Consider the following 144,179-nt stretch of genomic DNA (forward strand, 5'->3'; position numbering starts at 1 on the left):
CATTATTTTAGTCACCTTATTTTACGGTAAGGAGACTGAGACCCTGAAAAAAATTAAGTGACTTGCCTTAGATCCAAGATTAATTAGTGGCAGGACTGGAATTTGAATCCAGTTGAACAAATTCACAGCTTTACCAACAGTAGAGTAAAGGTATGCCTACCTTACCACCCCACCTCTAATTTTGACATTGACTATTTAAACCTTTTATTATCTTTCACAATTTGGTGGCTTTGAGGTAAAACCTTAGGTATGTTGTTACCATCCATTTCTCTTATTATTGATGACTTGAAGCTTTCTTGATATTTTCTGCAGGAAAAGTACATTGTGGCCTATGTGATACGTTCTGAGGGGTCACTGGAATACCCAGTGCAATTAAACATCCCCTTAGCTGTCTTTCTCCAATACTTAAGAATTATTCCTTTGGAGTAAGGCCTTGGTTTGCCTTGCCCCATGGTGAAATACAGTTCTCCCAGAAGAGATTATTCATTGGGTTATTATTAGTCATATATACCTCAAGAAAGATGAGATTGTTTTGTATAGTGTGACCCAAGTGAGAAGGAACTGGATGCTAATTCAGGAACCTTTTGGTAAATGGAAGGATGGAGGGAAGAGTTCCCAACATTAAGGGGAATTGTAACATAGTGAACTGGGAGTTATCAAGATTCTGATTTCAAATCCTGGATCTGCCACTAAACTGTGTGACTTTGAGAAATCAGTTCATCTCTCTGGATCTCCATTTTCTTCTCTGTAAAATGTGTGAATTGGGTTAGATGATTTGTCACGTTACTTCCAGCTCTAATATGGAATTATCCAGTCAGATCAGGATTGGATACTACATACATATAGTGGGATCCTTCCAGTATAAATTTAGTTAAATATTTAGGGAAAAGAAGAAAGGCATTGGTGCTGGGGGAAGAGTATATCACTGCCAGGTGACTTACTTATTCAAAAACCCATTAGTGGCTCACCTTTGTCTATAGGATAAAAGACAAATTCCTTGTCTTTCCATATAAGAGCCTCTACAAACTGCCTCCCACATATCTTAAGTGGGGCAGTGGGTAGATAGAGCACAAGACATGGAGTCAAGAAGACCTGAGTTTGAATCTTGTCTTACCCTGACCCCCCACCTCCCTCAGTTGTGTGATGCTGGACAAGTTCCTCCATCTCTCTGTGCCTTGATTCCCTCATCTATAAAATGTAGATAATAACCCCTGCCTCATAAGCTTAAAAGGATCAAATGAATTACCATGTATAAATCTACATAAATGCTTGCTAATCCTTACTCCCTTTCACAAACTCTACTGAAATAGGGTACCCTGGTGAGGCTCAATAAATTCTGGAGGGCTAGAGGAGCTAAAAGACAGAGACCCTGAAATATAATGCATACAACTCAGAAAAGACTCGAGACTTTCATTACTTAACTGAATATGAGGAATCCAAGGATTAAATGAACTTGCCTCAAGGGCACAGAGTACACTTGTATTTTTGGCCCTTCATCTTCATAAACTTCCACAAGGAGTCTGGCAAGTGGTCACTAAATAAGACACGTAAATCACCTAGAGAACTAGTTTTGAGTCTGGAAGGATTCTCAAATAAGAGAGGCTTGACCTCTCCTACCTCCTGCCTAGAGAGAAAAATTTTTAGAGCTGAGACTCAGAGCAAGTGAGAAGAGACTTCTGTCAATCCTGGGCTAAAGATTGTTGCCCTAGATGAAAGAGAAGAGTAGTGCTCCAGCTAAAAAGAGTGTTGTTACACTTCAGCTAAAGACAGCATAATGCCGCCCATCTGAGCTGCCCATCAGACAGGAAGCTCAGAGAGTGAAGAGACTGAGCCCTGCAAAGAGCTTCTTGGCTGACTGACCTACCTGGCTCAGGGATAATAGTCAAGTAGCCTACCCAGCCCCACAGGAGCTGTCCAGAGGCAGAGAAGTTTGCCTACTCCGGCTTAACAGCTACTTTCTAGTGGCCAAGGGACCTGTGTAACCAAGCCCTGCAGGTGGCACATCCAGAGGCTGAATAACTTGTTGGATCTATTTCAGATCTGAGCCTACAGAAAGCAAGCCCAGTAGAGTGCAGTTAGCCCATGCTATGCCAGGGAAGAGTGAGCTCAACTGTGCATCAAACTTCATGAGGATCCCCTGGGGAAAGAAAGAACATCAAGACCCTATAATTCCAGAATTGTGCATTGCCTTAGCCATATGATTCCTATAGTTGTGCCTTATGACCATTGAAATTTAAGTCCACATCTAGTCTTCCCTCCAAAGAAACTTGTGTATACTTTTAGGAGAATGAGACTATGAATTTTGGGAAGTGCTTTGTAACTTACTCTTCTTGTTATGCCATTTGACTAAATGCCTTTCCTAAGGACCTAAAATATCTATCACCTGATTGTTAAAGGAAAGCACACCAGTGTGAGTTCATGAGCTGATATTATGGAGAATAGCCTGCTTATGGAATTATCTCTTGAATGCTGTTAACTCTCTGTGGAACCAGCTTTCCAGTGCCAGTGTAAGTTGAGAGAGGGGGTGTTATACTATGAACTCATTAATTTGGACTATTAAAATCTTTTCTCTGAACTAAAATGTCCATTTTTCCATTTCTACTTCCTTGTATAAGTCATCCTCTTGTGCCTGGAATATATGTCTTCCCCCTCTTAGATCTTTGCCTTCTTTTGAAACACAGCTCAGAAGTGTAAAATGATATCTCAAGGTTGCTTTAATTTGCATTTATCTAATCAATAATTATTTAGAGCATTTTTTAATGTGACTATAAATTGCTTCCCCTTGTGAGAAATCTTTCCTGATCTCTTCAGGTGTTAGTTCCTTTTTCTTATTCTTATATATCCATCTGTATACAGGTATAGCCTTCAGCAGACATAAATTCCTTGAAGGTAGGTAATAATTTATTTTTTATTTGTAGAGCAGTGGTGTCAAACTGAAATAAAAATAGGGGCCATAAGGCCCCTTTGCGGTTCATACTGACCTGGTTTTAAAATGTAATATTATCTATATATTATTATACTTTTATTTATTTTGTTAAATACTTCCCAAATACATTTTAATGTAGTTTGACTGTGTTTGACATCTCTGGTGCAGTAGAGAACTTTCAGTGAGGAAATGCTTTGTACTAACGCAAATCATCAACTGTTCTGTAACTTAGATTTTGGAAGAGTTGCCTGGGGCATTGAGAAGGTGACTTACTTACCCACCCAAGTTTACACAGCCAGTGAGTGCCAGACCCAGTTCAGAGACCCACTCTTTATCCCTTAGGTACTTTATTCACCTTGCACGTAGTAAGCACTTACTAAATGTATATTGAATTAAATTGAGAACTACAGGAGTCTGGAGTTTCAGGCAGAGCAAAGTGGATAGCAGAAGGGGACCATGGCAGAGATTAGGGACAGGCGACATATGCTGAGAGTAGCTGAAAGTTTGAGCTACAGGTTTAGCAATATAGAACCATGAACAAGACTGTTATAGGAAGCTCTTTTTTAATTTATTAATCTTTTACTTGAAATACTAAAACTTAAATACACAATAAAAAAAGAAAAAGTCTTGGAAGTTGTTGAGGATGATTGTGATGGATATTGTGCTATAAGAAATGACAAGCAGGATGCTCTCAGACAAACCTGGACTTATACGAGCTGAGGTAAAGGGAAATAAGCAGAACCAGGAGAACATTGTACACAGTGACAACATTGTTGTTGATACACTTGGATCTTCTCTGCAATACAATGATCCAAGACAATTCCAAAAGACTCCCGATGGAAAATGCTAGCCAAATCCAGAGAAAGAACTATGGAGTCTGAATGCAGAGTGAAGCAGATTATTTTCACTTTTTTTGTCTTTTGTTTTTTCTTTCTCATGGTTTTTCCCTTTTGTTCTGATTCTTCTTTCACAATATGACTAATGTGGAAATATATTTAACATGATTGTACACATATAGACTATATCAGATTGCTGTCTTGGGGAGAAGGAAGGGAAGGGAGAGAGGGAGAAAAATTTGGAACTCAAAATTTTATAAAAATGAATGTTGAAAACTACCTTTACATGTGATTGGAAAAAATACTATTAAGAAATTTTTTAAAAAGACTGTTGATTGTTTTTAAACAATTGTTAATTGTTAAATTTTCAAAAATTTAATATATAATAAATGACTGTTCTAGGGAAAGAGCTATTTGTAGGTTGTTGCTTCAGGCACAAGAGATAAAATCTTTGTCATGCTATTTCTTAAGACTTGAATGTTGTTTCTCTCCTTTAATGATCCCTGGCCTTTAAAGGCCAACTTAAATGTTACCTCTTTCATGCAGACTTTCCTGATTATCTCTAGGCACTAGTGATACTGCTTCTTGGCCCTGATACAGTCCGTTATTCTGTAATACTCTGAAAATATAATTTAGATCTGAAAGGGGCCTTAGAGATCATTGAGTCCAACTTCCTTATTTTTATTTAGAAAAAAAAAATTGAGTGCCCAGGAAGATGAGTGACTTGAAAGCCTTGGCGAATTCTACATTATTTCCCTTACCAGTTGGTTGGATAGCTGAGCAAATAAATAAATCCTCCAAGTAATTTTTTCCCTATGTGGCAAAAAGTTTTTCTTAGAAGATAATAAGGTGACATTGGGCAGGTCTGTTATGCTTATCATATAACATTTGTATATCATAGTTATTTATGTCTGTGACCATTCATTTTCTATTTAACAATGAGTTGGAGGATGAGGCTATGTCTGATAGAAACCTTGCATCTCCTCATTAAGTAATAGAGCATTCTGCACAATGCAGGGAACGAATGAACATACAGAATAAATACATCAGGAAGTTACTTGGGTTTCTCAATTTGTGAATGAGACAATGGGAAGGTTCTAACTAAAAATTGTGGTAACATCCACACATACTGGAGTTTTTCTTCTTGGGTAATGTGGATCATGGCTTAGCTTTTCTTTTTTAAATATTTAGTATTTTATTTTTTCTTTAAAAATCTCTAACATTTGTTAGTCAATAAAGTTAATGTTAAACAATCTTTATCATTTGTTTTAAAATTTTGAGTTCCAAATTCTGTCCCTCCCTGCTTACTCCCCTCATTGAGAAAGCAATCATTTTGATATAGGTTACACATGTGTAGTTATACAAAACGTATTTCCATATTAGTCATGTTGTAAAAGAAAACAAAGACCAAAAAAAATCCCCAAGAAAAATAAAACAAAAAATATGTTTTATTCTGTATTCAGACTCTATCACTGTTTTCCTGGGGGATGGATAGAACTTTTCATCATAAGTCCTTTCGAGTTGTCTTGGATTCTTGGATTGCTGAGAGTACTGCTTGGCTTTTCTGACTGAGATGAAAACACTCTTGGTACTAAGGATTTAGATCCTGTAAAAGTTGGTAAAGTAAAAACTGTCCACCAGATGGGGCTAGAACACCACTCTTAAGTGGGGAAAACAAAGAGAAACATTTCCAACTGAATTGAATCATCACCTCTTCTGTCTGCTAGAGAGTCATGGAAGAAGGTGGAAGATGGGTCAGGTGACCACAATTAACCATCCTTCCACCTCTTCCCGCTCACTCCTAAACCTATTTGTCATGTTTACCACAAACTCCAGTTTTATATCTCTATTTCCCCAGTCCATCACTTTTGGCTTCAGGTATTTCTCTCCAGAGTCTTGACCTTGTAGGTGACCAGAACAATTATACACTGTTTTCTATCGCAAATTCCCTGGTCCTACCAGTATTCATATGCTGCCAACCCTCCATCTCAGAACAGCCTCATTATCTTACCTGCCTTCTCTGCTTAAGTTCTGGAGACACTAAACAAAGGTTGCTAGAGGAAGTCTCATCCCCCCAGTGTAGACTGGGTCCACCACACATTCATGTTCTCTAATCTCATCTGGGACCTCAGTGTAAAACTTTAATTTCCCTTATCCTGCTTCCTTTGGTAGCTATTCCAAACTTTCTCTTCTCTCCTTCTACCCCTGATGTCTCTTCTAACCTCCTTCTCAACAGAAGCTTGTCTTTTACTTTACTGAGCACATAGAGACTATTATGAGCTACCTCTTCTCACCTGCTCCATACCTCCATGCTCCCCCATCCCCTACATGTTTATTTATCTTTCTTCTTTTACTCTTTTCTTTGAGGAAGTGGTGACCTTTCTTTTTGCCAAGTCCAACCTCCTTTATCTATAACCTCCAATATATTCCTTCTTATCTCATCTACAGATTTTCCCAACCGGTCATTTCTCCCCACTTTTACTATCAAATTCTATCCATTTCCTCTTTCCTTGCTTCCTATAATCATATTCAGGCCTACTCCCCATCTTCAAAAACCTTAATTAGATCCTGCCATACACTCAAACTAACATTCTATCTCTGTTACCCTTTATGGATAGACACCTAAAAGGAACTGGTTATATTCACTGCCTCTCCTTTCTCATCACTTACTTCCTTCTCAGTCTCTTTACTGAAACCAATCTTGAAAGAAAGGTGTTGTTTGTCCTTCATTCTTGAAGAGGACCATGACATAAGGAGTTGATGACTTGCATGACTTGCAAATGAATTGGATTTAAGTGATGGAGGGCTGTGCAAAGTCACCAACCTCATTTTCTCCTCCTGGGCCATCTGGGTCCAGTGGTGAGATATAGATCAGGATGATGAGGTGGCCCCACTTGAAAGGTTAAAAAAAGATCAGAGGTCACTCATGATTTCTTATTACTAAATGCAAAGGTCTCTTTCTTGGCCCTCAACCTTTTAAACCTTTCTGATGATCAACTATTTCAGATTGGCGAGAGATTAATCTACAGCACCTAGATGATGAGCAAACATATGCCCAATTTCACCGATATATGTATGATATTCATTTCTGCTTACCTTCGAGGTCTAGATCATAGTGAAATCCTGTCCCTCAGCACAGAAGTGGCACCATGCATACAATTATATGTCCTTTATTCCACTTTAATTCAGTGATATCTACAAGGATCCATAACAACCTAATCCTAGTAGAAGGGATCCATGCATTGAGCAGAAGCTTTATTAGATAACATCCCTTCTGACTTAGCTCTACAATTCCTAGTAGAGGAGAATGTAGGAAAACAGGGAGAATAGCCACGGGAGTTCCATGGTTGATTTACAGGGTGAGAAGATGGAGTCCTGTTTTCACTGATCAACTGGGAGAATTGTTTAAATGATTTAGCAAGATGGAGATGAGCACATGGTGCTTCTCTGGAGGGGTTTGAAAGGCAAGAGTAGAATGCAGAGTTGATGTGACTTTGAAAAGTGATTCTGAGATGCCAGAAGGAAATGGGCTTGGATGTATCAGGAATCTTGCAACGAGGTAGCCCTGGGCCCCTGGTAAAAAGTGTTAGAGCAGAAGTGTCCTTCACTCTTCAGGATTAAGATGTAATTGGGAAATATTTAACAAAATAAATAAAAATACAAAAGAACACAGATAATGCTAAACGTGGTTTTCTAAGTCCACATGCAGCCAGTAGGAATCCTTATATAAAATATAGGGCTTCCATTTCTATCAGAGTTTGACACCACTGCTGTGGAACTCAGGTTAGATGAAAAATAGGAAATTGTTTCATATGGAAATGGAAAACCCTGATAGCCAATACAACATCAAACCTAACTTGATTATCTAACCTATAGGATTTCTATTCCTCACATTTAAAAAGAATTATAAAAATCTTTTCAAGGTTATTGGGAAGGTAAACAATGTCAGGTCTGCAAGGTCCTGATGCTCCTGAGATAAGAGTGCCAAAATTGATAAATCAGCCACAGCACAATGTATCTGTAAGAAGGAACCAGCTATTGAAATAAAATACCAGTCAAGCTACTTCAATACAGTACTATTTGTGTCCAAAACTTTTTGCTCTTAGACTAGGAATCCAATTAACTTATCTCAACTATTTTGTCCAAAACTGATCTCTGTGCCTTTGGACCTCTTGAGCTGAGGTGGCAACCGTTTCTAGTACGTTGTTCTGAACCCAGCAAACACCAAATCGAATTGGCGTTTACATATGCAAAATAGAGCAGAAAAGGACTGCACGTGAGACTAAAAATCTTCATTGTGTACAGTTTGCTTTTCTTATTTATTTATTTAACTTTTAACATTCATTTTCACAAAATTTTGGGTTCCAAATTTTCTCCCCTTTTGTCCCCTCCCCCACCCCTAAACACCGAGCATTCTAATTGCCCCTATCAGTTTGCTTTTCTTTTAAAATATATAAATATATTTATATGTGAATATATATATATACCATATAATAAATATAAAATAAATTCCACAAGTAACTTTCAAAGCTGCCCTGCTTCTCTGTGATTCTCTCTGCCTTCCTTTTGTTTCTCTGCTGTGTATTTCACAACCCCCCCCAAAACCTCCTAAAACACAAACACAGCAAAAAGAAAACAAAAACCCATGAATGGCTATTTGTTTTTCTCTCTCTTTTCTTTTTCCTTCCCACCTTCCTTCCTTCCCTTCCTTTTTTTCTTCCTTCCACCCTTCCTTCTTTCCTTCTCTCCTTCCTTCCTTCTGTCCTTCCTTCCCTTTCTTTTTTCTACATTGTCGATATTATTGTATAAGTTGTTCTCCTAGTTCTGCTCATTCATTCTGCATTAGTTCTTAAAAGTCTTTTCAAGTTTCTCTGTAACTATCCCCTTCATCATTTGTGACACCACAAGAATATTCCATTGGTTCTATATACCATAATTTGTTCAGCCATTTCTCAGTTGATGGATTCACCTCTCACTTTCTAGCTTTTAGATATAACAAAACTATTTCTGTAAATATGGGTCCTTTCCCTTTTCCTTTGGTCTCTCTGGGAGTATAGGCTTAGTGGTGGTATTGCTAGATCAAAGGGTATACAAAATTGGGTGACTTTTGGGGCATAGCTTCAAAGTGCTTTTCAGAATGGCTGTACCATCCAGGACTATTCTATCTAATTCTATCAAGCAAGATGAGAAGAATGATTTTCCTATAACAACAACTAATACAGCAATAGCAACTTTGGAATTTCATGGAATGGAAAAATCTTGGAATTTTGAGGCCATGTAGAAGAAATCAAACTATAACCATTTGGATAGGAAAAAGTACTAATCATCCTTGTCATCCTCTCTACTGTGGAATCATTCTGGGCATCAACCAGCTGCTCCAGCCTGACTCTGTCACTGAGCCACATGGGTCCTCCTGCAGATATTCACACTGAATTCTTATAGATCCACAGTGATGCCACTTTGACATCTAGAAGCATTGAGAAGATGTGTAGCAAAGAAATTAAGTGTTATATCTTTGTTGTTTCATTGTTTTCTTTTAAAAACCCACACTACTTTCTTTTTAAAGAAAATTTAATTTTTGTTTTTATCTCTTTGATTTTTACATTGCTGGGATGTATTCCTGTATTCTTTTCCCATATCCTTCCCAGAGAGCCATCTCTTATAACAAAGAATTTTAAAAATAGGAAGAACAAAGGAGAAGAGAAAGAATAGGAAAAAATGCGGTAAAATAGGAGAAAAAGCCCCTAACATTGCATGCAGTGTTTCACACGTATGGACCCTCACCTCTGCAAAGGAGTGGGAGGAGAAAGATGTCTCTTTGAAGCCAAGCTTATTTTTCCATATCACTTCTATCATCTGATTTACGTAAGAGACATTTGCTCTCATTTTAGATAGACCCTCTGCATAATCAAGTAATTGCTATCAGTAATGTGCTGAGTTGAAAAGACATTTGAGAAATGTGAAAGATGCCTTCCAGCTTTGATATCCTATACTCTAGGATCATAAACCAATAATACAAATCATCCAAGCTGAAAAAAGTGGTCTTTTCTAAATGTTAATGTTAAAAATAATTTTTTTTCAGCTAGAAGTAATCCAGACGTGTATTTTAAGTCTCTGTCTAACTTTGCTTGTATTGACACCATGTTCCTAGCCCTTTCCTCCATCCTAATAGATGTAAAACACTTGCCTTGAAGCAAGATCGCATTTAACTACGCTAATACATAAAGGAATAGTTTCCTAGTTGTGGGATAGCAACTGAAATGATCTAGGAGGGATTGGAATTGTGTATCTAAAGACAAGTAAAGAACATTGCAGCCATCCTACTGACCTTCAGGCAAACCAATGTTGTTGAGCAGTTTCTCTTGGTAGACATTAATTCATGTCTGTTGACAATGGCTTTACCCATTGATTTGTGCCCAATTTGGAACATCTTGCATGAAATTAGTTTTGTAGCCATACTGTTTGGTACACAGTTACTAATTACTGCCTATTATGTATAAACAGCAGGGAGATGGAGGAGCCAAGGACCTAACAAACCATTAAATGACAACAGGATTTGGCCTCTGAGTAGGGAAGAATTAGGGAGGGAGGCAACACTTTTTCTTTGGGGCCATCTCCTTTTCCTTTCCATTCAAGTTCTCCTTTCTTATTTCATAGTTTCCTGACAACCTTTTCCTTTTCTCCTCTCCTCCAATGGATTCTCATATTTTGCTTCTTTAACTTTGACAGTTTAAATCAGACATGCTGGGTGAAAGCACAATGTCAGGCATGATTTATGAAGGATGTTCTCACATTTCAAACTCCAGGTATAGAAATAGCTCCTCCCCAAGCAATCTCCTGCAATACTGATACCTCAGCAGGTTTCAGGCTAGTGGGTTTATAAATGTTCTGATTTTAACAGCTGGGACTAAACGCATAACTGAAGAAGCTGGTGTGATAAAGAAGTTTTAGAGGTGACTTGGAAAAACAATACAAACAAAATTTAGGGCTACTTTCAATTTAGATTCTGAAATATAACCACCACTTGTTTATTTGGTGATTAATCATCCAATTTTTGGGTTCTCCTAGTCTCTTCTCTTTTGAGGTTTGCTGCTAATAAGACTAAAAAGAAATAGAATTTTATTGTTGTCAATAGTTCTAATACAATACTTCTAATAGTACATGAAATGGGTGAAATATTGGCTACGGTTATTTGGGGTTATTTTTAGATTTCATGTATAATCATTTAAAGGCAGGCATGTTTAGTTCTTATCTTTGGAAGGACCTACTTTATGTTGTGCTATGCTCTCTCACCCTCAGTTTTCTCATCTGTCCAATAGGAATAATAATAGCATGGGGTCATTGTGAAGATCAAATGAAATAATATATGTAAAATTATTTATAACTTATAAAATGCAATATAAATGCTATTTAACAACAACAACAAGCATTTATTAAGCTGGGGGTGCAAAGAAAGACACAAAAAAACCCAGTTCTTGATCTCAAGGACCTCTCAGTTATCATTGAGAGATTTGTAGTCAAAAAACCATTTGAAAAACTAATGGTAGGAGGGAGCAAAGATGGTAGATTAGAGGCAGAACCTTAGCTGAACTCTCCCAATATTCCTTTCAAACAACTTTAAAATAATACCTCAGATCAAATTTTGACATGCAGCACCAACAGCAGCAGAATCAGGAGCTCTCGGCCCAGTCAGTAAAAGGGCCCAGACAACTAAGCAGAAAGAGAGTATGTAGGACCTTTTGCTGACAGTGGGCACTGCTGGTAATGATTGGTAACTCTACTGCCATATGTAGTTCTTGGTTGCAGTTTCAGGGTGAAGAAGAGCACTAGTTGTTGATCACAAGGGAGCAGGGGACCTGGTCACAGTTCTAGAGCCAAAAGGAGTGCTAGAGCTTGTGACTGCAGGGAAGTAGGAGCCATCCTGGGTAAAGATCAGGAGAGGCATAACCATACCTCTCCCTGGATCATACTACCTTGGAAGCACTGAAAACTTGCACATGCCCAAAATTAGCTCTCAAAACAGTAGTATGAAAAAGTCTTGGGATAGTATCTCCGCATTCCCAGGTGAGTAACGCCAAATTTTAAAATAAAATTCAAAATGAACAAATAAGGAGAGGGATAGTGGAGTCAAATGGCAGAGTAAAAGCACACACTTGCCAAAATGAAGAAATAACTAAAAGAGAAATTGACCGTAAAAACTATTAGGATGGGAGGGAAGACCAAGACATAAATGCAGAAGATGACAATAACATAAAAAACAGCTAAAATCAAAGCCACAAAGAAAAATGCTAATTGGACAAAAGCCCAACAAGAATTCCTGGAAGAGTTAAAGGAAGAGATAAGCATGGAAGAAAAAATGGGAAAAGAAATGAGAGTAATGTGAGAAAATTATGAAAATGAAACTAATAGCATGGTAAAAGTGACACAAAAATGAAGAAAATAGTACCTTTAAAAACCAAACAAACCAGAATTGACCTAATGGTAAAAGAGGCACAAAAATTCACTGTAGAAAAAGAACTCCTTAAAACACAGAATGGGCCAAATGGAAAAGGAGGCACAAAAACTCATTAAAGTTCCTCACTGAAATTAATTCCTTAAAAATTAGAACTGGGCAACTGAAAGCTAATGACTCCATGAGATATCAAGAAATAATACGACAAAGTTAAAAGAAGAAAAAAAGAAGAAAATGTGAAAGATTGCATTGGAAAAACAATTGACCTGGAAAACAGATCAAAGAGGGATAATTTAAGAATTATTGGACTACCAGAAAGTCATGATAGGTGTCATATTTCAAGAAATTATAAAAGAAAACTGTCCCAATATCTTAGATGAAGAAAGTAAAATGGAAACTTAAAGAATCCACTGATCACCTCCTGAATGAGATCCCAAAGGGAAAAGTCCCAGGAATATTATAGCCAAATTCCAGGGCTCCCAGGTCAAAAAGAAAATACTTTGAGCAGCCTGAAAGAAACCCTTTCAAATATCATGGAGCCATAGTAACACAAAAGATTTAGCATCTTCCATGTTAGAGGAGTAGAGGACTTGGAATATGATATTCTGGAAGGCAAAAAAGTTAAGATTACAACCAAGAATAACCTACCCAACAAAACTGAGTATATCCCTCAGGGAAAAAATGGATACTTAATGAAATAGAGGACTTTCAAGTATTACTGATAAAAAGATCAGAGCTGAATGGAAAATTTGGCATGTAAACAATAAAACTCAAGAGAAGCATAAAATAGTAAATGAGAAAGAGAAATTATAATGGATTCAAGTTAAACTGTTTACATTCTTACATGGGAAGATGATTCATATAAATTCTAAGAACTTTACTAGGGTAGTAAAAAGGAGTTTACATAGACAAAGGGCATAGGTGTAAGTTGATTATGCTGGAATGACCTTAAAAAAGTGAAGGGCAGAGAAAGAGGAATGCATTGGGAGAAGGAGGAAGGGAGAGGTAGAATGGTGAAAATTTTCTCACTTATAAAAGTCCATCAAGGAAGAGCTTTTACATTGGAGGGGAAAATGAGGATGGGTGAGCAATGCTTGAACTTCAGTCTCATTAGAATTGGTTCAAAGAGGGAAGAATACGTATATATACACATTCAGTTGTGTGTAGAAATCCACCTTTTTCCAGTAGGGAAGGAAATAGAAAAGTGCAAAGGGGAATGATAAGAAGGAGGGTAGATTAAGGGAGACAGTGATTAGAAGCAAAGTAGACTTTTGAGGAGAAACAGGATAAAAAGAGAGAGAGAAGAAACAGAAGAAAATGAGATGGAGGGAAGTAAATAGTAATCATAACTGTGAATGTGAATTGAATGAGCTCACCCATAAAACAGAAGTGGATGAAGAATGATTAGAAGCCAGAATTCAATGATATGTTGCTTAGAAGAGACATACTTGAATTACAGTCAAACACACAGAGTTAAAACAAAGAGCCTGAGCAAAATCTAATATGCTTCTGTTGAAGTAAAAAAGGTAGGGATAGTAATCATGATCTCAAGCAAAACAAAAGCATAAATAGACCTAATTAAAAGAGATAAGGAAACTACATTTTGCTAAAAGGTACCATAGACAATAAAGCAATATCAAAAAAATTTGTAGCAAGATCCTCTGATAAAGGTTTCATTTCTCAAATATGTAGAGAATTTAATCACATTTATAAAAATAAGAGCCATTCCCCAGTTGAAAAATGGTTAAGGGATATGAACAGGTAGTTTGAGGAAGAAGAAATCAAAGCTATCTATAGTTATATGAAAAAAATGTTCTTAATCACTATTGATTAGAGAAATGTAAATCAAAACGACCTCATACCTATCAGAAATGACAAATACTGGAAAGGACAAGGGAAAATAGGTATGTTAATGAATTGTTAGTGGAATAGTGAACTAACTGTTCTGGAGAACAACTTGGAACTACGTCCAAAGGGCTATGAAATTGTGCATACCTCTTGATCCAGCAATACCACTACTAAGCCTGTATCCTAAATAGATAAAATAAATAAATAAATGGAAAGGGAAAGGACATATATATATATGTAATAAAATATTTGTATCAGCTGTTTTTGTGGTGAAAAAGAATTGGAAATCAAGAAGATGCTCATCAATTGGAGAATGAGTGAACAAGTTGTGACATATGATCATGATGGAGTACCACGGTACTCTAAGAAATGAGGAAGGGGATGGTTTCAGAAAAAACACGACGAGACCATATGAATTGATGAAAAGTCTAGTGAGAAGAACTGGGAGACCATTGTGCACAATAATGGTGTAATGATGATCAACTGTGAAAAACTTGGTTACACAGATCAATACAGTGATCCAAAGCAATTCCAAAGGACTCATTATGAAAAAATACTGTCCACCTGTAGAGAGAGAAATGGTGAATTTGGAGTGCAAATTGACACATAATTTCTCATTTTATTTACTTTTGTTTGCTTTTTTCCAATATGGCTAACATGGAAATGTGTTTTACGTGATTCATATGTATGATTGATATACTGTTCGTCTTGTGATGGGATTGGGGAAGGATTGGGAGGGTAGCAGGAAATATGGAACTCAAATAGAAAGACTATTTGAAAATATCTTTTTTAAAAAGAAAAAAGTATGAGGGGAAAAATGTCTCTAAGTTTAGACTTGATTGCAGTTGTGTAATGAGCAGGCAGAAAGCACTGTGCCCACACACCCAGGGAGGTGAGGCTGCAAGTTATGCAGGTTACAATTCTTGTGAAAACCACTAGATGGAGATCTGAGCTTGGGTTGCTTCATCTCTGCAAGCGTTTGAATGGAATTAAGCCACTGAGCAAAGAGGACTCTAATCCCTTTCAGTCTTCTCTACTTGCTTAGATGGGGCTTAGGGGTCACCGGTTTCAGCGCCTTAGCCTGGGTTTCTGTAAAGGGTATTCTAAGGGTGGGAAGATTCCTCAGATTCATTCATCGGTTATTAGAATGGCTTTGTCACCTTCCCATTTGCGAATCTAATCTTACTGCCAACTTGAAGGTCCATTCTATTTCTGTTCCTCTTCCTGGTCTCCATCAGGTCTCTCAGGGATTTCTGCATAATCTTGTGTTGCTGCAGCACACCAGAGGGTGCCTTGATTAAACACTTATCAACACAAGTTCAGGGCTGGCCACAGATGTTTATAAGAAATAATATTAAATCTGGCAAATGTATTCCTTAACAGAATACATTTAAGAAAAAAAACACGGAAGGTTAGGACAGGGTAGGATGTGACTGATGTCCATTTAGGCTGTCTTGTTTCTTTCTGTGCTCAGGATACTGGGGTGAACTTCTGCTGGATAAAACACACACAGTCACACGCCTCCTCAGCTTTTTCAAGGTCATTTCCTGTGGCCTCACAGCAGAGAACTGTAGACATGGCTGGCACTAATTGCTGCTAGCATGCTCCTTGGGATGATGACTATTTTTCCCTTCTTCCCTCTTCTTTCTCAAGAGTAACCCCGCCAAACTCCTACCATATCCATCTATGAAAACTTCTACCACCACCCTTCCCTTTGAGGGATGATCATGAGTCAGTTTCCTCTCTTTCCAAAGTGAGAACTGCTCACCCCCTGACTGTTTTGTGGCAACTTGGCATAAAATGCTTTTATGTACTTTTTAAAACGCAACAACCCTGTCACTCACATTGATGTAATATTTTTAAAATTTGCAAAGTACTTCCTTCACAGCAACGCTGTGAGGGGGGTAGTATGAGCATCAACTCTGTTTTATAGATGATGAAATGAGCTCACAGTATCCAATCATGAGGAAGTCATATAACTTCTTAAATCTTTAAGGCAGGAAATAAGCCTCGTTCTCTATAATGGCTTGGAAGGGCAGTTTTATTCTTCTTTGAGAAGTCAAACTAGAGAAAAGAAGCATATTTGCATTCTGCACATATTAAGACAGATTCTAAGTTTTTAATTAAAAAAAGTCAAAATGGCACAAAACTCAATAGAAATAAAATCACTTTCTCTATATTACATATACACATTTTGTTGTTGCTGTTAAATCGTTTTTTCAGTCACGCTCAACTCTACGTTACCCCATTTGGTATTTTCTTGGCAAAAGTACTGGAATGGTTTGCCATTTTCTTCCAGCTCATTTTAATATTTGAGAAACTGAGACAAATAAGGTGAAGTGACTTGCCTAGGGTCACACAGATGATATGTGACTGAGGCCAGATTAGAATTGTGGTCTTCTTGACATCAGGCCCTGCACTCTATCCAATGTACCACAACCCTTCTGACACTGACAGTTTTGTCATCTTAGCCAGTTTGTAGAGTACGAGATGAAATTTCAGGGTTGTTTTAATTTGCATCTCTTATTATTCGTGATCTGGAGCATTCTTTCACATGCTTTTTTTATACTTTGTAATTTTTCTTTTGAGAACTATTGTTCATATCTTAATTGGAGTATGGCTTTTGGTTATATATGTAACACATGCATGCATGTTTGTATATACATATACATACACATAACATGTATGTGATAATTGCTTTTATCTCTAGGACACCAAACCCTTATTAGAGAAATAATACAAATATTTTTCCTACTTGACTGTTTCTCTTCTTATGCATTAATTTTGTTTATGTAGATACTTTTCAGTTTTACATAATCCAAGTTCTTTGTTTTATCTTTTGTGATTGCATCTCCTACCTATAGCTATAAAAAGTATATGATCTGCTCCTTTTCTAGTTTCTTGGAGGTGATCTTTAATATTAAGGTCACATATCCATTTGTAATACATCATGGAATAAGGCACTAAGTGTTGGTTTAAGTCCAATTCCTGACAGACTGCTTTCCAGTTTTTCCAGCAATTTTTTAAAAAAAATCAAGTAAGGAGTTATTTCCTAAATGATTTATGTCTTCTGGCTTATCAAAAACTGGGCTATTAAGCCCCATAATTTCTGATTCTCCCCTATCTGGTGTGTTGCATTGATCTACCTCTCTATTTTTTAAAACCAATACCAATGGTTTTGATGATTGTTGCTTCATAATATAGTTTGACATCTGTAAATCCTATTTCCCTTTTCCTCCTTATCTCTTTTTTATTATCTTATTTGATATTTTAGATATTTTATTTTTCAAAATTTCAAAATTAGTTAATTCTAAAATAAGATGAGTGATAAAATAACAACTACTGGCCTAATCTTCTACTCTTCCATCTATATAAAATTTTATAAGAATAAACTATACATGCATGGAGGACATCCCCAATAAAGAGAGGCTAGCATGGAATAGACTGACTTTCATAATTGATATTCCATATATGACATGTCTTTACCATTACATTACTTAAATATGTAAAGAATACAAGATTCCACTGACCTTACTGTTTATTGATTAAACAATATTGATCATAGTAGAGCCAATTGCTGCTATAGATTCTTTTTCAATAAGATATATACCATCTAATATTATCATATGAAAATTATTTAAGATTCCTTGAAAGATATAGGAAAAGAGGTAATCTTATTGGACTCTGGCATTAGTATCAGATGAGGGGTCAAACAGAGAGTCAGGTATTTGCCAAGCTTGTTCACTATTGCTGTGAGAGATGTCAGATATAGATGCCAAGATGATAGGGATGGGAAGGTCCTCAGATGTTGTTAATTTTAGTCAACCTTGCACTGGTTTTATCAACCTTCAGGACATTATAGAACCTCCTGGGACGGGTTCACAATCACTCAAAAAAATTTATCTTAACCATTTGTTGTTGTTTAATTGTTTCAGTTGTGTCTGATTCCCTGTGACCTCATTTGGGATTTTCTTGGCAAAAATACTGAGGTGGTTTACCATTTCTTTCTCCATATGAGGAAACTGAGGCAAATTGAGTTAAATGACTTGCCCAGGGTCGCACAGTTGGTAAATGTCTGAGGCTGGATTTGAACTCAAGTCTTCGTGATTTAAGATCAAAGTTCTATTCACTGTACTACCTAGTTGGTCCATAGTCTAACCATACACACAGGAAAAACCATTTGATTGAAGAACACTTATTGTCCAGATTATGATATATAATTAAATGGACAATCTGTAAAGCTTGTTCATCTGTACATATACCTTAGACAGGCAGATGGACAATTAATTGGGCCTAGAATTAAATAGCAGTAACACAAAACAGAACAGAACTTCTTACAAGTGGTCCCAACTATGGGTTCAGAGGAGGGAGCGATTGCTACCACTGGAAGGATCAGGAAATGCTTCATGGAGGGTGTGAAATTTGAGCTGAATCTAGAAAGATGGGCAGGGATCAATAAGGTGAGGCAAAAGGTAGAAAGGCATTTCAGACATAGGTTCAGAGGTGAAAAGGACATGTTGGGTCAAGGGGAAGAGCTCTGTTGGGCTGGAAGACCTGGAGGGGAGTGGGATGAAGAAAGGATTTCATTATTCTTATCACTTCAGTTCATAATGACTCACCTTTTTATAGAGCTCCCTAAGTTCTTATGATGATGACAGAAGAAAGAGGCTTATATTTTAGGCTGTTTCAAAGACAAAAAGAAATAGATTAATATGTATCTTTTATCAATGACCACCTAACCACTGGGGAATAAATAAGCACGGACATAGCAAGTCTTCCTGAGAGCATTTAAAGCTAAGGAATGTTTTCAGTTGAATTTAGAAAATACTTATTAAACCCCCATTTTACACTTCAGAGCTCTAGGCCTGTGGGAGATCCAAAGTTTAAATAAAGCACAGTTCCTACCCTCAGGTAGCACAGCGAACTAACAAAGCATTATAAAATACGGTAATAAATGGATGCATTAGACAGTGTAAAGCATAGAGTGATGTTATCCTCAAAAGGATTTAATGTGCCCAGAATTTGCCAAGAGGATAGTTCTTAAAAGTATTAGCATTTTGCAGTCTTAGAACAAAATTACTAAGCAATAGTAGGGGAAGAAGTTTGCAGTTTTATTTGCAAGTCGTTTAGAAAGTAAAACATAAAGTCAGTTTGCATTTTCTCTCAAGGACACCCTTTATTAGACACCAGAATTAAAATAATTTTAATCTGTCAATTCCCACCTAAAGGTAGGATGAAAAAATCTAAATGTAAATTTCAGAGTAAACAATATTAATAAGGCCTCTGTTATATTTTTATCAGACACCCTGGCAACCTCAAATATTTGGAACCATTTGCCCAACAAGAAGTGGAAATATCTGGGAAATGAAGTGGCAAAGATTAATAAGCTTGTGATTTGATGGTGTCAAGCAGAATGCAAGAATATCCTTACTGATTGGTGAAGTCAAGCCACAGAGGAACCCAAATGAGATGATATATGGGGCAAATTCTCAACTGACCAAAGAGAGAATCAGGTGCCAGAGACAGTAAGTGGTTGTCTAGTCATGAAGCAGTAATTGGGGCTCCCAGAAGCTGTCTGACTTCAGGGAGACTAACTAAGGAGTATGAAGATGGAAGAGATGGAAAAAATACCAAATACAAATAAGTCTGAGGGGTCATTCAGTGGAGCAGCACTACCTACGTCAGTAGCCCCTGAAAGGCATATCCACATTATATTCAGCAAAAGTTGATATTTGGAATAATAACATAAAGCAACCAAGAAAAGGTTAAGTTAACCTGTGTTTACTGAGGTAAAGAAATACGCAATAAAACATTATAGAAAGATTTCCATCAAAATCTCTTTCATGGGAAATTGTTACGTGATTCCAATGATCCCAAGTGGTTTGCTGATGTATTTTTTTTAAAAATAATATTCTTTCTTTGAATGTTAGAGTATTATACTGTGCTGTGGTGGGAACAATCTTATAAGGCTCTGCCTTGTGCTGGTTTCTATAAAAGATATTGAAACTATCCTGAAATTCAGTTGACTGTGAGGATGAAGGCTCAGGCTGTTGCCATGACTTTCTGGTTACCTGAGCATTAGAAGTAATGAGGATCTCCTGCTTGGTTCCCACACCTTGATGGGCAACACAGAGGCAGGAAGGCAGGAAATCTGAGCTCAACGAATGACCTCCTCCTTCTATTGGCTGAGTAAGTCTCCTTTTCTTGACTGCTCTCTGTTCCATGAGTATCATTTCATTCCATACAGAATCTAAACTACTAAGGGAATAGTCTTCATCAGGCTGGGCGTATAGTAGTGATAATAACATTAGCACTTATATAACACTATGTAGCTTAGAACAGTGCCTGCTACATAGTAGATGCTTAATTTGTGTTTATTTACTGACAGACTATTATAGACTGTGCTGAGTGCTTTACAAATGTCTCATTTTATTCTCACAACTCTGAGAGGCTGATATTATTATTGTCACCATTTTACAATTGAGGAAACTGAAGCAAACAGGTTGAGTGACTTACCCAAGATCACATAGCTAATAAGTGCCTGAGGTTGAATTTGAACCCAAGTCTTTCTGACTCTAGGTCCAGCACTTTGTGCACTAGGCCTAACTGCCCCACCTAGCTGTAACAGTTGCAGTTCGTAGATTGACAACATCTCAGGAAAAGGTGGCTCAGAAGGCAATGAAAAGGATACAGCAGTTAGTGATAATGGCGTATAAGCAGTGACTTATATGGAAAAATGTTGTAAAAGATAAAGACTTGTAAGCTTATTAGAAAAGAAAGTAGGCTGGTCCTGGACCAAAAAGTAATTGATAACAGATATTATCAAAGTAATTGATAATAGCAAAAAGTAATTAATAACAGAACAAAGTAATTGCGAACCATGACTAACAATGATACAAAGTAATTGATAACAACAAAGTAATTCATAACCATAACTGATAAAATACTAAGTAATTGAAAAGAGAGCAAAGCAGTTGATAACAGTAGCCTTGAGGGTTACTTGCCTAGACTATTCCAACAGCCTTTTCCTTGGTAACACTCTCCTCTCTACCATTCAATCTTCGAAATACTATTACTAAAACAGGTCTGACCATGTCATTCCCTATTCAGAATCTCCATTGGCTTCCCATTGCCTCAAGGATAAAATGCAATATCCTCAGTCTAGTATTTAAACTCTGGCTCTCGTTTACCTAGCCAGTCACTTCCTCCTCTTCTCCCCCTCCCCACACCCTTAGGCAAACTGGTCTGCTTACTGTTTCTCGTAGAATAAAAAATCATTCATTTTGTATTCTGTTTTTAAGTGACTCTGCCAGAAATAATTTTATTTAATTTATTATTCTAAACCAATATATTTCTAATTTGGAGAGAGAAATGTCCAAAATCACATAATTCCCCTATGTCTTTGGATATCTTTTTTCTCCAAGACAATCTGAAGTAAAATTTATAGAAATTTTGAACAAAGAATGTTAGAATGCAGTTGTGGCTTCACACTGCCCAGCAACAGTCACTAACAGTCATCCACTTAATCTTTAGCTACCACTAATCAATTCCTCCTCTGACCATTCATTCAAGAATTGAAGACTTCTCTCCTCAGCAATCAAAACCTTAAACCTTTCTGAATAAGAAGACTCCTTTCAGGAGTCACAGATCAATTGATTCGTGGGGTGGGGAACATAATGTCATAACCTGAGAGAGACCTTTGGGTCAAAGTTGGCTTTTTTGCCTTTGATCCATTTCTGAGCACCTTAACCTTTGTTCTTCACTTTCTACACATTTTCCTGAAGAGAAAGTCTGGAAGGACATAAAAACAATTCCTTACTATTTTCAGTTGAATTAAAAAATTTTTTTTTAACATGCTTCTGTGCCCATGCTGTCTGCATATTGTCTCCTGCTTCCATGTCTCTGCCTTTTAAAATCCCTAATTGCCTTCAAAGATTAGCCCAAGCATTACCTCCTATACAAGATTTTCCTTCATCTCTCAGGTTATTAGAACTCATTTCCTTTTGAAACCCTGTTGTAAATATTTCGCTGCTTTTTCTGTGTTGTACAATCCAGAATGATGTAAATTCTCTGAAAGCAAGGACTAAATGTTTCCCCTTTGATTTGTTGATCCCTGGCACTTAGCAGATGTTTTATATACACACACACACACACACACATATATATGTGTATATATGCGTATATACACATATATGTGTATATGTGTACATATATACACACATATATGTATACATTGGTTGAATATCAAATATATCTTTAAAAATCTCTAGCAAAATTAATTTCTCCTCTTTGGAAAATTTATAAAAAGACATGAATAAGAGTCACTCAGAATGGGTTGGCATGGATGGGCTGTGACCTAATCTGTTTGAGGGAGCACATTCACTGCTTGACATCCCAAAAAAAACAGTCAAATTTTTGATTGACTCTTAGATCATTAGCTTTCTGTCATTCATTCATCCAGATGACTGAGGTGCTGCTCATAGTAACCACTTTGCCTGTGGTGTCTGAATTGTTCTATACATCAGATCCTTGCCACTTAGTTATTTCATGGAAACCATCTCAAGATTCTTCTTCTCTAAAGGGCTATATCATATGTTCTTAGAAGGGTCTGACCCAGGCCAGTACCCTGTTAGTTCAGGGTCAGTATTGGAATGAAATTCAACACTCAAGCCTTTCAGCCATTAACAAAAATTTTACTTAGCCACAGCATAGAGAAGATAATTGACAAAGATCCTGTGCCATTTAGCTTAGGTAAATGTGGCAGTTCTCTAAACAGATCTGGTCAGTAGGCAGGTCCCTGATCTAGGGACATCCATTACTCATTTGCTAATACAATAATACATTTTAAATGTGATGTCATCTGAAGAAAAACCAGAAATATACATCCTCATTTTTATGATCATATTTATTGAATAAAAAGATAGACTTGGGATTATCACTTTCCTTCCCCCTCCCCCAAGCCAAACCTATTTAAACCCTACCTCTCTTTAAAGTCCTTGCTCAAATGTCACCTCTTTCCCAAAGCTTTCCTGGATTAGTCTAATCCTTATTGATCTCTCCCTTCTCTGAACTGCTATTACATTTATCTAATCCCATATCACTTGGTACCTAGAATCTTAAAATTGAATGGAACTTTAAAAGTCATGTAGAACAACCTCATTTCCAGGCAGGCATTCCCTCAGTAACATAGCTGACAAGTACTAATGATTTCTCTGTTTGAGTGATTCAAGTGATGAGAAGCTCACTATTTTCCCATGGTAGCTCATTACTGTTCTGTATTGTTAACTAATTTTATGAGTTTCAATCTCATCTTCCCAGTATGTGTTATGTGACTATAAAAAAGTTATATAACTAGCTGCTTTTAAAGTGTAGATCATAGAATGTTTGAACTGGAAGGGACATTAGTGAGAATTTTATCCAACCCTCTAATTTTGCAGGAGAACTGAGGCTCAGCGAGGGGAAGAGAGTTGTTCAGTGACACTCAGCGAGTGAGTGGCAAAGATGAATCCACATATTCTAATACCTAAATGTCCAAATGAATGATGTGCCCTTCAAAAGCACATACTGTTGGCTCTGAAAATTATTCATAAGAAAGATTTCTGAAAATGGTTTGAACAATGTTAGTACATTAGAAATATATAGCTCCCCAAGGAGATTCCTTGGGAGAACAATATTCATTTTGATTCGTATGTTTTTATGTGTTTGTTAAAAATTAACCTCATTATTTCACGGTCACATTTTATAAATTCCTTGGAGGTAGGGACCATAGTCTTCTAGGATTATAGTATCAGAGGAACTTATACTTCAGTTTCTAGGAGAGTGCTGGACACATAACAGGTACCAAATAAAGACTTGTCTAATGATGGATTATTTTGAACAATTATAATAATTTTGATAGATGGATACTAGTGCTGATGTAGATTTGCATTCAAAAGGTTCACAACATGAAACCAATGACAAGATGAGCAAAAAGTAGTATAAAAGTAATCTCTGAGGACATATTTAACCAGAAGATGAGGTGACTTTGTCATGTAGGGAAAATGAGAGTTAACAGATGGAAAACCCAAGTGGTACCCGTGAGATATTGTAAAAACAGGATGAAGGTTGCCAACACATTGGGTGAATTTAATATGTAGTATTTATGGAAAGGCATGGATAAAAATTAAAGAGGATTAGAAGCTATGGAATTGTTGTCATTTGTACTGGTGGAGGGAGTACTTACTGATATCGAAGTATAATAATTAAAAATGCAAATGATTTCATGGATGAATATTAAGGTTTGGAATTGCAGATGGTTCATAAAGACATTCTGTGTCAGTAATTACCAGTCATGGTTTTGCCACTCACAGTGCACCTCTAATGATTTCAAGTAGTATTATAAAATTCTCAAGATGAAATTAATTTGAATTGTTTTTATTTGAAAAATAAACACAAGCTATAGATAACTTTTTATCAGAATGGGTTTTGTTTTGTTTTTTTTTTTGCATAATCAAAAACCAGTAGGGAAGCTTGCCTCCTACAACACCATGAATCCTTTCCTTTGACAAGAAAAACATAAGGATGTCCAAAGAATCACTCATAAAAAAAGAGTCACATGATTTAATATTGGAAGGCCACTTAGCTATCATTTAGTCCAACTCATACAAGAATCTCTACTTCAGGCAGAGGCTGTACCAGAGAAAAGACTATCCAATTTCCGACTGAGGTCCTTCAATAAGAAAGAACCCATCACTTTCTGAGGTAACCCACTCCACTTTGGGACAGTTTTAATTGCTAGGAAGTTTTATCTGACATCAAGCCTATATTGACCCTTTTGTGACTTCTACCCATGGGTGGCTAGGTGGCACAATGGAAAGAGCACTGGACTGGAAGTCAGAAAGACTCATCTTCCTGAGTTTAAATCTGATCTCAGATAATACTTACTAGCTGTGTGGCTCTGGATAAGTCATTTAATCCTGTTTGCCTAACTTTTCTCATTTGTAAAATGAGTTGGAGAAAAAGACGACAAATACTCCGGTGTCTGCCTAGAAAATTCCAAATGAGGTTACAGAGAGTAACACAACTGAAAAATGACCGAGCCTGTTGGTCCTTGCTCCACTTACAGGGGTTAAACAGAACAAAACTAATTCCTGGTTCAAATCGCAACCCACCAAATGGTTGAAAACAGTTACTTTGTCTTCTTCTAAGTCTTTTCTTTTCCAAGTTTAACTTCCCAAACTCCTTCAACTATTCCTCCCATGGTATGGAGTTGTGGCCTATTGGTTGATTGAATGCTGGTTGCATTCCTTTTCACATTCTTCAGTTTAATGTCCTTAAATTGTAGTGTCCAGAACAGGACCCAATACTCCAGATGGAATCTGGCTAGGGCACAGTAAAGAGAGATTGCTATTACTTCCTTATTCCTGAAAGTTATGCCTCCTAGTGCATCATATTAGGTCATTTTGGTTGTTGTATGACATTGTTACCGCATATTCAGATTACCCCATTACTACAGATTTCCAGATCTTTTCAAGCAATATATAGCTGTTGTTTCTAAATCTTACACTTGAGAAGTCTATTGTTGAATCCAAATGTATCTTTCTTTATTCCTATTTAATTTCATTTTGTTAAATTACTTCTAGTATTCTAGCTTGTCAAAATCTTTTGAGATCTTTCCCAGATGTACATCATCAGCAAATCTGATAAGTAGAGAATTTATGCCTTTATCCAAATCATTGGTAAAACTATTAAATAGCACAGGACCAAACATAGACTAGAGACCTCCTGTGCAGTTGACATGAAGCCATCAATGACTGCTCTTTAAGTCTGGTTACTTAATCTGTTTCAAAGCTATCTAATTGTACTGCTATCTAACCTATATCTTTGTCTTTTTCAAAAGAATAGTATAAAGCACATTATAAAATGCTTAGCTAAAAATCTAAGGTAAATGGTATAAACTATATCTTTATTTCTCTGATTTATTAGTTTAATTATCCTGTCAACAAAGGAAATAAGCTTTGCCTGTGATGACTTATTCTGTCTGTACTCTATGATGATTATTTTTTCTTGTAGATGTTGAGTGAATTAATAAGGCATTTATTAACCACTTACTAGTTCCTAGTTCCTTACTAGTTCCTGGAAGGTTTTAGCTGCAAGTCAGATGGACAAGTCCCATGATCCTTAAGGTATAATAGTGAAGTGGATGGTAATAATGCTTCTTCCCCCCCACACCCCACCAAGTCATTTCAACTAGTAAAATGTTCACTAACCATTTGAAAAATAATCCTTTCTACAACCTTGCTGGAAATCAAAGTCCAATTCTATCCTATCAAATCCATATTATCATTGTTACTGGAAGGGTGTGACAATCTACTGTCTCCACCAATAGTCCCTAACTTGGACTGACACCCAAGCCAAAGCCTGTCTCTCTAGTCATCTCCCCATTTCCTCAACTCTCTACCAAGATATGCTGTGTCCTCTTAGTAGAATTAGGCTCCTTGAAGGTATTCCAGTTTGTGAGTGTAATGGGGGTACTAGCCAGTGAGGACGCAGTCCTTAGGGCATTCCCAATAAGCTCTGCCTGGCACCAACTCACGTGGAGGCTTGGTGAGTCTCCTGGAAATACATGACAAAGGGTCCCATTCCCGCCCCACTTCAGAGCATGCACAAATATCCCCTGAATGTTGCTTACTGTATAGCAGTGAAAAGCTTTTAAATTTACTTATGAGAAGTATTGGCCTTATGTGTAAGTGTGGCAGGCCAATTCCTGCCTCCTGGAACTAGGAGGGAATTCAAAGTTCCTTTCACCTGCTCCCCACAGATTGACCTGTTGCTAATATCATTACTTAAGGTGGGTTGTTTTTTGTTTTTTGCATTTTGAGAAGCAGCAAAACATTGGAAAGAACACTCAAAGAGGACCAATGAAATCAGGAAGGTGATGTCTTAAGCTGCAAGTGAATTGAATGTGAGGCAGAGCTGTGTAAAGTCATCAGCCTCAATCTCTTCTCCAGAAGAGGCAATCCAGTGGCAAGACATACATTGAGATGATTTGTCAAGATGAGAAGATGACCAGATACAGTGGGAGATCTTGACCTTTTCAAGCTAAGGTCTTTCCTAGGTCTCACTTTGTCTGTGGAAATGCCCATTCAGTAATTAAAGGGTGGGCAAGGGGAGTGGAGCCAAGATGGTGGAGTAGAAGGACAGACCTGTAGAAGTTCTACCACCACAACCAATTTTACAGATATTTTCTTCCATCCTTTAAAATGAGGAAGAACAATGTATACTATCAGAGGAAGACCTAGAAGTCAAGGCTTCTGCATCCCATAAAATGAGCTATGGGGGTAAAAATGACTCTAAATAAATTCTAGAGCAGCAGAAGCCACAAAACGACAGAGTGAAAGAGATTTCCACCCAAGATAGCCTGGAAAGCTGACAGGAAAGGTCTATTACACTGGGCTCAGAGTGGAGTGCAGCACAGCTTTGATTGTACTATGTGGCAGGGTCAAGATTGGAGCAAGCTTCAGGGCATGGAATCCTGGGCAGCAGCTATGGTTGCCAGATTACTCAACCCACAAAAGCCAAAGATACCTTCAAAGGTCAGCGAGAAAGCTCTTTCACCTGGGTGAGAAGGGAGCAGAAGCCTCCCCTAGCCCTGGTCCCAGGTGGTGGCATCCACTTTTGGAGCCCTTGGCCTAAAGACCCTGGAGGAACTGAGCCCCTGATCTAGATCTCAGCCCTGGGTGGCAGTCCTGGGGTGAGGAGGAGTACCAGTGTGGTGGAGCTGGAGGCAGTTGTGGAGAGGGAATTCTGCTTGCAGATCCTGGGCAGAAAAGCTTGTGGTTGCTCCCAGACCACAGTGCAGGCCAGGAGAGGAATAAACTCCTCTCCCTTAATTGTGCTACCTTGGAGGAACTAACAACTTAAAGGTCCCTAGAGTATGCCTTCCTCTTGACAAAGGACTCAAAAGTCAAGTAACTGGCTGGGAAAATGCCCAAAAAAGGGAAAAAAAAATAAGACTATGCAAGGTTACTTTCTTGGTGAACAGATATTTTCTTCTATCCTTTAAGATGAGGAAGAACAACACATACCATCAGAGGAAGACCTAAAAATCAAGGCTTCTGCATCTGAAACCTCCAAAATAAATAAGTAATGGTCTCAGGCCATGGAGGAGGTAAAAAAGGGTTTTGAAAATCAAGTAAAAGAGGTGGAGGAAAAATAGAGAAGAGAAATGAGTGTGATGCAAGAAAATCATAAAAAGTGAGTCAACAGCTGGCTAAAGGAGGCCCCCCAAAATGCTTTAAAAATAAACTAACTCAAATGGCAAAAGAGGTCCAAAAAGCCAATGAGGAGAATGCTTTAAAAAACAGAATTAGCCAAATGGAAAAGGAGGTTCAGAAGCTCACTGAAGAAAATAGTTCTTTAAAAATTAGAATGGAGCAGATGGAAGTTAATGACTTTATGTGTGTTCATCCTTTGTTGTTGAAGAAGACCATGCCATCAGAGAAATGATGACATGACTTGCACTTGACTTTGTTTTGAGTGAGGAAGGGCTGTGCAGGTCACCAGACTCACTTCTCCTCCAGAGCCATCTGAATCCTGTGACCAAATATTCATGAGGATGACTGGAGATAACCCAGTATGAGGCAATTGGGGTTAAGTGACTTGCTCAAGGTCACACAGCTAGTGAGTGTCAAGTGTCTGAGGTGAGATTTGAATTTAGGTCCTCCTGACTCCTGCACGGATGCTCTATCCACTGTGCAACCTAGCTACCCCTAATAATTTTGTGGGAAACCAAGAAATTACAAAACAAAACCAAAAGAATGATAAAATAGAAGATAATGTGAAATATCTCACTGGAAAAACAACTGACCTGGAAAACAGATCCAGGAGAGAAAATTTAAAAATTACGGTACTACCTGAAAGCCATGATATAAAAAAGAGCCTAGACATCATCTTTCATGAAATTATCAAGGAAAACTGACCTGATATTCTAGAAGCAGTGGGCAAAATAAATATTGAAAGAATCCACTGATCACCTTCTGAAAGAGATCCAAAAAGAAGAACTCCTAGGAATATTGTAGCCAAATTCCAGAGTTCCTGGGTCAAGGAGAAAACATTGCAAGCAGCCAGAAAGAAATAATTTGAGTATTGTGGAAATACAATCAGGATAACATAAGATCTAGCAGCTTCTACATTAAGGGATCAAAGGGCATGGAATATGATATTCCAGAAGTCAAAGGAACTAGGATTAAAACCAAGAATCACCTACCCAGCAAAATTGAGTAAAATACTTCAGGGTAAAAATGGTCATTCAGCAAAATAGAGGACTTTCAAGCATTTTAGATGAAAAGACCAGAGCTGAATAGAAAATTTGACTTTCAAACACAAGAATCAAGAGAATCATCAAAAGGTAAACAGGAAAGAGAAATCATAAGGGACTTACTAAAGTTAAACTGTTTACATGGAAAGATAATATTTATAATTCTTGAAACTTTTCTCAATATTTGGATAGCTGGGATTATACACACACACACACACATATAGACAGAGGGCACAGAGTGAGTTGATTAGGAAGGAATTACATCTAAAAATAAAATTAAGGATGAGAGAAGAATATATTGGGAAGAGAAAGGGAGAAATGGAATGAAGCAAATTATCTCTCATAAAAGAGGCAAGAAAAGCTTTTTCAATGGAGGGAAAAAGAGGGGATGTGAGAGGCAAAAAGTGAAGCTTACTCTCATCACATTTGGCTTAAGGAGGGAAGAACATGAACACTCAATTTGGTATGAAAATCTATTTTACACTACAGAAAGTAGGAGAGAAGAGAATGAGTGGAGTGGGGGGGATGATAGAAAGGAGGGCAAATGGGAGGAAGGGGTAATCAGAACACATTAGTGAACACTTTAGGGAAGGGACAAGGTCAAAAGAGATAATAGAATAAATAGAGGGTAGAATAGGATGGAGGGAAATATAGTTAGTCTTTCACAACATGATAATTATGGAAGTCTTTTGCAAAACTACACATATATAGCCTATACTGAATTGCTTGCCTCCTCAGTAGGAGTGGTTGGAGAGGGAGAAAGGGAGAGAAATTGGAACTCAAAGTTTTAGGAACAAATGTTGAAAATTGTTTTTACATACAACTAGGAAATAAGAAATACAGGTAATGGGGTATAGAAATCTGTTTTGCCCTATAAAAAAAGAGAGAAGATGAGGATAAGGGAAGGGAGGGATGTGATAGAAGGGAGGGCAGATTGGTGGAAGGGATAATCAGAATGCACCATGTTTTGGGGTGTAAGGAGGGGAGAGATGGGGAGAAAATTTGGAAATGAATGTTGAAAACTAAAACAAACAAATAAATAAACAAAAATGCTGGACAGAAGATGACTTATTTGCCTTTATGAAAAGAATCAATCTGGAAGGTGAAGACACTGTTACTGGTGCAGTATTAAGTGGAAAGAGGGCTAAGCTTTTGGCCAAACCTAGGGGTCATGAAATCTGAGCCTGAATGCCAGCTCTGCTGCTTACTACTTGTATTACCTTGGACAAGTCATTTAGATGCTCTATGTCTCAGTTTCCTCATTTGAAAAACAATGACGTTGTAATAGATGGCTTCTGAACTCCCTGCCTGATTTAGATCTATCATCATATGCTTCAAAGAAATACTTCACCTCTGAGACTTACTTAGTTTTGTCAATTGTAAAGTAGAATGAATATTATTAATAAGGATTAAAAAATGATGCCTGTAAAAGGATCTATAGCTTCTATAGCATAAATATGCTATAGAAATTTAAGTTATTACTAATTGGGACAAGTCATGTCCTTGGGGAGGCTATCATGCATTGATACAGTTAACTGATCAATGCATTATGGTATTCTAAGAAAAAGCTCTTTTTGCTTTTCCTATCCTCCCTCTACTTTTTCTACATTTTTGAAACCTCCTGTGCCTGGAACCTTGCATTCTAAAACTTTCTATTCTCCATGCAGCTTTGCTTATTGGTGGCTCCCAACTTGGGATAGCAGTGGTAGAAAAGCAATTAGATATACCTGAATGAGAACCTACCCATTCCCTATAAAACCCTCAGTCTCATGGTTGAGTTGCCATGTTTATGGGGTATAGGTATTCCCACACTAAATCAACAGGGATCATAAAAAACTTCAGTGTCTTGGGATGCATTTTGAAGTGTTTGCCCTGGGTACCAGAATCACTAGTTACAGCTCTGAATAGAAGGTATAATTACTATTACTATTATTCTTATTATTACATGGATATAGACCAAGCCATAATATGAGTAAGATTAAGATCTAACAATATGACATTTTCCTCCCCTAATCTGGAAGCACCCAGTTTCCATCATCCATACCCATAAAGAACCAGGATCTGAGTTTTTATAGAAATCTTGTTGATTAAAGCCTTAGAGTCATCTAAGAAAGAAAATGATCAATAGTGAAGTGTGGTTGGAGTAATAGTTCTTGTCTAGAGGAATTAAATCTCTCTGTAACTACTCTATTAGAAGGGAGTGAGGTATGAAACTTGTCAATTTTGGCTCCTAGCCCTCTGTAGTGGGTGGGAAATGTCATCTTTAAAATGATATGTTTTTACAGAGGTAGAAAAAATAACAAAATTCATCTGGAGGAATAAAAGGTCAAAAATATCAAGAAATCAATGGGGAAAAAAGGAAAGGAAGGGCACCTACCACTACTTCATCTCAATCTATATTACAGAGCATGTAATTATCAAAACAATCTGGCACTGAACAGGAAATAGAGGGGTTGATCAATAGAATAGATTAGGTACACAATATACGGAAGTAAATGACCACAATAACCTATTGTTTGATAAACCTAAAGATCCAAGTTATTGGGGAAAGAACAATTAATTGGCAAAAAAAAAATGCTGGGAAAACTGGAACACATTGTGGCAGTGACTCGGCATAGTCCAACATCTTACATCAAAATGAATATATGCATTAGACATAAAGAGTGATACCATAAACAAATTAGGGAAGCACGGAAAATTTTGCCTATCAGATCTATGAATAAGGAAAAGTTTATGACTAAAGAAATAGGGAGGATCATGGGAAGTAAAATGGATAATCTTGATTATATTAAATTAATTTGTGCAAACAAAACCAATGCAACCAAAATTAGAAGGAAAGCAGGGAACTGGGATAAAACTTACTCTTTGATAGAAGTCTGATTCCTCAAATACATAGGGGATGAAGCCAAATTTCTAAAAATAAGAGTCATCCAAAATAATAAATAGTCAAAAGATATGAACAGGAAGTTTTCAGAAGAAGAAATAAAAGTTATTAATAATTAGTCATATAAAATGTGCTTAATTACTAATAATTAGAAAAATGTGAATCAAAAACTTTCAGTTACCACCTCACACTTGTCATAATGGTTAGCATGACAGAAAAGGAAAATGACAAATGCTGTAGGGGATGTAGAAAAATTATAACACTAATATAATCTTGATGGAGTTGTGAACTGGCCCAACCATTCTGGAGAATAATTTGAAATTATGCTGAAAAGGTATAAACTGTGTATGCCCTTTGACCCAGCAATACCACTACCGGGTATATACCCTAAAGAGATCAAAGCAAAAGGAAAAGGACCCATATGTACAAAAAGATTTATAACAGTTTCTTTTTTTGTGGTGGCAAAGAATTGGAAATCACAGAATAGCCATCATTTGGGGAACTGGGGAATGGCTGAACAAATGGTGGTATATGATTGTGATGGAATACTGTTGTGGTGTGAAAAATGAAGAGCAGGTTGTTTTCAGAAAAGTCAAGGGAGACTTATATGAGCAGATGCAAAGTGAAGTGAGTAGAACTAGGAGAACTCCATACACAGTAACAATAATATTATAATGATAATCATCTGTGAACTACTTTATTTTTATAAGCATATTGACCCATGCCAATCCCAAATGACTCAAGATGAAAAATGATATGTACCTCCAGAGAGAACTGATGAAGTCTGAGTGCAGATTGAAGCATATTTTTTCTACTTTATTTTTCTTGCGTCAGCTTCTCCACTCCCACCTCCTACAACATGACTCATGTGGACGTTGTTTTTGCCTGACTTCATATGTATAATATGTATTATACTTGTCTTCTCAATGGGTGAAGGGGAGAGAAAATTTGGAATTGAAAGTAAAAATTAATAAAACAAAAAGAGGTTTTCTGTTTAGAGGGGAAAATAAACTAAACAAATGGTAAGATAGGAATGCAAAAGGGTAAATTTGACTCTAATACAATATAAATGAAGACTTGCTATGTGCAGATACCTGTCTGTAGGAAGTAGATGATTTTGACGAGTTTTGACCTTTGAGACATAGACCTCAAAATGGAGTCAGTCATCTCCATTAAATGGAGCCTGGGAAAGAAATGGTTCTATTGGATTGACTGACAGTTTACCTCCAAGTGAACATTTGCTTTGTTCACATTTCCCTCTAAACCTAAACGGTACCTTTTTAAAGATGGTATTTCTAGCCCTATGAAGGCAGTTAGCAATTGAAATTGACAAGTGAGTTTTAAACCCTGGTTAATGACCTTGTTTCCATGAATCTAAGTGGGAGTCAGACTGATGAAAACAAAGGAAGAACCTCAGAAATGGATGAGGATTAGAAACTAGTTCTCCCATGAAGTGTTAAAAGTTTCTGACCTTTATCCTGCCAATCAAACATTTTTTTTTTGTGGCAGTGCTTAAAAGGATCAGCTACACACAGGGAACCAAGCACTCTTGAATGGTCTCTTCACAAGAACCAGAGGGTAGTCAAAGCTGATGGGCTCAAAATTCCCACTCAATTAGCTCCATACCTGCAAGCTTGGAGGTGGAGTGGATTGGATAATAGGAATGAGATTGTAGTGATAATAATAATAATACCTTTTATTTGCTCAAGGCTTTACACTTTACCAAGCTGTCTTACAACATTATTGTATAATACCTTGGGAAGCGTATAGCACAGTACGCTGGGAAAAGTATAGATTTGGAATCAAAGGCTGTGTGTTCAAATAATTGGTTTTCCATTTACTTACCTGCATGATTTTGGATTGGTTCCTTTAATCTCTTTGGGCTTCAGTTTTGTCATTTATAAAATAAAGGGGTGAAACTAGATGTCCTCTAAGGTCCCTTTTAGATCTAAATTTATAATCTTATTGTGAATTCATTTGATCTTTAAACAAGAGGCAGCCAGTCAGGAAGACCAGGATACAAGTCTTAGATACCTGATGGAGTCCTAATAGAACTGCCCCCAGCCCCAGTAATCTAATTTCATTACAGGTCTACTGTCCCTACCTAGCCCCCCTCCCACCCCCACTCCCTGCCAATGTTTTCAGTTGTTCATGTAGGCCTCCCTGCTCACTGGAACAACAGGTGTGTCCCTGAAACTCATAGTTCTCACAGAAACAGCAAGCATGGGAACGCAGCCATGGCCTCTACCTAGGCGCTGCCCCCAGACTCATTCCTCGTAGTTCCCATAGAAACAGGTGTATTCTTGTAGTCAATCACAATCATATCATCCGTTTAGCACATGACAAGACCACAATACCTAACTATCTATCTTGACCAAACCGGACCACAATAACTAGCCAATTGGAGGGTAACCACCAAACCATAGATGGGACCCCTCCTCCCTTACCTAATCCCTTAGCAAACTCCTCCTGTCTTTTTAATATTAATCATATTCCTATATTCTATGTAATTTTCTACTATGCAATTTCATCTTTACCCCATAAAATCCATCTTACTTTCTCTAAAGTTACTGATTCCTCTTGGAACTTAGCCTGCTTCATGAGAGGCGTCAATCTCCATAAATGCCTATACTTGGGTTAGAGGTGGTCTGACTCTGAATTCTTTGAGATAGTTCCACCACAACACATCATGAAACCTCAACAGTTTTTGGCATCCCTGGGTCTGAACTGCAACATACTGACATACAAGCGTGCCTTGGAGATGTCACAGGTTCAGTTCCAGAACTCTGCAATGAAGTAAATATCAGAAAATAGCAAGTCACATGAATATTTTGGTTTTCCAGTGGATATAAAATTTATGTTTACACTATGTTGTAGTCTATTAAGTATTATGGTATATGACTAAAATGATATTTATGCCATTATGGCAATGGTATTATGGCTAAAAATGTACACACCTTAATTAAAAACTATTTTACTGCTAAAAAATTCTAACTATCATCTGAGCCTTCAGTGAGTCATAATCTTTATGGTGATGGAGGGTCTCTCCTGAATGTTAATGGTTGCTGATTGATCAGGGTGATAGTTTCTGCAGGTTTGGGGTGACTGTGGCAATTTTTTTCTCAAATATTTTATTTTTTACAATTACATACAAAAAGTTTTTAACATTCATTTTTTTTTTTAAGTTTGAGTTCCAAATTCTCTCTCTTTCTCCATCCCTTCCCTGTGCCACTCCCTGAGAAGGCAAGCAATTTGATATAGGTTATATTTGTGCAGTCATGCAAAATGTATTTCCACATTAGTAAGATTGTGAAAGAAAATACAGATCAAAAAAACCAAAGAATGATATAGAAAGCAAAAAAAAGTATACTTTGATCCGCATTCAGACTCCATAAGTTTTTCTCTGGAGATGAATGGCATTTTTCATCTTAAGTCCTTTGGTATTGTCTTGGATCACCGTATTGTTGAGAATAGTAAATTCATTCACAGTTGATGGTGATGCTGCTGTGCACAGTGTTTCCCAGGTTCTGCTCACTTCACTTTGTAGCAGTTTGTGTAAATCTTTCTAGGTTTTTCTGAAAATATTCTGCACTTCATTTCTTATAGTGCAATAGTATCCCATTGCAATCATTCACCAAAACTTTTTCAGCCATTCCTCAACTAATGGGCATCTCCTCAGTTTCTAATTCTTTACCACCACAGAAAGAGCAGTTATAAATATTTTTGTAATTTTTCTTTTTAAAACATTTTTTTTCAAATTTAATAAAAATTTCTTTTTAAAACATCTCTTTGGGTTACAGATCTAGTAAGTGGTATTGCTGGGTCAAAGGGTATACATAGTTTTGTAAACTTTTGGGGATATTTCCAAATTGCCCTCCAGAATGGTTGGGTCAGTTCATAACTCCACCAACAGTGCCTTAGTGTCCCAATTTTCCCACATCCTCTCCAACATTTGTCATTTTCCTTTTTTCTCATATTAACCAATTTAACAGGTGAAAGTAGTACCTCACATTGTTTAATTTACTTTCTTAAATCAATAGTAACAGAGCATTTTTTATGTGACCATAAATAGCTTTGATTTCTTCTTCTGTAAATTTACTATTTATATCCTTTGACCATTTATCAATTGGAGAATGACTTGTACTCCTATAAGTTTTGAGAATATATATTATAAATAATATATATAATATATGGGTTTTTTTTTTCAGAAATGAGACCTTTATCAGAAAAAAACTTGCTATAAACATTTTCAACCAGTTTTCTGCTTTCCTTCTAATCTTGGCTGCATTGGTTTTTTTGTGCAAAAACTTTATTAATTTAACATAATTAAAATCATCCATTTTATATATTGTGATGCTCTCTATTTCTTGTTTACTCATAAAGCCTTTCCTTATATATAGATCTGACAGGTAAATTAGTTCAGGATTCATTAATTTGCTTATGGTATCACCCTTTATGTCCAAATCATGTACCTATTTTGATCTTATTATATAGTTTGAGATGCTGGTCTATACCTAGTTTCTGAAAAAACTGCTTTTCAAGTGGGGCCGAAATAGCTCAGTTGGGAGAGCGTTAGACTGAAGATCTAAAGGTCCCTGGTTCAATCCCGGGTTTCGGCAAGAATGTGGGTTTTTGGAACCAGGAGAACTTTGTGCACAGCAACGACCACAGTGTGTGAGAGTTTTTTCTGGTAGACTTGGAATTTCGTAATAACGCAAGAACTTATTAAAAAAAAAAAATCTGAATGGTGGTTTTCTAAGGCAAAATGCCTTCCACACTCAGAGAAAGAAATATGGAAGTCATGCGCAGAATGTAGCAGATCATGTGTGTGTGTGTGTGTGTGTGTGTGTGTGTGTGTGTGTTTGTGTATCATGTTTTGATTTGTTATATGATTTCTTCCATTTATTTTAGTTCGACCATATAGCATGACTATAGTGAAAATGTACTCAATAGGAAAGTATATGTAGAACCTATACAGAATTGTATGCAGTCGTGGGGAGGGAGGGGGATAGTAGGGGGCAGGTGTGAGGGGGATAAAATCTTAATTTTATGGCAGTGATTGTTAAACATTAAAAAATAATAATAATAATAAAATTAAATTAAAAATAAATTTTAAAAAACTGCTTTTCAGTTTTCCTAGTAGTTTTTGTCAAATAGTGAGTTTTTGACCCAAAAGTTTGGATCTTTGAGTTTATCAAATACTAGATTCTTACGGTCGTTTACTACTGTTGCTGCATATATAATTTATTTCACTGATCAACCACTCCATTTCTTAGCCAGTACCAGATTATTTTGATGATTATCACTTTGTAATACAGTTTGAAATTTTGGATGTGTAGGCTATCTTCTTTTACGTTTTTTTCACTGATTCCTTTGATATTCTTGACGTTTTGTTCTTGTTCTTCCCAATGAATTTTGTTATCATTTTTTTCTGGCTCTATAAGATGATTTTTTTGGTAGTTTGATTGGTACAGCACTGAATAAGTAAATTTATTTAGGCAGAATTTTCATTTTATTATGTTAACTTTGACTGCTCATGAGCAATTGACATCTTCCCACTTGTTCAGATCTGACTTTATTGGTGTAAAAAGAGTTTTCTAATTGTGTTCATATAGTTCCTGACTTTGTCTTGGTGGGTAAACTCCCAAGTATTTTATATTGTCTAAGTTATTTTAAATGGAGTTTCTCTATATCTTGCTGCTGGACTTTGTTACTCCCTTCTCCTATTTGCCCTCCCTTCTATCATCCCCCTCACCCCACTTGTCCCCTTCTCCCCTACTTTCCTGTAGTGTAAGATAGATTTTCATACCAAATTTAGTGAGCATGTTATTCCCTCCTTAAGTCATAGGTGAAGAGAATAAGCTTCAGTTTTACCCTCTCACCTCCTCCCTTTTCTCCTCCACTGAAAAAGATTTTTCTTATCTCCCTTATGAGTGACAATTTGCCCCATTCCATTTCTCCCTTTCTCTTCCCGATATATTCCTCTCTCACCCCTTAATTTTATTTTTTGTAGATATCATCCCTTCTGATTCAACTCAACCTGTGCTCTCTCTCAAACATGATCCGCTACATTCTGCGCATGACTTCCATATTTCTTTCTCTGAGTGTGGAAGGCATTTTGCCTTAGAAAACCACCATTCAGATTTTTTTTAAAATAAGTTCTTGCGTTATTACAAAATTCCAAGTCTACCAGAAAAAACTCTTGCACACTGTGGTCGTTGCTGTGCACAAAGTTCTCCTGGTTCCAAAAACCCACATTCTTGCCGAAACCCGGGATTGAACCAGGGACCTTTAGATCTTCAGTCTAACGCTCTCCCAACTGAGCTACTTCGGCCCCACTGGAAAATGCTGATGATTTATGTAGGTTTATTTTATATTCTACAATTTTGATAAAGTTATTATTTTTTAATGTTTATTTATTTGTTTTTAGATTTGACATTCATTTCCACAAAATTTTGAGTTCCAATTTTTCTCCCCATCTCTCCTCTCCCCTCACCCCATAACACCTTGCATTCTGATTACCCCTTCCCTCAATGTGCCCTTCCTTCTATCACACCCCACCCTTCCCTTATCCTCATCTTCTCTCTTTTCTTGTAGGGCCAGATAGATTTCTATACCCCCTTACCTGTATTTATTATTTCCCAGTTATATGCAATAGCAGTTCTCAACATTTGTTTCTAATCCTTTAAACTCCAACTTCTCTCCCTTCCTCCCTCCCCCCCCATCCCCCCTGAGAAGGCAAACAATTCAATACAGGCTACAAAATGTGTCATTTTGCAAAAGACTTCCATAATAGTCATGTTGTGTAACACTAACTATATTTCCCTCCATCCTACCCTGCCCCCCATTTATTCTATTCTCTCATTTGACCTTGTCCCTTCCCAAAAGTATTTACTTCTAATTATTCCCTTCTCGCATTTGCCCTCCCTTCTATCATCCCCCTCACCCCACTTGTCCCCTTCTCCCCTACTTTCCTGTAGTGTAAGATAGATTTTCATACCAAATTTAGTGAGCATATTATTCCCTCCTTAAGTCATAGGTGAAGAGAATAAGCTTCACTTTTACCCTCTCACCTCCTCCCTTTTCTCCTCCACTGAAAAAGATTTTTCTTATCTCCCTTATGAGTGATAATTTGCCCCATTCCATTTCTCCCTTTCTCTTCCCGATATATTCCTCTCTCACCCTTTAATTTTATTTTTTGTAGATATCATCCCTTCTGATGCAACTCAACCTGTGCTCTGTGTGTGTGTGTGTGTGTGTGTGTGTGTGTATAATCCCCCCACCTACCCAAATACTGAGAAAAGTCTCAAGAGTTACAAATATTAACTTTCCATGTAGGAATATAAAGAGTTAAACTCTAGAAAGTCTTTTATGATTTCTATTTCCTGTTTGCTTTTCATGCTTCTCTTGAGTCTTATGTTTGAAAGTCAAATTTTCTCTTCAGTTCTGGTCTTTTCATCAAGAATGATTGAAAATCCTTTATATCGTTGAATGACCATTTATTCCCTTAAAGTATTATACTCAGTTTTTCTGGGTAGGTGATTCTTTGTTTTAATCCCAATTCCTTTGACTTCTGCAATATCCTATTTTAAGCCCTTCAATCCCTTAATGTAGAGGCTGCTAGATCCTGTGTTATCCTGATTGTATTTCCACAATACTCAAATTGTTTCTTCCTACCTGCTTGCAATACTTACTTCTTGACTTGGGAACTCTGAAATTTAGCCACAATATTTCTAGGAGCTTCTCTTTTTGAGTCTCTTTCAGGAGGTGATCAGGGGATTCTTTCAATATTTATTTTGCCCTTTGGTTCTAGAATATCAGGGCAGTTTTCCTTGATAATTTCATGAAAGATGATGTCTAGGCTCTTTTTTTGATCATGACTTTCAGGTAGTCCCATAATTTTTAAATTTTCTCTCCTAGATCTATTTTCCAGGTCAGTTGTTTTTCCAATGAGATATTTCACATTATCTTCTATTTTTTCATTCTTTTGGTTTTGTTTTGGTTTCTCATAAAGTCATTAGCTTCTCATTAGCTTCCATCTGCTCCACTCTCATTTTAAAAGAACTGTTTTCTTCAGTGAGCTTTTGGACCTCCTTTTCCATTTGGCTAATTCTGCTTTTCAAAGCCTTCTTCTCCTCATTGGCTTTTTGGGCCTCTTTTTCCAATTAAGCTAGCCTATTTTAAAAGGTGTTATTTTCTTCACCATTTTTTGGGGTTTCCTTTACCAAGCTGTTGACTTGCTTTTCAAGCTCTTCCATGGCCTGAGCCCATTGCATATTCATTTTGGAGGTACTGATACAGAAGCCTTGACTTCCTCTGACAGCATGCATTTTCTTCCTCATCCAAAAGGATGGAAGAAAATACCTGTTCACCAAGAAAGTAACCTTCTATGGTCTTATTTTTTTCCCTCTGTTTTGGGCATTTTCCCAGTCAGTTACTTGACTTTTGAATCCTTTGTCAAGAGGAAGGTCCTAGGGCTCCTCCTCATCCCAGGATGGTGTTCAGGGTTGAGATTCAGATTAGCTGCTCAATTCCCCCAGGGGTTTTAGGGGGAGTGCTTCACAAATGGATGCTGCACCTGCTGCCATCACTGCTGCTGCTGCCACTACTGCTGCTGCTACCTGGGGATGGTGCTAAGGAGGTACCCTGCTCCCCTCTCACCCAGTTGGGAAAGCCCTGTCACCTACCTTGGAAGTTTTCTTTGGCACTTCTGAGTTGAGGGATCTGAGACCCTCCACTGCTGCTGGGGATTCTGCCCTGTAGGCCTGCTCCAGTCCTGTTCCTCCTAGTTCTGCATGACCAGGGCTGGGCTTTGCTCCATGTCCCATGCAATATACCTTTCCTGTTGACTTTCCAGGTTACCTTTGGCTGGAAATGTCTTTCACTCCATTGTTCTGTGGCTTCTGCTGCTCTAGAATTTGTTGAGAGTCATTTTTTACAGGCATTTTCTGGGCTGCGGGTGAAGAACTAGAGTATGTGAGTCTTTCTACTCTGCCATCTTGGTTCTGCCCCCCGAGGTACCTTCTAAGCTGTCTTGGACTAGAAAATTGTTTTACCCTGTCCTTTTGCTGATTTTGCCACTCTAGCACTCATTTTGAGTGCTATTTTAACATTGTTTGGAGGGTAATTTGGGAGAGTTCAGGTGAGTTCTTGCCTTTACTCTATTTTCTATGGCTCCACTCCCTGTGGCAATTTCTTAGAATAAGATAACAATAAAATTTGATTCATTGATTAGTTTTTCTTTTCATGAAAGATTTCTCTGTAGCATGTGGTGCTGTTTGATATCATTTTACTGACAGTAGAACTTCTTTCAAAATTGGGGTCAATCCTCTCAAACTCTACTGCTGCTTTATCAACTAAGCTTATGTGATATTCTTCAATAGTGTTGTATCTCAGGGAATAGGAAGACCTGAAGAGAGGGAGAGAGATAGGAAAATGGTCAGTCAGTGAGTCAGAACACACACAACACTTATCAATTAAGTTCATTCTCTTATGTAGGTGTGGTTACATGTGGTTACATTCTCATACATGGGTGCCCTGAAATGATCACTATAGTAATATCAAAGACTACTATAATAGATACAATAATAATGGAAAAGTTTGAAATATTGCAAGAATTATCAAAATGAGACACAGAGACATGATGTGAGCACCCACTGTTGGAAGCTGGTAGACTTGCTTGACATAGGGTTGGTACAAATATTCAATTTGTAAAAAAAAAATGCAGTATCTGTGAAGCATAATAAAATGAAAACCTGTGGGCAAATCACCTAACCTTCTCATGCTCTAGGCAACTCTTTAAGATTATAAGTAACTGAGAAGGTGCCAACCTGCATCGCTCAAAGGTGTTTCCTCATTTGAAAGGCCCTTGTATCAATGAAGTCAAACGTCCATCCCCTAACCCCAATGTTTGAGTCTTCAAGTTTCCTTGTGAGGGATCCCATAGGTGAGGTGTTATTGTTCCACTTCACAGAGGAGGAAACTGAGACTCAAAAACAGTTAAATAATTCAATCAAGGTCACAAAACCAGTAGCATTAGAACTGAGACTTGAACCCAGGTTTTTGAATATCAAATCTAGTGCTCTTTCCACTAAACCACTCTGCAATGGAGCCTAGATTAGTGAAGAGGTTAAGACTTCCTTCTATTCTGAGACAGCCTTGTAATACCTCAGAGGATTTCACTCGACATTTGGAGCAAAAACTATCTTTAGTGAATGAAGCAGGAGTTCAACCCAAGGACCCTATCTTGATTATCGTATTCAAGCATCATACATTTTAGGAATGGAAGGGGTCTTGGAGGTTATCTACTCCAACATTTTCATTTTACAAATGAGGAATCCCAGGAATAGAGAGTTTAAATGATTTGCCTGAAGTTACACAGAAAAGAATGAAGGAGACAAAGAAGGAAGGAAGGAAAAAAGAAAGAAAGGAAGGCAACAAGAAATTAAGTTCCAGGCATGGTGCTAAGTGCTTTACAGTTATTATCTTATTTGATCCTTATGGTAGCCCTGGAAGGTAAGTGCTATTATTATTTCCATTTTACAGGTGGAGCAATTGAGGCAAACAGAGGTGAAGTGACTTGCATGGAGTCATAGAGCTAGTAACTGTTTAAGGTCAAATCTGAACTCAGGTCTTCCTGACTCATGGTCTAGGATTCTATTCCCCACAGGTAGCAAGTAGCCCATGTGGCAGTTGAATCCAAATTCTTTGAATCTAAAGCTAGCCCCCTTTCTCCTAACCTAGAAGTGTACCAGGATATCTTTCTCTGGAACTAACCTTTGGGCAAAATGGCCCTATTTTAGGAGAATGAGCCTCACTGTTCCAGGTCAGCAATAGAGAGCTACATCACTATTTTCTGCTCTTGGGAGACAATCACTCCTCAAATGAATGTCTCATCTTGAAATGGGACACCTTTGCCTTACAGAATAGTGTAGGTTAGCTGCTAACACCATTTGCCCACTCTGTTTCCTGTTCCCATGGAAACCTAGCCAGCAGTTCATGTGGGTACTTTTACCTGTTAATGCCAAGTGGCTGAAGAGAGTTGAAAATTCCCTTTTGGAACCTCCTGTGAATTTTCTCCCTAGGATCCAGAGCTCCCATTGTAGGCTAAAGGAACATTGCTGAAAATAGCCCTTATGAATTTTAGGGAGCCCAGTGAAACCTCTCAATTCAGATAAATTAGAAGGAAATTACTGGTTAAGCTTCATTTAACAGAAGCACCAGACTTTAGGCATCCTCCTTCTAAGAAGATGCATCCTTGAATAGGAAGGCAAGAGATGAGATCCCATCCTGGTACAGTCTGATCTGTGTTGTTGCCCATCTCCTGTGATTGTTAACATTACTTCCTTGATTCCTTTTAGAGCAGAGATTGCAGGGTGGGAACTCTTTCTTTTGGCTTTCTTATACTACATGAAGAGGAAAAGATAAACACCAAAGGAAGATTAAAGGAGATGGAACATATCAATAATTACATGGGGTTCAGAGTTTCGTATCTTGTTCTCATGAGAAAGTAGAAGCAGTGTATGCTACTTATACGGTAATATGCCATATTACAGAAACAGATTTTTGGGTTGTAAGGCATGTCACAGCTCATCTGAATATTGTACTTTCTAGAATGTTAGAACAGAAGTCAGGAAGCCTTGGATTAACATCCTAGGCAAAGCACTTAATCTCTGGCAGCCTCAGTTTCCTCATGTGTAAAATGAGAAACATCTTATTACAAACACATTATTATATTATAAATATGTTATTATAATAGCCACTATATTATAGGCTTGTTCGGAGGATCAAATGAGATAATGTATGTAAGAGTTTTGAAATCCTTGAAAGTCAACACCAGAGGTGACACTCTCTTCTCATGTTTAATGCCTGGCAACATGACATGGCCTTGGTGGCAGGGTGCCTGATGAGCCCCCAAGACACTCCTTGTGTGAACTGAGGTCTGTTTAGAAGTCTTCTGTTGATCTCTGAGATCTCTCCAGACTCTTGGTTATCCTGTGAACCATTTGCCCATCTCCCCACTACCACCCTTTCTGACACTCATGTGCTGACAATACATACTTCAGTAACTGGAAGGGTCTGTGACATCCCTGGCATGGGAGCCCCCTTTCCTGAGGAAGGCTTTTCCTGTGTAGGCTCTTCTGCCCATGTGTCCTTGCCACATGTGCCGCCTGCATCTGTGCCTCTTGGCTGGTTGCCTGTGTCTCATCTTCCTATGGTTGCTATGGGTATGTTTGTGAAAGTGGGTATTCTTGGGGCAGTGGCTAAAGCAACAGGCCTGGAGTCAGAAAGAACTGAGTTCAAATCCACCCTCTGACACTTACTAGTTGGGTGACCCTAGGCAAGTCACTTAACCCTGGTTGCCTCAGTTTCCTCATCAGTAAAATGAGCTGGAGAAGGAATTGGCAAAATACTTCAGTATCTTATGCCAAGAAAACCCCAAATGGGGTCACAAAGAGCTGGACAGGACTGAAAGGACTGAATAACAACAAATATAGTTAGAGTACTAGGGGATGTAGACCTATAGAGAACCATGAACCAATTAGGGCATGTGCCTTGAAAATGAGGGTGTGACCCCAGGAATTACACACACACACACACACACACACACACACACACACACACACGCACATGCATGCACACACACACGCATGCATGCACGCACACACATGTTTATTTTACATGAGTTTATTGTTGGCCAATGTATGTGTATAACACATATAAGGGAAGTTTATGTAAATAGTGGGATTCTGTGGGAGCTAAAAGGTCTAAACTACCAGTGAAGATATTCCTACCCAGATCACCTACTCAGCTATTTCTGCACATTTCACTGACTACTGACTGAAGAAACAACCTGCTGGGCTTCCTAAATCTGAAAACTGCTTGAATCCCACTAGTTAGAGATTCATTTGCATTAAGGGACAAAAGAGGTAAGACAGGGGAAGGGTGGGATGGTAAAGAATTCATTTTATTTTAGTGTAGATTTTCTTAGCTTTCCAACATGTGTCCAATGAGTGAAAGGGTGTTTTTTATTTGTTTGTTTGTTTATTTCTTGGTGGGTGGATGGCAAGGGAAATACAATAATGACTAGTCATTCTTACCATACCTCAGTTTCCTCCTCTTTAAAGTAGGTAATACTTGCACTACATGTTATTATTTAACAACAAGGTTATTATTAGGAAAGTCCTTCATAAAATTTAAAAGGTTATAGAAGGTATGAGCTATGATTCTTTTAGAGCCTGGGGCACTTCAGGTGAGGACAGGTCTTTGTCAGGCATTGCAATGGACGCTGGGACCCCTGAGGTCCCAAATCACCAGATATTCCACATTGAAAGTGTGTGGGCACTGGGATCCAGGGAAACAGAAGAGAACTGGGGCTAGGAATGAGATCAGGGAAGGGGAAGTGGGAAGACACCAAACACAAGCTTTGTCTTCTTCACCCAGCTCTCCTCCCTCCATCTCAGTGACCATATACAACTCTTTTCAGCTACCTCCTATCACCCTCTCTCTTTCAGATCCCCTTCCCAATGACTATACTTCTCCTGGTCTTTAGAAATACTTCCTAGGGTGGGTGTTAAGCCAGGAACTGGAAGATTCTTTGTAGGAGGGGCCCCAGGCTTGTTGTAGGCATCCAAGATTTGCATATGGGAATGATCAGCTATACAGATCACAGAATAAAATTTTATGGGGATCATGGTCACCATAATATTTATGGGGGTTGTTTTGCCATGGATAAAGAACTACCTTAGATATTGAGAAGAATGTAGACAAAAAAGTATTTGTTGGATGGAAAAAGGACAAACCAGTGGAATTCCTCCAGGATTAGTGCTGGGACCTGCCTTTTTTTTAACATCTTTATAAATGATCTGGAGGAGGGAGTGTAGAGTGAAACCTCCAGGTCTGCAGATGACACTAAGCTATTCTGGGTAAAGCAAAGCTGAGCTGAGGGGGCCAAACTACAGGCAGATCTTAGGAGACTATGAGTGGGTAGGGAAACAGCCGCTGAGGTTTACTGGAGGCATGTGCGAAGTATCTCATTTAAGAAAAAAACATCCAAATTATTTTCAGAGAATGATTTATGCCTAGGGTTTGGCTCAAGAACTTCATGGTGGAGAGAGCACAATGCCCATATAGAATAAGGCATCATCTTCTGACCTAAGGATCTTTTCGCTTATTTGTATTGGAGTTCCAAGAACAATGTCTATCTCCTCATATCTTATCATCCACTTCACATCCTTCTCCCTGACCTTCTACTGTTCTGTGGGATCTCTATCACTGTTCTAGTGCTATGAAAGAAGCTTATCCCAACCTCAGGCAATAACAATGAGCTTTCCTTGGTTAGGGGGCATCACAGAATCTTTAATCTATATCCAGTCATCTGGAGTCTTCTGCTCATTACCAGTACAGATCTAGTCCTCTTTCTTCATCTCCTGCTCCTAAATGTACCTCACTGGTTCTTGTCACCTCCCATTCCTCCTTTCAGCCCCAAACTTCTCTTTTCTCAGTCTCTTTTACTATTTTTTATAAATAAAATATTTGAAGTTTCTTTTCTATTTAAAAAAAAGAGATAGGGGAGTGGAGAGAATGAACCACCATGGATGACCTTTGAAAGAGACAGGGGATTTGTCTTTGACTGTTTCCTAAAATTTTCTCATAAAGAGTATTGCAGTAGCCTCCCAACTGGCTTGCCTGCTTGTTAGCCTTAAAGGACTTTATAAATATTAGGTATTACTATTATTATTAGACCACCCCCATGCCTAGAATGCCCTCCCTCTTTACTTAGGCTTCTTCCAATCCTTTTCTCCTTTCAAGGTTCAGCTCAAGTGTTATCTCCTCCAGAAGGTCCTTCTTGATACTCCCAAGTTATAAGGATTCTCTCTGGTTCCCACAAATTACTTTTTAATCTATGTTGCATTTACTTATTTACATGCATGTTATTTCTCCAGAACAGACTGTAAACTCCTGGAAGGCAGAGACCATTTCATTTCTGTCTTGGTATTTTTGGAATGTCACATAGTGCTTGGCACATATTAGGAGTATAATAAATGCTTGTTGGATTGAATCTCAGACCAATCTACTACTGTAACCAGTGACAGAATATCAGAATTGAAAAGATGTTAGAGGTCATTTCCTCATTTGACAGACAAATAAATTAAGGTTCAGAGAGAGAGGTAGTGATTTCCTCGAGTGCCCCATTGTGGGTATGAGGCAGAGCAGTCCAATATTTGTTGTTTAGTTGTTTTCAATTGTGTCCAACTCTTTGTAACCCCATTTAGGGTTTTCTTGGCAAAGATACTAGAGTGGTTTGCCATTTCCTTCTTTAGCTCATTGCACAGATGAGGAAACTGAGGCAAAGAGGGTTAAGTGGTTTACCCAGGGTCACAGAGCTAGTAAGGATCTGAGGTTGGATTTGAACTCAAGCCTCTTGGTCTAGCACTCTATCCACTGTACCATCTAGCTGCCCCAAATGTCCTAATAAGGGGAAGATGATAGAAACAAGGAAGTGGTGGCAAAGGATTTGGTCTGGGAAGTCACTGGGGAGGTAAATGGAAACAATGAACAATTGATTGACATATCCTTTCCAGTGATGGTAGTGTTGATTTGAGTTTTATTCTAAGAGGTAGAGACTGAAAGGAAAGGGAGGGGAGGAGTGTGGACATAGTGACGTGACACAGAAATACCCCAAGAGTGCCAGGAAGTTTGGGAGGTTTAGGTCAGGCTAATTATAAAGGCTTCTCACCAATTAGAAGCAAGTGTTACTCCAGGGCAAGAGTTGGAGATCTGAGTTACAGGTAAGGAAGCATGATATGAAAATGGATGGAAATACTATTTACCATATTTTAAAAATAGTCCAATTATTCCTATGTTTAAATTTTTTTTTTGTCATAAAGTATTGTATCTGGTTAACAACTTTGTCTGGTTTTGAATATTTTCTAAGTATTTCTATTTTTAATTTCTATGTTATCTATTAATATAATTATGTCAATTTTACTGTTTTTATTACAAATTTGGCATATTGTATTTATAGTTTTCCTAATATTAAACCAGTCCTTTATTTCTGGTATAAATTTACCATGGTGATAGTATACAATCATTTTAATATGATGTCCCAGCCTCTTTGATATTATTTTATTTAATATTTTCCATCAATATTCTTAGAGATATTGATCTATATTTTCCTTTCACTGTTTTATCTCTTTCTAGTTTAGACAGCAGGATCAGTTTTGTTTCATCTAAGCAATTTGGTAGGAAACTTTCTTTCCCAATTTTTGTAAGTCATTGTCATTGTCTTTCTAAAATTGGATAGAATTTGGTCAGTTAATAAGCATTTATTACTATTATCTACTATGTGCCTGCACTATGCTAAGTGCTGGGGATACACTGAAAAGAAAAACAAACGGACAAAAACAACCAGTTCCTGCTCTCAGGGAGCATGCAAAGTCCTGGGGGGAGAGAACATGCAAATATGCATACAAATGTGATATGTTTTCAGAGCAATCAGGAGATAATGCTAGAGGGAAGGAACAGTGTTTAAATAGTACTGGAAAAGACTTCTTAGAAGTAGAAGGTAAGTTGAGAATTGAACTAAAGCAGGGAAGATAGGAGGCAGAGAAGAGGAAGGAGATGGGGAATAGCCAATGAAATGGCTTGAATTTGGGAGATGGAATGTTGTATCAAGGAAGAGTAAGAAGGCCAGCGTCACTGGATGAGAGAATACACAGGGAGGTGTAAAGTGTTAGAAGGCTGGAAAGGTAGGAAGGGGTCAGTTTGTAAATGGCATTAAAAGTTAAAGAGAGAGGAGGCATGAGAGGTAATTGAATAGGGTTATGTATATGTGGTGAGGGGGTATGTGACATAGTCAGATTTGCATTTTAGGAAAATCAGTTTGACAACTGAGTGGTGGATAGATTGGAGTGTGGTGAGACTTAAGGCATGGAGATCAATCATAAAACTACTTCAAATGTTCTAGGCTTTAAGTGATAAGACCTGTACCAAGGGGGTAGCAGTTTCAGAGGAAAGGAGAGGACATATATGAAAGATGTTACAAAGATAGAAATGACAAGACTTAGCCACTGACTGGCTCTGGAGAATGAGAGAGTGAAAAGTCAAGGATGACATTGAGGTTGAGAACCTGGGTGAATGGGATGATGGTAGTACCCTTAAAAGTAGTAGAGAAGTTAGGAAGAGGGGAGAGATTTGAAGGAAGGATGGCTTGTTGAATTTAAGATCTTTCCAAGACATCCAGTTCTAGATATTCAATAATTATCAGGAGACATGAAACTAGAAACCAGAGAGGTGAGAGCTGGACAAATAGATCTTAGAATAGAATCTGCATAGAGATGACTGTTGAATCCATGTGAGTTGAAGAGGTCAAAAAGTGAAATAGTTTAGAGGAAGAAGAGGGCTCTGGAAAGAGTGCTGGAGGACATTCCCTGTTAGTGAAGACAACCTGGTTAAGGATCCAGCAAAAGAGACTGATAGGGAGTACTCAGTGAGTACATTTGTGAACATCTTACCAGTTCCGGAAAGGGTGACTGAGGAAGCCATTTCATCAAGGAGTGGGTGGTCCAGATTGAGGCAAAACTGCTGTGGGATTTAGGTGGCCAAAGAGGGTGACTGGAATTATCAGAGATGCTGAGAAAGCTTCATGGGCTGGTGCAAGCAAGGTTCCGTGTAAATCTATATGGTCCTATTTTTTCCCACCTTAGAAGGATCGTTTATGCCTTGTTCAATTTTTTTCTTAGATTGGGTTATTTGAATTATCTATTCTTGTTTAATTTTTTAAATATACATCCATTTCATATAAATTGCAATTTTATGCATCGTGAGTAATATAGAAATGTTTTACATTACTGCACATATATAGCCTATGTAAAATTATTTTAGAGAGGTGGGGTGGGAGAGAGGAAAACAGGAATTGAGAAATATTTGGAACTCAAAATTTTTTAAAAATGAATGTTAAAAATCATCTTTACATGTGATTGGAAAAACTATTTAAAATGATAAATAATAATTTGCATGTAGTTAAGCAAAATTTTAATAATTTATTTTATTTTTTATTCATTTTTTCATTTTTGATATTGGTAATTTTGTTTTCCTTTTTCTCCTTTTTAAAATCAAATTAGCAAATAGTTTATCTGTCTTGCTAGTTTTTATGAAAATAATTCTTATTTAAAAATTAAATGTACTTTTTGTCTTTAGTTTTGCTTTTTTGTGTTTTTGATTTTTGAAATTTCTATTTTTGTTTATTTTTCACATTTTTTTAGCTGCATACTAAATTCACTGATTTTTTTCTTTCTTTCTTTTTAAAATCAGAACTTGGATGCAGCTAGGTGATACAGTGGATAGAGAACTGGCCCTGGAATCAGGAGAACTTGAGTTCAAATATGGCCTCAGACACTTACTGTGTGTCCCTGGGCAAGTCACTTAACCCCGATTACTTCCACCCCCCCCCACCAAAAATCAGAACTTGGAGATATAAATCTCCCAGAAGAGCTACTTTGTTGAATCCTCAAAGTTTTGGTATGTGGTTCATTGCTGATTTTTAAAAATGAAATCTCCTGATGTTTCTGATATATTTTGGGGCCCCCAAATTGTTTAGAATTAAATTATTTAGTTTTCATTTAAGTTGTTTGTATACTATATAGGCGAGCTCATTCTATTCACTTTCACTGTTAGGGCTGTGAATTGTATATTTAATTCTGTTATAACTTCTTATACTTTTCCTCTCTCACATATTCTTCTTTACCAATAAGAAGGGAATGGAGAAAGAAGACATATGGTAGCACTAGCAATTTATAAGTGAAGTGATCTGTTCCTGCTCCTCTACCTTTCCTCTCTTCACTAAGCCTAGAGCTTGATCTCTGCTTATTATTTCTTTCCCTCTTTTTTAGTTCATTCTTTATGATCAACTACCTGAAGCTAATGTTTATTTAGCTTATGATTATTCCATTCCTGACTCTATGCTCCTTCTTATAGGGCTCTCTGCCCTTTCTCCACCAGCTTCCTTGTGGAAACTTATTTCTACCAAAACTCTGTGTATGTATGTATGTATGTGTGTGTGTGTTGTATGTGTAGGTTCAGTTATCCTTTGTTCAATTCAGAAAAAGGTGAGGTTGTTAGGGGCCCATTCCCTCCTTTCTTTATGGTTGTATATTTCTCATGCACCCCATTTATACAAAACAATAACATTTTTCTCCTTTTCCTCATTCCTTCTCTAATGTGTTCTTTTCCCCCTTTCTTTACTTTCCTCTATTAAAATCTACAAAACCACATCTGGATCCTGTCTTTATCTTAACTTTCTCAGTGACCCTTTAAGACAGAATTCTAAAAGTATGCTTGACTTTTCTCTTTATATTAGAGTGTATATACTCCATCCTTTTTTAAAAAAAATCTCCTTCCATCTGCTATTTACCTTTACAGGTTTCTATTAGCTCCCTTTTTTACCTTTCAGTTTCTACTTATCTCTGGTCTTTGCATCAGGAATATTTTAAAATCTTATATGTTATTGAAGATTCATTTCCTCCCCATAGGATTATACTCAGTTTTTAAGGGTAAGTTATTCTTGGTTGTAAGTCTTTATTTTTTATTCTTTGGAACATTAAAATACAAGATTTTCTTTTTTTTTATAGTAGTTGCTGCTCATATTCCTTGGCACTTGAACTCTTTCTGGCTGCTTGCAATATATTTTCTTTCACCAGGAAGCTCTAGATTGTGGTTATGAGATTGATTGTTTTTAGTTGGAGGTTTCTTTCAGGAAGAGAGTGTTCTCTGAGTTCTTCACTTTCCCCTCAAGTTCTATTAGTTCTAGGAACTTTTTTTGTTTTTTGTCAATTTTAGGACTCTTGAAATATGTCCTATTTGTTTGCTTGTTTTCTTTTTTTTTTGGTTAGTTATGTTTCAGAGTTATTATGATGATTCTTGAGTTATCTCTCTTCAGTCTACGAGTTATTTTTCTCCTATAAAAGTTTTACTTTCTTGTATTTTTTTCAATTTTTTGATCTTCTAATATTTCTTATTGTCTCATGGAGTCATTGAGTTATGTTTGCTCTATTCTGTTGCTTTTTTTTTTTTCAGGGAATTTACTACTTGCTTAAGGTTTTCCTCCTTCTCTTCTAAACAATTTATTTCCCTTTCATTTTTCCTCCAGAACTTTAACTTCATTAGTAATTTCATTTTTAACTTATTGCTTCATTTCTTCTGCATATTCTTGTAGTACTGGTAGCCAAGTCATTTTTTCTGTAATGCTCCACTTATAACTGTTGTAGAGATACCTTCCTTTTTTATAGTTTTATTTATTTATTTTTAGATTTTAACATACATTTCCACAAAATTTTGAGTTCAAATTTTTTTCCCCAACTGTCCCCTCCCCCCACAACACCTTGCATTGTGATTACCCCTTCCCTCAATGTGCCCTCCCTTCTATCACATCCCAGCCTTCCCTTATCCCCTTCTTCTCTCTTTTTTCTACACCCATATTTCTTATTTCCCACTTATATGCAATAATAATTTTCAACATTTGTTTCTAATACTTTGAAATCCAACTTCTCTCCCTTCCTCTGTCCCCACCCATTCCCATTGAGAAGGCAAGCAATTCAATACAGGCTATATATGTGTCGTTTTGCAAAAGACTTCCATAATAGTCATGTTGTATAAGACAAACTATATTTCCCTCCATCCTATCCTGTCCCCCCTTTATTCTATTCTCTTATTTGACCTTGTCCCTTCCCAACAGTGTTTACTTCTAATTACTCCCTTCTCCTATTTGCCCTCCCTTCTATCATCCCCCTCATATCACTTGTCCCCTCCTCCCCTACTTTCCTGTAGTTTAAGATAGATTTTCATACCAAACTGAGTGAACATGTTATTCCCTCCTTAAGCTATATGTGAAAAGAGTAAACTTCACTTTTCCCCTCTCACCTCCTCCCTTTTCTCCTTCATTGAAAAAGATTTTTCTTATCTCTTTTATGAGTAATAATTTGCCCCAATCCATTTCTTCCTTTCTCCTCTCAATATATTCCTCTCTCACCCCTTAATTTTATTTTTTGTAGATATCATCCTTTCTGATTCAACTCATCCTTTGCTCTCTCTCTCTCTGTATATATATATACATTATGTGTGTGTGTGTGTGTGTGTGTGTGTGTGTGTGTGTATAAACCCTCCACCTACCCAAATACTGAGAAAAGTCTCAAGAGTTATAAACATTATCTTTCCATGTAGGAATGTAAACAGTTCAGCTTTAGAAAGTTCTTTATGATTTCTCTTTCTTATTTACCTTTTCATCCTTCTCTTGATTCTTGTGTTTGAAAGTCAAATTTTCTCTTCTGTTCTGGTCTTTTCACCAAGAGTGTTTGAAAGTCCTCTATATCATTGAATGACCACTTTTCCCATGAAGTATTATACTCAGTTTTTCTGGGTAGGTGATTCTTGGTTTTAATCCCAATTCCTTTGAGTACTGGAATATCCTATTTCATGCCCTTCAATCCCTTAATGTAGAAGCTGCCAGATCCTGTGTTATTTGATTGTATTTCTGGAATCCTCAAATTGTTTCTTTCTAGCTGCTTACAATATTTTCTCCTTGACTTGGGAACTCTGAAATTTGGCCACAATATTCCTAGGAGTTTCTCTTTTTGGGTCTCTTTCAGGAGGTGATCAGTGGATTCTTTCAATATTTATTTTGCCCTCTGGTTCTACAATATCAGGGCCGTTTTCCTTGATAATTTCATGAAAGGCTCTTTTTTTGATCATGACTTTCAGGTAGTCTCATAATTTTTAAATTTTCTCTCTTGGATCTGTTTTCCAGGTCTGTTGTTTTTCTAATGAGATATTTCACATTATCTTCCATTTTTTTCATTCTTTTGGTTTTGTTTTGTAATTTCTTGGTTTCATACAAAGTCATTAGCTTCCATCTGCTCCACTCTCATTTTTAAAGAACTATTTTCTTCAGTGAGCTTTTGGACCTCCTTTTCCATTTGACTAATTCTGCTTTTTGAAGCCTTCTTCTCCTCATTGGCTTTTTGGACCTCTTTTTCCAACTGAGCTAGCTTATTTTTAAAGGTGTTATTTTCTTCAACATTTTTTTGGGTCTCCTTTAGCAAGTTGTTGATTTGCTTTTCAAGCTCTTCCATGGCTTGAGCCCATTGCATATTCATTTTGGAGGTATTGGATGCAGAAGCCTTGACTTCCTCTGACAGTATGCATTGTTCTTCCTCATCCAAAAGGAAGGAAGGACATACCTGTTCACCAAGAAAGTAACCTTCTATGGTCTTATTTTTTCCCCCTTTTTTGGGCATTTTCCCAGCCAGTTACTGGACTTCTGAATCCTTTGTCAAGAGGAGGGTCCTAGTGCTCGTCCTCACCCCAGGATCATGCTCAGGGCAGAGGCCCAGATCAGGTGCTCAGTTCCCCCAAGGTCTTCAGGTGGGGCAGGGCTGCCACCACTGCTGCAGTCACCATTGCTGCCACTACTGCCACCGCCCCCTGGGGCCAGTGCTGGGGGGAACCCTGCTCCCCTCTCGCCCAATTGAGATAGCCCTCTTACTGACCTTTGAAATCTTCTTTGTTACTTGTGGGTTGAGGGATCTGAGACCCTCCCTGATGGAGATTCTGCCCCAGAAGCCTGTCCTGGTCCTGTTCCTCCCAGTGCCACAGCCAGGGCTCCGCTCTGCTCAGTGTCCCGTGGGATAGACCTTTCCTGTTGGCCTTCCAGGTTACCTTTAGCTGGAAATCTCTTTCACTCTGTCACTCTGTGGCTTCTGTTGCTCTAGAATTTGTTGAAAGTCATTTTTTACAGGTATTTTGTGGGCTGTGGGTGAAGAGCTAGAATATGTGAGTCTTTCTACTCCACCATCTTGGCTCTGCCCCCTGAGGTACCTTCCTTTTCTGGATTTACTTCTGAAGATCTTTTAAGCTATCATATTTTTTCATTGTGTCTTTTTCTTGTTTATTCATATTTTCACCTTTGGTTATTGGATTAGGATTTTGTCCTCATGTCAATTCCTGATGGCACTCTTGGATGTATTGGATAGGCCATGTTTGGTTCTGTATTCTTTGTAGTCTGGATACCACTGCTGCTGTTGATCTGGATGGTGTGTCTGGTACCAGGCCCCAACCTTTATGTCCATCCCTGGTTTTTGTCTTAGATTCCTGGTGGTCCACTCTGGGATCTGGCTTCAGAGAAGTCTGTTTCATTCTCCTTTCATGATTCCCATTTGGGAGTTGGTTCTGTCTTCTGCTGTCCCCAATGAGACTTTGGATCTCACATTGACCTCAGGCCTCCTGTACTGTATTTTTTTACCCCATGCTGATGCCTAAGGACTGTGTTGGGTCTGTCTCCTGCTCTGGTTCCTGGTGCTGAAAGGAGTGTATAGCTAGGCCCTATCTTCTTGCATAGTGATCTATGAGGGCTGAGTCTGTTTCTTGCTTTGTTTCAGTAAGCCAAAGCCAATGGCTGGAGCCTTCAGTAGGTTGTACCCCACTGCATTCAGGACACTGGCTAGCAGTTTCATTTGTGTAAATGCACTTTGGCTTCCCTGGCTTGGTTCTTCTCCCTGCCTCCCTTGGCTTCTAGTTCATTTCCCAGAGTCTGTGTTGGCTTCCCAACTGTTCTCTCCATAATTCCATAGGCTTTTAACTAATTTATCTGAGCTCACTCTGGCTTTCCTGGTTCAATGTCTTTATCTGCCATCATTAGCTCCTGGTCATATTTTTGTGCAGTTCTGGCCTAGATGCAAGAACTTATTTCTGTTTTTCTCTTGTTTTCTTAGTCACTGGTATTTCATGCCGAGTTTATGTGAGAGAGCTGGGGTCCTCCATGAACTTTCATATTACATACTTACCTGTATTTAATGAATGGATTTTTGCTTGAGTAAATGAATGATTGAAATTATTTTGAAAAGAATATTAATTATCTTGCCAGAGATTGCCTAGTCTACAAAGACACACTAATATGAAAAGCAATTTGTGTATTATAGCAGCAAAGGGAAGCATCAATGTGATCATGTATTATGTTCTAAGGTCGTTGTAGATTCATTAAAAATAAGTCACATTGTACCTTTGGGTTGTCTGAGAAATGTTTTGAAGAAAGAATAGATAATAATTGGAAAATTATCCTACCTTTGAAATGTTGTAGGATGGATAGGGGAGGATTTCAAAAGGTTTAAACCAAGGACACAGACCATATCTTATTGATCTTTGGAATTTTCCTGTACTTACCATTCTGTCCTGCATGCAGTAGGTAATTAATAAATGATTATTAGTAAAAAAATTGGTGATAGTTGGTAAAAAAAAATCCTCCATATTCTTTCTCTCTATATTGTTCATTTTGTTGCAAGTTTCAAAGGAAATACTGAAAAATGAGTGGAAATTTGAGTTTCATAAAGCTACTGATGGAAAAGAAATACTTATGGGGAGGGAGCAAGATGACATAGTGAATGGAGCACAGGCCTTGTAGTCAGTAAGAAATGAGTTTATGTCTTGCCTCAAGCACTTATCTAGCTGTGTGATTCTGGGAAAAAAATCCTTTGATCTCTGTCTGCCTCAGGTTATGTGTCTGGAAAATGGGGATAATAATAAAACCTATCTCACAAGGTTGATGTGAGGGTCAAACAAATCATCTTATGTAAAATGCTTTATGAATCTTAAAATGCTATACAAATACTAGCTATCATTATCATAGAATCCTGTATAATGAACATTATACATTGTACTATAGGATTATGAATAGTTTTATAAAGATTATCTCATTTGATTCTTACAACAACTTTGTGTGGCTTCTAGGGCAAAGATGAAATTTCTATTTCACATTTAAGAAATGAGCCTCATTGAACCAAAATGACTTGCCAAGGTGTAATGGCTAGTAAGTGACTAATTCAGGACAAAAACTCAGGTCTTCAGACTCTAAGTCCAGTAGGTTGAAACTCCATTGAGAAGATAACATTGTCTTTGGAAACTTTAGGGATGAGTCAGAAAAACTGAAAATAAAAACGACTGAGACGCTGGAAGGGGATTACTTTTGGTTTTGAAAAGCATGATGAATGGGAAGGAAAAGAATAGAAAAAAAATATTATACCAAAACAAAATCTGCTTGCTGCAGGGCTGCTCTTTAAAAGAAAAAGAGACAATAAAACTCCAAGTTTAGTTCTTTTTTATTAGGTAATAAACTGGATGTAACAAACCAAGAGATCTGATCTCTGTCAACTTGTTCTCAGCTCCCATTAGTATCATTGGACTGTATGGTATAGTGGAAAGAGCACAAAATCAGAGAACCTGAATTTGAATCCCCCCAGTTACTAGCTGGGTGACTTTGGACAAATTACATTATTTCTTTGGGCCTCAGTTTCCTTTTCTATAAAACAAAGAAGCCAGATTTGAAGATCTCTAGGACTTTCCCAGCCCTAATTCTATGTTTCCAAAAGTCTTTTAAAGCCTGTCCTCTCCAATATTTGTCACTTTCCTCTTCAATTATTTTAGCTAATGATATTTTTATTATGTTATTGTATAGGAATGCTTGTTTTATCCCACAAACTAAAAATGAAATAGATACAATTTTTAAATCTCATTTTTCTGATGAATTATATCATTTTTTAAAATGAATGTTTGTTAAAATTTAGACAATAACAATATTGTAAAGATGCACAACTTCCAAAGACTTAAGAACTCTGATCAATGCAATGACCAACCATGATTCCAGAGGACTTGATAGCATGAAGCATGCTACCCATCTCCTGACAGGGAGGTGATGGACCAATGATCAACCATGATTCTAGAGGTTCTGATGGCATGAAGCATGCTACCCATCTCCTGACAGGGAGGTGATGAACCAATGATCAACCATGATTCTAGAGGTCCTGATGGCATGAAGCATGCTGCCCATCTCCTGACAGGGAGGTGATGGACTCAAGGTGCAGAATGAGACACACATTTTTGCACATGGTCAATGTGGGAATTTGTTCAGCTTCATTATGCATATTGGTTACAGGAGTTGGATTTTTTTTTTATAAGGAAGGGATAAAATAGATTTCCATTGATTGAAAAGATAAAATATTAAAAATAATGTTTGTTGGATTGCATTAGTGCTGCCCTGCATGGCTAAAAATGATATTCTTCTCATTTATTTGTAAGGACACAATAACTGTTATGTAACTTGTCTGAACCTAGAAGTTAAGGTCAGGGAGATGACTCTGCTTGGTTCCTTCTGTTCAAGCATGTTCTTTTTCTTTCAGTGCTCCTAAGAATTTAGTATATTCAACAGGAAACTCTACATTTTCTCCAACCCAGGAACATTTTTCTAGAGTAAATAAATGTGTGGTGGTGAAAAGAGCACTGAATTTGGGAAAAGTGGACCTGGGTTCATATCCTGGCCTTAGTTTCCTTAGCTTCAAAATAAGGGGATGGAGCTAAATCAGCTGACAATCAACAAGCATTTCTCACAGTGTGCCACACACTGCTAAGTGTGCTAATCTCTGGGGGCACAAAGATGGACAAAAACACAAATGTAATCCCTGCCCTCACAGTTCCCAGGTTTACATCCCATGATTCAAGTTATAGGTTTAGATTGCCCAGGGTTCATAAGAGTTATCTTGAGTGTTCTCTCCCCCTAATCCTCTACATTCAATTTGTTGCCAAGGATTTTGAGTTAACCTTCATAATATCTGTCCCCCTCTACATACATATCCAGCACCCTCTTTACCTTTCTTCCAAACAGTTGCAATAATTGGCTTTCAATTGGTTTGTCGGCTTCCAGTTCCTTTCCTTTTCAATTCAAACTCCACTTACCTACTGAAATAACCTTTCTCAGACATAAGTCTGACCATGCCTCTTTTCTGCTAAAAAATCTTCAATGGCTCCCAATGGCATTTGGAATGAGAAGGAGCCCTTCCATGATCTTTCCAGATTCCTTTCCACTCCTTTCCAGATGTATTTCACAGTACTTGTCAAGGCAATAAGCATTTTTTAAAAAGCACTTAACTATGTGCCAAGCATCATGGTAAGAGCTGGAGATAGGAAAACAAAAACAGAAAGGCAAAATGGTCCCTGTCCTCAGAAAGCTTACATTTTAATGGGGGAGACAACATGCAAATAACTGCATACATACAAGACACATAATTCTCCTCCTTTACAAACTTCATGTTCTAATCCAACTGACCTGCTGATTGATCATCAAAAGCAATATTCCATCTGCCACCTCTGTGCTTTTGTACCAGCTAAGTGGTACTGTGGATAGAGTACTGAATTTAAAGTCTGGAAGACCTGAGTTCAAATCCAGCCTCAGATGTGTGAATCTGGGCAAGTCACTGAACCTCTATCTGCTTCTGTTTCCTCAACTATAAAATGGGGATAATATCACCTACCTCTCTGGGTTGTTGTGAGGATCAACTGAGATAATATTTGTAAAGTGCTTAGCATGACATAGTGGGCACTTGAAATTTGATCCCTGGAATATACTCTTTCATCATCTCTACCTCTCAATATTTTAAACCATTCTAGGCTAAGCTCAGGGCCCAACTAGAGGGAGCTATGTAGGGTAGCAGCTAGAAAATTGGACTTGGAGTCAGTAAGTCAGTCAGCACTTATTAAGTATGTGCCAAAAAGGTATGAGCTCAAATTTCTGCTTCAGAAACTTATATGTATTTGTATGTCTATGTCTATATATGTGTGTATATATACATACACAGACAAAAACACATAAACATACATATATGCACATATATACATATACACAAACATACATATATGTCTGTGTGTATATATATATATATATATTAATATCTATCTCTGTCATGTATATAACATTCTTCCAGGAGAGTGTAAGCTTCTTGAGGACAGAACTTTTACTATTTTGTCTGTCTCCAGAACTAATGCAATCCTGGGTACCCTGTTGGTTCTCAATAAATGTTTGTAAATTGAGTGAACTTAGCTTGAGGTTTTAGAGAAGCTTTATTCCAGGATACTGACATGGAGGAGGAGTCTTTCTTTTTCACCTGGATAACTTTTTTATCCTTGTGACCACCTTCCCCTTGCCTTGCCTCTGAATCTTCTCCGTTGAGGTAGAACCATTCCTGGGCCACTCTTTAATTTACTAGTAGGTTTGTTGCTTTAGTCCCTTTAAAAATCCCTACTATTTCTGCATTCATGTCTCCCTTGGTTTCTGCATCCTGGTATGGAAGTGACCATAGAATCTTAGAGTTAGAAGGGACCTCTGAGGATACCAAGTCCAACCAACAACTGAGAAAATGTTCAATCGAGTTGTTAAGTGGTTATCTGATCTTTGCTTAACAATTGGCAGTGAGGGGGAATCTACTGCTCCCAAGACTGCTATGAGGTAGTTCTAATTGTTAAGAAGCTTTCCTTGAGCCTAGGTCTCTCTCTGCAACCTCTACCAGTTCTGTCCTCTGGGCACCAAGGTCAATCCTTCTTCTGTGTGAGGGCCCTTTGTTTACTTGTCATCTGGATTCTGTCACTTACTAGTTGCATGATCCTGGACACCTTTCTGAGTCTCAGTTTCTGTATCTGGTGGTAAAGGAGGGATCCAACAGTCCTGACAAGGCTTGGACCAGCTGACTTGCAAGGGACCTGAGTCATTCAAAACTCTGGGACTTGTTTTTCTGCCCAGGTTGGAAAGAGAGAAAACTTAAGAGGACACCAGGACTGAGGGTGAAAGGGAGGGTGAATTTTTGGGCTTGAGAGAGACTAAAAGGAGAGTCCATGAAAGAGAAAGAACACCTGGAGAAAGGTGAAGAGGAAAAAACCCCAGAAACTAGGAAGGTGGGGGTACTTCCTCCTAGTCCCAAATGGAAGAAGGGTTTCCCCTGCTGGTTTCTCTCCTCAAAATCTGCTAAAACTAAAGCAGTAAGATATTAGACTGCTTTCTATTATCGATGCTAGATGTGGTTATTGGAGCACTAGGGTAGGGGAGAGGGAAAATATTCCAAATACAGAGGAACTGAAATCCCTTATCCCCTTCTTCTGCCTGAAGATGGATGTGACTTGTACCTATTTCTGGGTGTTAAAGATGGCATCTGACTGATCAAATCTCATTTTTCATAAAAGACCTGTGGTTGACCTGGAGTTCTTACTTTCTTGTATCCCTTTGTTTGTGGCATGAGGGTGTGAGGCAGCTCTGGGAACCACACAGGAGACACTGACTTTTCCTAGGGGTTAGGTCAGAGCTGCCCTCCCAGTTCATTGTTAGAGAGTTTTTTCTCTCTAACTGGGGCCTTTATCATAAGCCAATCATAACTACATTTCCAACTATGAATTTGGGGCCTATTAAATTTGCTTTATCAGACCATGAACCTAACTTAGAGACCCCTAAGGTTACAGAGAGATCACTGGATTCTTTCTCAGAGGGCTTGGGTTCAAATCCTAGAGCTGTCACTTAATAATTATGTCACCCTTGGGCAAGTCAATTCTTTCTCCCGCACTCTTAGTTGTTTTTATCTTCAGGTGAAAATCTTTCACTAGAAACTAGAAATCTTTCCAGTGAAACCTCTGGATGTACTGAGAGAAAATATCAGCCCTTAGTATATTCACAAAGGCGATGAACCATCAGGGAGCAATAATGACCTACTACCGATAACTATCTACTCTCCTCACCCAGTCACCACAGGGTTGTGAACACACACCTGTTTCTGTCTCTACTGAGTGTCTTCTTCCCTGATCCTAGGTGAATGAGTATGGGAGATGGAATGAACCTGGTTATGGACTTGTGAGCTTCAGAAGTCTGGCAAGAACAACCAGAATCTCAACAACTGGAATCCATGGCAGAGACTGAAAGTAGCCACAGCCACTGACTCTGATGAGGAGTCAGCCCTGAGTTATGATCTGCCTGACACAGCCCAATGATGATTTGACTCAGAGAAAGGCATTGCTGGGACTTGAAATGGACTTTCTGAGCCCAAGGGGTCCAGTGATCTTTCTACTCTGCCATGCTGATTTTTTTTAAGTTTCATGGTACCAGAGAGAAAAAGAAGGAAAAGAGTGGGCATGAGAATGAAGGAAAGAGGAAGAAAAAGAAGAACAGGAAAAAGATAAGGAAGATGAATACAAATTCAACAAAGAAGTGGTACTGGAACTGGAACATTATTGTAGGCAAAAATGTTGCCCCAACATTGGCCCATGAAAATTTAAGAAAAAGTTTTAATAGATGTCATTAAACCAAATAGTCATAATCTTCTTCCTATGGGAAAGGAAAAACTAGCAAAATACAGAAACCTAGCAAGAGAAATAAAAATCATGTGGGCACAGGGTCAGGCACACATCATCCCCATTGTCTTTCCTGTTACTATAATTGGCTTGAAGACAAGTTCACTTTCAGTAAGCCTACAGAAGACGACACCTAGATACTTTTATTCAATTACAAAAAGCAGCTATTTTGTTCCCATGTGCAAATAAGTATCAGAATATTAAGTATTCAACCATATGACAATTTGCATCAGAATAGCTTCTATCTGAATTCATAGTAAAAGATGGGAAAAATGAAATAATAACACACCCTTACATGTTCTTAAAGGCTTACAAATTGTTCTGTGATTTCTGTGAGAAAAGCAATAAAAGTTAAAAAAAAAGAAATAGGAGAAAAATGTCCGAAGGAAGCTAGAGAATCATTGGTAGGGTGTAAGATGGGAAGAGAATAGTATACGTTATAATTATTTACATGTGTCAATCAACAACTATTCCCTGAGCATCTATTTTATGCCCAGAACTGTCTTGGGTACTTAGGGAATAGGAATTACATAGTCCCTGCCCTCAAGGAGCTTATGATCAGGTTGTATACAGGTGCACAAATGCTTCTGATTTGACTAGCAGAGATGACTTTAATTTCATCCCAGAAACAGACAACCCTCTCACATTCAGCTCAAACTGGATAGATAACTTGTCAGTATAATTTACTAATGGCTGTTTCAGTGTAGGAGATGGGGGTAAGGGAAGGATAGATTCAAGGTTCTCATGTGTTAGGTTCTGCTTTGCACATATTTCTTTTTAAAACCCTTATGCTATGGAGTCATTTTAAACTTAGCAAACCTGATAACTTGTAGGTCTTGCCCAATTGTATATGAAGATACACTTCGAGCCCACCAAGGTGACTTTGAGCTCTGATCCCATCTTTCTGACAGTGAAAACACCCAGCTTGGAGATAGAAGAAATAGGTTAAAGGCTGAGTTCTGGCACTGATGAGCTGCACAGGATATGAGAAGCTTCCCATCTGTAGGTACCTAAGAAAAACACACTACTTACCATTAAGGGTCATTGTGACGACAGGCATTTTAAAATCACAAAGCACTATGGGAATATGAACTATTGCTGATGTTATTCTTTATTGTGTATACTTCCTAAAGAATCTGTGAAACACAAGTACAGTGGGATAACTTTTGGGGTTGGAATAAAAGCTAGAAGACTGTCATCTATTTAGGAATAAGCAAAGAAGGCAGGTGATGGGGGGGTGGGGTGAGGTGGGACAGGGATAGACAAGCATTCCTAGCAAGGCAAATGGCATTAGCAAAGATATGGAGGTGTTCATGTTTATGAAAGGTTATGGGACAAGTAGAACAATTTGACTGGAGAAGAGGTTTTGTGCAGGGAAAGGTAGAGATACATGTGGGTTCCAAGGGTGTGCTGGAGCCAGCTCATACTTCTCTGAGAGTCATTTAAATTTTCAGGGAGAGCATTTATACCTGGGGAATCAGAGCTTGTTTACTGCTTTGTTTATTGTTAAATAAGTGATGAATAAACTGCAAATAATTCAGATTAAACTTAAAAGCATGTCCTATATCTTTGGAGAATTGGTTATTAAATATTTACACATACATCCAAGGACATTTTGTAAAAGTCCTTGAACACTAAGTTTAGGAATTTAGTCTTTCTTCTGTAGGTCATGGGAAAGTTTAATATTAAGCTTAAGCAAAAAGTAAAACCAATTAAACAAATTAGCTGGCTGGTTGTTGGAGATTTGTTTGCATTTCCTATGTCTTTTCCAGTCATTTCCAACCCCAACTGTATTTTCTAGAAGACTCTCAATCTGGGAGATCAAGAGTGCATGAAAGCAATTTCCTCAGGCCCTGTCTATTCAGAATGATGTATGAACATCTCTGAAATCAGACTTTGAAAATGAGATGGAGAGAGAATAGAATTCTTAGGGCCCTAACTATAGTGGAGAGAGTTTTGCCCCCTTCCTTCACCTGTAGCCCTAGGCAAGGAAGGTTTTCATTATACTGGCAGCAGAAGACAGCAATCAAGAGCAGTGAGGTGTACAGTATCCTGATGTGCCCAGAGGAGTGAGTATATTCTCATCCAACCAAGATGATGGGTGAATAACGAACAAAGCAAGCAAAAACAGGATTGAAGGGTTGGGAGCCATTTGAACCAAGAGGAAGAATTCTACCTTCTGGTCAGTGGAGACTTATGTAAATGACTCATAAGGTCCCTTTTGTACCTGCTGGGAGTTGGAAAACTTGCACAAATATCTGAACTTTTGCTTTATCCTGTAGCCAGGGCCAGGAGAATGTGGTTCCCATGCAGTCGAGATGGAAGGGAACTGAGATGATTATCTCTTATGAGACTTTGAGTCTGTAGCTTGAAATTTATTACTCTTTTATTTAATTCAATTCAACTTGCTTAGATAACCCTTTGGAATTTGACTGACACAGGACAGGGAGTAGAGTGAGGAGGGACATGAGGGAAATGGCTAGTAAGATGTAGGTATGAATAAGAAACTGAATGAAGAATTCTCCTAATTCTCCTTCTAAACAATGCATTCTTAATAACTTATTCATTACTTTTCCCATATTTTTGAGCAAGGTAGTGGTTGGTGTTGGGATCAGTTTTTTTAGGAAATTGAATCTGGTGGCTATATGTAAGATAGATGGGGGGAGGAAACAGACTGGCTGCAAAGAGATCTTAGAAGGCTCAAAGAAACCAGTTAGAGAGCTCTTTACAGATGAGGATGATGAAAGCCAAACTAGACTGGTAGCCATGGAAATGGAAGGATGATAACTAGTTCATTGTTGAACTTCATCCTTGAGACTGTTAATGCTGGCTGAATCTTATTTATGCATGGGTAGAATTGCCAGCAACTGGTGGATTGAGGAGCAGTAGTGATTGAAAAGAAAGAGATAACATCAGTGGGGGCTAGGCAAGCCTGTACCTACCCTCTGTACATGACTGGTACATGACTGATTTATTGATCTGAAGGTCAAGTTTGTATACTCTCTTAAGCAAGCAAGCAAGGTTATACCCATGACAACATTTTTAGTTTACATCTTTTACATCTTTTACTTCCATATCTTAGTTCCTTCTGTGTAACAACCTTGGGGTACACAACCAGGATCAGGACGATCTCATCTTTGCTTATCAGGAATGGGATGGTGACCCAATTTCCTGAGAACATTACCCTTTACACTAGTACAAGTCCCAAGGACCTCATGTTCTGGACTCCATCAGTACTGGCTCTCTACATCTACCCCTTTTTTCTTTGCAAATAATTTTAGTCCGTGTAGGTCAGTGCCAATGTTGACAAGAAATTGATGTAGTCTGACAAGGTTTTTAAAGAGAAATGAGATTTTAGAATTGGAATTGGGGCCCAAGTACATGCCACCCAGGCACCCCATCATTCCTGCTTTAACAGATGGGACCCAAGATCTTTTGGGGTAATGGATAAAGGTCTCGGCTTCTGAAACTGCTTTATGCTGAGACTGGATGTAGAACTGTCCCTGCCTCACAGAGTCCTGTCATTGGAGGGGTTGGGTCTTTAGTTACTATCAGGAATGTGGTCCAGATGGTGATGCATAATGGTCTCAGACAGAGGGTGATACACAGCCAGAACAGTCATCTGCAAGTGGAGGGCACTAAACCTGGAGGAGACAAATCTGGCAAGAAGGTTAAGCAAACAAAGGCCAAAAAATGACCAGAAGGGTATAAATATGGGTTGGTATCCTTTAGGTAGGGCCATCTCAAATTTGATTGGGCTATTATCAAATCAAGTTACATCATTTTTCTGTTTTCTGAAAATACTTCCTCACACTTTCTCAACATACTTAAGCCATCTGAGACTGGTACAAAGGTACCCAGAGCAACTATCTGGGGATAGGAGGGGCTTGGGTGACCCCCATTTGTCCCAAACCTTTTTGTCTGCTTTCCATATTTTCAAACCTTTATTTATCTTTCCAAATCTTTTGAACCCATTATTCAGACTGCTTCACTTTCCTTTATATTTCTACCATAGACAAGATAGCTCACAAGTTATTACTCTTCACTAGCATAGCTGTATTGTCTTAAACAAAGGAGATTTTTAACTTGAATCTCGCAAGTGAATAGATGTTCATAGTTGTTTCACAGGCTTTTTTATCTTTTTCTGATTATATTCACCCTGGAAGAGAAACTTTAGAAATTAAGTTATTGATAAGTTCAAACACTAAATTCAACTTTTGCTTAGGCCATGGAATGGCAAATTCATATTAAAACAGCAAGATTTTTTCTGCTTTATAAATCATTACATATTAATTTAGCAACACATTGTTTTGAAAATGAAAATTTAGTAGGCTTTATCCTTATTTTGAAAAACATTTCTTCTAAAAATATTTCTCCTAAAATATCTCTTGTTCTTTTTTTTAAACAGTTGACATTTTATCCTGATGTTGAGTCACTAAATTTTTATAAAGAAAATTAGTTGAACCTTTTAAAATGATAGCTCTCTTTTCACTTTGAAGCAAAAATAAACCTTTTAAAATTAAAATTCATTAAAACTTAGTTGGAATAATGTCCTTAAGTAAACTGAATTCCCAGAGTATTAGAACAAACCAAATTCTTAATTATTACAGAATTCCTAGATATCACAAAATGCTTTAGTCAAAAAGGTGCAAAGGAATCTCACAATGGTAAGAGATAAGAGACTGATTACAAACAAACACTACGGCTTTTAAAATCCTTTTAAACAACGGGGACATCTTAAGGTGAGTCTTAAGTAGTTTACATAAATTTCTGAACATGTTGATTTCCCAGTAAGACTATACAAAGAGGCTCACATGGTTTTCTAGTCACTTGCTATTGATAATAGAAATCTGTTATAGAAGGAAAAAGTAGGGACATGTAACATACCAAATATGACAGGATAAAACATTCTTGACTCTGTTTGAATTCAGATAAGAGTGAAATTCTCCAATCATGCAGTATCTGTTTTTAAGCCAGACTCAGGAATAGTCAAGTGGGAAACATTCCTTTTTAAAGGAACACAATGGGGAAACTGACCAGGAGGATCCCATCCTAGATTGAGTCTAGAATTGTCCCCTCAGTGTTCCCTTTTCAGATACAAACTTCACCTGATAACAGTACAGGATCACATTCCCTCTGAGTAACTTGTGGCAATTCTGCAATTTCCCTTAGTGCCAAATAATATAACAAATTCTGACCTGTTTTAAACATCCAATTAGGAGTGACGTTTCACTTAAAATATGACCAGAATAAGTGCATTTTGGTTATTTCCCATTAAGCAAAAACTTTTATCTTTTAGGTGAGGCATGGGATAATTAAAATGCCAGTCAGTCTGCCTGTGTGATATGAGGGGAAAAATTTCCCTGATTTCTTCTTGTCTTTCTCCCCACCTTCACAACCTGGCGAGGGTTAGAAGGTAGACAGAGAGAGAGAATTTTACCAACAACTTTCCAACAATTTCCAAAACTTTTATGCTTTCCTAAACTTTGTATCCATGTTGTACTCCTAGTGGGCTTTAGTCAAAGCCCCTTTAAAACTGGACATATGTTATTTCTTTTTATTTCTGATCTGAAACTGCCTTTAGAAATCAAATAAACTAAATACTATGAGCTTTGTTTTTTCTCTTTCTCTCTCCTGTCCTTTAGTCCGATGCTACAGCAATCAGAGATGGGGAAGAGGGGAGGGAAAGAGATAACAGCCCAGCTGCAGCATAGTTGGCTGCATCAATCACACAGACACATAGAGACAGAACTCATATACAGACAATGAAAAGAAGAATCCAAAAACTGAGAAGAGATCATGATAGGAAAGTAATCCCCCTAGAGAGCCTAGTTATTCACCAAAATCCCCCAGACTTTCCAAATTCTTGTGCATGATTGGTTAGGGTCGCCGCTCCACTTTTGCTTCATGTCCCAGTTCTGGGCACCAGTTTCCAGCACCTGGCAGATCAGAGGTGCAGCGGTTATAGAAAAAAAAAAGATAACAGCAGCAAGGACTAGGTGAGCCTGTACCATCTGTACATGACTGGTACATGACTGGTTTATTGGTCTGAGGGTCAAGTTTATATACTGTCTCAAGCAAGCAAGCAAGCAAAGTTATTCCCATGAGAACATTTTTAGTTTACATCTTTTACTTCCATATCTTAGTTCCTTCTGTGTAACAACCTGCATAACACAATCAGGGTCAGGATGATCTCATCTTTGCTTATCAAGACTGGGATGACCCAATTTCCTGAGAATGTCAAGCCTTTACACTAGTACAAGTCCCAAGTACCTCACATTCTGGACTCTGTCAGTACTGACTCTCTACATAGAATGGCAAGGACTCCCATCTTCCAGAGGTATTTTTCCCCCTACACCTCCCATCCTCATGATCAACTTTGTTTCCAAGATATCTATTAATGTCAAAGTATTTAGTTGGGAAGATGAAATTGCCACATTTTGCTCTGAACCGTAACCAGTCATTCTTTTTCTAACCTGAAGCCACATTTAGTGTATAAACAAAATTAGAATAAATAGCATGTGTGTGATTAACAAAGGAAGCCTCCTGCTATATACAAACAAGCTGTTAAATTACCAAAACAGTCATGAAAGCTATTGGGATTAGCAACATTAGATAATTTTTCAGCAGTGATTGCAAGAGAGTGACATTTGTGATCAAAACGTCCCCAATTCCTCATCTGTAAAATGAGGGGGTTAGTCTAAGTGACTTCTAAAGTCCCTTCGAGCTTGATAGCTATGAACCTGTAAGACCTCTGCCCCTACAGTGGACACAAGTAAAAACAGTCCTGCTAAGCTATTAGTGTGCATGGATACATATGGCTGTCCACAACATAAGATACTTTTAATTTTCAGGTTTCCTCCTAACACCCAAAATACAGAGCATATAGAAAAATCAGCAGATTTGGAGCCAGTCATCCTGAATTCAAATGCTGGTTCTGTCACATGTAGCCTGTGTGACCTTGGACAACTCAATTGACCTCTCTGGGTTTTATTTTTCTGATTTTAAAACGAGGGAGCTGTATTAGATAATCTTCAAGCACTTCTCCAGCTCTACTTCTATGATCCTACAATCTTTACAAGGGGAAAATCTAGTCTTAAACTTGTCACTTGGGAAATAATCCTGTTTTAACTCAAGTCCAGTTTTTTTCATCAGGATTATAGCTCCTTGCCACACCTCTGCATGTCTCTGCTCTCCCCTGCACCATCCCTCCATTTCAGATGGGTAAGTGGAAGAAACCTAGATTAGAGATTCAGAGATATAACAGACCCTGAGTGTCATCCAGTCAAGTTGTCTCATCTTATTAATTACAGAATGAAGAACCTGAAGTTAAGTAACTTGCTCAGTCACACAATTAGTAAGAAGCTGAGCTAGAATGGGAACCTCAATAAATATGTGGTTTTCTAGATCAATATGTGATCCATGGGGATCCTTTCATATGGTCATTGCCCTAGTATATACCTGAATAACGAAAGGCCCCGTTGCTACTATATCATGCATCTGTGCTTGGTTTGTGATTTGTTTCCAGAATTCTGTCATCCATTTCTTCTTTCTTTCCAGGTGGACTGTAGTATTGTTCAAGGATAAAATGGTTTCTGTCTGCCTCCATGGATCTTCACTTAGATGTTCTGCATCTTGCTTTTCCCCCAATAGTTCCTGTGTTTCCTCCTGTGCATATCTTAGTATAAAAAGTTGTCCATCCCCCATGACCATCACCAACTTTACCTAATTAATTTCTTTTGAATAAATAGGCTGATGAGGTATGTAGCAGGAAAGGGATAATTTGATGGCTAACCCAAGCAGTACTCCCTCAAAAGTCAAAAGGCCAAGTGGAAGTATTCTAGCATGTGGGACAGTTTCTTTTGGAGGCAGCATAATACACTGGTAAGTGCCAGATTTGAAGTTGGAGGTCCTGGATCCAAATCCTGGCTCATCATGTTTTTTTGTATGATCTTAATTAATTAATTTTTAGTTTTCAACATTCATTGTCACAAGATTTTGAGTTCTAAATTTTCTCCCCATTTCTCCCCTTCCCCACACTAAGACTGTGTGCATTTTGATTAGCCCTCCCCCCAATGTTTCCTCCCTTCTATTCCTCCTCCCTTTTCTTATCCCCTTCCCCTTCTATTTTCCTGTAGGGCAAGATAGATTTCTATATCCCATTGCCTGTGTATCTTATTTCCCAGTTGTATGTAAAACAATTTTTAACATTTGTTTTTAAAACTCTGATGAGCTCCAAATTCTCTCCCTTCCTCTCTCCCCACCCACCCTCATGGAGAAGGCAAGCAATTCAATATAGGTTATGTATGAATACTCATGCAAAACACTTCTACAAGAGTTATGTTGAGAAAAACTAACTATATTTCCCTCTATCGTATCCTACCTTCCATTTATTCTATTCTCCCCTTTGACTTTGCTAAATCTTGCATTTTCCTGATTGCATTTCCACAGTACTTGAATTGTTTCTTTCTGACTGCTTGTGATATTTTCTCCTTGACCTGGGAACTGTAGAATTGGGCTGTAAAATTCTTAGGAGTTTTCCTTTTGGGATCTTTCAGGAAGTGATTGGTGCATTCTTTCATTTTCTATTTTCCCCTCTGGTTTTGGAATATCAGGGCAGTTTTCCCTGATGATTTCTTGAAAGATTATATCTAGGCTCTTTTTTTTGATCATGGTTTTCAGGTAGACCAATAATTTTTAAATTATCTCTCTTGGATCTATTTTTTAGATCAGTTGTTTTTCCAATGAGATATTTCACATTGTCTTCTACTTTTTCATTCTTTTGGTTTTGTTTTATAATTTCTTGATTTCTCATAAAGTCATCAGCTCCCATTTACTTCATTCTAATTTTTAGTTAATTATTTTCTTCAGTGAACTTTTGGACCTCATTTTCCATTTGACCAGTTCTGCTTTTTAAGGCATTCTTTTCCTCATTGACTTTTTGGATCTATTCTACCATTTGGTCTAGTCTATTTTTAAGGTGCTATTTTCTTCAGTATTTTTTGGGGTCTCTTTTAGGAAGCTGTTGGCTCATTTTTCGTGCTTTTCTTGCATCACTCTCATTTCTCTTCCCAATTTTTCCTCTACTTCTCTTACTTCATTTCAAAATCCTTTTTCAGTTCTTCCATGGCCTGAGACCAATTCATATTTTTCTTGGAGGCTTTGCATGTAGGAGCTTTGGCTTCTTATCTTCTTCTGAGAGCATGTTTTGATCTTTCTTGTTACCAAAGGAAGTTTCTATAGTCTGAGTTTTTTCCCACTGTTTGCTCATTTTTCCCAGCCAATTATTTGAATTTTTAACTGTTTAAGGTAGGGTTCTGCTTCCAGTGTGGAGGGGATATTGTCTCAAGCTTCAGGGATTTTATGCAGCTGTTTTCAGAGATACTTCTAGAGGCCTGTAAGTTTTCAGTTCTTCTAAGGTGGTATGATTTAAGGAGAAGAGTTTATTCCTCTCTTGGTCTGTGGTCTGGTCTATGAGCAACCACAAGCACTCTTTTCTCCTCTGGAACTGTCAGGAAGGTTCCCTCACTACTACTGTTACAAGTTCTGCTATGCCACGGTTCCTTCTAGCCCCAGAACTACCACTCAGTACAGTAACCCAGATGTAAGTATGGGCAAAGCAACAGAATCCTGACTCCAAGCCATTAAAAAAACTCTTGTAATCTCCTTCTGATCAGTTGTTTGGTACCCTTCCCATCTGTGGACTGAGAGCTCTGGAAGCAGCCTCTACCATTGCAGCTGCTGGCAGGGCTATACTAGGGCCAGAGCTGGATTGTGCTCCTCTCTCACCCAGGTGTGACAGACCTTTCCTACTAAACTTCAAAGTTGTCTTTGGTGTTTGTGGGTTGAGAAGCCTGGAAATTGCCACAGTTGCCTGTGATTTCAGTCCTCTGAGACCTGCTCCAAGTTTGCTGAGGCCAGGTCTGTGTTGGCATGGCTTGCACTAGACTTTGCTCCTCTCCCAGTCCCCATTCAATGCATCTCTACCCACAGATCATGCAAATTCCCAGAAATTAAAAAAATAAGGGTTAAACTGAGTCACAGTAAAATAAAACCCTTGCAATAAAATTATTTTTAATCCTTCATAACCAATTAGAAAATAATTACTCCCACAGATCCCAGGGCCAGTGGGGAAAAGAGAACAAATCCAAAGGATGCAGGGAATGGACCTTCCAAAGACACTCAAGGGAAGGACTCCTTGAATTGCTGCTGAAGTAGTTTTCCAAGCAGCCTTAAGCCTCCTAAGCATGCCTCCTGAGACACTGGAGCGAGGGTTGCCTGGAATAGCTATTTGGGAAATCTTTCCTTCCCAGTTGTGACTGATAGCATTTACATTTCAGCTCTTTCTTGTTGCTTACTGCCTCCAATTCTGGTGCTTGCTTCAGGCTTTTTTGCTGCTGCCCATTTATATGTACACTGTTTTTCCTTCTGATAAATACATTTTTTTTAGCTGTATGCTTGGGAGATATTGTTAATACTCTTTTTGAGGGCTACCCATTATTCTTTGGTTTGTCTTTTTTGCCCGCCTCAAAGCTCTATCTTAGGGATAACCCAAAAGGACTCCTCAGGTCTTTTCTGTGAAACCTTAGCTTTCCAGCTAGCTCCACTTAGGTATCTCTCATGCGGGGCTTCCTCTCCCCTTTCAGTAATCTCCAGCTCTGACTCTTTTCTGGGTTAGGTGCGCATCTTTCTTTAAAACTCTTACTCAACTTGGGGGTAGGCAATATGCGTCCTTATAATGTACATGGCTTAGGCTGGGATTTTCTGAGGCTAAAGATAAGTATATTTGCCCCTCTTCATTGGTTCTTTTGACTGTCATTATCCTCAGCCATGCAGATGTTCTCTAAGCTTTGATGAGTCTCAAGGAGGTCAACACACTGGGATGAGCAGGGACATAGGCAGTAAGTCTTCCACTGGTGCTCCTGATATAATATAAAAACTCTTTTGCCTCTTACATAAAAATAAAGCTAGCAAGGATGTTGAAAATCCTACTGAGTAATATTCAATTTCACTGCCTTGGATCTGGTCATTTCTTGCCTAGGCTCGATTCATTCATTTCAGACCTACTGCCCCAACTCTGCTTACTGCAGTGATACCTCTTGCCCAATATAACAATATGCACCTTCTTCTATCTTTGGATGGATCTGCTGTCGCCTTAAAGTTGGAGTTCTTTTCAATGGTGTCAATCAAAAGTTATCAGTGCCTTCTTGTCCCATGTCACTTAGACCTGTATATCTTTCTAAAATAACAGAAGCATTGATTTAGAGCTGGTGGAGACTTCAGAGGTAATCTGATCCAACTCTATCATTTTACAAATGAGGAAACTGAGGTCCAGGGAGGTCATATGACCTGCCTAGAGTTGCAGAAGTAGTAGGGACCAGAACCAGAATTTGAATTGAGGTCTTCTGAATGCAGATTCATGCTCTTTCCATAACACCATCACTCTTCCTCCACACGGAAGTTCAGATCCTCCCCAGAAGACCCAATTAATAGACTTAGGGTCTTCCCTAGGTATCTTGCCATAACTTGGGTACTGGTACAGGCTGGGTGCTGTCTGCTATTCATTCATTAGAATTTATTAAGTTCCTTCTATATAACAGACACTGACACAGTTTCCAGGACTCTTTCTGGGTCTTTATCCCCTCATCTATAAAGTGAATCAGTTGAAATAGATGATCTCTAAGGTATCTGCTAATTTTTTGAAATTTTATTTTATCTTGTCATAATACAAACAAATCCGTCACTACTTTCTTCTGTCCTAATTGAAACTTCATTCTAAGTAGATTTTTAATTCTCTGCTCTTGTAGGTGTAAGAACTAGAAGAAAGTAAAATTCATTATTTTTATATGCAACTGGGTTTATACCATGCTTAACCTCACATTTTCTGCCTTTTTCTTTCCCCTGCCTTCTTTCTCTCTCTTCCACTATTTTTCTAATATATTTTTCTAGGATTCCTTCAAATGCAATATATCTATATCTGTGTCTCTGTCTACATACACTATTTTTGGACTGAAAATTATGGGTGAGAGGTAATAAGCTCAGGTTTCACACTGGCTTTGATATAATTTTCTTTTAGGTAAATGAGTATTTCAAATACAATGGAGTAGGGGCGAGAAATACATATAAATTAAAACCTCATCCACTGGCTCTTTGATTATGAATAACTGAAGTGATACAGATGTACCTAATTTCATCCTCTTACCCTCAACTGTATTATTAACATTCTAGATACATAGGGAATTGCTTCATTTAGTGAAGAATGGGTTTCCCAATAGCTTATAATTTAGGAACTAAATAAGTCTAAGAAAGAAACATTTTCTTTGAAAATAAGCTTTTTCTTCAGATTATTATCACCATAGCTTCTATTTTAGGAACGAAAGAAAGAGAGGAAGGAAGGAAAAAAAAGGAAGAGAAAGGACAGGAGTCACAGTGAGGGTATTTCTTTCAGGCTTGAATGCCATGAATTTTAGTTTCCTCATCTGTAAAATGAAGATTAAAAAAGAAACACCTGCCTTATCTACCTCATAAGATTGTTATGAGGGTCAAATGAGATAATGTATTTGAAGATACTTTGCTGCCACCATTAAGCATTCTGTCAACCACGAGCTGCTATTATTGTTGGTACCAACAAACTCAGTAGCCGTAGGCAAAGTCATTTCCTTTTTTCTTTTTCTCTGACAGTTTCTGAAAATATTGTAGCATCTATGCTGAGCTCAGAGAAAAAGGAAAACTACATACAGGTGTTCTTCAATCAGCTCATTCAACTTGGGTTGGCTACTTCTAAATTGGCTTTTTGCTTTCTCAGCTTCTTCTGACTGTGGTAGAATTTCAATGAGTTGGGGAGCACAAGTTCAAGTGAACCTTGGGCTATTAGACTTTGAATAAAAGGAAAATTGAGTCAAGTCTGAAGGAACCAAAAAGCTTAGTTTGTTTTTGACATAAACAAAGCTGTTAACTGAGAGCCCCCGTTGGCTTTCACTACCAAATATCACTAACTTCTTTTTGGCTTTCTCTTTTATCCTGTTATGGGCCTTAGTTGGTTGTGTCTATAGGTGTGTGTGTTCTTCCTTTGTTGTCAAAGAAGACCATGCCATCAGAGAAATGATGACATGACTTGAACTTGACTTTGTTTTGAGTGAGGGAGGGCTGTGCAGGTCACCAGCCTCACTTCTCCTCCAGAGCTATCTGAATCCAGTGACCAGATATTCATCAGGATGACTGGAGATGGCCCAGGATGAGGCAATTGGGGTTAAGTGACTTGCCCAAGGTCACACAGCTAGTGAGTGTCAAGTGTCTGAGGTGAGATTTGAACTCAGGTTCTCCTGACTCCTGCACTGGGGCTCTATCCACTGCACCACCTAGCTGCATCTATAGGTACTAGAATAAGACTGAAACTCATCATTCCAGTGTTTTGTCTACCTTTCTCCCATTTCCTTTGATCATTTTGGTTTGATTTTTATAGAGATTGTATTTTTCCTTTTGCATTTTTTGTTTTTATGTCAGTCTTTTATCCATGGTATCTAACTTTGGATATGCTTTTCAGGAAAATTTGTTTTTGGACCACAAGCGAATAATAAATAATATCTGTCACAACCTTATGGATAGATGTTGGATCAGCTAGGAAACTACTTCTCTGGCATTAGTCATGAAATTCATGTTCTAAATACATCAGGCCTACTATAATGCCATTATTTACAAGAAAGTAGAATTCAGTATTTGCTGGGTCTTTATTTCATAAGGGGGCTTTATAACTGAAGGAGCAAAAGAACCTTCATTCCCGCTGTTGAATGTAAGTTTCTCAAGGCATTGCCTGTTTGGGGTTTGTCTTTCTGACCACATACAGCCTTAGTCAGCACAGCACAGTGGCAGGCATATAGTAGGTATTCCATAAATGCTGACTGCTAAACCCATTAGGTAGTTCCAGCCTTGAAGCACTCTCCCCAGCTAAATCATAGCGTATGGTAGATCCCTCTGGGAATACTGTGCTGGGTCTATATGATATCATACATGCACTTTAAGTTTAAAGGGGAAAAAAGGGCAGTGAATAACTTGACGTTTTAGTGTATTAGCTATCTGGTCCTCTTTAGCTAGATAGTTGTGGATCCTATTCTTAATAGTTCCTTTCCCTATTGTCACAAAATTCTCCTTGTGTTTAACTTGCATCTCCTTGTCATTTCTCTTGTGTCCTCAATGGAAATTACTGGTCACCAGATTTTGCATAATGTTCTTTGATAAGCTTAAGATTTTATTGTAACCTTTTGTTCTTCCAGACAAAAATAAACTCAGTTCTTTTAACCTTTACTCAGAAGATCTGTTTCAACAATTTTTACTGTTTTTTCCTGGGCCCTCTCCATGTTCTCTACAGTATGTTCAAATTATGAGACCCTTGGTGGGACAAAATACTTTAATAAGTGTTTCCTCGTACAGTCCTGTGGGAGGCAAACTGGTCCTGTCCTCAGGGGCCCACCATAAAGCATTGAGAGGGAGGTGAGTGACTTCGCTTTGACTTAAAGCCCACATGAAGCTACTGTTTCTCTGTCAACCAGGTTGGGACCATACGTAAGTGAAATAAGATGAAAACGTGATTGAAAAGATTTGAACCCTAGTTCAATCTCTGCCACTATGTGGCAATCTCTTAGCATCCATAGACCTCAGTTTCTTGCCCTGTAATGTGGAAGTGATAATATGCTGTTCTATTTCCTTTGTAGTATTATATTAGGAAAAAATGAGGTAACAGATAGAAAAACTACTCAATGAAGTCTAAAGTGCTTTACAAATATGTGGCTACACATGGCTACCAAACAGGGCATGATTCATGAGTAATAATGACAATGATGGTGATGATGATAAGTAGCTAGCATTTCTATAGCATTTACTATGTGCCAGGCACTGTACTGAACATTTTACGATTATCTTATTTGATCCTCATAACAACTGTGGGAGATAGGTACTGTTATTATCCTCATTTTATAGATGATGAAATTGAAATGAAAAGAAGTTGAATAACTTATCCAGGGTCACACAGTTAGCATCTTGAGTTCAGATTTGAGCTTAGGACTTCTTGACTCTAGGCCCAGCACTCTATCCACTGAGCCACCTGGCTGCATTGCATACGTATGGGCACCCTTGCCCATTAATTCAATATAAATCCAATTCATTTCAAAGATAATTTTTAAAGTCTTTGTTGTATGCAAGGCACTCTGTTATGCTTTAGGGATTCAATGACAAAAATGATATGGTAACTTCCCTCTTAATTGTTTCAGTGACTCCTCTCTGCTGCTAGTTCTTTCTTTGGTACCTGCCTTTTCTTAGACACCCTCTTCTCACTGCTGCTCATGAAGAGGAAGACACTGGTTTTTATCCCTACATTCTCTCCAGACATTTCAATGCTCACAACCTAGGACCTTAATATAAGCCTGACTAACTGAGTCCATCCTCTACGTGGGGAGCAATATCCCTTATTACTATTGTGTCAGGATATAGACTGTTCCTTTCCCTTCCTGCTAAAATCACTTGTCACCTGGAGAGCTGCACCAAGGGGGCCACCAGCTGGAAACTGCCTCTTCTCTTTCCAAGTGTGGTACTTGGCATCATCAGCTCTTCTGGCTCAGCAACCAACCAGGCATGAATCATAAATGTCCAGAAATCTGTCCCTCCTACATCTGGCTCCTACATTGTCCCCTGGAAGCAGGCTGAGAAAATTGCACATAGTGTGTGGGAGAGTGGGAAAAAGGGTCCCATATCTTAGAGACTTGGGAGTCATCTGTGTGGAGGTAACATTTGACACCACAGATGCTGATGAAATCTCCAGGAGAGGTGAGAAAAATTATCTTAGGACAAAACTCTAAAGAACATCTATTCCATAGACACTATTTGCATTGATGGGAGAGTATGCCTCAGGTATTTGGCTGGAATTCCTGCTTTTACTTTTTATTTAGTAAAGGTCATCGCATGATTATTCTTGCTTTTATTTTTTTAAATCATAAGTATTTCATTTTAAGAAGCTGATAGAGGCTTCTCATTTACAGTCATATCAATAATGGGAGCACCAGTCTTTTGAAAATGAATTATAGCAAGCATAGCCATGTCTTCAGCCACCATCCAATCCTCAACCCTCCATGCACTCTAAGGAAGTCTCCCTCCCCCAACACGTCAGAAAAGATTGCAATGAGAGGGGGGGGGGGTGGTTCAGGTGATAACTGGACACTGGAGTGAGTAGTTTCAGTAGAGTGGTTTGGTTGGAAACCAAGTTGCAGGGGATTGAGATTTTCCCCTAGGACGTTGACAGGAGAGATCTAGCTTGAAGGGACAGAGGGTCAAATGAAGGGTTTAAAATAATTGAGTGATTTTGGCATTTTTGTAGGCAGCAGGAAAAGAGTAAATAGAGAGGGAGAGACTGAAGATGAGAGAAAGAACATATAACTAATGGGGCTCCTTGAGGAGATGGGAGGGATGTTATGAAAAAAGGGGTTTGCCTAGCCCAGTGGTTCTAAAACTTTTTGATTCTAGAACGCTTTGACATTCTTAAAAATTATTTATGACTCCTTTGTATATATTAAAAATTATTGAGGACACCAAAGAACTTTTTTGTTTATGTGGCATAGATCATATTTATTGATACTATATTAGAAATTAAAGCTGATAAATTGAAAATATGTATTTATTAATGATTTTAAAATAATAAATTTATTATATGATAATATAAACGTATTTTTATTTTTTTATGGTTTTTTCAAATCTAATGTCTGGAGTAACAGAAGAGAGCTATACTCTTATATCTGCTTCTGCTTTCAGTGTATTATAATATACTATATTGACTGAAATATATTTTAAAAATCTATCTTCATATAGATATGTAATTGGAAAATGGAGGAATATTTTAATACCAAATAATATCGTCGTATTATTTTGAAAATAGTTTTGCTTTTGGGTACCTCCTGGGAGGCTCTTGGGGACTCTCAGGGGTCTACAACCCACACTTTGAGAACCACTTGGCTGGATTAGTAAAAGAGAAAGGGCCCTGTACCTTGAAGATAATAGTAAAGAAGGAGATGCCATTTGAAAATTTACACGGGTTTTCTGGTATGAAGGATAGGAGAGGACAAAGCTCCTGGACAATTACATCTACTTTCTCAACAGAGTAAGTGGATAAGTGCATCAGAGAGGGGTCTGAGAGAGAGGGACTGAGGGGCTTGAGGAGAAAAGAGAAGATTTGGAAGAGAGTGGAAAAAATATAAAAATAAACAAAGTTTCATAAGCAATAGTGAGGATCCTGTTTATATTAGGGAACATGAATTTATCATTGGCAGGACATCATACTGGAAGAAGCTATATGTGGCATTTAGCAGCCTAGGACTATGAGCCAAAATAGTAGTGTATTATAATATTAAAGTCAGAAGCATCCTTATATAGTCTAGTCTTCATTTATCAGAATCAGTATGCCATATGATAGGGAGTTGTGGAATAGTGGATAGAGAACTGGCCTTGAAGCCTTGGGTTCAAATCTAGCCCCTTGATACAGAGAGGCTATGTGAGCCTGGACAAAGTTAATCTTTCAGTGTTCTAGATAAGTCTTTCAGACTATAATTTGTAAGGAAGATGTTGACTTTCCTCAGCAGAAGAGCCCTCAGTGTTTGAGTTCTCTATATGAAAGAAATCATGGGTCAAATCCCAGTCCCTATCCCTATCTAGGGATTGAATTTCCCTCTGAAAACTTAGACCTGGCAGAACCTTCATAGCTTCATCTGTAAAGAGGGTTAATATTGCTCATATTAACCACATCCCAGAGTTGTTCTGGAGAAAGTACTTTAGAAACCTTGATGCACTATGTGAATTACTAATACAGAGCAGGAAACTGAGGTCTAGGAAAGGAAAATGAAGGACTTGCTCAGGGTTGTATAAGCCAGACACCAGCAGAATCAGGCGGAGAGCCTCTGTTTCCTGTCTGTTTGTCAGGTACTCTTTACACTTTTCAGGGCTCCTTAAACTTTTTCACTTTTCATGTTTTGGCAGCATTCATTGGCCTCTGTGTGGCATGACATCATTCGCAGTGCAAAGTGCACATGCTGTGTGTTCAGAATCAAGGCCACAGTCAAGTTGTCTGATGCAACATGAGCAAATGCAGCCAGAAACTCCTCCAATTCATTATAAGTTTGATTCTGAATAAATTTTGGGTTGTGGCATATTCAGAAACCTTTTACTGTTGCCAAATTTTTCATAGTCCCCATATGGGGTCAAAACCCACAGCTTAAGAAGTGCATGCTACATCACGCCATCTCTCCTCTTTGCTCAGTCTTTTTGCAGTTTTGAACAGTCCTAACACTTGTGCCATGCTCTGTGTGTGTGTGAAGACCATCTTCTGTCTTTGCTTTCTGAAATAAAGTATTTTAGACTTGGTATTTGCCAAGTAGGTGCCTTAGTTTGGAAAGTTGTGGTATTTTCTGGAAGCCTGTAATTCAAATCAACAATACCATGTCATTTTATTATTGGTTGTGGACAATATTTTCCTTCATTTGATACTCATGAATATTTTAAACTTACCATCAGTCGAACACAATTCCCAACCTATAATAGCAAGAATTAAAATGCCTTTGGGGAGCATTTCTCACAAACTGCTGCCTGAATTTAGGCACTGAGTGAATGGGCCCAATTCTAATTTATTTATTTAAAGAGCTATAAAAATTTCTTTTTTTGTTGACGTCATTTTAGGCTTTTTTAGATGTCTAACTGAAAAGTACCCTCATGCTGTGTCTGTAGAAGAAAGAAATACTGGAGAGTTGGGCCAATTAACTATGTAATCAGAAAAGTCATGGAAAAAGAAGGAGTAGCACCTGAGTGACAGTGGAAGACCTCTGTTCATGCTGAGATGAGGTATATTTTTGATGGAAGCGTTGTGGCCTCAAGGTATTCACGGTTAGCGTATGACAATTGTGGGTATATGCTGGGATTCTTTGAATTGTATCTGAGAGACACCTGTCTTATAGCAGAATACATATTTTAAGAGAGAATTTCATAAACCAAAGCAGGTCCAAAGAAAGGTTATCGGTTTGCCTGGAGGATCTGGAAACTGACATACAAGATACACTGGAAGGATCTGAGCAGGTTTAGCTTGGTGAAGAGGAGGCTGAGAAAAGACATAGTAGGAAGAGAGGAGACATGAGTTTGGATCCTACCTCTAATAGTCACTACCTGGGCAAATCACTTAAATTCTCTAAGCCTCAGTGTATTCTTCTGTAAATTGAGAATAATACATACAGTCCCTACTTCAGAGAAGAGCATGGGGTAATAGATTGAAAGCTGACCTTAAGAGTAAAAAAACCTCAATTCAAATCCTTCCCTGGCCACTCTGAAATATCACTTAAAAAGGGTTAAAAATCCCTAGACTACACACCTTTGTGAGGGTCATGGGACCACTGACTGCAAAGGTCCAGTGTCCCTGATATGACAGAGAGAAGTGATTACAATCTTTTACTAAGGACGCAATAGTCTCTGACCTTGTGACACAGAGTCACACAGATCTTTGGTATTTTATGTACCTAAGACCTCAATTTATAATACAGTACAAATCATGGATACACATAACATATGGGAATGTATATACAAACATACAGGCATAGCCTCCCAGGCTCCCAGAGACCCCAGATTTGACTGGCTCTTAACACTTGGCTTTCTTACTCTCCTTTGAACACGTATAGCTCTAGAAATGCAATAAAAGAGCTAGTTTTGCGATCACTGGCCTTTTTCTAATTTTATATGTTCCCTGTAGATAACCTCAGAGTGATGCTGACTTTATGCTCATTTGCCCTACCTCAAGTTGTGATAAACATTTTCAAACTTTAAGACTCTAAGGTCAAAATATGCAGTTTTTCACTACTAGATAAGGTTAAGCATGGATTTTCCATTTTAAGTATATTTCAAATATAAGGGCAACAGATTGTGTTCTGAACAATACTGGAATCTTAACAATGTTCTAAATTCCTAATCTATTTTTTTATTTTCAATTTCACAACCTCTAAATAGTAGTGGATATAGCATGTCCAAGCTAGTAGAGACAACAGCAATGATCTAGTTCTACCTTCTTATTTTGTTAATGAGATGAACAGATTAGTCCAAAATCACACAGGAAGTTGGAGGCAGAGCAAAGACTTTGACTTAGGTCTCCTTACCCAAAATCTAGGACTTTTGCCAGTTTCCCATATGGGCTACTCTAATGACTTTTCTTTTTAGTTTCATCCTTCTGAAGTCCTTCTCTCACACACCCTGTGTGAAAGAGGAAAGACAAAGTGTTTTTTTCAATGAATATTTTTCTGTCCTAATCAGGCAACAGCCAGAAAATAACAGAGTGGAATTACTCTCTTGTTTTTTTCTTGTTATTGTGTATGTGTTTTCAATTTTCTGAAACCACTCCAAGAACCTTAGTGGAGTGTAATTTTGTGCCCTGGTGAATACCTAAAACAAATCTTTTCCCTTTCTTTGGATGTGAAAAAAAAATTATGAAATACTTATAGTAGGAGTCTAATGTGAATATTTTAGTTTAAGGCAAATTGTTCCTTTATACCCTGCTGTTTTACCTAAATTGTGGGTCAGAATATATTGCCTGCTGTCACTGATCTTTGAAATTCTGATTAGTAGCTTACTTTTATAGAAATTGTCCTTTTTACAATGACCATGCAATGGCTTTGAAAACAATACATTTCTTAGACAATTTTTTTCCAATTTCAAAAAGTTCATTTTAAAAATAAAAGTAATTTTTCTTTAAAATTTTAAAGACATATATACATGAAAAGAATAAAGAATTTTAAGATTAATTTTGGAATCTCCAAAAGGAATTTTTCATTTTTCATATTTAATGTGCTAACTAAACCCTCTATTGAAGTTGTACTGTGTTCCCTCATTGTAAAGTGGAGGACTTCCTGGAGTCTCTAAGACTAAAGTTGTGGAGTGAAAGGTTTTGCATGTCCTACCAAGGCCTGAAATATTTCAAGCACAGTGATTGACTGTATACAGAGGGTGCCGAGGACCTTAGTACAGTTTTAAACTATTAGAGCTAGCAATTATTTGAATTTATTATTTATAATTTAATATTAAATATTAAAGCTGATAATTGGTGCAGTGGACAGAGCATTGAGTCTGGAGTCAGGAAGACCTGAGTTAAGCTCTACCTCAAAAACTTACTAGTTGTGTTACCCTGGGCAAGTCATTCAACCTTTTTTGCCTCAGTTTCCTCAACTGTAAATGAGAATAGTAGTAGCACTTATTTTTCAGGGTTGTGGTAAAGATCAAATATTTATAAAAAGAACTTAAGACAGTTCTTGGCACATAGTAGGGGTTATATAAGTGCTTATTCCTTCCCTTGGCACCCCAAATAGGACTGGTCTAGGAGAGTTCAGAAAGTATCCATTAGGAGGTTGGATACCAGTTGCTGAGTTTTTTTCTTTTCCTTTTGGACTCCAACAGGCATGAAAAAACATCTAAAGTATAAAAAGATCTATGCTGCTAGAGGGACTACTCAGATCTATGAAATTACAGATCCTTGAAGTGATCTAGGAAGGAAAAATCTCTTTGACATTAAAAAATGATTGTAAAGTATTGATTTACTTTTTCTGGCTGGAGTCTAATTGGGTTTTTATTTTAGGAGATCTTAATATAAATACATAGGTATACACAGTAACAGCTAGCTATAATGCCTAAATGCCACATTTGGGCCAAGAATTTATTCCTTTGTTTTGAATTTTTATTCCAAATAGGATTTTTTTTGAGATGGAGAAGTGCCTAATTGAATCCCAGTAAGGGTAATAAAAAGTGGTAAGCAAAACAAATAAAAACTAGAGGAAGAATCCTTTGGAAATAGATGGCTTTTCCAGGCTATTTTTCCACCCGGCTAAAAAACTCCAACTTATTTTGTTTTTCCCCCACAGTATTTTTCCTAGCTTTTTTTTTTAAATGAGTACCGTTTTCATCCCACTTTCTTCCATCACTCTGATTAGCTGAGTTTACTGGGCATAGGGCACATTTTTCACAAGCTCCTTTTAGGGAACTTTAGAAAAGAAATGAGATATACTGGAAAATCCATAGTTCAGGAGTAAGCAATAATTTTAATCTAAATCACCATAAGGATGGTCTGAGTAGTCTTGGGAAAATTGAAGTCATTCCCATCATTACCACTGCCACAGCCACCATGAACTGATGTTTATATAGCACTGTAAGGTTTGCAAAAGTCTAGATATAGATATATACTTTACATTATTGGATTCACGGAACAACCTGGTGAGGTCGGTACTACTAGTATCATTACCTCCATTTTGTAGATGTGGAAAACTGATGTTAAGTGACTTGTCTGTAGTAATATAGTGTTAGAAGTAAGATTCAGAATCAGATTAGAAAGGGGAAGCAGAGACCTAGACTAACCTATACCTCAACAAGAAAATTGAGGACTCCAAACTTTAAGTGACTAGCCCAAGGTCATACAGGTAATGAAGAGGGCTAGGCTTTGAATCCATGCACTCTGACTCCAAATTCAACATTCTCTTTGGTGCCAAAGATATTTTACCCTCTAAAATATTGAATTCAAAGTTATGGATATATTTATATGTCTGGGCAGAAAATTCAGACTTTTAAAATAAGTAGAATCTCTTCTCTTTTGCTCTGAAACTATTCTACTCCCCACATCTCAATCTGTTACAGGCATTTTAGTATTCAGTTGATTTTAGTACTCAGAATCACTCAGGCCAGCAATGATTAAAGTAACAGCTCTTGATTTCAATCACAATTCTCACAAAGGCTTTTAAGGGCAAAAACAATAAACCTAGGAGCAATAACATGGTGAAATAAGGGCAAGGAAACAAGAGTTTGGGTCAAAGAAGAAAATCAGGTCTTAGTGTTTGTGTTCATCCTTGGTTGCTGAAGAAGACCATGCCATCAGAGAAATGATGACATGACTTGAACTTGACTTTGTTTTGAGTGAGGGAGGGCTGTGCAGGTCACCAGCCCCACTTCTCCTCCAGACTCATCTGAATCCAGTGACCAGATATTCATCAGGATGACTGGAGATGACCCAGGATGAGGCAATAGGGGTTAAGTGACTTGCCCAAGGTCACACAGCTAGTGAGTGTCAAGTGTCTGAGGGGAGATTTGAACTCAGGTCCTCCTGACTCCTGCCCTGGTGCTCTAGCTGCCCCAATCAGGTCTTAGTAGCTGGACAAGGAAAGACAAAAACTGAGAACTGTTACTAGTAGTGATGATAGTGGGATCCCAAGCCCTTGTTTATGCAACGGGCAGCACTCTTTAGGTCATGTCAAAGAGGGAAGGAAAGTCAGTGGTGGTCTTACAAAAGACCATCTTCAAACTTGGCAGTCTAGTTACTTTACTTATTGTATTCTTTTTATTTTTAAGAATTTTTAAAAATTCTGAACCCAATACCAAAACAAGCATTTACATATACACAAAAAATGGAAAAAAAAGAGGATTATGTGTAAAACTGCAAACTTACCATCTATAGTTAGCTTTTATTTGAAAATATATAATAAATTCAATTTATAACTTTCAAAGCTGTCCTGCTGTTTTGTCTTTCTGTCCTTTCTCTTCCCTTCTGTATGTCTAAAAAGGCTTCTGTGATCCTTTTTTCTTTCTTCCCTTCCTTCCTCTCTTTTTCCTCCTTCCTTCCTTCCTTCCTTCCTTCCTTCCTTCCTTCCTTCCTTCCTTCCTTCCTTCCTTCCTTCCCTTAATGTCTTTCTACCTCCCCTCCTCCTTTAAAAAGAGGAAAAAAATCATTTGTAATAAATATGCATAATCAAGCAAAACCAAAACAGAATATTCTTATATTGGTCATATTAAAAAATGTATGTCTTGTTCTAAATCTTGAGTCTGTTACTTCCCTTTCAGAATATGGGTGGCATTCTTCAGCACTGGTCCAGTTGGTCATTTTATTGATAAGAGATCTTAAATTTTTCAAAGCTGTTTGTTATTATTGTATAATCATTCACACACTACTTTGTTCTGCATGACTTCATATAAGTCTTCCCAGGTTTCTCTAATGTCTCCCTGTTGTTATTAATTACAGCATGCTGACATTCCATTTCATTCATATACCAGAATTTGTTTAGTCATTTCTCAATTCATGGGCTCCCTTTCCCCTTATCTTGCAGTTCTTTGTTATAATTTTTTGTACTTACTTTGATCTCTTTGGGGTACAGCTCTAAGTGATGGTATTGCTGGGTCTAAGCCTATGCATAGTTTGGTGACTTTTTTGGGGTAAAGTTCCAAATTTCTTTCTAGCATGGCTGGACCAATTCACAGATCCAACAATGGTGTATTAGGGGACACCTAGTTCTGCTGAGCTATTGTCACCTCTCCTAGCTTTTGGCAAACTAATAAAATCGTAAGATCATAGATTTAGAGCTCAAACGGACCTCTGAGGCCATTGGGTGCAACTCTCTCATTTTATAGATGAGAAAACTCTGAGGAATAGAGAGGTTAAGTGACTTGCACAGGGTCACACAGCTATTAAGTGTCTGAGGAAGGCTTTGAACACACAGCTTTCTAATTCCAAATCCAGGGCTCTATCCACTACACTATGCTGCCTATACTCAGATCCTTCATCACTTATACCAAGGTAGCTCAATGATGCAAGTGAGGGATCAGGTTCTCGTACACAAACATTTGATTTTTTCCCATACCTAATGTCAAAGGCAAGGAAACTCTGAGGACCGGCCTATGAAGACCACAATATGTTGGCATGTGTCATGATTTCCATAAGTTTCATGAAAAAAAGCAGGAAATGTGTCTAGACTCTAGTCTCATGCAGAAGGCACTGGAGGCAATGATGCTAGGTCCCCAAACACCATATCTTTTAGACTGTTAAGCACTTTTATTCTAGAGACATTTCAAGTTCATTCCCACCAAATCAGTATTTACATGCTTTGTCAATATATTTCAAGCATTCCCTGGCCAACTTAACTTGGAAAATATTGCTCTAGCTCATTATAATCTGAATTTACCACAGTGGAGTTACCTTTCGGTGGTGATGGTGGTGGTGGAGGATCTGTTTTGTAACTAGCTCAGGCTCCTGTCTTGCGGTTCAGGACGCCCAGAGGGTTTACAGCACCTTATCTTGGAGGCTTAGTCCATTAAAGGTAATTAATAGGTCATTTCACTCTCCCCCTAAGGGTTATTAATGTTTAATAAATTTCACTAGGATTCCTAAGTCTTTATCTACCTCAACTACTAAAAGTCATTCCTTTCTCATCTTCTCTCTGTAGAGATCTTATACCTCACCTAGGTCAATTACTGTATATCTATCTCCATCAAACTCTTTTCTGTTTTTACGTAAGTCTTCCAACTTATCAAGGCCTTTTTGAATTTTAACACTATACATCCATTATTATTTCTACCAGATAATCTGCCTTATCCAATTTTGTGTTTTCAGAACTAATAATATTTCAGTGTGATTCAGTAAGCACTCCTTTAATATCAGAATTCACCTAAGTACAATAAAAGATTTTTCCCCTTATGGCTGACAAAAAATGAATAAAGGAATGAATGAAAAATAATTTATTTATCATTTATCATGTACAAAGTACTATGATCAATGCTGGGGATGCAAACAGAAAAGCCAGGTAGTCCCTAATCTCAAGGAGCACATATTCTAATGAGGGAGATAATATGTGTATGTGTTTGTGTGAGTATATGTATATTACATATATACATATATATATTACATACACATATATGTTACATGTATACACGCATACCGAGCACAAACATATATCTTCTTTCCCTCATTAGAATATGAGCTCCTTGAAATTAGGGATTATCTTGTTTCTCTATTTATATTCATAGCACTTTTCATAGTACTTTGCACATGGTCCAGCTGACTTGGGTTTTACTGGCTCCTCTCCTCCCTTCCCTTCCCCTCCCCTCCCCTCTCCTCCCCTCTTTCCTGCCTCTGTCCCCCGTCCTCTCCTAAAACCTTAAACCTACAGCACTCTCAAACTGGTACTCCACTGGGGCCCTGATGCCTCCAGGATCCTCTGAACCCTCCTAGTTTAAGAGTGATTATCAATAGTAACTGTTGCTGTTTCCACCCAGCCTGATGTCTTTCTTTTTCTTGACCTCATTAAAGAGGCCATGTCCTGGCTACTTCTTAAACAGGTCTATTCAATGAATGGACGTTGCCTCACCCTAAGTGAGTGCCTGCAAAGACCTTGGCCTAAAGGGCCCAAGGTCTCCCAGTGCATCCTGTGTCATCTCCAGTCATCCTGAGGAATATCAGATCTCTGGATTCAGATGACTCTGGAGGAGAAGTGAGGCTGGTGACCTGCACAGCCCTCCTTCACTCAAGACAAAGTCAAGTGCAAGTCACGTCATTATTTTTCTGACGGCAAGGTCTTCTTTGGCAACAAAGGACGAACACAACAATGTTATATACATAATTCATAAAAGTATATATGTTACATATGTGTGTATGTATATATGCCACATATATGTGTTTATACAAAGAAGTTTCAGATGTAAGTCAGATGGAAAGGGCTAGTGATCCTTAAAATATAGCAACGAGGTGAAGGTAATGAATTTTCTTTAATGTCATTTCCATTGTTAAAACCATATCTGTTGCTGATATTGAAATGGAGTAAAGTAATTGACCATATGGTGAGGATGACCAATATACTTAGCATTACCAAGGAATCCTCCTAAAAAGGGGGCTTTAAAACTCAAATAATTCCCTAGCAGATGGTGTGTGAGGGAGATGTTTTTAAGCAGAAGTCCTAAGGAGTTCTCTGCTTTCTCTACACAGATACTTCCAAACTAGCAGACAAAAAAAAAATAATGCAATCTGTTTTGTTTGGTATTAGGTAGACTCTCACCACTGTGTATGTCTTTTCTCACATCTTCAAATGGTTTAACACCCCAAGGAAAATTGGAATGCTGTGAGAAAATTAAAAAAAATTTTTTTTTGTTATTTTGTACTTGACTAACTTCATTAATCATGGGCACTGACGTACTCAGGAGAACAGAAAAAGAAGATTAAACATGAAACGATAAATCTCTGTTGTTGATAGCATGTATCTTTTAAAAGATATAAGATATGCGTGTTCACATGGGCTGTCTAAATAAACAGAAATGGCTCTCAAGTGGCATGGATAGATATCTCTGCTAGCTGACCCAGCCTTCTCCAAGACATCTAGCAACTTTTTCCTTGAGAGGAAGAGAAATGCTATGGCTAGGTGCTTGTTCCATCCAGAGGGAATTTATAGCTTTCTGTTTTCCTTGGATATTGCTGGTCTAGTGCATGAATTTTGAGGTGTTCAAACTGCTTCTCTGGCCACTTTTGAGGGGCAGGGTAGTCAGAAGCTTGGAGAGAGCAGCTAGGTGGCACAGTGGATAAAGGGTCTAGCCTGGAGTCAGGAAGACTCTTTTTTGTGAGTTCGAATCTGGCCTCAGACACTTACTAGCTATGTAACCCTGGGCAAGTCATTTACCCCTGCTTGTCTCAGTTTCCTCATCTGTAAAATGATCTGGAGAAGGAAATTCACCAATTCAAGATTGATGAATAGAATTGATTTTGTGTTTGTACTCAATAATTTCTGTTCTAGCTCTAAGAAGATTTAGGAACATGATCCATAACTATCTGAAATGTTTTTGCTCTTTGGGGTGAGACAGGACTTACGATTTCATTGGTATAGGGAATGCCCATTCGTAGAGGGAATGCCCTTTCCCATTGTAGATTTGTACCTGTTTGACAACTTCTACTTTCAATCTTAAACTCAGCTCTTCCTGAATCTGAGGTTGGTTCTCTGAATTAGTAACTAAAATGAATAATGTGTCAGCTAATCAGGTTTGCTAGATCTTGGTTAATGAAAGCATCTTACAGCAGCTGTCATTCTGTAAATGGATTTCTTACCTATTAGATGGCATTTAATTGGAAAAAAAATACTCTGTCATTCAAATAACAGCTCAGGCTGCAAATAATCAGATCAGATGTTGATAGGAGATCCTGTTCCTATGCCATAAATTCAATACTCTTATGAATTCAGTTCAACACTCTTATGAATCAAACTGGTAATGATCCCTAACTTACGTGTTGACTTTTTAAGCACAATACGGATAGAATTAGAGAATGAATGATGGAGTTGAAAGAGACTCCTGAAATCATTCAGTTCAACCCTCTTATTTTACAAATGGTAAAATTGGGGCCCAAGGAGGGGAAATGGTTTGCTTAAGGCCCAAGCTGGTTAGTGATACAGCTGGAGGTAGAAGCCAGGTCCTTGGCTCATGGCCAGTGCTTATTATCCTTTACCACAGCACCTTCTGTAAAGATGAGAGAGGGTTATGTACTCAGAGGTTTCCTGGGTCAAGAATATAAGAATATTGATACAAGTTCCTGGTCAGCTATTTTCTTCTTTTTCTCCACCAAAGACTATGGTTCAGAATCAGTCAATTGGTCTGTTAATATGCATTTATTAAACACTGTGCTTAGTGCTGGGCACACAAAGAGAGGCAAAAATAATCCTGGTCTTCAACAGGCTCAAGCCTAATGAGGGAGACAACATAGGAACAACTACATACAAACAAGATCTATCTGTGTGTGTGTGTTTGTGTGTACACGCACATATATCTGGAGAAAATCAACAGAGGCAAGGTCGGCCTAAGGCCAACAGCTAGCGTTTGAGGCTAGATTTGAACTCAGGTCTTCCGATTCTAGGCCATAATGATATACATAATGATAAGTATCAACTTTATATATATATATATGCCTTTTCATTTGTTCCTCACAATAGCTATACATATCTGTAGATCTACAAATGGTATCTACTTGAAAATCATAGGTAATATACACATGGTATCCATATATGTTATATATGTCACAGATAGTAGATACTTATATGTAGGCAATATTTATGCATATGTGCTTTGTAGGCATACTGCATATTAAAGAAAATCAGGTAAAAATGCTATACATATGTATGTATATGTGTATACACATATATGTTTGTATATGTGTGTGTATATAAATATAAGCATACACACATGTATATATGTAGATAAAAGTTTTCTACCAGGCTCTCTACCTAATTTTTTTAAAGCTCTCTCTAATGTGTTTTGTTTCTAGACACAAGAATTGATGCATATTCGTAGAAATGGAAGAGGTTCTTGGCAACTAATGGGTTACCATTTTCAGAAATACCTTAGGGTACATTTCTGTATCTATGCTAAAATCAATGAATGACGCCTAATAACGCATACCTTAGTTTGCATGTGCACATCATTAGCCTCCATGAGGAAAACCAGACCCTGTATGAAGAAAATTGAAGCTAATGAGCTACTGATTAGTCTTAAGATGTTCTTTAGTGATCTTATTTCTAAAAATCACATTTCTTATAAACCCAAGGAATTAAAAACATATTTGGGACAAAGAATTCTCTTTGCTGAAAGTAGAATTAATTTCTTTTTTAAAAATGGATATTGCTATGAAATGTTCTGTTGAACTTACATTTTGTCATAAAAAATTCTAGGCTTTGCAGTTTGGAAGTGCTCTATAATAAATTCAAGTTGTTAACTTTTTATACTGAAATAATAGTATCAACTGAAGTCACATAAAAAGGTATAAATAAATTAAAACACATTATAATCACTACATAGCAGTTCCTAACGTTTCCCCCTTTAAAAATAAATATTCCATAGTTAAAAGGAGATAGGGGTTATGCCATGATAAGGCTTCAACAGGGATACAGTGCCCACTGCTCACAATCCAGTTTCCTTCAGCAAGATGCTGCAAGCTTGATAAGAGCAGAAGAGGAGCTGTGAATAGGGTTAGCTCTTTCACTTACTCCACAAACAGAATTTGTTTGAAATATAATTCACAAACCCATCACCACTTTTACCAAGGCCTTCAGATGTTTAGAATTACTGTAGAAAACAATAGCCTACTAGGGTTGGTATCTGTTTGTGTGTGTGTGTGGGCACACGTTTGTATATATGGCAAAATGACAAAGACATCTCACGTTCTCCCAAGTCATGTGTCTGGTGGAATTTGTAAGGGGGAAGATAGATAAATATATAACAAGTTAGTGACTCTTTTTAGAATGTATGTTTCTATTATGTTTCAAATCTGCAGGCTACCACATTCACAAACCTTCCAAGTGTAACTAGTTACTTAAATTCATACACACACATAAATATGGATAGAGCTGTCATTATTATGAACTCATTCTAAAGGTGTACAATAGGATACAGAGAAGAAAAAGAGAGAGAGAGAGTGAGAGAGAGAGAGAGAGAGAGAGAGAGAGAGACAGAGAGACAGAGACAGAGAGACAGAGACAGAGAGACAGAGACAGAGAGACAGAGAGAGAGAAAGTAGTTCCGAGACAGTACAAAGCAGAGGAACAATTCACTTAGATTAGGGTTGTTTGAAGAGGACCCAATTTTAAATGGGTTTCCTCTTTTCAGTAAATTAACTACTTTTCTCTTTAAAACTTGGGGTAGGTACTTTAAATTTCAAAACAGCTTCTTTGCAACTGCTAGGGAATTTTCCTCTCCATGATTAGGGACTGGGGGATGTGAAGACTGAGCCCAGCAGCAGATTTTGAAAATATTTATTAAGTACCTACTATGTACAAGAGCACTGTGCTAGAAATATAAAGACAAAAATAAAACAATACCTTTCTTCAAGAGGTTGACATATTCTGCTATGGTCACTTAAATAGATTAAGACCATCTGGGGCCTCTAAGGAGTAAAAAACTGAACAGCATTTTGTGTCGTCTAGAATATAATGAATCATAGGCAGATACATGAGAGGCAGGTGTTGGCACCATTGTGCACAGATTATGGGGCCTAGAGGCAAGAAGACTGGAGTTTAAATTCAGCCTAGACAATTGATAACTGTATGACCTTGGGCAAATTATTCAAACCCTGGCTGCATGTAACTGCAATCAAAGTAGGATCTTTTGCTGTTTTTCTGGATTGAGTTCTAGTCAATCAGATATGTGCATGTGAGCTCCAGCCAATCAGATGCTGAGTGGAACTGTATATAAAGAGAGTTGGTGTTGAGAAAGCAGACATTGAGAGACCCACCATTTGAAGGGGCTGCCAGCATTGAGAAAAGAACTGAGAGATCTCTGACAGTGGAGAGCACACTTCTTATGGCAGAGACTTGCTGAAGGAGCCTTTGAAAGTGAATAGAGCTGTAGGGCAGAAATCTGCCCATGGGAAGGAGATTTACTTTAAGCCCCTTTGGAGAGCTATTAAAGTGAACTGACCTGTTATCACTGAGCCCCTGAACTTTGGAGGTGAATTGAGATGGTGCTGGTGGTGTGTGTCGGTAATGTTGTTGCCCTGTTCAGCTTTGTTTTCCTAGAGGCAGAAGTGTTGGCAATCACATCTGAACCTAAGCTCGCCTACTGAGACCTTGCAGCAAGACCCTTGGGAACCTTGGGGGTGACAAGGACAAGGAAGTGCATAGGTACCACAGTCTCACACCAATTCCTGAGAACAAGGAAATTTATTTTATGATAATCACCAAGGCAGGAAAAAACAATTTGGATCAAGCATGCATTGAGGCTGTTGTTGACTATTGAATGTTCTCTGAAGAATTGTGTATTTTCCCAGAAAGTAAACGTTGTATAAGGGTCTGATATTCTTAAACAGCTGAAGCACCCAATAAACTCTGGCTGTTGTAATCTTCATTTTGCCTAGCCCATTTCATGACTCTCACTGCTGTGGCTCCAATCAACCAGCTGCTGGCAGTTGGTGCCCAAACAGGGACTTGAAGTGAAAGTGGAGTGGTGGCCCCCATGAATAGCCACACAGAATTTGGAAAGTTGGGGGCATCTGGGTGAGTCACTAGGCTAACATGGGGATTTTCATCATGGGTCAGGTCCAATTTAAGGTCTGTCATCAGTATATTCAAGTTCTAAAGAAGTTTAAGAGAGAGGTTTTCATGTTATAACAGAAAAATTAGAAGAATTTCTTCAGTGTGTGGAACACTGTTGCCCATGGTTTCCTAAGGAAGGGACAATAGATTTAGAAAAGTGGGTAATAATTAGAAAACATGAATGAAATGCTCAAGAAGGATGGACCTGATAATTTTCCTGTTATTTCTTTCTCAATCTGGAGTATTTTAAAGATATGTCTTACTCCTCAAACCAAGGGGGCGATGGTTTCCTGGGTCATAAAAACCAATGTTGCTGTAGGAACAGATCCCCCTCTCCCTGTAAACGAGGTTACAAAAGATGACTCTGCCTCTTACAATTTGCCTTTTCCTCCCCCTCTTTCTCTCTCTCCACCATCTGTATCTTCCTTTGTGTTCACTTCTGATCCTCCTCCTTCTCCCTCTGCACCCCACTTAATACACCATACACCATTGCAAAAATCCGTCCTTGCTACAATAGAGCGAGGAGAGAATGTAGATTCAGATATTTTTCTTGCTTTCCTGGTAACAGAAACTTTAGATCCCAACAGGCAGATACAGAGAGGACATGAGCCACTTCCATTTAAAATGTTAAAAGAACTTGAGCAGTCTTCTGCCACTTATGGCCCAACGGCACCATATGTCCTTTCCTTTAGTGGATAACATTGCAGCATCTGTTTTATGCCCTGCAGACTGGCATACACTCGGGAAAACAGCACTTGATGGGGGGGATTTCCTTTTGTGGAAAATGAATTATATTGATGGAGCTACAGACCAAGCTCACAGGAACTGCAAGCTAATGTTGATATTTCTTTTGAAATGCTTACTGGCTCAGGGCCATTCATAGATATACAAGCCCAACTTAACTGGACTCTACAAGCTTATCAGCAAAGAGGGGCTATAGCAAAAACAGCTTGGCGAAAGCTTCCCGCAAAAGGGGAAACAAATTCATCATTCGCTAAAATGTTACAAGGCCTCTCAGAACCTTTTGAACAATTTGTTAATTGCTTAACTATGGCAATCCAATGTAGTGTCAGTGATTCCACAGCCGGGAATATTTTGATAAAACAATTGGCTTATGATAATTGTAATCAGGATTGCAAAAGAGTACTTGCCGGAAGCCGCAAAACTGTGGATATTACAGATATGATCAGAAAGTGCCAGGAAAGTGGGCACTGCCTCTCATAATGTCAATATGATGGCCGCTGCACCTGCAGGATTCACAGCTGGTGGCTTGGACTTTCATACTTGCTATAATTGTGGCCGCAAAGGGCATTTTCAGAGGGACTGCCCTCATAAAACAGGGACAAGAAATGGACAGTCTCCTGGTCTTTGTCCAACATGTAAAAAGGGCAATCATTGGGCTTCTGAAGGTCGGTCACAATTTACAAGGTGAGGAAAACCAATATAGGGAAACCTAAGACAGGGCCAGCCCTAGCCCGTCAAACTGTAGAGGCAGCCCTAACCCTCAACCCACCCCTCCAACCAATCCCCAAGGGAAAGAGCTTTATGGCCATTCCTCCATTCACTCCTTATCCTGAGCCACACCCGAAAGTGCAGGGATGGACCTCCAGTCTAACTTTTGATTAGTACTAACCACAGAAATAGGGGTACAAAAGGTCCCAACAGGAATTTGGGGGCCTCTTTCACAAGGGTATGTTGGACTAATAACTGGGAGAAGTGGTGTCACTTTGGAAGGTCTTGTGGTTTGCCCCAGGGTAATAGATGGAGACTCTACTGGAGAAATTTGCATATTGTGCTGGGGCCAGAAAGTTATTAACATCTCACAAGGATCTGGCATTGCCCAATTACTACTGCTCCCCTATAAGACAGTTGGCCAAATCCTTTCCACAAATCAGGGGGAGCTGCGGGTTTGGCAGCTCAAAGCCTTTGGGTCTCAAACTGTCTCAGAAGATAGACCACAAATGGGGTTGTGAATTCAGGGAAAATTTTTTAAAGGGCTTATAGACACAGGACTTGATTGATCAGTTATTGCTCAACAGCATTGACCAAAACAGTAGCCCCTTCAAAAGAGTTCTGTGAGGTAGCCGCAATAGGAGCAGTTAAGTTGCCATCTCAAAGTGCTAAAATCCTCCAATGCCGACACCCTGAGGGACAAACAGGGTATTTTCAGCCTTATGTTCTTGGTGAACTCCCAATAAACCTTTGGGGACTTGAAATTCTAGCTAGTATGAAACTAACCCTGACCACTCCCTTTCCCCAGCCTTTTTAATGGGGGCCACTGTAGAAAGGAATAAACCTCTTTATATAGCAGATAAGATCCAATGGCTGTCAGATGACCCTGTCTGGGTCGAATAGTGGCCCCTGACAAAAGAAAAACTCACAGCCCTACAATTTATGGTACAAGAACACTTATCCAAGGGCCATATAGAACCCTTCATTAGCCCTTGGAATTCCCGTTTTTGTGATTAAAAAGAGATCAGGTAAATGAAGGATGCTGCATGATCTTACAGAAATTAATAAAACCATGGAAACAATGGGACCTCTGCAGCCAGGCCTCCCCAGTCCATGGTACTTAATTCCCAAAGGATGGCCATTAGTAGTTAATGATTTAAAGGACTGTTTTTTCTCTATACCCCTTCATAGGGAACATAAAGCTTGCTTTGCATTTTCAATACCTGCCATAAATTTAGAAGCCCCTGCTCAACGATTTCAATGGACTGCCTTACCACAGGGCATGAAGGATAGCCCCACTATGTGCCAAAACTTTGTTCTCTACCATTACAGAGAGTTCACCATAAATTCCCAACTCTAAAATTATTCATTACATAGATGATATTTTATGTTCAGCTGAGACAAGTGATATTTTAGTGACCTTAGTAGAAATGCTGGTCCAACAATTAGAGAAATACGGGCTAGAAATTGCCCCTGATAAAATTAAAAAAGAAAATCCTCTTTTGCATATTTGGGTAATCTTGTTTATGATCAATATATGAAACCTCAAAAGTTACAACTAAGAATTGACTCCCTCAGTACTTTAAATGACTTCCAGAAGTTGATAGGAGATATTAATTGGCTTCGTCCATCTCTAAAATTAACCACTGAACAATTAACTAATTTGTTCTCTACACTTAGAGGAGATCCAAAACTTGACTCTTCTCGCAAGTTAATTCCAAGTACTGTAGGAGCTACAGTTAGTCCAACAAGCCATTTCACAAGCTCAGTTACAACGAGTAGCACCTAATAAACCCATTTATGCAGAAGCTCTTTCTACTCCTGTTTCCCTCATCAGAGCTATTTTCCAAGAAGAAAGGGTCCTAGAATATGTTCATCTTCCACATCAATTCCCCTCTTCTCTCATTACTTATCCCACTATGGTGGCACTTCTTTTACAAAATGCATATAAATGTATTGTTAGTTTAACAGGTCAAATTCTACAACTATTATATCAACCTTACACTAAAATCCAGATCTCTACACTTGTCTCCTTTAATGAGGATTGGCAAATTCTTGTTTCCTCCATTACCTGCCCACTGGATAACCATCTACTGTCTAATAAAATTTTATCCTTTGTGTCTTCATATCAATGGACGTTCCCTTCAATCGTATCTACGGAACCTTTACATGAAGCTAACTTTGCCTTTACTGATGGTTCCAATAATAAGGGAGGTTATTATATACCTCCAAAAAAGATAGAAGTGTTTCAAACTCCTTACCCCTCTCCTTAAAAGTCAGAGATCTATGCTGTCTTCATTTTGCTTCGTAATCATTCTCAACTGCTTAATATATTTTCAGATAATATATATTCTGTCTATATTTTACAACATATAGAATGTGCTAAGATAAAATATATAACTGATTCTGAATTATTTTCTCTATTTACCCAATTAAAGACACTTATCTGCAAACGTAATCATCCTATACATATATATATACATACATATATATATACATACATACATACATACATACATACATACATACATATATATATATATATTACCCATATAAGAGCTCACTCTCCCCTACCAGGCCTTCTTACTACTGGTAATAGAGTTGTTGATCAAGGCCTTCGTGATTTAACTCTAATAAAATCCACATTACTAACTATGACCCTCTCAGAAGCAATACACTCTCACTCACTTTTACATCAATCAGCTTCAGTCTTACATAAACAGTTTCATTTGACTACAGAATAAGCTTGTCATATAGTCAAATCTTGTACTAAATGTATTCCCTTCTCACCCCAACCTCCTTCTACTTCTATTAATCCATGAAGTACACACCCCTTGACTTATGGCAAATGGATGTAACACATTACCCTCCTTTTGGTCGTCTACCGTATATTCATGTTACAATATACACCTTTTCCTCCCTCCCCACTCAGGGCAGGAGCTGGGAGAGCTTGGATGGAGTGCAGCAGTCCCTGTGAGACATGAGTAGGAGAGAAGAGAGCTGCCTACATGTGAATCCAGGAAAGAGTTGAGAGTGGTCAGCCCACAGAGGAAGAGTCATGGGACTTGGAAGTCAACCTCAAGTTAAGATGAAAGAGGACTTTGCTTGGACACTTGGTATTGATTAAAGAGATTGTTCTTACTGTGACTTAGGGATGGATGGTGTGGTATTTTTGGCTACCCCTTAAGGATGCATTGGGCTAGGGAAGACCAGAGCCTGTGATCCCCTGATTGTGTAAACAAGTATTCTGGGGATTGTTACTGAATGCAATGATATATACTATGTGCCATATAACATACTGAGTGTTATGAGATACGCTTAAGGATGTTGCTATGAATGTTATGTCTTACTTTATGAACAATATTTAGTTTATTGTTGAATGGGGTTCATTATACTATGGAAATAGACCCTAGAAATTATTCACAGCAGCAGTCCTCAGGTGTGTTACCATGATTGACATTGTCCTGCTTCAGTTTCCTCACCTATAAAATAGGGATAATAATAGAACCTCATTTTACAGATAAAAAAATAAAATTCCCCAAAGTTAAGCAACTTGCCCAAGGTTGCTCAGAATGACAGAGATAGAAGTTGAACCCAGATTACCTGACAACAAACTTCACCCTTCTCAAAAACTCATAGAATGATTCAATTCAATAAACAATTAGTAGTCACCCATTATATGCAAAGTATATACTGTGTACAGGCTAGGTACTGTACACAGAAAGATTAAAAAGTGACACAATTTCCTCAAGTGGTCTGGAGAATGGAATATGACATGTACAAAAATAATTATGCAGATAATAGTTTGTGAGGCTACTAGGTAGTACTTGGAGTCAGGAAGACTCGAATTCAGATTTACCTCAGGCACTTACCAGCTTCGTGACTCTTGGCAAGACATCTGACCTCTGGGTCTCAATTTCCTCATCTTTAAAGTGGGAACAATAATAATATGTACCTCTCAAGGTTATTGTGAGGGTTAGATGAGATCATATTTGTAAAGTGCTTTGCAAACCTTAAGGTGCTCAGCTAGGTGGCACTGTGGATAGAGCGCAAGGACTCTGGCCTCAGACATTACCTATATGACCCTGGGCAGGTCACTTAACCCTGTTTGCCTCAGTTTCCTCATCTGAAAAGAGCTAGAGAAGGAAATGATAAACCACTCCAGTATCTTTGCCATAAAAACACTACATGAGGTCATGAAGAATCAGACATGACTGAAATGACTGAACAGCAACAAATATAATAACTATTATTATAACAAAATTATAATAGTATAATATGTTATTATATATGGCACATGCTGATTAGTATTTTAATATATTAGTATGATATATAATGGTATAATAATACATTAATGTATAATATAGCATATACTAATATATTAGCATGGGATATATAATAATATATATTGTAGTATAATAACTATTATTATTGTTATTATTATTTAGAGAATAGTGCTAGGAAGAAAAGCGGGTTGAGCTGGCAGTGTTCTGGGGAGGCGCAGAGGCATGGCTGTCAGCTTCTGCCTCCCAACAGTATCAGCAGGGAGTTCAAAGTAAGCTCATCCGTACTTTACCTATCTTGAAACCTACTATTCTCAGAGGCTTGTCACTGATTTCCAGGCATATCTGAATTGTGAATCTGTAGGCCAGGCTTGTCCAGCTTAATATTACCCTCACATTTTTTTTTAATGGTGCCAATTTTAAATAGATTTTATTTTCCAGGACAAGTACTGCATTTCCACTTGTTTACAGTACTGATAAAGTGCAATGTGCTTCATTTTTTTTCCCTCTGCACACACTCAAGTATCCAGAATGCCTTGATTTACACAGTAGCTTAAATACTACTTTTAAACTGCTACTGCCTTGGCTACAAATTGGAATCCTTAAGTTTTTGGAAAGTTGCACAGAATGTTCTTTCTTCAGGTGCATTTAGTCACCCTCTTCAGTAGTGGGTCTGAGAGAAGACCCTCCAGATGGGGCTGTCCACCCCCCATGGTTGGAACTTACCAGGCACGTCCCCCTGCATTCTGATACAGCTTAGGAATGATGAGGTTGCAGACCTTCTCCAATTCTTTTTCCTGATGCTCAAATTCTTCTTTCTCAGCAGTCTGGTTCTTATCTAACCATCTGATGATCATATTTGTCAAGGATTGTCTGTCTGTCTTCATCATCAATTTTGCCTTAGAATTTCTCATTCTCTATGGTAACTTTCCTGTTGAAAACACAGGATTCAAGAGAATTCTTGGAAGACACCTTGTCTCCCTGCTTCTCATCTTCAGGCTTGCATTTCTCTGCCTCCTGGATCATATGCTCAATGTCTTCTTTGCTCAAATGACCTTTGTCAATTGTGGTGATCTTATTCTCCTTGCCAGTGCTCTTATCCACAGCAGAAACAATGAGGATGCCATTTGCATCAATATCAAATGTTACTTTAGTCTGAGGAACACCCCTGGGGCAGGGGGATTCCTGTGAGCATGCAGTTTATCCTTTGTTATTGCTCTCTCACTAACCTTCATAAACCTGAATAAGCACACCAGGCTGGCAGCTGGAGTAGGTGGTAAAGGTCTCTGTCTGCTTGGTGAGGATGGTGACATTGCATTTGATGAGAACTAGCACAGTTTCCCCAACAGCTTCAATTCCAAGGAAAAGAGGAATGATCAAGTCCTGCACATTCACAAATTTGTTTCCAGACAAGATGGCAGCCTGGGCACCTGTGCCATGGGCAACAGTCTCAGCAGAATTAATACTCTTGTTGAGTTCCTAACCTTTGAAGAAGTTCTGCAAAAGCTTCTGGATTTCAGAGATATAAATGAAATCACTCATCAAGACAATGTCATGAATCTGTGGATTTATCTAGCTTTGCATCTCATAGGGTCAGCTATGGAGGAAGTCAGCATTCAGGTCTTCAAAATGGGCACAGGTGATGGAGGTATAGAAGCTAACATTTCATAGAGAGAGTCAATCTCATTACTAGTCTGGGTAATGGAGGAGATGGTACAGTTTGCACATTCACTAGCAGTGCAGATGGTAGACAACCTTCTTGTTTTCATCTTTACTTAAACTCAGCAATGGAATGGTTGACCATGCATTTATCAAAGTCCTCTCCACCCAAGTGGGTGTCCCCAGCTGTGGATCTGATTTCAAAGAAATCATTTTCAATGGTAAGAATCGAGACATCAAAAGTCCCAACTCTAACGTCAAAGACCAACACATTTCTCTTGATACCAACCTTTTGGTCCAAGGCATAAGCGATAGCAGCCCCAGTTGGCTCACTGAAGATTTGGAGCACATTGAGATCAGTGATGGTTCCAGCATCTTTGATGGCCTGATGTTAGGAATCATTGAAGTAGGCTGGTACTGTGATGACAGGATTTGTGACAATCTTCTCAAGGTAAAATTCACCAATTTCTTTCATCTTAATCGAGACCATAGAAGACACTTTTTCTGGATAGAAACTTTTGGTTTTCCCTTTGTACTCCACTTAGACCATAGGCCTACTTGAATCATTCATCACCACGAAAGGCCAATGTTTCATATTTGACTGTACAACTACATCATCAAATCAAACAAAGAGATGTTTGGCATCAAAGACTGTGTTGGTGGGGTTCATTGCAACTTGATTCTTTGCAGTATCACTAACTAAACATTCTATCAGTGAAGGCTATGTGGCTTGGGGTGGTCCTGTTTCCTTGGTCATCAGCAATGATCTCCACTTTTCCATGGAGGCAAACTCCCCCACAAGAATAAATAGTGTCAAGATCAATGACAACTGTGGGTCCCTCTGACATAGTTCCTGGGACACCGAAGGTCATAGCTGACTGCTATGGATCAAGAAGGGCTGCTGTTGCTGTGAACGTAGCTTCCTACTTGGTTGTAATAGCTCCAGGTTCCCAGATCAGCAGAGCTAACCTTTTGTTTCTCTAGAATAGGGAATGTTTCCTCCTTCGCTTATTCTCTATTTGTAAGCTTTTAATAAAATTTACACAGAGCTTTGTATTTCTACTGTGCCATGGAGTTTGAATAAGAAAATGAATAAGCATTTACTAATCATCTATTATGTTCTAGGAACTGTGCTAAGTGCTTTGTAAATACCTCATTTGATATTCACAACAAATCTGCGAGGTAAGTGATGTTATTATCTTCATTTCACAATTGTTATTATCTTCATTTCACAAACTGAGGCAAACAGAAGTTAAATGACTTGCTCACACACCCACTCAATGTCTGAGTCTACATTTGAACTCAGGTCTTCCTAGCTCCAGCTACCTTGTGGTATCTCCTGCTCCTCCTCCTTGTCTATATAGTAGGTAAATGTGCTCCAGACTGGAAGCACTTAGGTAAAGTTTGGACATCTAGCTAACCAGATTGTTGAGGGGAGAGAGAGGTGATTTTGCTAGAAATTATATGGGGCCCTCAGATCTAACCTGTTCCTTGAGTCAGAGTTGTAGATCCTTCCTACTGATTTTTTCTTGGTATTGCAACATTGGAGCAGTTACAGTTCATTCATTCATTTATAGATTCTTACATCTTATTTTATACAGCTGTTGTATACTTCTATCTTTAGCTCTTAAATCACCACTTGATTGTCCAGCTTTACTATCTTTGGCCCAGAACTCCTTTTTCCAAAGGCATGAGGGTGAAGTATGGGGGTGAAGGGCAGGGAATCAAGGTCAGCCTTACAAGTGATCAGGCACCCAATCCAAAATTTCTGTTCTCCAAAGGTAGGTTACAAGTACAGTACAAAACAGAGAGATGGGAGCAAAGGAGATGACTATTCAGCATGTTTAAGGGACATTTGAGGAGAGAAAGATCATATTTGTCTGGGAGAGGATAAGGGAAGGAAAGTTTCATGGAATAATAACAATAAACTAGCATTTATATAGTGCTTTACGAATATTATTTTATAAAAGCATTTATTTTATAAAATTATAAAAGCAAAGTGCTTTACAAATATTATTTTTTTACTCACAACAATCTTGGGAAGTAGGTACTATTAATATTTTTATTGTTGTTATTTCCACTTTACAGATGAGGAAACTGAGGCAGATTGAGCTTTTAAGTGATTTTCCAGGGTCACAAAGATGGCAAGTATCTGATATAGGATTTGAAATTAGGTCTTCCCAACTCCAAGTCAGATGCTCTATCTGCCAGGCACCTAGCTATCTCCAAAGAGCAGAGACAGATATGGGACTTGATAGAAAATAAATTTCTGGATATTTTCCCTCTCAGAGCTGAAGACATTTTCCACAGGCCGTCGCCCCATTGCCCCATTATAGAAGAGCTGGTGCTCGGGTCTGGGGTTTGAATTCTGGCTGGTCTGATTACTTTCTCTGTGACCTTGGACTGGTCCTTTTCTTGGTCTTCCATTTCCTCCTATGTAAAATGACAGAGTTGGACTAGATGGCTGCCAAGTTCTAAATCTGAGATTCCTTCCAATCTCTGTCCTGTTCTAGGCCCCTTCTCCACAGTTAGACTGCTGAGTCAGGGGGTAACATGGAAATGCTTCTTCCCACTTTGTTTCTGACAGGTCAGTAGTATAGCTGAATCTTTTCTCCTTTTCCTTTTTCAACATTTTTAGCTTATGGAACCCTTTACGTTCATTGTATTTTTTGACTCAAAATTCTCTAGCTTAAGGTCCAGATACTTTTTTTTTCACTTTTTATGTATTTTAATGATCAAAATCCTCTAATTTCTAGAGTTTTTTGAGCTCTCTCCTTTAATTGGGTAGAGATGGAGAACTGGTCACTTGCTGTCCTCTCTTTGCTTACCCATAGATTACCAGGAAAAAAACATGCTATTTCTCAGTTACGGCCAAATATTCTTGTTTTCAGGTAAAGCCTGAAGGATGCCAAAGAAGCCAGGAGGGAGAGATGAGGAGGGAGAGAATTCTAGGTTTTGTGAACATTTAGTGAAAAGATATGGAATGGGAGCTAGATGAAGAAGGAGAAGAGGGATAGAATGGGATCACTTATGCACATAGAGGGGTATGGGCCACCTCATGACAGTGAAAATGAGGGAACATGATGTTTTTTCTGAGATCATGCTGGTTCTATTATGCATTACCACATAGCACCCTAACTTAGGAGGCTATTGGTGACTTAAGGTAGTTGTGACATTGTGGATAAAGAGTTGATCTTAGAGTCCAGAAGACCTGGATTCAAGTCCTACGTCTGATACTGGTTGTATGACTTTGGGCAAGTCACTTAATCTCTCAGTAATCTAGAAAACTCTCTAAGACTACAAATTTCAGAGAAGGTGCCAACCTGACAGAGGGACTTTCTTCATCCAGGAGTTCCCGACATCAAGGAAATCACAGTTGTAGTCTCTGTACCTTCTATTCTGTAAGCAACTTGGGATCATTAAGTAGGTAATGAGGTTTCAAGCCTGCTTGCAAGGGGATGAAAAGTGAGTAAGAGGAGAAGAAATGTTGGTAACAGATTCACCTCCCTTTTTCTGGGACTTGGATTGTCAAAAGTGAGAAAATAGTTTGAAGGGATAAGCACAGATTTGCCACTGACGGGTAAGAAGATAATACAAGTAACTGACATTTATTTAGACTTAGCATTTATAAGGTCCTCTTTTGATATAAGACAGAGACAAAACTCTCCATCCTTAGCTCCAGGATAGGTAGGTGCACTTTTGACATTTTTAAGCCCAAGTCCACATATTAAATTTCTGGAACATTTTGATTTCCTCTCTTATGTACTAAGCAGTTATGGAGGAAAGCTGGTTACTCACTGTCATTGCTGACCCATCTGTTAGCTGAAGATTATTTTTCAGTTTGCTGCCCACTGCTCATATTAAGCTCTCAGTTCCCTGTAGCCTGGTGTACATCTGAGTGATTGAACTTTTTCTGTTTCTTTCTATGAACTCTGTCATGATTTAGGTCAGAGGAACCAGGCTAATCTTTAGGCACTCAGTATATGATACAAAGAATGGCCCTATGTAGGCCCCTTCCTAGGGAGTCAAGGATTTGGCTGCCAGAATAAAAACCTAGTATGATATGACCTGCTGAGACAGGTAAAATGAGTGACCCAGAGCCCCCAGACTTCATTGGCTTGACAGGCTTTTTATGCACAATTGAAGAATGTCCAGAAATTCCACCAGATTCAGGGGTCCTTAATATGAGGTCTGTGAACCTGTTTTAAAAATATTTTTATAACTATATTAAAAAAAATAATTTCTTTTGCAATCCTGTGTGTTGCATTTTTATTTTACACATTTAAAAACATGATTCTGAAAAGGGGTGAACATAGGTTCAGTAGACTGCCAAGGGGGTCTACGACACAAAAAAGGTTAAGGTTTCCTAATATGGGCCAAATCCACCATCACTTGTATTGTTAGCCAGAGAGGCTAAGAATGCTGAGGTGACATTGGCAGGTACATTTGGCCCCTGGTGGTTTGCTGACCCCTGCAGAGGAACCAAAAGTGATCTGAAGAGCACAGGGCACACAGAGCAGAAAGGAACCACATCAACAAAAAGTGTGGGCATTAGGCTCTTGGAGTTGTTCATCCTTCAGTTTCTGCAGAGGACCAACAACGTCACAGGGTGACATCTTGATTCTTAAGTGAATTGGATTTAAGTGATGCAGAGGTAGACAAAGTCGTTGGCCTCACTCTCGCTTTCAGAGTCATCAAAGTCCAGTGGCAGGACAAGAATCAAGATGCTTGCCAATGGCCTGGGATGCAGTGCATAACCTTGGCATGCTCAATGTCTGACCAAGCTCTAAGCACTCTACAGCACCTGCCTCAGCTGCCTTCAAATTCATTGAAACAAAATGTTCTCATCTGCCCATTCAATTGGGGGAAGTCTTCCATGCTTGGGGTAGACATCTTCCTAATTTACTGAGAGGTTTGAGGTCTGTAGGTTACTTTCAGCCTGGTTTAACTCATTTGCCAAGAAGGTTTTATCAGGGTGTAGCCACTGTGCATGCTATGGCTTTCTGGAGTCACAGGTGAGAGTTGGATAAAGGTGGACACCAAAAGTAGATGAGCAGCCCTGAAAGGAGCTGGGCAAGCCCTAATACCAGGGGTCCTAGCCCTCTCTGAACACGCTATACATCTTTAACGGATCTACTATTATTTCTTTTTTCTGGATCTTTTTGTGCAATTCACTTGAATTTAAAGTAGGGGCATACTGTTAATTGTTTAATAAAGCTGTGTCTCTGGGAAAAAAAGATCCACAGGACACTTTTTTAAGTTTAATTTGCATGACAAACATTTTCTTCATCACTTTCTTAAGTCTAGACATCCAAAGAACTCAATAAATCAGCCCTGATTTGTTTATTTGTTGTTGTTCAGTAGTTTTTAGTCAGGTCTGACTCTCCATGACCCCATTTGGGGTTTTCTTAGCAAAGATACTTAGCAAAGCTATTTTCTTCTCCAGCTCATTTTATAGAGGAGGAACTGAGGCAAGCAGGGTTAAGTGACTTGCTCAGGGTCACACAGCTAGTAAGTGTCTGAGGCCAGATTTGGGCTAGGGCTTTCTGACTCCAGACCTGGCACTCTGTCCACTGCACCACCTAACTGCCACTGATTTGTAGCCTTTGCTTATTTCTGAGATATAAATGCTCACCCTGAAAATTTAACAATTAGTTCTTATGAGTCCTTTGGAGCTGGCTCTAGTACACCCCTGATGTATTGTTAGCAATTGCTTCTTTTCAAATACCAGCCTGTATTTCTGTAAATACAAGTCATTTCAGGGAAGAAAACAGTACAAATTATCATTGAACTCAGAATTTCATAATCAGTCTAACATTTTATTAAGTGTCTAATTGTTCCATGAATCATCTCACTTGCATCCTCCTCCATAGTTAACCAACCACTCATGTGGATGACAAAGCAAAGTTAGTGAGTGACCTGGGTGGCAGTTGTAGACTCGATGGAGTTTTTCTGAAAGTCTCTGCAAGTTCAGTCTTTAGGTGCCACTGCTGTTGTGGAGTTTATGAAAAGGTATTGGCAGGAAGCCTAATTTTATTAATGAAGTCTACTAGAAGGCTGTAGGCAGAAGGGAGCAAACGAAATCCTTCTTTTATTCATAAAGTCCATTTAACAAATGCTGATTAAGTATCTATTGTGCCTTGGGTGGAATGAAGGGCATGTATTTAAGTAGCTTACATAAGTCAGACAGGTTACTTGAGGCAAAGGAGCCCAAGGATTTTTATGTACTCATTTGTGCAAAGACTTACAATGCAATTGTTAGAAGAGAAAGCTTTCTTTGATCCCTTCTATCACTTTTGAGATAGGTATTAATCCTACCAATATTTATTTTATATGCATTTGTTAACACCCCAAATTTTGAATGTTAGGTAAAAAAATTAATAATAAATTAGTAACACTCAGTATTGCTAGTAACTGTGATAGCTAGGGTGGTTTACACTGGGTGTGAGCATTTAATTCCCATTCTTCCTACCACATATCCATTCCTGTTTTCTTACACTGAAATACAAAAACACATGGCATGACTAGAATAAGTAAGCTATTTTCTTGCTTTATGAAGTCACTGTCCTACTCCGTACCCATGAATGATCTTTTTGTTGTTTTAGGAAACTAGACTGACAACTATATATGGTAAATCCTCAAGAGGAAAGATTGAGAAACCTAGGACATAAAGACCCAATCTGTTGGTAAGCTGGGGGAAAGGTGACCCCCTCAAAAATCAGGAAACTATGATAACATGATGAATGTCTAAGAGGATGGTTCCAGGAACTTAGAAAAACACGACTTTTCTCAGCATCAGATCCAGAATAATATGACCATTTATGGTTTCAGGAATGAAAACGATATGGCAAATCTTCAAGTGGAATGTACCCGAAAATTGGATCATTAAGAATTTGTACCTTGGCAAGATTCAGAAAAGGATACCATTCAGGAGTCTGAAAGAATAGAATGGAGCACAATTGTTTTAAGGAAGCAGAGACCTGTGTGCAAACCAGGAAAACTAATATTCAAGAATAATTTTTCCATGGAAAAAGGCTCAGAAGGATTTTCTTAGGTCAACATTTATCTGACTTGGAGGAACAAAACTCTCTATAGTATAATGGTGAGGTATTTTCCCAAATGACTAGCTGAAAGGTTTTGCAGAAACTGTAAGAAAACTTTGATTTGGAAATCACATATCAACAACCAGAAAAATTCAATGGGAGAAAAACTCTAAAATGTTCCATGTATAGTCAATGTTTTATTTTGTTTTTGAGAAAATCTCTTCGTGTTCATCAAAGAATCCATACACAAAATAAATCCCATGTATGTAATAAGCATGGCAAAGAGTTCACTTCGAAAATAAATGTCCAGATTCATTATGGGAGAGAAACCTTATGTATGTGATCAGGTTGGCAAATAGCTTACTTAGAGGGAATAGTTCAATTTCATCAGAGAGTCCACACAGGAAGAGATCACACATATGTAATCAGGTGGAACAGCATGCAGTGACCTCTCAGGTTTTAGTAGACAATGGAGCATCCACCTTGTGTTTATCAGAGAATTCAGGCAGCTAGGTTGTGCAGTGGATAGAGCACCAGTGCAGGAGTCAGAAGGACCTGAGTTCAAATCTCACCTCAGACACTTCATACTCGCTAGCTGTGTGACCTTGGGCAAGTCATTTAACCCCAATTGCCTCATCCTGGGTCATCTCCAGTCATCCTGATGAATATCTGGTCACTGGATTCAGATGGCTCTGGAGGAGAAGTGAGGCTGGTGACCTGCACAGCCCTCTCTCACTCAAAAAAACAGTCAAGTTCAAGTCATGTCATCATTTCTATGATGACATGGTCTTTTTTGGCAACGAAGGACAAACACACACACCATCAGAGAATTCAATAGGACAGATATCCAATAAATGTGATGAGTATGGGAGAGGATTCAGGCAATGTCCATATTTTTATAATCATCTCAGGAGCTACACTGGAGGGAAATTCTATATATGTGATTAGAGTGAGAAAGGATCTAGGCAACCTGCACTTTTGTATGGACATCAGAGACATACATGGAAGAAACCATATAAATGTGATGACAAAGACAAAGACTTCCAGCAGAAAATAGACATCTTTTAGAATATTATCCCCAGAGAAACCACATATGTGAGACAAAGTCAGGAAAAGCTTGAGTGTCTATGTTCACCAGAAAATCAACACCTGATGGAAATTATTTAAATGGGAGCATTTGTGGAGAGTTTTAATTAGCTAAAGGCTATTATGTTCTTCAGAAAGTAAGTTCAGCAATAGATTTCTCTGTGATACAAACAAGATATATGAAGAACATTTCTATTCAATAATAAATTTCCCCTAGAGCCTCCAGGTTAGGTTATAGAGTGGATAGAGTGCCGGACCTGAGTTCAAATCCTGACTCAAACACTGTGTTACCCTGAGAAAATTACTTAACTTCTGTATTCCTCAGTTTCTTCATCTATAAAATGGGGATAATAATAGCACCTAGCTCCTATGGTGGTTGTGAGGATATTATTTTGTAAAGTGATTTATTAATCATAAAGTGATATATAAAATCTATAATTGTCATTAGCAACTATTTCCCAGTAGTTGTGTATTTGAGTAGGTGGTATTTGATCATGGAGTATAAGTTCTTGCTTCCTTGGACCCTCAGTAAAAAATCACTCCTATCAAAAATCCTTGATCAGATGTTGTATTCAAGTTTTGAGGATGTTCATGTCCTCTGATTCTCTATCTAATTGTGGAAAATTGAAAGTATCACTGATAAATGACCCTGATCTCTGATCTACCTTACACTTCACTTCAGAATTGATTTTTTTGGTACCTACCAAGAATGGACCAGGACTTCTTGTAGACCAGTGGTGTCAAATTTAAATAGAAATGGATCCTTGGTGTGAGAAACATGATCAACTGTGAGGTCAGAAAAGTTCTCATTTTATTTCAGCCAATTATTTTGTTGTTGTTTGCTGTCCTTTGCTGCTGAAGAAGACCATGCCACCAGAGAAATGATGACATGAGTTGCACTTGACCTTGTTTTGAGTGAGGGAGGGCTGTGCAAGTTCACCAGCCTCACTTCTCCTCCAGAGCCATCTGAATCCAGTGACCAGATATTCATCAGGATGACTGGAGATGACCCAGGACACAATGGGACACCTTGGCCCCTTTAGGCCAAGGTCTATTCAGATACTCACTTAGGGTGAGGTAACGCCCATTCACTGAGTAGGCCTGTTTAAGAAGTAGTCAGGGGGTGGTCCCTTTAATGAGGCAAAGGAAAATAACTAGGAGGGAAACAGCAACAGTTACTATTTATAATCACTCGTAAGCCAGGAAGGTCCAGAAGAGAACCCTTAGGCAGGGGCCTGGTGTTGTCCAATGTACGAGCTTCAGAGTGCAGTAGGTTTAAGGAAAGGAAAGAAGAGCAGAGAAGAGGATAGGAGAGGAGAGGAAAAGGAAAAAGAAAAGGAAAGGAATCTAGCTAGTAAAGCCCAAGTTAACTGGGCATCTTCTGGCCATCCAAATTTACCTTCCTTTGGAGAGGAGGAGGAAGGGGAAGGGGAGACAGACAGGAGAGGAGGAGCAGAGTTACCCAGCTAGCTGGGTCCACATTCAGACAGCTGGATCTACTCAAATTGTTGTTGTGTTATCCTTCATTGCTAAAGAAGACCACGCCATCAGAGAAATGATGACATGATTTGCACTTGACTTTGTTTGGAGTGAGGGAGTATTGTGCAAAGTCACCAGTCTCACTTCTCCTCCAGAGCCATCTGAATCCAGTGACCAGGTGGAGAGGAGGCTTGCTCAGACAAATGCAATGCTTTTTATATTGTTCCCAATTCGAATTTCCCACCTTGCTCTCCATTGGCTAGGTGTAGCCTCCTGAACTTACTGTTTCTTGTTTTCCTTCCTGATAGGCTCCCCTTCAAATGGCTCATTAAGCATGTGTACAAACTTCTGACCTTTTACCTGATCAGGAGCCTCGTTGTGCTAGGTCACAATTCTAATCAGGATCAGTAACCTGTGACTTACATTTTGCTATCTCACTCAAAGTTGGCAGGAGTTTTAATCTTGTGGAAACAGAATTCCTCCTTTTCTTTCCCACACTGGGTTGCATATTGATTTAAAAAACTAAAAATTAACATTTTCTTGTGCTGCATTTTATTTATTTTGTTAAACATTTCCCAATTATATTTTAATCTAGAATTTTGCAGGCCAAGAGTTTGACTATAGATTACTGATCTGGCTGTTTTGAAATTCTTGGATTTTCCCCAGGAAAATTGCCCCTGTTCTATTCTATTTAAGCACATCTTATTTTATATGTATCTACATGCCCTGAAATTAACCCATTCCTCCAAATGGCTCCAAACTTCATGTCAAATTTATCCTGGACTTAGTTGATGATACATAGGAGATATCCAAAAGATGAATTATCTGGGTGGGTTTTTGTAGACTAGTGTCTGTGTGGGAGGACTTTTTAAGTCTTTGTGTTTCTTTTCTTTTCTCTTTTTAAATTTATTTATTTAACTTTTAACATTCATTTTCACACAATTTTGGGTTCCAAATTTTCTCCCCATTTGTCTCCTCCTCCACCCCAAAACACCGAGCATTTTAATTGACCCTATCACCAATCTGCCCTCTCATTTATCATCCCTCCCTTCCCTTGTCCCCATCTTCTCTTTTGTCCTGTAGGGCCAGATAACTTTCTATACCCCATTACCTGTATTTCTTATTTCCTAGTAGCAAGAACAGTACTCAACAATTATTCCTAAAACTTTGAGTTCCAACTTCTCTTCATCCCTCCCTCCCCACCCATTCCCTTTGGGAAGGCAAGCAATTCAATATAGGCCATATCTGTGTAGTTTTGCAAAAGACTTCGATAATATTTGTGGTGTGTAAGACTAACTACATTTCCCTCCATCCTATCCTGCCCTTCATTGCTTCTATTCTCTCTCTTGATCCTGTCCCTCCCCAAGAGTGTTGACTTCAAATTGCTCCCTCCTCCCATTGCCCTCCCTTCCATCATCCCCCCCACCCTGCTTATCCCCTTCTCCCCCACTTTCCTATATTGTAAGATAGGTTTTCATACCAAAATGAGTATGCATTTTATTCCTTCCTTTAGTGGAATGTGATGAGAGTAAACTTCATGTTTTTCTCTCACCTCCCTTCTTTTTCCCTCCACTAAAAAGTCTTTTGCTTACCTCTTTTATGAGAGATAATTTGCCCCATTCCATTTCTCCCTTTCTCCTCCCAATATCTTTCTCTCTCACCCCTTAATTTTATTTTTTTAAGATATGATCCCACCCTATTCAATTCACGCTGTGCTCTGTGTGTGTGTGTGTGTGTGTGTGTGTGTGTGTGTGTGCGTAATCCCACCCCCTACCCAGATACTGAAAAGTTTCAAGAGTTACAAATATTGTCTTTCCATGTAGGAATGTATACAGTTCAACTTTAGTAAGTCCCTTATGACTTCTCTTTGCTGTTTACCTTTTCATGCCTCTCTTCATTCTTGTGTTTGAAAGTCAAATTTTCTTTTCAGCTCTGATCTTTTCATCAAGAATGCTTGAAAGTCCCCAATTTCATTGAAAGACCATTTTTTCCCCTGAAGTATTATACTCAGTTTTGCTGGGTAGGTGATTCTTGGTTTTAGTCCTAGTTCCTTTGACTTCTGGAATATCCTATTCCATGCCCTTCGATCCCTTAATGTAGAAGCTGCTAGATCTTGTGTTATCCTGATTATATTTCCACAATACTTGAATTGTTTCTTTCTAGCTGCTTGCAATATTTTCTCCTTGACCAGGGAACTCTGGAATTTGGCCACAACGTTCCTAGGAGTTTCTCTTTGGATCTCTTTCAGGAGGTGATCGGTAGATTCTTTCAATATTTATTTTGCCCTCAGGTTCTAGAATATCAGGGCAGTTTTCCTTGATAATTTCATGAAAGATGATGTCTAGGGTCTTTTTTTGATCATGGCTTTCAGGCAGTCCCATAATTTTTAAATTGTCTCTCCTGGATCTATTTTCCAGGTCAGTTGTTTTTCCAATGAGATATTTCACATTATCTTCCATTTTTTCATTCTTTTGGTTTTGTTTTGTGATTTCTTGGTTTCTCATAAAGTCATTAGCCTCCATCTGTTCCATTCTAATTTTGAAAGAACTATTTTCTTCAGTGAGCTTTTGAACCTCCTTTTCCATTTGGCTAATTCTGCTTTTGAAAGCATTCTTCTCCTCATTTCCTTTTTAAACCCCTTTTGCCAATTGAGTTAGCCTATTTCTCAAGGAGTTATTTTCTTCAGCATTTTTTTGGGTCTCCTTTAGCAAGGTGTTGACCTGTTTTTCATGCTTTTCTTGCATCTCTCTCATTTCTCTTCCCAGTTTTTCCTCCACCTCTCTAACCTGATTTTCAAAATCCTTTTTGAGCTCTTCCATGGCCTGAGCCCATTGAATATTTATTTTGAATGTTTGGGATACAGAAGCCTTGACTTCTGTGTCTTTCCCTGATGGTAAGCATTGTTCTTCCTCATCTGAAAGGATGGGAGGAGATATCTGTTCACTAAGAAAGTAACCTTCTATGGTCTTATTTTTTTTCCCCTTTTCTGGGCATTTTCCCAGCCAGTGACTTGACTTCTGAGTGTCCTCTCCACACCCACTTGTCCTCCAGAACTGCCCAGCCAACACTTAGGGGCTGAGATTAAAATGCTGCTCCCCAGCCTCAGGGCTTTGGGTGGGGGCGGGGCTGCTATTCAGTGTGAGATTAAGTTCAGATGCTCAGGTGGGGGCAGGGCCACTACTCAGGGCTCAGTTCCCTCAGGGAGTTTACGAGGAGACCTTCAAGAATGGATCTGAGCTCCTGCCTGCTTTGGGAGCCCTTGTCTGCTGCTGCCTCCACTGCTGCCTCCTGAGGGGGCCTGAGTCATGGAGACACCCTGCTCCCCTCTTGGCCAGCCAAAAAGACCCTCTTACTGACCTTTGGTGCCTGTGGGTGGAGGGACCTGTGCTGCCTCTGGAGATTCTGTCCCTGAAGCCTGCTCGGATCTGCTCCCTTTCGCGCAGCACAGCCAAGGCAGGGTTGGGCTCTGCTCTGTGTCGGGTGTGTGACAGACCTTTGGTGTCGGTCCTTCAGGTCTCTCTGGAACAGAAATGTCCTCCATTCCGTTGTTGTGTGTCTTCTGCTACTCCAGAATTTGTTGGAAGTTCTTCTTTACAGGTATTTTATGGGCTGTGGGTTAGGAGCTAGCATATGTGTATCTTTCTACTCTGCCATCTTGGCTCCTCCCCCCTCAATCTTTGTGCTTCTTTATTACTCATACCAATCTTTCAGGGTCAAAAGATTCTTATGCAGCATATGTTGAACTTGAAGTTCACCCAAGCAATCTTCCTTCATCCATCCTTTTCCATTCTTATTTAGCTAGGACTGTTTCTTCTTTATTAGAATCAGGCTTCCTCAGTAGTACTGGAAGAATAACTTCAATCTTTTCTACTTCATGGTTATCAGGAACATTCTCTTTATTATCTAGCATTAATATGCTAATGAATATTCCAGGCTCCTCTTTAGGGTTGAGCTTTTCACCTTACAAACTTGAATTCATCCTGCATACATTTCATACTTTATGCTGATTGGCCAAATATCTAGGGAGTATCTTACTTCAAGGCTGATACTACATGGATCTTTAAATGTTGAAGATGTGATCAAAAGGCAGAAAGTATTTAGTCAGTCAGCAAGCATTTTATTAAGTGCTTGACCTAGGTTGCTCAGTGGATATGATATTGTACTCGGAGTTAGGAAGAACTGAATTCAAATCCTACCACAGAAACTTCTAGCTTCGTAACCCTGGGCAAGTCATGGAACCTCTGTTTGCCTCAATTTCCTCAATTGTAAAATGAGAATACTAACCGCATCTACCTCACAGGATCAAATGAAGATCAAATGAGATAATATTTTTAAAGCACCTAGTAGGTATTACTGTTGTTTTTCAGTTGTTTCAGTCGAATTCAAGTCTTCATGACCCTATTTGGGGGTTTTCTTGGCAAGTATACAGGAGTGGTTTGCCCTTTCCTTCTCTAGCTCATTTTACAGATGAAGAAACCAAGGCAAACAGGGTTAAATGATTTGTCCAGAGTCAGTCACACAGCTAGTAAGTGTTTGAGGCCAAATCTGAACTCGAGAGATGAGTGTTCCTGACTCCAGGCCTGGCACACTGTCCACTATGCCACCTAAGCCCATTCCCTTCTCCCTTTCACTATGTGCCAGGCACTAGAGCTGGAGATATAAAGATAGGCAAAAACAAACAAACAAAAATGGTTCCTGTTTTCAAGGATCTCATGGTCTAAATGAGAGAAACAACATTCAAATAAATATGTTTAAATAAGATATAAACAGGATGAACTGGGGAATAATCTAAGAGAGAGGGCACTAAGATTAAGGAGGATTAGGAAAGGTTTCTTGCAGAAGGTGAAATGTTAGTGAAGACTTCAAGGAAGCCAGGATATAAGGAGTGAGAGCATTCCAGACATGGGGATAGCCATAACACCCATCCTGTTGAGAGGATTTACTTGTTTATTACTACATTTATTAGTCCTCCTTATTTGCATTTCTAATGCCTGCCAAATCTGAAGGAGAACAAGATTTCTGGAGCTAATAAATTGGACAGTTAGCATGACTCAATGTATTATTAATAAAGAGTGCACTAACTTGATGGACAAGCCAATCCAAGTTTTGTTTTGCTTTAAGAGATGCAATTAAAATCACGCAAAAGACTTAGGGCTATAGAGCAAAATAAGGTTTATTGCAAGGATATATAGGAGCAGGTGTCAGTAAGTAACACATCAGTCATGAACACAGGTCCCTTTAGGTCCTGGCCCGAGAGTCTGAGTGGCAATATACCACCCATCAGACTCATGATTCTCGACTACTAGAGAAACAATGGACTCCATCTAGAGAGAACTAAGTATGAGTGGTAGCAGTTGGGCCATAACTCCCAACACAGTTAATTCAGCACTTACTTTCTGAGAGAGATTTTTTTATATTAGAGACTCAGTTTTCTGGGGTTTTTTTTGTCCCTCCTCTACCCCTCACTAGTTCCCATAGAGATAAGAAATAGATCTCAGTCTTTTATCCTATTCTTGAGATTTTATCATAGTTTTCCTCCACCCTCTCAGCTAAGAACCTTGCTTTATATTTTACTGAAAAAAAAATGAGGCCATTTGCCAAGAACTCCTTTTCTTCCCTCCTCATCTCATATCACTTAGATGCCTTCTACCAATATTGCCTTCTTCATCCTTGTCTTATATAAATACGTATCCCTTCTCCTTATTAAGACAAGCCCTTCAACATTTACAAGTAATCCCACTGCATCCCATTTTCTGCTGCAGACTGTCTCCTTCATCATCCTCACCTATCAATCATCAATCTCCCCTGTCTACTGGCTGACTACAAACATGTCCATGTGTCCCCATTCTCAAAAAAAACCCTGACGTAATCTGTCTATCCTTGCTAGCCACTGTCTTATATCTTTCCTCCCTTTTGTGGCTAAATTTCTTGACAAGGTCATCTATAACTGATGCCTCTGATTAGCTGCCAAACCGATCTTCCTAAAGCACAGGTTTAACTATGTCACCCTTGTCCATTCCATAAAACTCTAGTGATTCCTTATCACATTAAGGTTCAATTATAAAAATTCTCTAAGTGGCATTCAAAGCTCTTCATAACCTGGTCCCTTCTTACCTGTCTAGTCTTTTTATACTTTACTCCCTTCCATGTACTATTTGATCCAGTGACATGGGTTGTTCTCTTTGTTGTTCTTCACACAAGGCAGTGTATCTCCTGACTGTGGCATCTGCCTAGAACTCTCTTTCTCCTAATATCCATCTCCTTGATCCCCTGGCTTTCTTTAAGTCCTAGCAAAAATCCTAGCTTCTAGGAGATGCTCTTTCTGATTCTCCCTTAATGCTAGTGCTTTTCCTTTTGAGTATCTCCAATTTATCCTGCATATATCTTATTTGTACACTGTTTTTTTTTTTTTGTCTTCCCCATTAATTCTGTGAACTTGAGAGAGTTTAATTTATTGAAATTAAATAAAATCTTTTGCCTTTATATTCCCAGTGCTTAGTATAGTTCCTGGCACAAAGCAGACATTTAATATATGCTTATTAACTGACTGACAGAAAGCAAATTGAACTAGCTATAAAATAACTCCCAAAAGGAAAAACAAATTCTAGTCTAGATGAATTTATAGGAGAAATCTATCAAACTTTTAAAGAGCATTTACACCTACACTATACAAATTATTCCAAACAATTAAGAAGGAAAACACTCCATTGAAATCCTTTGATGAGAGATACTGATCTAATAGTTAGACCAGGAAAGACTAGAGCAAAGAAAGAGAACTATATAGCAGTATCAATATCACTAATGAACATCAATTTTAAACATGTGAAATAAAATTTTGGCAAAAAAAAAATCCCAGCAATATAGAAAAAATGATTAATTCTGTTCAAATTAGATTTGTACCAGGCACACAAAGATAGATTAACATTAGAAACACAAATTAATTTAAGCAATTACTTTAAAAGAAAGAATACTCATAATTACATGGTTATATGAACAGATGTAGAAAAATCTTTTGACAAGGCAAAAGGCTAACGATTTATGACCTTTAAAAATGATTAAAATTTTAATCTATTATGTGACCTAATTGCCCCCATACTCCACATTCATAACCCCCAGTTCTGCAAATAAAGGAGGAAGGTACATATTCTCAACTCTTCCCCAGGGCTAAGATTGATATTCATTATCACTTTGATTTATTTTTGTTTATTTTGGGTTTTTCACTTAGAACTGTGGAAGTCATTGATAGGTGGCACAGAGGATAGAGTGCTGGACCTGGAGTTAGGGGTCATTGTAAAATGAACTGGAGAAGAAAATGGCAAACCACTATAGTTACTTTGCCAAGAAAACCCCAAAATGGTTTATGAAGAGTCAAGCATGACTAAAATGACTGAACAACAACAGTCACTGTGTATGTTGTTTTTCCTGGTTCTGTTTATTTCTCTTTGTATCAGTTCAAATGTATTCTGATATGTCTCTAAATTCTTTACATCCATCCTTTCTTACTGCATAGTAATATTCTATTAGCTTAATGTGCCACAATTTATATCAACATTCCCTAATAAATAGGCAGTCTTCTGTTTCCAGTTCTAGTACCATAAAAAAGTTATTCTATGAATATTTTTCTTTAACACAAGACATTTAATCCTGTCATTGTTTTCCTTGGGCTATTTTGGATAGCCCAAAATGGTTCAAACAATTCAGTCCCTTCAAAAGGGACTCATGCAGTAGTCCGGTCAAGAAGTGATGAAGACCTGCATTAGGGTGATGGGCAGTATCCGAGGTGGAAAGGGGGAAGAATTTGAGAGATGTTGCAAAGGTGAAATGGCCAGATCTTGGCACCAGATTGTATGTAGGGTTGAGGATGATGACATCTAGATTATAAGCCTGGGGAACTCACTTTGCCTGAAAGGGCCAGGGTCTCACATTACATCCTGGGCCATCCCAGCTGTCCTGATGCATATCAGGCTGCTGAATCCAGATGGCTCAGGAGGAGAAAGTGAGGTTGATGATCTTGCCCAGCCCTCCCTCACTCAAATCAAAGTCAACTGCAAGTCATGTCATCATTTTGATGTCATGGTCCTCTGAGAAGGAAGGACAAACACAACAGCAAGAAGGCTGGGAGACTAGAAAGATTGTGGTGCTCTAGTTAGTGATAGGGAACTGTGGAAGGCTTCCGGGGGAAGGGCAATCTATTGAATCTCCTATTGAAAGAAGGCAACACAGTTCAGTGGAAAGGGTGTAGAATTTGGAATTTTGAGACCTGAGTGCTGTTCCTGGGGTGAATTTAAGTAAATAATTTAATCTCTTTGGGCCTCAGTTTTCTCATTTTTAAAATGCAGGAGTTGGATGAGATGATCTCCAATGCTGGGTGACTGGTTAAACTGCTTAATCTCGCCAGCCTCTCAGTTTCCTCTTCTGTAAAATGGGGATAATAATTAATAATAATGATAACGATAATAAAAGCCTCTACCTCCTGGGCTTGTGGGGTGGACAGTGATTTGTAAAGGGCTTCCCAAACTTTAAAGTGCTACATAAAAGCCACCTACCTATTACTACGCGTGGTCTTTACCTTCCTTCTTTCTCTTCCTTCCATTTTTCTCCCTTCCTTTCTTTCACCTCCTTTTCTTTCTTCTTCCTTCTTTTTCTCTCTCCTCCCCTTCCATCCCTTCCACCCCTCCTACCTGCGGTTTCCTGACAGAGGCTGTTCACACCTGCCTTTATTTAGGAACACATCCTACATGCCCTTTCCAAGGATTTTAAAAAAAGGCAGGGAGGTGGAGGGTGGGGGAGAGGCAAGATCGCTTGCTTTGTGCGCATGCCCAGTAGCGTGTCTCTCTCTCTCTCTCTCTCTCTCTCTCCCGCCCCCCCCCTTCTCCCAGAATGCCCCGAGGCAGGTTTCCTTAGGGACTCCTGACTGCCTGGCGGTGAGGCGGTCTCTGTGGTCCTGAGGCATTTCCTGGGTTCTTCATTTGTAGGCCCGGCTCTCGGGCTCTCCCCAAGATGAGTGTGAGCCCCGCTGCTCCCGGGGCTCCGGTGTCGGGCTGGGTCTAGGCCGTTGGGAGGGCGGGGTCGCCCACAGCAGGAGGGGCCCAGCCTTTGAGATCCTTAGGCCACGAATCCGGATTGTTGGGTGACCCTGGACCAGTCACCCCCATAATCCACGGCCTAGTAGTCATTGAAGCACCTACCATGTGCCAGGCGCGCAGTAGAGGATCCCATCCCCTCCCCCCCCGGGGTCCACACCCTCCCCTCCTGAGGAAAGTGAGAGTCGAGCTGAGTCCCCAGGGAAGCCGAGGCGTGGGGGTAGAAAGGGGCCCCATTGAGAGGGGCTTTCAAAACCAGGTGGAGGATTTGTGTATTTGGACCCGAAGCATCCCCCGTGAACATTTTTCTCCAGATTTTGGTCCGACCAGCCATGAGGTAACAATTGATATCTGTTTAGAATTCGGGGCTTTACAAACCCTTGACATAATGTCTTATTTGAGGTAAGATAACCCCCAGTCCCCAAGTCAGGTAACTTAGGTTCTGACTCTATCATGTCTTATCGATGTGATTTTAGGCAAATTATTGCATGTCTTTAAATTTCTTCATCTACAAAATGGATAGTACATGTGGTAAGTGTAGCAGATTCCTTCAGTAATGTATTATGTCTGCCATATAGATTAGTAAATATGGGACAGTTCAGTTTTTCTAAACAGAACTTTTCCATCATCACCTACAGTGAATTCTTTCTTTGTTGTTTCAGGAGACTAGAGTAAGAACTACACAGTAAGTTTTCCAGAAGGATTGTAGGACATAAAACATAAAATGTTACCTGCCAACGAATCTTGGGGAAAGGTGATGTCTTAAATCTCTAAAAACCAAATGCACATGGGCAATGTTGAAGGTCTACATTCTAGACATGTAGATCAACATGATCTTTCCCAGTAGAAGGCTGGCCGTTTCCATTTCCATAAGAGAAAACTACAGGTGAACTTATAAGGGCAAAGATCTGAAATCCTGGAACCTCAGGAATTTGTACCTTGGTAATATTTTGAAAAGGTTACTACTCCAGATTCATAGAGGGAAACATGTATGAGTGGGACAAAGAGACCAATTTGCAAGCCAGGAAAACCTTGCAATAAACACAGTAATTATAAATATTTCTTCCATGGAAAAAAGTTCAGAAAAACCCCTAGTTCTCTACTTTTGTCTGACTTGGTAGCCAAAATACCAACTTAAAGTCCTTTTTGAACAGAGATTCTGTGGATACGCTGACTATAAGAAAGCATTGATTTCAAAATCATGTATCACCAAAAAAGAGAAATCCTTTGGAAGAAAATTACTATACATGTTCCATTTGTAGTATTTTTTTTTCTGGGAGAAAAACCTTCCTTGTTCATCAGAGAGTTCACACAAGAGAGAAATGGATAGTAGTAAACGTGGTAAGTGTAGCAAAGGATTCTTTTGGAAAGCATACCTGAATAGCCACACTGGAGAGAAACCCTATAAATGTGATGAATGTGTAAAGGTTTCATTTGAACAGTTTGCCTTATAGCACACATATGAAAAAACATGTTTTGATCAGTATGGAAAAGAATTAAAAAGTTACTCAAGTTTTCATGGGTGTCATCAGAAGCTCCACACAGGTGAGAAACCCTGTCAGTGTGATGAATGTGTAGCTTCGTGCGAAAAGAATGCTTCACTGGAAGATGCCTCATAGTTCATTAGAAATTCTGCACCAGATTTTCAGAAACCATATAAATGTGATGAATGTAGTAAAGGCTTAATTCGAAGAGCATACCTCAATGTTCATCAGTGACTCTACACAAGGGAGGAACCCTATAAATGTGATGAATGTGGCAGAGGCTTCGTTCGGAATGCTGGCTTTATACTCATCAGAACATCCATACTGCTGAGAAACCATGTACAAGTCATCATTGTAGAAGAGTCAAAGATTGCTCAAATTTTTATAGACTGAGACTGCACACAGTGGAGAAACCCTTATCAAGTGTGATGAATATGGTAAAGGCTTCGATCAGAGGAACCACTCAAGTGAAAAACTTTATACATGTAATGAATGTGGTAAAGGCTACATTTACTCAGGTTGCCTCAATTTTCATCAGAGAATCCCATACAGGAGAGAAACCATATCTGTGTGATCTATGTGGGAGAAGATTTAGCCAACAGCCACTTTTACAGACATTAGCGTCCACTGAGATGTGCTTGTGATCAGGGTGGCAAAAGGTTCATACAGAGAATAACCCTTAGTATCCTTTAGACTTAGTGTCCCTTACTCCATTGAGGAGAGAGATCCCTATGTATGCCATGAATGTATGAGAGGCAGTTCTCACATTTTTATAGACCTCAGATAATAAACATGGAAGAAACCATTTAAATGCAGTCTTTGTAACCAAGACATCCAGGAGAGAATTGACCTCACTGTTTAACGGAAAATTCACACTAGAGAAATTAAAGTAAATTCAAGAAAACTATAGTGTTATTTGTGTTTAGAGGATGAACATATGGGAAACTTGTTAAATGTGGCATTTGTGGAGAAAGTTTTTATCTGATCTCACATTTTTAACGATCCTAATAGTATACTCAGGAATAAAATCCTGTATAATGTCTGTAGTGACAATTTTACTCAGTTTCTTCTTGAATAAGAAATTTTGAGTTGTTGCATGCATTTTCATTGTTGGTTGATCACAGAGTACTTATTTTTGTTTTTCTTGACCTGTCACTTCAAAATCCCTTCAAAACATAAGTCCTTCATTGGATAGCAGACTTGATTTGGGTAGTTACTATGACACTTTCAAATCCGTGAACACTGGAAACAGACAGGTCACAAGTTAGGCCTACTGTTCAAATTTCAGAGCCCCCCTACCTTTGTCATGTCACTTCATTTCAAAACTTAGAATTTTGGGATATAAGATCCACATTTTCACTTCATTCAAGCATATTTATTGAGGAAATTAATTCTTACAATTTGAAGAGAGCACAGCTGAGCCTGTGATCCTATCTTCACAGACTTTTAACACATTTTCAACATGGAAATACCCCTAGCTGCCCTTGTAAAGGCATCTGACAGAAAAAGGGGAAATGGAAACTGGGGGGAACTGAATATGTCTTAAACCTGATGGTAGAAAAATGAAATGTGGATATCTTGAGATTTTTACTAGGGGTGTGCGCCTCTTGTCCAATTCTTTATTCTTGCTACTATGTATTTTTATTTTTAGAATGTCTCACTTTACTCTTAGAGACATTTGTGTGTTCTTTACATATGTAAATTACATAGTTGGACAAAAGATCATTACAATGAAGTTGATTATTTTCTTAAAAAACCCCAGAAGACTGGAAGGGAGAGAGCACAACACTCATGATGACCTTTTATAGTTTGTGTTCTATCAAAAATTAGTCCGACAATGATAGAATCGATCTTGCATAATTTTGTTATATCTGGTTCCTTTTAATCTTGTTTTGGTCATGGGCAATTTTAGTTTTTAGCTTAACAAATTCATATTCTATGGAATATAATTCTTAGGCTTGTGGTTACCCAGGAATATGCTGGTCTTTTCAAGGGAAGAAACCAGTGGAGGGGGGGGGTCATCATAAAAATCCTGATACCACATTTTGTAAGGCTATTTATCCAGTCCTTTTTACTGTGACTTTATCCTCCTGGGAAAGATTCTGTGTTGAGACAACCTTCTGGGAACCATTATTTTGCCTTTATTGTGACTTTCTTGGGCAGACTCGATAAGCAGGCTGCTGACAGCCTTTAGTAGTGGGTTGCTGATTCAGCAGCATAAACTCCCACATCAATAATTGCTTACACCAACTTTATGTTCTAATTTAGTAAACCAACCTATCAAAAGTCTGACCTAATGTGTAACTAATATCAAAACAAGATCACAGTCAAATAGTAAAATGAAACTATAGGGTCAATGGGTCCCATGTAGAGCCCATTGTTTACCATCACACAAGACATAAACTACATGCGTTATGCAGCTGCTTAACTATTGTACTTCTACATTAATAATACTATCATTTATATAGTGCTTTAAGGTGTGCAAAAGATTTTGCATGTTATCTCATTTGGTCCTTGCAATAACCTTGTAAGATAGTTATCTCCATTTTACAGGTAAGGAAACTAGACTGACAGATTAAGGGATTTACTACAACCAAGTTCACACAACTAGTATGTGGCTGAAGCAAGATTTGACCCCAGGTTTTCCTTACTCAAGTTTTAGCACTCCATCCCCACACTGTTTACCAGTTTTCTAATTTGACATTAATTAATATTAGGTGTGCAATTGACAACTAGAACTTAGCATATCAGAATTAACAACTGATATATCCTTTGCTTCCCTTCAACTCTTGCTGAGTCTCTTTCCCAATGAATAGGACTGTCTTTGTACCATGTAAACTATATGATCGTAAAGCATTTCAAACTAAAAATCAGTTAAATACAAAGGAATATAAGGAAGGAGCAAAACAATTATATTATGGGGCATGCCAATGTAAAATTTAAAAACTAAATCAAGGGTAATTCCACCATTCACTCCTGTGATCCCATGTTTTATAAGTTCTCCCAAATTGCATATAGGTTTCCAGGAAAAAAAGTAGCAGAGTTCATCAAAGATAATGTTAACTTCTTGATAAAAACATCACCATGTATGGCATACAATAACCAAAGTTCAATTTTACGGCTGATGCCCTTTGTTTTTCTTTTGTCCTCAATCATATTACTTGAGTGAGATATGGAATGACTTAGTGATGATTACATAGTTCTTTGCAAATTTTCAGTAGTATCATAAATTAGAGCTGGAAGAGACTTCAGAGGTCATTGAGTCCAGTGTAGTCATTTTACAGAAGAAGAAATTTGTGCCCAGAGAAGTTAAGTGACTTGTCAAGGGTTATACAACTAGTGAATGAGGTAGAATTTGAACCCAGGTCTGATTCCAATTGCAGTATTCCATCCCATATATTACACTGCCTCTCACATTTTGTGGCTACCACTGTTTACCAACCAACATTGGTATATTTTATATTGCTATAATATTTACCAGTAGAATTGCCAGTTACCTAATGCTGTAAGTCTTTAGTTCTAAAAGATTCTATTTAGCCAGATGATGGATGCTTCTATCTTAGAATCTGTATTTCCTATTGGCACACTATGTATGACCATTACATATGACAGAGTCTACAAATTACTGTTTGTCTATTGAAAACTTTAGCATCTTCCAAGGGATTGACCCTTAAAAAATGATTTATTTTAAGCATTTTTTTCTTTTTAAACTTGCAGTTCCAAATTCCTCCCTGCCACTTGCCCATTGACTGAGAAGGTAAGCAATATGATATAAATGTGAAATCATGGAAAATATTTTCATATTAGCTATTCTGTAAGGAAAAAAGCAAGACAATTATACTTAAATTTGCATTCAGAGATTATCATTTCTCACTCTGGAAGTGGATGGTATTTTTTTGTCATGAATCCTTTGTAGTTGTCTAGGACCATTCTATTGATTGGGGTAGCCAAATCTTTCACAGTTGATCCTGTTTGCAACATTGTTGTTATTGTACACAGTATTCTGGTTCTTCTCATTTCACTTTGCATCAGTTACAATTTTTCTGAAACCACCAATTTCTTATAGCATAATAGTGTTCCATCACAATCATATGACTCAACCTGTTCAGATATTCCCCATTAATTTCCATTTCTTTGCCACCACAAAAAACAGCTACTATAAATATTCTTATATATAGGTCCTTTTTCTTTCTTTTTGATCTCTTTGGGATATAGGCCTAGTTTCTGTCATACTATTTTCCAGTTTTCCCAGCAGTTGTTTTTAAATGGTGAGTTCTTATCCCAGAAGCTGAAGTCTTTGGATTTATCAAATAGTAGATTAGTATAGTCATTGACTATTGTATCTTGCATGCCTAACATATTCCACTGATCCACCACTCTGTTTCTTAGCCACTACCAAGTAATTTTGATGATTACTACTTTATAATGTAATTTAAAATCTGGCAAAGCTGAGCCACTTTCCTTTGCATTTCTTTTCATTAATTCCCTTGATTTTCTGGACCTTTTCTTCTTCCAGATGAATTTTCCTTTTTTTTTTCTAGCTCTATAAAATATTTTTTGGTAGGTTGGTATAGCACTGAATAAATCATTTAGTTCAGGTAGAATTGTCATTATTATTATATTAGTTCAGCTTGCCCACAAGCAACTGATGTTTTTTCCAGTTATTTAAATCTGACTTTATTTGTGTGAAAAGTGTTTTGTAATTGTGTTCATATAGTTTGTTTTGGCAGGCAGATTCCCAAATATTCAATAATGTCTACAGTAACTTTAAATACAATTTCTCTTTCTATTTTTTGCTGTTGGACTTTGTTAGTAATCAATAGAAATGCCAATGATTTATGTGGTTTATTTTATATCCTGCAACTTTGCTAAATTTATTATTTCAAATAATTTTTTACTTGATTCTGTAGGATTCTCATATCATTTGAAAAGAGTGATAGTTTTTTTCTTCTTTGCCTATTTGAATTACTTCAATTTCATTTTCATCTCATTGCTAATGCTAACATTCCTAGTACAATATTGAGTAACAGTGGTGACAATGGGCATACTTGCTTCACCCTTGATCTTTTTGGAAATGCTTCTAGTTTATCCCCATTACATAATGGTTTTGGATAGACTATACCTGTCATTTTAAGGAAGACTCCATTTATTCCTGTACTCTCTCTAGTGTTTTTAATATGGATGGGTGTTGTATTTTGTCAAATGCTTTTTCTGCATCTTTTGAGATAATCATATGATTTCTGTTAGTTTTTGTTGTTGTTGTTGTTGTTGTTGATATGGCCAATTATGCTGATAGTTTTCCTAATATTGAACCAGCTCTGCATTCCTGGTATAAATCCTAACTGGTCATAGTGTATTATTCTCAGTGTAAGTTGCTGTAATCTCTTTGCTGATATTTAATTTAAAATTTTTGTATCTATCTATTCATTGTGGAAATTGATTTATAATTTTCTTTTTCTTTATCGCTCTTCCCAGTTTAGGTGTCACCACCATATTTGTATCATAAAAGGAATTTGATAGGATTCGTTCTTCATCTGTTTTCCCAAATAGTTTATGTAATATTAGAATTAGTTGTTGTTTAAATGTTTGATAGAATTCATTTGTAAATCCATCTGGCCCTGGAGATTTTTTCTTAGGGAGTTCATTAATGGTTTATTCAATTTCTTTTTCTAAAATGGGATCATTTATGTATTTTATTTCCTCTTCTGTTAATCTGGACAATTTATATTTTTGTTAATATTCGTCTATTTCACTAAGATTGTCAAATTTTTTGGCACATATAACTTTTAATTATTGGTTTGATTTCCTCTTCATTGGTGGTGAATTCACCCTTTTTATTTTTGATGCTTGTAATTTGGTTTTCTTTTTTCTAAATCAAATTATCTATTTTCTTTTCTTTTATGAAACCAGCTCAGTTTTATTTATTAGTTCAATTTTTTTCTTTATTTCAACTTTATTAATGTCTCCTTTGGTTGTCAGAATTTCTAATTTGGTATTTAATTGGGGGTTTTTACTTTGTTCTTTTTCTAGCTTTTTCAGTTGCATGCTCAATTCATTGATTTCTTCTTTCTGTATTTTATTCATGCAAGCATTTAGAGATATAAAACTTCACCTAAGAACTGCTTTCTCTGCATCCCATGTTTTGGCATGTTATCTCAGTATTGCTATTCTCTTGGATAAAGTTATTGATTATTTCTATGATTTGTTGTTTGACCCACTCATTCTTTAGGATTAGGTTATTTAGTTTCCAATTGATTTTAGTCTATCTTTCCATGGACATTTATTACATGTAATTTTTATTGAATCATGATCTGAAAAAGATGCATTTAATATTTCTGCCTTTCTGCATTGGATTGTGAGGTTTTAATGCCCTAATATATCTTCAGTTTTTGGGTAGGAAAAAAGGTATAACCCATTCTATCCCCATTCAGTTTTCTCCAGAGGTCAACCACCTAATTTTTCTAAAATTCTATTCATCTCTTTAACTTCTTTATTTATTTTGTGATTAGATTTATCTAGTTCTGAGAGTGGGAGGTTGAGATCCTTCACTAGTATAGTTTTGTATCTAATTTATTCCTGTAACTCTCTTAACTTCTCCTCTAAGAATTTGGATACCATGCCATTTGGTGCATATATGTTTAGTAATACATTGTCTGTGGTGCCTTTTATCAGGATATAGTTTCCTTCCTTATCTCTTTTAATTGGATCTATTTTTGCTTTGCTTTGGGATTGCTCACTCTGCTATTTTTTTTTAACATCAGCTGAAGCATACTATATTCTGCTTCAGCCTTTTACCTTTATTCTGTGTGTATCCCTCTGCTTCAAATATGTTTCTTGTAAATAACATATTGTAGGATTATGGTTCTTAACCCACTCTGCTATTGGCTTCAGTTTTATGGGAGAGTTCATCCCATTCACATTTACAGTTATGATTACTATCTATCTCTCCATCCTATTTCTGTCCCCCTCCATTTATGCTTTTTTTTTCTATCCTTTCTCCCTTTCTCTCCTTGCTAGAGTTTTGCTTTTGACTATTGCCTTCCTCAGTATGCCCTCCTTTCTTTCACCCCTCCTTTTTCTTCCTCTTTACCCTTACTGTTTCTTTCCTCTATTATATCCACCCCTCCCTTTTCTTTCCCCTTTCCATTTCTACTTCCTATAGGGTAAATTAGATTTCTATACCTAAATGATTATGTTGTTCCCTCTTTGAGTCAAATCTGATGAGAGTAAGGTTCAAACAATGCTCATCTCCCTCTCTTCTTTCCCTCTACTGTAATAGGTTTTTGTGCATTTTCACATGATGTAATTTATCCCTGTCTTTTTCTTCTTTTCCTCTTTGCTCAATTCTAATTTTTAGTGAATTGTTTTCTTCTATTAAATTTTGTACCTCCTTTTTCTTCTGGCCTACTCTGCTTTTTAAGGAGTTTTCTTCAGTGTACTTTTTCCCCATTTAGTCAATTGTATTTTTTTAAGGCCTTGTTTTTCAGTGTACTTTTTTCCCCATTTGGCCAATTTTATTTTTTTAGGACTTGTTTTCTGTAGCCAATTTTTGTCCTTCCTTTTCCAAGCTATTGATTGTCTCTTGCATATCTCATTTCTTTTCTGAATTTTTCTTCTACCTCTTTTATTTGACTTTTAAAATCCTTCTTGAGCTCTTCCAAGAAGGTATTTGGGGCTTGAGACCAGTTCATATTCCTCTTTGAGGTTTTAGATGTGTGTGTGTGTGTGTGTGTGTGTGTGTGTTTGTCCTTCATTGCCAAAGAAGACCATGCCATCAGAGAAATAATGACATGACTTGCACCTGACTTTGTTGTGAGTGAGGGAGGGTTGTGCTGGTCACCAGCCTCACTTCTCCTCCAGAGTCATCTGAATCCAGTGACCAGGATGACTGGAGATGACCCAGGATGAGGCAATTGGGATTAAATGATTTGCCCAAGGTCACACAGATAGTGTCAAGTGTCTGAGGTGAGATTTGAACTTACGTCCTCCAGACTCCTGCACTGGTGCTCTATCCACTGCACCACCTAGTGGATATATTGACAATGTTGTCCTTTTTTGAATTTGTGCCTTGATCTTTCCTAACCCTGTAATAAGAATCTATGATCATTTTCTGTTTCTGCTTTTTGCTCATGGTGTTTGACTGTTTCTTGACTTTTAAGGTTGAACTCTCCTGCTAGAGCACAGGGGACACTGACCCAAGTTTCTTGTTCTGGTAACCTGTGACCTGGTCACTGGCTTGTGTACTGGAGCCTCAGATGCTGGCAGCTGGAGGCGATAGGTAAGCTTGTAGCTTACCTGGTGTTGAGAAAGGGTCAGCACTGGAGCTTTCAGGGTGGGGATGGGGAATCTGGCCTCTGGGGGATGCTTGCTCACATGGATTCTTGAAAACACTTGAATGTTTGACTGCTGGAGGATGCCTGCCAGCCTGGAGCTGTGCCTCCTGGAGTTTTACTTCCTGGAATAGTGCTGAAGCACTGGGAGATTTGACTCCTGGAGAATGCTGGTGCATGTGGTGGTTTTCTGAGCTGGTGTCTGCCAGTTTTCCTGCCTGTACTAAGGTGCTCAGGGATCCTGATGTTGGTGCTTGCTTGCTCCACCACCCTGTGGCTACCTTGTTTGCTGAGGTGGGGCTTGCTGGGATGCTTCCCATCCTGTACTGTTCCCATTCCCTCAGAGCAAGAGGGGCTTTTTCCCATTGATACCCCAAATCTCCTGGACTACAAGACTATAGCACTCTATCTTTCTGCTGGCTCTCCTGTTCCAGGGTTTTTCCTGCAATGATATTTTCTGGGGTTTCAGAGGTCAGTAAAGAAGGGTGAGAATGACTTACTTATTACTCCACCATCTTGGCTCTTGGAAGCAGAAATTCTCAATTTCTAATTCTTTGCCACTACAAAAAGAGTTGTTATGAATATTTTTTTTAATAAATAGATCCATTTTCCTTTTCTTTGATCTCTTTGAGATATAGACCTAGGAATGGTATTGCTGGGTCAAAGAGTATGCACAGTTTTGTAGCCCTTTGGGCATAGTTCCACATTTTCAGAATAGTTGGATCAGTTCACTACTTCACCAAAAATGCATTACTGTACAAGTTTTTTCACACCCCCTCCAGCATTTGTCATTTTCCTTTTTTGTCATATGACATGGTATCTCAATTGTTTTAGTTTTCATTTCTCTTAATTACTGGTGATTTGGAGCACTTTTTCATGTGACTATGGATAACTTTGATTTCTTCTGAAAGTGGTATGTTTATGTTCTTTTACTATTTATCAACTGGGAAATTGCTCTTATTTTTTTGTAAATTTGACTCAGTTCCTTATATGTTCGAGAAATAAAGCCTTTATCAGAGAAACTAGCTATAAATCTTCCCCACCCATTTTCCTCTTTTGCCTTTAATTTTAGTCATTAGTTTTCTTTTTGTAAAAGCTTTTTAATTTAATGTAATAAAAATTAACTATTTTATTTCTCATTATCTTCTATCTCTTTTTTGGTCATAAACTCTTTCCTTATTTATAGATTTAACAGTTACATTTTCTCATGATAATTGACTCTTCAACCTTTTTGTCTAAATCATATACCCATTTTGACCTTGTCTGGGTATACAGTGGGAGATGTTTTATGAATAGTTTCCACCAAAGTGCTTTCCAGTTTTCCCAGCAATTTTTGTCATGTCAAGTTCTTACCCTAAAAGCTTAGTTTATCAAACTTAAATTGCTATGGTCATTTGTTACTATGTATTATATACGTAATCTATTCTATTGACCCATGACTTTATATCTTAACCAGTACTATATTGTTTTGATGACTGCCACTTTGTAACATAGTTTGAGATCTAGTACTGTTAAGCCACCTTCACATCTCCTCCCCCCAACTCCCATTTATTCCCTTGCTATTTTTGACTATTTGTTCTTCCAGAAGAATTTTGTTACTCTTTTTTCTAAGCTTGGTAAGATAATTCTTTGGTTGCTTGATTAATACAGCACTGAATAAGTAAATTAATATAGCTAGGATTATCATTTTTATTACACTGGCTTTATATAAACTGGATAGTTTATGTATTTTGTAAATATTCATCTATTTCACATACATTGTCAGTTATATTGGCATATAGTTGGGCAAAATAACTCCTAATAATTGATTTATTTTAATCTTTTTTGGTGAGGCATTCACCCTTTTCATTTTTATATAATAATTTGGTTTTCTTCTCTCCCCCTTTTTAAAATCAAATTAACCAGTGGTTTAGCTATCTTATTATTGTTTTTTTTCCCATAAATCTAGCTCCTAGTTTTATTTATTAGCTCAGGTTTTTGATTTTCAATTTTATTAATCTCTCTTTGATTTTTAGGATTTCTATTTTGGTGTTTAATTGGGGATTTTCAATTTGCTCCTTTTCTAGGTTTTTTTTAGTTGCATGCACAATTCATTGATCTGCTCTTTCTCTTTATGCAAGCGCATACATATTTAGAAATATGAATTTCCCCAAATACTTCTTTGTCTATATCCCACAAATTTTGGAATGTTATGTTATTGTGGTCATTCTTTTTAATGAAGTTATTGATTGCTTTCTATGATTTGTTCTTTGGCCCTCTCATTCTTTATGATTAGATTATTTAGTTTTCTATAAACTTTTATTCTGTGCTTATACAGCTCTTAATTAAATATGATTTTTGTCACATTATTGTCTGAAGAGGATGCATTGAATGATTCTTCTTTTCAGCATTTGGTTGTGAGATTTTTTATTTCCTAACAGTTTTTGCAAATGTGACATATACAACAGAGAAAAATAGTACATCCCTTTCTCCTCTCATTCAGTTTTCTCCAGATTTCTATCATAACTAACTTTTCTAAGATTCCATTCATCTTCTTGACTTATCTTTTATTTATTTTATGTTTAGATTTAGCTAGCTCTGTGAGGGAAATTTAAGATCTCCCACTGATATAGTTTTACTGTCTTATTTCCTTCTGTAGTTTATTTGACTTTTCCTTTAAGAATTTGGATGCTATGCCATTTGACGCATATATGTTGAGTACTGATATTACTTCATTGTCCATTGTTTCTTTTATCAGGAATTAGTTTCCCTGCTTATCCATTTTAATCAAGTCTCAGTTTGCTTTTACTTTGTCTGAGATCATGATTGCTACCCCTGCCTTTTGTACTTCCTCTGAAGCATAATAGATTCTGCTGCAGCTCCTTATTTTAACTCTCTGTCTCTTTTTAAGTGTTTCTTGTAAGAAACTTATTGTTGCTTTCTGTTTTGTAATCCATTCTGTAATCCAATTCCATTTTATTGGTGAGTTCATCTTATTCACATTCACAGTTATGATTACTAACTGTATATTTCCCTTCATCTTATTTTCTTTTGTTTATTCTTCTCTCTTTTTAACCTGTTCTCCTCTAAAGTCTATTTTGCTTCTGACCACTGCTTTCTCTTATCTGCTTTTCCTTTTAATATTCTTCCCTTCATACCACCATTTATTTTATTGCCTTTCCCTCCTGTTTCCCTGTTGGGTAAGACAGATTTCTATTATAGTTGAGTATATATATTCTTTCTTTGAATGAATTTAGGCATGAGTGAGGTTCAAGCATTTCCCCCTCCCCAATATTTCCCAATCCACTATAAAAGCTCTTCCTTGTGTGTCTTTTATATGATATAATTTTCTCCATTCTATCTCACCCTTTCCCTGTGACATCCCTCTTTATTGCCTATAAATTTTTTTACATCATTCTAACATAATTGACTCACTCCTGCACCCTGTTTCTATGTAGAATCCTTCTAACTTTACTAATAATGAAAAAGTTCTTAGAAGATACATGTATCATCTTCTCATAAAGTTAAACAATTTAACCTTATTGATTCCCTTATGATTTGTCTTTCATGTTTACCTTTTTATATTTTTCTTGAATCTTGTACTTAAAAGTCAAATTTTTATTTTATTGAGGTGGGAAAAATAATAACAAAATTCATCTGGAAGAGCAAATGGTCAAGAATATTAAAAGAATCAATAAAAAATGTGAAGGAAGGTGAACTACCTGTGAAGGTGAACTACAAACTATTTTTTAAAAAAATAATTTATTTGTTTTCAGTTTTCTACAATCACTTCCATAAATCTTAGATTTTCTCCCCCTTTCTCTTCCCTCCCTCCTGAGACATCATGCAATTATATATGGGTTCTACAATACATTCTTATTATAGATATCTTCATATTAGTCATGTTGAATAGAAGAATTAATATGAATGGGAGAAACCATGAGAAAAACCCAAACAAAACACAAGAGAAAATATTCTGCTTCATTCTGTGTTCCAATTCCATAGTTTTTTCTCTGGATGAGGATGACATTTTGTCTTAAGGGTCCTTTAGGAATGTTTTAGGTCCTTGCATTGCACAGTGAGAGGAATTTTTCTGGTAGACTTAGCCCCTCAAACTATTTTATAAAGCATTAATTATCAAAACAACCTGGTACTGAAATAGGGTGATGGATCAGAGGAATAGATTAGGTCCATGATTCAATATAGTAAATTAACATAATTATTTACTATGTAGCAATTTATAAACTCAAAATTTATCAGCTCAAAGATGCAAGCATTTAGGACAAAAACTCATTGTTTGACAAAAACTGTTGGGAACACTGGGAAACAGTATGGCAGAAAATGGGTGTAGATCAACATTCACACCATATGCCAAGATAAAGTCAAAATGAATTCATTATCTAGACATAAAAGGTGATACCATAAATAATACCTGTCATATCTATGAATAAGAGAAAAATTTAGGACCAAAAAAGATATAGAGAACATTCTGAAATATAAAATGAATAATTTTGATTATATAAAATTAAAAATTTTTCACAAATAAAACATAGCCAAAATTAGGAGGAAAGCAGAAAACTGGGAACTTTTTTTTATAGCAAATGTCTCTGATAAAAACCTCATTTTTCAAATATATAGAGAATTGAGTCAATTTATAAGATTAAAAGTCATTCTCCAATTGATAGTCAAAGCATATTAACAAGCAGTTTTCAAATGAAGAAATCAAAGCTGTCTCGTCATGAAAAAATGCTTTAAATCATTACATGCAAATTAAAACAATTCTGAGGTATGTCTCACACTCATCAGATTAGCTCATGTGACAAAAAATAAAACGATAAACGTTAGAGGGGATATGGAAAACTTAGACATTAATGCATTATTGGTGGAGTTGTGAGCCAATATAATTATTCAGAAGAGCAATTTGGAACTATTCCTGCACAGCTATTAAGCTGTTGTATATCCCAAAAAGATCAAATAAAAGGGGAAAGGACCTATTTGTACAAAAATATTTATAACTACTCTTTTTGTGGTGGCAAAGAACTGGAAATTGCAGGGATGCCCATCAATCAAAGAATGGTTGAACAGATTATGGTATGTGATTGTCATGGGATAATATCGTGCTATAAGAAATAATGAGCAGGATGGTTTCAGAAAAACTTGGAAGATTTATATGAAAATAAGCAGAGCCAGGAGAACATTGTACACAGTAATAGAATGTTTTACAATGAAAAACTGTGAAAGACTTGGCTCATCTCAGCAATATGAAGATAATTTGAAAGGATTCATGATGAAAAATGCAATCTGCCTGCAGAGAAAGAACTGATGTTGTCTGAATACAGACTGAAGCATACTAGTTTTTACTTTTTTTGGAGTATTTTTGCAAAGAATGACTAATATGGAAATGTTTTACATGATTGAAAATATATAATCTGCATCAGATTGTTTACCATTTAAGGAAAAGATGAAGGGAGGGAGAGATGAAATTTGTAACTCAAAACTTTTAATTTAAAAAAAATTTTTAGTTTTAAATTAAATTAATTAAATTTAAAAATTTAAATTAATTAAATTTAAATTAAGTTTTAAAAATTAAAAGCAAAATTTTTTACTTAGCTCTGTTCTTTTCATCAGGAATGCTTGAAAGCCCCCTATTTGACTGAATATTCATTTTTTCCCTTGAAGGAACATACTCAGTTTTGTTGGGTAGGTTATTCTTTGTTGTAACCTTGGCTCTTTTGCCTTCTGGAATATGATATTCCAAGCCCTACACTCCTTTAAGGTGATAGCTGCTAAATCTTGTGTTATGCTGACCATAGCTGTACAGTATTTGAAGGGGTTTCTTTTTGGCTACTTGAAGTGTATTCTCTTTTATCTGGGAGCTCTGGAATTTGGATATAATATTCCTAGGAGTTTTCATTTTGGGATCTCTTTTAGAAGGTGATTGGTGAACTCTTTAAATTTCTATTTTACTTTCTGATTCTAGGATATCAAGATAGTTTTCCTTGATAATTTCTTGAAATATGATGTCTAAGCATGCTCTTTGATTTTGGATTTTAGATAGTCCAATAATTCTTGAATTATTAAATTAAATTATCTCCTTAATTTGTTTTTCTAAGTCAGTTGTTTTTCTGATGAGATATTTCACATTTTATTCTATTTTTTATTCTTTTGACTTTGTTTTACTATTTCTTGATGTCTCATGGAGTCATTAACTTTCATTTGCCCAATTTTAATTTTTACAGAATTATTTTATGCAGTGAGCTTTTCAACCTATTTTCCATTTGGCCTGTTCTGCTTATTATGAAGTTATTTTCATTAGTTACTTTTTGTAATCTCCTTTTCTATTTGGCCCATTATGTTTTTTAAATTGTTATTTTTTTCACTACCTTTTTTTAACCAAGCTTTAAATTGTCTTTTTATAATTTTCTTCCTTTGATTTCATTTCTTTACCTATTCTGTTCTCTACCATTCTTACTTAATTTTGAAAGCAATTTTTTAAACTCTTTCTGTAATTCTTTTTAAAAAATTTTTAATTTTAATTTTATTAATTTATTTTTAGCTTTCAACATTCACTTTCACAAGATTTTGATTTCCAAACTTTTTCCATCTCTCCTATCTGCCCACCCTGACTGTGCATTCTGATTATCCGTTCCCCCAATCTACCCTCCCTTCTATCACACCCTTCTCTTGTCTTATCCGCTTCTCCTGTATTTTCTTGTAGAGTAACATTGATTTTTTTACCCCATTGCATGTATGTTATATCCCAGTTGCATGTAAAAACAATTTTTGACATTTATTTTTATAACTTTGAGTTGTAACTTCTCTTCCTTCCTCCCTCCCCACCCACCCCCATTGAGAAGGCAAGCAGTTTGATATAGTTACACATATGTAGTCATGAAAAACACTTCCATAGCAGTCATGTTGTGATTGTATTTCTCTCCATCCTTTCCTGCCCTCCCATTTATTCTGTTCCCTCTTTTGACTCTGTTCTTCCTCAAAAGTATTTACTTCTAATTACCCCCTCCTCCCATTTGCCCTACCTTCTATAATCCTCCCCATAATTCCTTCCACCTTACTTTCCTGTAGTGTAGGATAGATTTTCATACCAAATTGAGTGTGCATGTTATTCCCTCCTTAAACCAAATCTGATGAGAGTAAGGTTCACTGTTTCTTTCTCACCTCCCTCCTCTTCCCCTCCATTGAAAAAGCTTTTACCTATCTTTTTAATGTGAGAGATAATTTACCCCATTCTATTTCGTACTTTCTCCTCCCAATATATTCCTCTCACCCCTTAGTTTTATTTTTTAGATATCATCCCTTCATATTCAACTTACCCTGTGCCCTTTATCTGTACATATATAATCCCTCCAACTACCCTAATACTGAGAAAAGCCTCAAGAGTTACAAATATTATCTTTCCATGTAGGAATGTAAACAGTTCAGCTTTATTAAGTCCATTATCATTCCTATTTCCTGTTTATCTTTTCATGCTTCTCTTGATTCTTGTGTTTGAAAATCATATTTTCTATTCAGCTCTGGTCTTTTCATCAAAAATGCTTAAAGTCCTCTGTTTCATTGAATGACCAGTTTTTGCCCTGAAGTATTATACTCAGTTTTGCTGGGTAGGTGATTCTTTGTTTTAATTGTAGCTCCCTTGACCTCTAGATTATTATATTCTAAGCCCATCAGTCCCTTAATATGGAAGCTGCTAGATCTTGTGTTGTCCTGACTGTGTTTTCACAATACTTGAATTGATTATTTCTGGCTGCTTGCAATATTTTCTCCTTGACCTAGGAGTTCAGGAATTTGGCTACAATATTCCTAGGAGTCTTCCTTTTGGGATCTCTTTCATGAGGCAATTGATGGATTCTTTCAGTATCTCTTTTACCCTCTGGTTCTAGAATATCAGTGCAGTTTTCCTTGATAATTTCTTGAAAGATGATGTCCAGGCTCTTTTTTTGATTGAGGCTTTCAGGTAGACCAATAATTTTTAAATTATCTCTCCTGAATCTATTTTTCAGGTCAGTTGTTTTTCCAATGAGATATTTCACATTGCTATTTTTTCATTATTTTGGTCTTGTTTTATAATTTCTTGATTTTTCCCAAAGTTGTTAGATTCCATCTGCTCCATTCTAATCTTTATGAAATTATTTTCTTCAGCGAACTTTTGGGCCTCCTTTTCCATCTGGCCGATTATGTTTTTTAAGGCATTCTCCTCCTCATTGGCTTTTTGGATCTCTTTTGTCATTTGGGTTAGTCTATATTTAAGGTGTTATTTTCTTCAGCATTCTTTTGGGTCTCCTTTAGCAAGCAGTTGACTTGTTTTTCGTGATTTTCTTGCATCACTCTCATTTCTCTTTCCAATTTTTGCTGTACTTCTCTTACTTGATTTTCAAAATCCTTTTTGAGCTCTTCCATGACTTGAGACCAATTCATATTTTCTCTTTTGCAGGCTTTGGATGTAGGAGCTTTGACTTTGTTGTCTCTTTCGGTTTGTAAGTTTTGATCTTCCTTGTCACCAAAGTAAGATTTTATAGTTTGATTCTTCTTCTGGTTTTTGCTAATTTCCCCAGCTATTTACTTGACTTTTGAGCAGTTTGTTAAGGTAGTTCTCTTCTTCCAGTTGGGCTGGGGGGGGGGGTGTACTGTCAGCTGTTCGATCCTCCCCCAATCTGTGGGCCTACAGATCCAGAAATAGCAACTGCCACTGCCCCTGCTGCTGTGGCTTAAACAGACTCCTCCACTGTCTCTCCCACAAGTCCTACGGATCTTTTCCACTGACCTTCCAATTTGTCCTCTATGTTGTGGGGTCATGAAGTCCGGAAATTGCCACAGGCTGCCAGAGACTTAGTCCCCCCAAGGTCTGCTCAGGTCCTGTATGTGCTGGTGCAGCCCACGTTGGACTGTGCTGTGCTCTCAGAGTGGTGTGAGAGATACTTCCTGTCAACCTTCCAGGCTGTCTTTCACCAGATATTTGCTTCACTCCATCATTCTGTGGGTTCTGCAACTCCCTGAATTTGTTTAGAGTCATTTTTACAGGTATTTGGCTGGGTTTGGAGGAAGAGCTCTGGAAGTCCCTGCTTTTATTTCTCCCTCTTGGTTCTGCCCCCTCTTTCAGTAATTCTTGATGGGCTTGTTTTCAGCTAACAGTTTTCTTTGAGACTTTGCTTGTCAATGTTTTGACTTGATTGTCTTTTGAGTTTGTGTCTTGACCAGCCTTCTCACCTGTGTTTCATATATCTCTTTGACCTCCTATGTTGTCTTGGGCTGGAAGAATGTCTCTCTCTGACCTTTTGTTGACTACTATTTCCTAATTTAGTATGAGGTATTATTTTAAAGCTATTTGGTAGAGAATGTTGGGGGAACTCAACTGAGTGCTGAGTGCTTTTTCTGCTCGGCAGTCTTGCTCTACCCATAGAAGTGACCCTAGTTTTTAATTAGAGGAAGACTTTCAATCTTTGACAGAACTGGAGGATGCTGGACTTTTGGTGTCCCAAAAGTCATCCTTGGATCAATTAGTAGCAGTATCTGCATCCTTGGGAGCCAAGGACAGACTATATTTATGGCTCCATAAGTAGCCCAGCAAAGATACTATGCTATGCCTCAGGGGAACTTCTTGTATTTCCCCTTGAATGGAAGATAAAAACAACAAAGATTTATAGCAACCAAGAACTATGAGTTAGTGTTGAGCCATGTATGTTCTCTAAGCCTTGAGTCTGATTTTCCTTGGGCTACATAAGTACTTATGAAAATGTTTCCCAAACTTTGAGGGAATGTTTTGTACCAACTTTATAATTTGTTTCACCTTAGCAGAAGCTCCGTTCCAAAAGTTACAAAGGCAAGAAATGGAGGGCCTTGTATAAGGAAGAGAAAGAAATTCATTTTGACTGAACCATGGAGTATGTAAAAGGACTTTGCTTCAGAGACATCCCAGTAAGCCCTTTGGCAGCCTTAGATTCAAATTACCTGAATCCTGGCCTGTGTATTTAATCCAGTTTCTTACCAGGTGGCCCTGCATTAGTCTTGGATCCAGGCCATCCATTTGTGCTTCCTCCTATGTTTGTACCTGTAGACTCTGGGTGGGGTGGATGCAAAGGTGAGTCTGAAGGTGTACTTGAAGCCAGAGTTTAGGTCCAGTTGCTACTTATCTTCAGTCAGGCCACCCTTTTACTGACCTCTTCACAGGGTAAGTTGGTCTGGTATAATGAAAGGACTAATTTAAACCTGTGGGTAGCAGGTGGTATTGTCAGGTGGAAGCTGTCGAAGATCAGGCAGAAGACATTGTTTCAGGCTTGAGGATGACTGCAAACTCATCAGACCAGCAGACTCAGAAAGAGAAGAGGGAAGTGTTGCAAGCTTGGGAAGTGTTAAACAACATGACTGGTTTCAATTTCTTTTAGAAGTTTCAAGCAGCTCTATCATTAACTCTGTAGGATCACCCCATACTGAAAGTGTTTTTGTAATTAGTGTAAAAGTGTAATTAGAAGAGAGGAGTAGTCAGAGCATCAGAGGAGAGAGTTGGGGAAGGAGGGCCAAATGCTTAAGATTCTATTATTCATGACTCCTTAAAGTTGGGGAGGATATAGACCAATGGGGGTGAGGAAGGTGATGACATGATGGCCTGCATATGTGTGAGCCCTCTGCCTGTTTATGAAGGTAAAGCTTGCTCTATAAACAGTTTGTATACTGACTTGTGTGAAAACAAACACAATACAACCCAAACTTTGGTGGGGGATGGGGAAATGGGGATAGGAAAAATTTCTGTTCCAAATGTTTTTGTCAAAAATGTAACCTTGTTACCAGGTACCATGCAGCCCACATAGGTAACTACTAAGTACTCATTAGATGTCTATTAGTTGTTGTTGTGTTTGTCCTTCAGTCTCAAAAAGGACCATGACATCAAGAAGATGACATGACTTGCAGTTGACTTTGATTTGAGTGAGGGAGGTCTGTGCAAGGTCACCAACCTCACTTTCTTCTCTTGAGCCATCTGGGTCCAGTGGCCTAATATTCATGAGGATGATTGGAGATGGCCTAGGATTCAATGTGAGATCCTGGCCATTTCAGGCTGAGGTCTTATCACATTCTCACTTTGAGTGAGATACACCCATTCAATGAATAGGTTTCATTAAGTAGTTACTCAAGGGATGGCCCCTTTAATAAAAAAAAAAAAAAAAACTAACTGGTAGGGGGAGACCTTCAGGGTTCCTGGGTAAAAGAGAAACAATTACTATTTAGTAATTAACATTCACTCTGTGCTAGGTGGGTGGGAACTTGTTGGCCAGTCTATGAGCTCCAGAGTGAATTGAGTTTAAGGCTTGATCTTTGAGCAAGAAATGTAGCCAGGGCCATGACATCAAGGTGATGACATAACTTGCAGTTGACTTTGATTTGAGGAAGGGAAAGGCTGGGCAAGGTCACCGATCTCACTTTCTTTTCCTCTGTTAGTTAATAGGTTGGTATAGATATGTGCTTAGAAGCAGTGTGGCAAAGTAGAACTAGCCTTAAAGCCAGGGAGACCTGAGTTCCTGATTTCAGAAAAGACACTTAAACTTTCAGTGCTCTAGGCAGCTCTCTAAATTGCAGGGAAGGTGCCAATCTTAATTAGTAGAGGGAATTTCTTCACTTCTAAGTTCCGTATATCAATGAAATCATGAGTCCACTCCCTTCCTGTCCTTTTTGCAGGTCAGACTGGGAATTATTTCTCAGAACCCACACAACAGCCTCCTAACCTTATTTTTTTAATTAAAAAATTTATTTAACATTTTATTTTTCCCCAGTTACATGTAAAAACAATTTTTAATATTTACTTTTAAAACTTTGAATTCCAAATTCTCTTCCTTCCTTCCTCCCCTGCGCTACATTGAGAAGGCAAGCAATTCTATATAGGTTATACATGTATAGTCATGCAAAACATTTCCATAATATTCATGTGAAAGAAAACAAATTAAAAAAAACCTCAATAAAAACAAAGAAAGTTTAAAAGTATGCTTCAGTATGTTTTCAAATACCATCAGTTCTTTCTCTGGGGATGGATAGCATTTTTCATCATAAGACCTTCAGGGTTGTCTTGCTGAGAATAGCCAAGTCATTCATAACTGATCATCTTACAATATTGCAATTATTTGTACACAGTACATTTCACTTTGCATCGGCTCATGTACGGGTAATTTCCAGGTGTTTCTGAGAGTATCCTGCTCATCATTTCTTAAAGCACAATAGTATTCCATCATAATCACATACCACAGTTTTCAGCCATTCCCCAATTGATAGGCCTCCCCTCAATTTCCATTTCTTTGCCCCAAGAAAAGATAAATATTTTTATACATATAGATCCTTTTCATTTAATATCTTTTGGGATACAGACCTAGTAGTGATATTGCTAGGTCAAAGGGTTTGCATGGTTTTATAACCCTTTAGGCATAGTTCCAAATTTACTCTACAAAATGACTGAGATCAATTCACAATTCCAACAATGCATTAATGTTCCAGTTTTCCCACATCCCCTCCAACATTTGTCATTTTCCTTTACTGTCTTATTAATCAATCTAATAGGTATGAAGTAGTACCTCAGAATTATTTTAATTTCTATTTCTTCAGTCAGTAGTGAGTTATAGCATTTTTTCATATGGCTATAGATAGCTTTGATTACTTCATTTAAAAACTTTTCTTTTGATCATTTATCAGTTGGGGAATGGCTCTCAATTTTGTAAATTTGACTAGGTTTTCTATATGTTTGAGAAATGAGGCTGTTATCAGAGAAACTTGCTTCAAAATTTTTTTCACAGTTACTATTGCTAAGTGTATTTTCCTCCATCCTACCCCCACCCCATTTATTTTATTCTTTCTTTCCTTTTACCCTCTCCTCAAAAGTGTTTTGCTTCTAATTATCTTTTTCCCCTATCTGACCTCCCTTCTGTCAGCCCATTCCCTTTCCTTTTCTTATGCCCTTCTCATTCTACTTTCCTGTAGGGTAAGATAGATTTCTATACCCAACTGAGTGTGCATATTATTTCCTCTTTTGAGCCAATTCTGCTGAGAGTAAGGTTTGCTCACTGGTCCACCTCCCACAAGCTCCACTCCCCCATCTTCCCCTCCATTGTAAAAGCATTTTTTTGCCTCTTTTATGTGAGATAATTTATTCCATTCTACCTTTCCTGTTCCCTTTCTCCCAGTTCATTCCTTTTTTCACCCTTTAATTTTTTTATTTTAGGTATCTTTCCTTCACATTCAACTTACACCTGTGCCCTCCATTTATATATACTTTTAGCTACCATAATAATGATAAAGTTCTGAGGAATTATAAGTATTATCTTCCCATGTAGGAAAGTAAACCATTTAATCTTATGAAGTCCCTTATGCTTTCCTTTTTCTGTTTACCTTTTTATGATTTTTTTGAGTCTTGTATTTGGAAATCAAATTTTCTCCTCAGCTCTGGTCTTTTCAAAAAGAATGCTTGAAAGTCCTCTGTTTCATTGAATGTCCATTTTTCATCCTGAATGAATGTACTGTTTTGCTGGAAAGGTGATTCTTACTTTCAATCCTAACTCTTTTGCACCCCGAAATGTCATGTTCCAAGCTGTTCAGTCTGTTAAGGTAGAAGCTACTAAATCTTGTGTTATCCTGACTATGGCTCCATGATATTTTTATTATTTCTTTCTGGCTACTTGCAATATTTTCTCTTTGACCTGGGAGGTCTACAATTTGGCTGTAATATTCCTAGGAGTTTTCATTTGTGGTTCTCTTTCAGGAGGTGATTGGTGGGTTCTTTGAAAGTCTGTTTTACCATCCGGTCCTAGAATTTAAGGACAATTTTCCTTGATAAATTATTTAAAAACACACGCACACACACATATATATATATAATTTATTTTTCAGTTTTCAAGATTCACTTCCACAAGAATTTGAATTCCAAATTTTCTCCTCATCTCTCCTACCCCCCACCACAGGACAGCACCCCATGCACTCCTTCCCCCAGTCTGTCTTCC

The 144,179-nt window shown here is 37.9% G+C and overlaps 1 long non-coding RNA gene, 2 other non-coding genes and 1 pseudogene across 3 annotated transcripts; 2 read left to right on the forward strand and 2 right to left on the reverse strand.

The window, feature by feature from the left end:
- The first annotated feature begins 2,188 nt into the window (after positions 1 to 2,188).
- On the forward strand, positions 2,189 to 62,814 carry LOC140514560 (uncharacterized). The gene is made up of 2 exons (XR_011970719.1): positions 2,189 to 2,507; positions 61,910 to 62,814. It is a non-coding gene; the product is annotated as an uncharacterized lncRNA (long non-coding RNA).
- Positions 36,791 to 36,863, forward strand: TRNAF-GAA (transfer RNA phenylalanine (anticodon GAA)). Its single transcript has one exon. It is a non-coding gene; the product is annotated as a tRNA-Phe (tRNA).
- Positions 38,506 to 38,578, reverse strand: TRNAF-GAA (transfer RNA phenylalanine (anticodon GAA)). The gene has a single exon. It is a non-coding gene; the product is annotated as a tRNA-Phe (tRNA).
- A 37,959-nt stretch (positions 62,815 to 100,773) lies between the features above and the next one.
- On the reverse strand, positions 100,774 to 102,558 carry LOC140511232 (heat shock cognate 71 kDa protein pseudogene; annotated as a pseudogene).
- Positions 102,559 to 144,179: the final 41,621 nt, after the last annotated feature.

The sequence above is a fragment of the Notamacropus eugenii genome, chromosome 1 (assembly GCF_028372415.1).
Source record: "Notamacropus eugenii isolate mMacEug1 chromosome 1, mMacEug1.pri_v2, whole genome shotgun sequence".
Lineage (NCBI taxonomy): Eukaryota > Metazoa > Chordata > Mammalia > Diprotodontia > Macropodidae > Notamacropus > Notamacropus eugenii.